The sequence below is a fragment of the Kogia breviceps genome, chromosome 12 (genome assembly GCF_026419965.1).
Source record: "Kogia breviceps isolate mKogBre1 chromosome 12, mKogBre1 haplotype 1, whole genome shotgun sequence".
Lineage (NCBI taxonomy): Eukaryota > Metazoa > Chordata > Mammalia > Artiodactyla > Physeteridae > Kogia > Kogia breviceps.
The window spans coordinates 98,380,739-98,520,557 of record NC_081321.1 but is presented as its reverse complement, the minus strand read 5'-3'; the positions used below and the strand labels follow the sequence as shown (position 1 = coordinate 98,520,557).

General features: G+C 57.6%; 3 protein-coding genes across 26 annotated transcripts in view; 1 reads left to right on the top strand and 2 right to left on the bottom strand.

Annotated features, from left to right (window-relative positions):
- PHF21B (PHD finger protein 21B) overlaps nt 1–41,818 on the top strand; it is a 208,763-nt gene extending 166,945 nt beyond the window's left edge. For 3 of the 5 annotated variants that reach the window (XM_067010372.1, XM_059080965.2, XM_067010373.1), the window contains 11 exons: nt 14,068–14,160; nt 16,203–16,553; nt 18,860–19,000; nt 27,432–27,483; nt 29,868–29,944; nt 32,279–32,333; nt 33,250–33,272; nt 34,272–34,430; nt 36,019–36,094; nt 36,417–36,520; nt 39,811–41,818. In XM_067010372.1, the coding sequence (XP_066866473.1) occupies nt 14,068–14,160; nt 16,203–16,553; nt 18,860–19,000; nt 27,432–27,483; nt 29,868–29,944; nt 32,279–32,333; nt 33,250–33,272; nt 34,272–34,430; nt 36,019–36,094; nt 36,417–36,520; nt 39,811–40,032 (1,353 nt within the window). In that variant the 3' untranslated portion in view covers nt 40,033–41,818. Of the gene's footprint in view, nt 1–14,067; nt 14,161–16,202; nt 16,554–18,859; nt 19,001–27,431; nt 27,484–29,867; nt 29,945–32,278; nt 32,334–33,249; nt 33,273–34,271; nt 34,431–36,018; nt 36,095–36,416; nt 36,693–39,810 lie in introns of all 5 variants that reach the window. The other 2 variants (XM_067010375.1, XM_067010374.1) reach the window with 2 other exon arrangements.
- Nucleotides 41,819–51,730: 9,912 nt separating this feature from the next.
- On the bottom strand, nt 51,731–76,881 carry ARHGAP8 (Rho GTPase activating protein 8). The gene is given in 10 exon segments (XM_067010639.1): nt 51,731–52,009; nt 54,464–54,531; nt 54,534–54,563; nt 59,137–59,225; nt 59,541–59,651; nt 60,882–60,943; nt 60,945–60,975; nt 67,849–67,980; nt 75,413–75,505; nt 76,489–76,881. Coding segments are annotated over 10 exon segments (981 nt in total). The 5' UTR covers nt 76,575–76,881.
- A 3,791-nt stretch (nt 76,882–80,672) lies between these two features.
- Nucleotides 80,673–134,380, bottom strand: PRR5 (proline rich 5). Of its 20 annotated transcripts, none has more exons than XM_067010402.1 (13): nt 134,302–134,360; nt 117,110–117,284; nt 116,820–116,869; nt 114,691–114,855; nt 113,026–113,111; nt 108,536–108,658; nt 99,065–99,145; nt 96,518–96,566; nt 94,964–95,021; nt 90,174–90,265; nt 89,653–89,793; nt 85,813–85,948; nt 83,278–84,232 (listed from the first exon to the last, which is right to left on the bottom strand). In XM_067010402.1, the coding sequence occupies exons 6-13, from the start codon at nt 108,646–108,648 to the stop codon at nt 83,757–83,759; spliced, it is 1,146 nt and encodes a 381-aa protein (XP_066866503.1). In that variant the 5' UTR covers nt 108,649–108,658; nt 113,026–113,111; nt 114,691–114,855; nt 116,820–116,869; nt 117,110–117,284; nt 134,302–134,360; the 3' UTR covers nt 83,278–83,756. The 20 variants fall into 20 exon arrangements, 17 of the variants coding, with proteins under 17 accessions (XP_066866499.1, XP_066866503.1, XP_066866505.1 ...); XM_067010404.1 differs by lacking the exon at nt 134,302–134,360 and adding an exon at nt 133,523–134,143; XM_067010401.1 differs by lacking the exon at nt 134,302–134,360 and adding an exon at nt 118,675–119,778.
- Between the last annotated feature and the right edge of the window lie 5,439 nt (nt 134,381–139,819).

The following is a 139,819-nucleotide window of genomic DNA, read 5'->3' as shown; positions in this document are numbered from 1 at the left end:
GGGACGTCTGAACCGGCCTCTGCAGCGCTGTTGACCACTTTGACCCCTTGCCCCTCCAGGGAGGTGCCTGGCATGTCCCAACAGGTGAAAATGGACCCCAGCCCCAGAGGGCTCCACCCTGGGCCAGGGTTGGCACTTTACACCTGGCCTCGGGTCCTGCCTCCGTTGCAGCAGCCCCGCTGGGCCCCCTACACCGGCCAAGAGCCTGCATTGGCTCCCCGCCACCCTCGGGGGACGGCCCGAGCTCCAGGTGCGGCACCCAAGGCCCCAGCTCACCAGGAGACACAAGTATGGTGGTTCATTCACTCTGGCGGCTGGGAGGTTTTCCACCCTGAGAACATTCCCGTTGATCCATCCCCTGCAGGTGGTCCGACGGCTCTGTCCCCCGTCTTGCCCGTTGCAGGTGCTGTTGTGAGGCTGCTCCCGTGTGGTCCCTGTGCACGTGGGCACGGGAGGCCCCGGGTGTGCCCAGAAGGGGAACCGTGGGCTTGGGCGTGCTGGTCTTCACTTCCTCAGGAGACCCCACTGCCCTCTCTGGGGCCAGTGCTGTCCCCCTCGAGCCCTTCCCTCCCCCCCTTGTCACCGTGACACCTGGTCCCTGATGTGCATTTGTGAATCGAGGACCCATTGAGTGACTCATACCAGTGGCTCAGTGCCAGGTGACTCCCACCCACACCTCTGGTCCTGGGAACAGGGAAAGTGGTTAGGTTTTTTGTTTTGTTTTTTTAATATTTATTTAATTTATTTATTTGGCTGCTCTGGGTCTTAGTTGCAGCATGCGGGATCTTTAGTTGCGGCATGCGGGATCTTTAGTTGGGGCATGAGGGATCTTTAGTTGTGGCATGTGGGATCTTTAGTTGCAGCATTCGGGATCTAGTTCCCTGACCAAGGATCGAACCTGGGCCCCCTGCGTTGGGAGCATGGTGCCCTAACCACTGGACCACCAGGGAAGCCCTGGGAAAGTGGTTCTTGATCCTCTTGCTTCAGAGGTGAGGACAGGGGTGCCTGGTGTGACCCAGGCCAACAGGGGAGTGAAACTCAAGTGCGGGTTGGTCGGTCCCCACCCGGGTATGTGCTGGGTCCCAGCTGTGGACACGGGCGTGGGCTGGGAGGAGACACGGGGCGGCAAAGGCAGACGTGCCTTTCCCTGGGTTTTCACATGAAGCCCCAGAGGCCTCTGAAGGTCCCATGTGGACGAGCTCGGGGCCAGTGGAGGCGGAGGGCAGGCATGGGGGCGCGGAGCTGGGGCCAGCAGCACGGGGCACGTCTCGGTGGTTGCCGACAGCGATGAAGGCGGCCGTCGGATTTCATCTGTGAATAATCAGCTGGTTTCACGCGACAGGGAAAGTGGTGCTTATGTTATATTAATACTTATTGGTACTTGCTGATGTTGCAGCTTCGTTGATATCTCCGCCCCACATCAAGGTGATTCCATAAAGATCCGAGGAAAATTGCAGCTCGAGAAGCCGGCCCAGTCGCTCAGTGGGCGTGGGGCGGGAGGCAGGCCGCCTTCTCCCGGGGCGCCCGGCGTGGCTCCTGGATGTCTGGGGCTGCTGCCCTACTTTCCTCACCCAGCCGGACAGAGGCAGGAGCCTCGTGGGTGTGGAGAGCAGGGGCCCCTCTCTGGTCAGCTCAGCACACACTTCCCCAGCCGGCGGAGGGGCTGGAGAGGCGGACGCTCCCTTCCCTACCGTCCTCGAAGGCCCGCAGACCCGACGGTGAGCGTCCGGGGCCCCAGCTGCCCTGACCTGACCCCAGGGCCCACTGTGGGACACCAGCCTCCCAGATGAGGTGAATCGAGGTCGCGGGCACTGTGCCCGGATACAGGATGCCCAGGACACGGGGCATTCCTCCTCCTCCTGCCGGGAGCCAGGCTCTGTATCCACGCTGCCGGCTGGAGCCCGGCCACCCAGGTCAGATGAGGAGACAGAGGGACGTGTGCTTTAGAAACGTTTGTCTCTGTGTGGCTAGCCTCGTTCCTCGGGGACCACCGCTCCAGCGATGAAGTCTGAGCCCCTTAAGGGTCAGGCTGTGACCCGGCCTCGGCTCTCCCTGCCCAGCCCGGAAACCCTCTACTAGCTGTTGATCACACCACGGGCTCCCGGCTCCCAGGCCGCGCTCGCTGGCCCTCCTCCCCACCAGGCTCCGAGTCCCGAATCCTCTCCTCCGGCCCAGAGTCCCAGCCCAGGGGTCATCTTGCACCACAAGGATGTTTGTGGGCACCTGAGCAGGGGGTGATGCCAGGGAGGGGCCGGCAGCCCACCTGGGATGAAACCAGGGGACAGATCTGCAGGGACATTTAGCGACTGAGGACACAGGGGCCCCAGGAACCCGCCAACAAACTGTCTGGGGTTCCCATGTGGTGGCCAAGGGCTCAGGCTCTGGCGAGAGCCGGGCCCTACCATAGGCTGGCCGTGGGGCACCTGCCCCCTTTCTTGACATCCCTCTGTGGGGAGGGGGCACGGCAGAGATAAATGCTCTGGTAAATGGGAAGGGACTCGGCAGTACCTGGCTGGCTTCCTTTGGCAAAACTCAGCTTCTGCTTTTTCTTTCTTGGTGGTCAGTGAAGAGACACAGAAGCCCTGGTCGAGCTCTGCCCGGTCCGGGCATGGCGCGAAACCCCCTGCTGTTTAGACACAGTGACAAGTCGCTCCTCTGCAGCCGACCGTATCCCCAACCACTCAGGATGCAGACGTCTCCCGTGAACTGATTTGGGCTGTGCTTCCGGAAGTGGACGGGGTGGGTGGCTGAAGGTGACCAGCTGGAGGGCTGCTGTCCCTGCTCTTTTCTTCTTTTTTTTTTTTTTTAATATTTATTTATTCAGCCTGCGCCAGGTCTTAGTTGCGGCACGCATGTGGGATCTGGTTCCCCGACCAGGGCTGGAACCCGGGCCCCCTGCATTGGGAGCGCGGAGTCTCACCCACTGGACCGCCAGGGAAGTCCCTGCTTTCCCTGCTCTTGAGCGATGGCTTTCCCCTCCGGAAGGAACCAGAAAACGTATCCTGCGGTGGCCCCGGGGGCACAGACGACCTTCTCTTACACCTCGGTAGAGGGCAAAGGCTCAAGGCTCTGGGTCAAGAGCGTGGCCGCGGGGCGTCCCTCTCCAGCCCCAGGGTCTCAGTGGACAAAGACGGCCCCGCTGGCTGCCCTGTGGTGGCAGGTGAGCCCTCTTAGGAGCCTTGCCCACCTTGTTCGATGAGGTCTGGACAGGAAACACATCGTGTGGGTGTCATTTCTTTAGGACGGCTTCCCTGTCGGTTCTTCTTGAGTTTCATCTGCATATCTGCGTTGACATAGACACTGGTCTTCATACAGACGAGGAGACACCCAACCCTCCTGAATGTCCCACAGCAGCGACCTGGTGCGGAGGGGGCCGAAGACCAGAGACGCCGAGCTGTGGCCCCCTGACCAGCCCGTTCGCGCCGCCGGGCGGTGGTGCCACTTTCTGGGGCTTAATCCCAGTGTCCGTGGCTGGCGCCGCCCTCACCTTGAGGGGGCCCTGGGACCCGCTTGGAGCTCCCCGAATATCACTCCCAAGTCTTCAGAAGCCCAGCGAGAGGGGAAGGCTGGGCTCCCATTTCTCAGATGGGGAGACTGAGTCCCAGGTCACACGGGCAGCACTGGGTGTGGGGGAGGGGCGTGAAGGCTGCACCCCCTCCCCCGGAGGCCTTCAGCGAGGACCTGGCTTAGCCGGAGGCTGGCGTCCAGGGCCACCGGGAGCGTCCTGCGGGAGCTGGCCCTGCACGACCCTCTTCAGCTCCCCGCTTCCACCGCCCGCCGGCCCAGCACCTCCTTGGATGGACGGACTCCTGACGTCTGAGTCATGCGTGGCTCGGCCAGGCATCTTAACCTCCCGAAGGCCTCTCCTCCTGTGTCTGCTGGCACTCCGGGCTCCGAGCGAGGTTAGCGGACGAGGAGCCGTCGTGGCTTCCTGTGCGTCCTGTGTGTCCTGCACCGTGGCGTGGCCCGTCCGGGGCGGGGCAGGGCAGGCTCCAGCCTTTCTCCAGCTGCGCATTCCTTCTCTCCTCGCGGCTGCCTGCCCTTAGCCGAGAAGAGACCTGAGCTTTTAGCCGGGAGTCCCGTGGCCTTAGGAAGACGCCTTCAGCCTCTGGGCCTGAGCTCCTCTGCCTGTAAACCGAGGGGGAGACTGCGTGGAGCCCAGCAGACGCTCGCTTCGCGTCGTCTGGTTTCTCTGAAGGGAAGGCAGAGGTCCCTTGGCAACTCCCCCGAGCACCGATCGAGAGGCTTCTCTCCTCTGGGTTCTGAGATTTTAAAATAGAAAACTTTTCCCCGGATCCACATCCCGCGGCCTCTGAGCGGCGATCTGTGCCCCTCTCTTCCCAGGGATCGGGTCATGATGCGTGGACGGGAGTTCCGAGGGCAGGACGTGGCTGTCTGGTCGCTGTCGGTGAGGACGGTCACTGCCGTTGGAGCTCACGGGGTCAAGGCGCTCCGCCCCCTCCACGTGTGGACGGGAGCCCGGCCCCCCGGGAGCGTGAGAGCCAAGCGTCCCCCAGGAGGTAGTGCGAGACCACACGGCCGCTACCCACCCCAGCTGCGTTCCCGGGTGGCTCTCGCCGTGGCAGCCGCTCTCTGGTGCCATCATATGAGAAAGCCCCTCTGTGCGGCCAGCTCTGCCAGTGCTGAATGGAAATAAGTTTTTACAATAGCTTCTGGTGTCCCGGGTGCAACCGGAAGCGGGGTTGGGTCTCCTCTGGGGGCACGTGTCTGAGGGTCGGTGGTTTGGGTTTGGTGGGTCAGGCTGGGGAAGAGGCGTGTGGAAGCCCTCAGTGTCTGTACACGACCCCCACCACCACCAGCCTCCCAAACACACTCCGGGGAAGGCCTCTGTGCCACCAGCGTTAGATCGAAAACGTGTGAATGTTGCCCGCTTGGGGATGGGCTCTCACCGCAAGCTCCTGGGGGCGCTGGTGTGGCCCGTGTTTGGTGCAGGGCTAAGCCTGGTCCGCTTCTGCTGTCCCGCCCGCTGCACGGTTCGCGCTGACAGCCGTCCTGAGAGGTTGGTGTGAGGTTGTCTGCGGTTGACAGTTGTGGAAACTGAGGGACGGAGAGGCTAGGGGCCACCCCCAGGGCACGCAGCCGGTCAGGGTCGGAGGTCAGGTTCAGGGCCAGGAGGAGACGCATGGTGTGTCCAGGGACGGGCCGGGTTAGAGCAGGCGTAAGTCCTGAATTGTGAGTTCCGTGAGCGGAGAAAGTTCCGGAGAAGGGCGTCCAGGTGGGGCATTGCCCCGCGTCTCTGCGTTCCCGGCTGTGAGGCTTGGGGAACTCTCCCTCCTCTCAGCCCTGCCCACGTGGCCTGGGGACGGGGCCAGGAGGCCACGAGGAGCGAGGGGCGGGGCTCAGTGTGGCCCCCACCCCACTCCTGCCCTCCTCTGCTCCTGCAACCAGGAAAGAGGCCCGAGTTCACCGACCTGCTGCGTGTCGCAGGGCCAGGGCGCGCGGGAGACACAGCTGGCCGCGTGGCTCTGGCGCTTCTCGTGCCGCCGCCGGCGACTGCCAGGCTCCCCGCTGCGGGCGTGCAAGGCCCTTGGCCTCAGCGGGCCCGTTTGGAAAGCCCGGGCGGGGGGCCTGCTCACGGATGGCGCCCGAGATGGGGCGGACGGAGGCCAGGGCTGTGGCGTGGTGTTGTCCTGTCCAGGCCCGGAGATGGGCCCGTCCCCAAGACTGGCTTTCTGTCTGCTTTGGGAACATGTTTACATAGACAGGACGGGGCCACTTCAAAAGCCATTCACACGCGCCAAGGTTCCCGCCGGGTGGGGGGCTCTGTGAGGTCTGCGGTCTCGCTGGGCGCGGGAACTGGAGCCAAGCCCAGGGGCTCGGGGGGCAGGCTTGCCTCGTGGAGTGGGGGCTCTGGGGCTCCCCTGAGCATCTCCTGCCGGGGTCCCGGAGTTGGACGTCTGACGACACCCATCAGTCACTTCACCAAGCTCCTGCTCGGGCCGGTCCCCGGGCTGGACTCCAGGATCCACCATCCAGCCGGGCAGCAGAGATGAGAAAGGCCAGTTCTGAGGCGTCGGGTCGGGGTCTCGGATGAGAGCAGCCTCTGCGAGGCCGGGCACCGCCCGTCCCGCTCACCACCTTGTTCCCTTGCCTGAGCCACTCGGCGGAAGCCCTGGATGCAGGCTGGCTCCGGGCTCTGTCCCCTGACGAGGGGGAAAGCTGTTGAACTGAGCGCGGCAGGAAGCCTGGGTCACTGGTTTCCTGCTCTTCCTTCTTCACACTTCCTCACGTTCGTGTACTTCACCGTGGTTATCGCGGGGGAGGCGCGCACGTACTCCCCGTGCTAGAGACGGGGAGGTAGGAGCCGGCGAGCAGGGGAGCCCTCCCCAGCTTGGTCCGACAAGAGAGGGGCCACTCCGGGGCTGGCACCTGGACACGCTGACCCCGAGGCTCTCCCTGCCGGGACACCAGGGTTGTACGTCCCTCCCAGGCACCCGCTCAGCGCCCCAGTTCCGGGCACAGCCGGGTCTGACCCGCCCCCTCCACCCAGTGCTCGTGGAGCCAGACGTGTACCAGGCTTTGGGCTGATCCTTGAGGCCCCTCTCCCTTTAGCCCCCTCCCGCCCCTGCAGCGGGAGCTCTTCCTGTCGGGGACGGAGAGCAAGGGTGCCGGTGTTAGAGCCAGAACCCAAGCCCGGCCCCAAGCCCAGTCCGTCTGTCTGTTCCCCCCCCCACACACACCCCGTGTACAGACACCTGTCTCCTGGGCGCCTCCCACCTGCCTCGGCTGCGACCGAGCTTCTCCAGGCTGCCCCAGGGACGCCACCGGTGCAGGAAAGATGTGAAGTTATCTTTGACTTTCTTGCCCCTTTTCGTCCCCCTTAAAATGCTTAGAGCTGTAATCGCAGTCACAGGAGCGCGTTTATCTTGACAGAAGTGTGGCCGTAAGCTATCGGTGCTGGTGAAATAGCCTCTGAGATGATTGTTTCTGCTGGTATCGATAAATTCCAACACGGAGCAGAAAGGTCAGGCCCTGCCAGATAAAAATGTCTCTTCGGCTTGTTAATTAAAGGTTTATAAGGATGTGGAAAAACGCGCCCTGGGGTAAGCCTTGGAGCAAAGAGAAGCAAATAGATGGCGATCTCAGGATGGACGGTGGGGGGGGGCGGTGGAAGGGGGCTTCGGTGTTCCCGGAAGAAACCCACGGTTCCCAGAAGCGGGGTCGGGGAGGGACCCTGCTCAGCAGCGTCTTCGTAGCAAACTCCTCCCCAAAGCCTGGGACTCCGGGCTTTGACCCAGGGAGTCGTCCGTTCTTCCGTGCTCCTCCTGCCGCTGTGGCGCAGAGGGCACCCCACACACGGTCAGGTGCTCCTTCAAGAGCCATCGGGCACCCCGAGTCCCTGGCAGTAGATAAATGCCAGCCGTCGGGTTGGAGTCAGGCAGTATTTGAGTTCACGGAGTCAGCAAGTGAGCGACCTTTGTGCTGCGAGCGTCCCGCAGGCCTTCGGTATTCCCCCCCCCGCCGTGGCGGGTCCTGTTTCTTCCTTGGTAACTGAGTATTTGAGAGCGAGGTCAAAGTAAAGCTCCCCCTATCTTCCCCCCCACCCACTCCGACCTCGGGGGCTCTGGCCCCCAGCAGCCTCCACCCACCCCTCCCTCTCGTGGTCCCCTCCCTCCCCCTCCCTGGTTGCCAGTTTCTGAGGTGTGTGGACAGATGTCCCCGGTGTCCCAAGTCAGGAGAGAGGACTGAGCGCCGACCTGCAGTGAAGGCTTAGAACCACGGACGGTGGCATCCGCAAGACACAGGGACCAGAGCAAAAGAGGTGCCCAGAGAAGAATCCATATGGAAACACACACAGGACACAGGCGCCCAAGTGGATGCCAGAGAATGGAGTAGCTGGTGCACAAACCCACCCGGAAATGGACACGCAGCAACCCTCACGCCTTTCCGTGCAGAGACGCACGGACTGGAAAAGCACACAGACGGCACACACACCCCTCGTCTGGAGGGCTTGACTGGGCATCTTAGCCAGAAGGGCTTCCCCAGGGAAAGCAGCTTCGTGCCTCTTCTCTGGCTCCTGTAGGTGTTGGGCATGGATTGGCCCTTGTGTTCCTGGGGCCCTGGAATCTTCTGGCTACCCGTCACCCGTGCAGGAACCCCTGCACCCAGGGGACCACACAGCTCCGCTCACTGATGGAGTGAAGTGCCCGTGTGGGCCTCTCATCACAGAACCTGCTGCATGGACAGGCCAGCTTCTCCTCCTCCTGTGGTCGCCAGGTGGATGGAATCGTCTGGAAGCTTGTGAGTCAAATGGTGCTCCCTCCGTGCCTGCCTCTCACCTGCCCACGTCTGCGCCGGGGCCCAGGCGTTGTGATGCCAGCGAGACAGCAGGTCCAGGGGAGGGAGGGGGCACAGGTTTCTACGCGCATCCCTTTGCAGAAGGCGGGCAGAGCCTTTACAGTGGGCATCGGGCAGGGCTCACCAAGCAGTGCTGGAGAGGGACTGAAAACCGCACTGTGGACTGAGACGCTTCCTCTTAAAGTGACCGCGTCTGTTTGGATGCTCTCTGCGTTGCATATAACGCTCTGTTCCAGTGAACGTCCACAGTGAATTTCCAGTTAAATGTGAGTAACTTGGCCTCATGCAGAGAGGCAAGCAGCTGGCTGGAAGGACATGAACCTCAGAGTTTTGCCCGCTTAGGGCAGGTGGAAAATTCCGGAGGAGGGAGGAACCATCCCATCACAATCAGGAGAGGCAGCTCTGTGGGTTGTGGGCCTCCGCTGTGTCATTTGGAGAAGGATGACACTCATTCCAGGGACAGAGGGCTATAAGGGGGGAAATACGGGGTTTATTTTTAGCAGCTTTGTTGGAATAATATATACAATAAACTGTCATATTTAAAGTGTGCAAGATGTTTGACATAGGTCTACACCTGTGAAACCATCACCGGAATCAAGATAGTAAACGCACCCTTGACCCTCGAAAATTTCCCTGTGTCTTTGATCCCTTCCTCTGATCCCCTCATCTCCACACAACCTCTGATCCCTTTAGATGAGTTTGCATTTTCTGGAATTTCATATAAACGGCATCGTACAACAGTAAGTCCTTTTTTTTTTTTTTTGTCTTGCTCCATTCAGCAAAGTTACTTTGAGATTCATCCATGCTGTATCAATTGCTCATTCCTCTGTTATTTCTGAGTCATATTCCATTGGGTGGATTTGCCATAGTTTGTTCATCTGCGGACCTGTCGATGAACGTCTGGGCTGTCTCCAGTCTGGGCGATCACAACAAGTAGAGCTGTTGTGAACGTTCCGGAACAAGCCTCTGGGTGGGCGTGTGCCTCCATTTCTCTTGGGTAATGCCTAGGGGTAGAATGTTTTAGTTGGGACTGCTGTAACAAAATACCACCCACTGGGGGTTGGTTGGGGCTTAAACAACAGACATTTATTTCTCACAGTTCTGGAAGCTGGGAGGTCCAAGATCAAGGTGCTGGCTGATTTGGTTTGCGGTGCAAACCCTCTTCCTGATTTGCAGGTGGATGCTGTCTCTGTCTGTGGCTATAACAAGATACCACGGACTGGGTGGTTACTGTAAACAGAAGTTTATTGCTCAAGTTCTAGAGGCCGGACGTTGGAGATCAGGGTGCCGACATGGTCAGGTGAGGGCTCTTTTTCCAGCTGCAGACTCCTTGGTGTATTCTTGCCTGGGGGAAGGAGCTAAGAGTCTCTGCAGCCTTTTTCATAGGCACGAATCCCATTCATTTCATCAGGATTCCCCGCTCCTGGCTTAAGCACCTCCCAAAGGCCCTGCCTTCTAACTCCATCACGTTGAGAGTCAGGATTCCAACAAGCGAACTTGAGGGGGACACGGCCACTTAAACCATGGCGGACTCCTTGCTGTGTCCTCACGTGGCAGAGAGAGAGGGGAAGCAGGCCCTCTTAGGTTTGTCCTCACGAAGACACTAATCCCGTCGTGAGGACACCACCCTCATGACCTGATCACCCGCAAAGGCTCCATCTCCGAAAGCATCACACTGAGGACCCGCGTTTCAACGTACACATTTTGGGGGGACGGACATCGGCGTTCAGTCCGTAGCAGTAAGTGTGTATTTAACTTTCCGCGAACCTGCCAAACTGTTGCCGTGTGATCGCGCGGCTTCATGTCCCCAAGGGTAATGCGTGCACTGCTCCACGTCCTCACCAGCTCTGGACTTGGTCAGCCTTTTTTATGGTACCGTCTGAAGGGGGGTGCGTAGTGGTGTCTTACTGTGGCTTAACTCGCATTTCTCCAACTAGCGATGTTTAGTGTCTCTTCATTTGCTCGTTTGTCATCAGCATATCTTCTGTAGTGGTGTGGTCTGTTCAGATCAGGTTTTAATTGGGTTGTTTGTTTTCCAGTTATTGGGTTTTGACAGTTGTGTAACACATTCTGGATGCAAGTCTTTTATCAGATAGGTAATTTGCACATGTTTTTTCCCAGTCTGTGGCTCGCTTTTTCGTTCTTTGAACACCGTCTTTCCAACGTTAGGAGTTTTAAATTTTTTTGAAGTCTAGTGTATTAATTTGTCCTTACATGGATTATGCTTTTGGTGTTGTATCCAAGACACTGCGCCGAACCCACAGCCCCAAAGATTTTCTCCTACGTTTTCTCCTAGAAATTTTACAGTTTTAGGCTTTACATTTAGGTCTCTGATCCATTTGGGCTTTTTAAAAATATGTGAGACGTATGGATGAGTTATGTCTTGTTTGTTTTTAATATATGAGTATCTACTTGTTCCCACACCATTTGTGAAACTACTGTCCTTTCTCCGCTATGTTAATAGACTTTGCAGCCTTTGCTGAAAAATCAAGTGACCATATATGTTTGAGTCTTTTTTTGGACTCTATTCAGTTCCGTTGATCTATTATTTGCATAACTTAACACCTATTCCACACTGTCTCGATTACTGTAGCTTTATAATAGGTCTTAAAGTTGGGAAATATAAGTCCTTCACTTTGTTTGTTTGATGTTGTTTTTTGTTTGTTTCAAGTTGTTTTGGCTATTCTGGGTCCTTTGCATTTTCACATGCATTTAAAAAGGACCTTGTCATTTTCTACCCTTTTTGGGGTGAATTTTTTTGTTTGTTTGTTTGTTTGTTTTTGTTTTTGTTTTTTGGTTTTTTTTTATTGCGGTACGCAGGCCTCTCACTGTTGTGGCCTCTCCCGTTGCGGAGCACAGGCTCCGGACGCGCAGGCTCAGCGGCCATGGCTCACGGGCCCAGCCGCTCCGCGGCATGTGGGATCTTCCCGGACCGGGGCACGAACCCGCGTCCCCTGCATCGGCAGGCGGACTCTCAACCACTGCGCCACCAGGGGAGCCCTGGGGTGAATTTTGATGGAGGCTGTATTGAAGCCATAGATCGATTTGGGGAGCGTTTACAGCTTAATAACACTGGCCTCTGATCCCGGGTTATGGTATGTCTCTCTCTTTATGCAGGTCTTTTTAAAATTTCTCTCATCAGTGTTTGAAAGTTCTCAGTGTACAGCTCTTATACAGCTGTTGTTGTATTTACCCCTAAGTATTCCTCATTTCTTGATGTTGTTGCAAATGGCAGGTAGACATTTTTTTAAATTTCTAAATGTTCATGCTAGTATATAGAAATACAATTGCTTTTCGTATGTTGAACTTACATCATACAACCTCGCTAAGCTCAAATATTAGTTCTAACGGCCTTTTTTTTGTAGATTCCTTCAGATTTTCTACGTAGTTGCTACTGCCATCTGCAGAGACAGTTTTATTTCTTCTTCCTAATCTGAAGGCCTTTTATTTCTTTTCCTTGCCTTATTGCACTGGCTAGGACTTCTAGTCCAGTGGCAACAGGAGTGGTAAGAGAACATCCCTACCTCATCCCTGATCTCAGTGGAAAAACATTCATCATTAAGTGTGATGGTAGCTGTTCATTTTTTATAGATGCCATTTATCAGGTTAAGGAAGTTACTTTCTCTTCCTAGTTTGCTGAAATTTTTTTTATCATGAACGGACGTTGAATTTTGTTCAGTGCTTTCTCTGCATACATTGAGATAACCACATCATTTTTTTCTGACTGATTTTCACATGGTGATGCAGCCTTGCATTCCCGGGATAAGTTCAACTTATTCAGGATGTATTATCCTTCATATTATTGCTGGGGTTGATTTGCTAACACTTTGTTAAGAATTTTGGCTTCTAAGTTCAAGAGAAAGCCTCTCTGGTCACTGGTGGTTTGGCTGGCCCCTGGTGAGAGATGCCTCTCCCCATCAGGCAGGCTCACGGGGTACAAATGTGGCCACATGTGGAACCTCCCCTTCATCAGCTGTAGGTAGTGTTGACTCCTAGAAAAGGGACCTTAGGCAGACGGGCACCCCCAAACACATCCTCTGTATTTGTGGGGGCCTGGAGTCCCTGGGAGGGTGTCATCTCCCACCTCCACACCCTAAATATCCACCCTGCTGCAGGTGTGGCCATCCCATCATGCATTGGAAAGAGCCCTGACTGGGAGGCTGAGATTTGAGGGTGTGTAGGAGTGAGCCCTGGTCATGGCCCCTCCTGAGTTAGCACAGTGGGGACATATATCAAGGGCCCGAAATAGTCCTACCTTTGAAAATTTCTACCCATTGATGGACTTCTCTGGTGGTGCAGTGGTTAAGAATCCGCCTGCCAATGCAGGGGACATGGTTTCGATCCCTGGCCTGGGAAGATCCCACGTGCTGCGGAGCAACTAAGCCCGTGCACCACAACTATTGAGCCTGCCCTCTAGAGCCCGTGAGCCACAACTACTGAGCCCAAGTGCCACAACAACTGCGTGCCCTAGAGCCTGTGAGCCCACATGCTGCAACTACTGAAGCCCACGCGCCTAGAGCCCGTGCTCCGCAACAAGAGAAGCCACCACAATGAGAAGCCCCCGCTCACTGCAACTAGAAAAAAGCCCACGTGCAGCAGCAAAGACCCAATGCAAACTAGCTAACTAACTAACTAACTAACTAAGTACATAAATAAAATTCTTACCCATTGATTCCTGTTTTCAGACTCTGTCCTACAGAAATACTTCGTGATGTGGCAATGGCTTTATATATAGAGATGTGTATTGCACCACTGTTTATTAATCAGAAAAGGATGGGAATAAAGCCCAAATTCCTAGGAGGATGGGATTGGCTGAGGAAATAGCATGATGTCTGCTGAATGAAAGACTCTATAACCATTAAAGGAGTGATTTATGGAGATTGTAACAACTTCAGGAAACCTTACATGTGTCCTTAAGTACAAGTAGAAAAACAGGTTACACATCACATTCTGTTTGGTGTGAGTGGTGCTGTGTCTTTGGGTAAAATGAGAGTGGATTCCACTCTGGGGAAATGAGGAAAGACAAGTCCAAGGAAACTGGGAAGGATGGAAGCTCCAAGTTTAGCATGATTTTTTTCTTGATTAACCTTCACTGGTTCTTATAAGTAGCCTCCTTTATTTTGTCAAGATATACATCATGTTTACTAAATAACCCGTCCTGAAATTTGGCAGGATTATTGAGGTCACAGCTATAGGCAAACTGAGCTGTGTGTACTCTGTAAACTTAAGGTAATTTTTATAAATCTAATAATGTCCTTATTCTCCCTTCTCTGTCTTTCCTGCTCTGTTCTCTCTCCCTCTTCTCTGTCTCTCAGACTCTCCCCTTCCTTCATTTTCTTTCTGCCCCTTCCTCCCTCCTTTTCACTTTGCATGTTTGTATGTTCATAGGTCAAATAAAATAAAAAATGTTTGCAGGGAATCATTATGAAAAAAAAAAAACCAAACAGGTTACAGAATTCCACGTACAGCTGTAGAGAAAACGTACTTAAAAGGAAGCTAATGTGAGACAGTGATCGTTTTCCGAGGATGCCATTCTCTTTCCTTTTCTGGTTTCCAAAATTTCTTGCATGATACATATTACTTTGGTGATTTCAAAGCTTACCCTTAAGAGAGAGGAGAGCAGAGTTCGCTGTCTCCGAGGCCCCCCGGCGCCGCCGGGCTGGGGGGAGTCACCGGGGGCCGGCCGTGTGGGGTCGCGTGAGTCCCGGAGCCGTGTCCTCTCTCATGCTGCCCTCCTCTGTCTTCCAGGCTTTGGGAACCATTACTGCAGTGCCTGCCACGGGTCCTCAGGTGAGCTCCTTGCAGAGGTTGGCCGGGCAAGGAGCAGCAGTGCTACCTCAGGTAAGCAGCCTGTGGTGGGCCCCGGGCTGGCTGGCTGGCTGTCTGTCTGTCCACAGCCCCTCAGCAGTGAGGCTTCGGTGAGCCCTGAGCTGGGTGCGACGTCGTGGGAGTCCCTTTCCTCTCCTGCCTCCTCTGCCTGCCCTTCAGAGGAGGTGTTTGGACCACACCCAGTTTTTCACACAGTGAGGAATTGAGAAATCAATTCAGTGGGTCACGACCAGGGTTTTTTTTTTTAATGGAATAAACTAGGCCGGACTAGAAGACAGCAGAAAATACCAAGACGCATCATAAGCGTTTTTTCGTGAACAATTTGTTTCTGGACTGGATCACAACGTAATGGAGATTTTTTTTTTAAATATAAATTTATTTGTTATTTTTGGCTGCATTGGGTCTTCGTTGCTGCACGCAGGCTTTCTCTAGTTGTGACGAACGGGAGCTACTCTGCATTGCGGTGCGCGGGCTTCTCGTCGCGGTGGCTTCTCTTGTTGCGGAGCATGGGCTCTAGGCATGCAGGCTCAGTAGTTGTGGCACATGGGCTCAGTAGTTGTGGCTCGCGGGCTCTAGAGCGCAGGCTCAGTAGTTGTGGTACATGGGCTTAGTTGCTCCGCAGCATGTGGGGTCTTCCCAGACCAGGGCTCGAACCCACGTCCCCTGCATAGCGGGCGGATTCTTAACCACTGCGCCACCAGGGAAGTCCTAATGGAGATTTTTGAATATGGGTCACAGTCAAAAAAGTGTTAGAAACTCTGGGCTGAAAGGGTACATTTCAGGAGCCGGCGCAGACGCCAGGCCATGGGCCTGGGTTCCAGCCGGGGTCCCCCGCTGTGGGCTCTGCACTTTGGGCAAGTCATCTGGGCTGCGTCTCCTCGTCTGCAGAGAGGGTGGTGCCAGTGCCCCCCTGGCGGCCGTGAGGACTGAATCGGGGCACAAAGCCTTTGTAGCCGGGCCTGGTCTGGAGTAGCAGCCTGCTGGGTGCCGCCCGGTACGCAGCTTTGCGGGGCACCTGCTGCTGAGCTGCGAGGGGCTGCGAGCTGCACAGGCGACGACGGCTCCTGCCTGTCCTGGGGCTGCAGGCCAGGGCAGATGCCCCCAGCTCGAGGACAGTGAGGGGCGGCTGCCCTGGGCCCTCTTGTCCTTGTGGCAGCCTCGCTGAGTGCCCACCTGTGCTGAATTAGACAGGATCCTGTCCCCAAGAGGCTCAGATTCCAGGAGGGGGACAGACAAGGAATCAGACGATTTGAACCCAGAGTGATTGGTCTGAGTCAGAAGGATTCACGGGGGCTGTGGGAGCCTTGAGGAGGCTCATAGCCCGCCTGGGGGTCAGGGAGGGCTTCCTGGAGGAGATGGTGCTAGAAGCAGGGCTCCGAGCGTAGGAAGTCTTGGTAGTCCAAGGTGGAGGCAGGCCTCAGGGGACGAACACCCCAGGATACTGGAGCCTGAGGACACGGCGGGGAGAAGAGGAGGCAGGTGGCAGTGGGGAGGCCGGAACCGCAGGCCTGGCGGTGCTGGAAGGGGAGGTAGGAGCAGGCATAGCACCGGAGACGTCAGCAGAGGCCTTCTGGGGGCCTTGGATATTGGGTAGCGGAGTTGAGCGTTGTCTGTCAGTGACTTGATGGTCCTGAGGAGCTACGGAAGGCTTTTGAGCAAAGGGAGGGTCAGGGCTGGGGCCCCAAGGAAAGGCTTCTGCTCAAGGCCAGTGCTGTTTTCCTAGGAGTTTTCACTCCCACGTACACCCCTCAACTGTAAAAGTCCAAGGGCCACCTCTCCTGCTGCCCCAATATATGTGCGTGCACACACGCACACACACGCACACGCACACGCGCACACACACGCACGCACCCGCGACCAGAGCCCCCGGGCCAGTCAGTGCACGCCCAGGACCCAGGCAGCCTCGGCAGGTCCATGGTCTCTCCGCCGCCATCTCCTCACCTCTAACGTGGGAGTCCCTGACCAGGTCACGTCTGTGCCACTGTCATCTGCCGTGGCTGTCATCACCCCGTCTGTGTGTCTATCTGACCGTGCCACCGTCCCTCCCTCCGCAGGTTAGGCCAAAGACTCTGATTCCAGACAGCCTCCCCATCACCCCGGGCCGGGACCAGCCCCCCAAGCAGCCGCCAACCTTCCAGAAGGCCACCGTGGTCAGTATCAAGAACCCCAGCCCAGCCCTCCCCACTGCCAACAACACCGTGAGCCATGTGCCAACGCCCGGCAGCCAGCCCCGGGCCCTCGCCGAGCCTGCCGCCGTCACCTCCCCTCTGAGCAGCGCCGGGGTGGCCTACGCACTCATCTCCACCGCCCCCAGCAATGCCACCGCCATGGCCCCCAGCACCGCCGTGTCCGTGGTCAGCGACAGCGTCAAAGTCCAGCCCCTCCTCATCAGTGCCGACAGCAAGGTGAGGGCGCCCGCGGGCGGCCTCCCTGAGGGGCCAGGCGAACGGGGCCCCGGGCAGAAAGAATGACCGGATGGCGGAACGATTAGGTGGCCAAAGGAATGGATGGAGTGTGAACGGAGGACTGAATGCACAGCGTGGGAATGAACAATAAGTGAATGAATCAGTGCGTGCACGGGGCGGGGCGGGACGTGTACAAATGAATGAATGAGTCAGTGGTAGAATGAATGGTGTGTGAATCGGTGTGGATGAATGAATGAATTGGCGTGGGAATAATGGGGGTACAAGGGAAGGAATATGTGAGCAGAAGACTGTGTGGCTGAATGAATTAATACCAGTAGGAAAAGAATGATTGGTCAGTGGATGAATTACTTGTTGGAATAATTCATCAATAAAATGTGTGGCCCCGGGGACAACTGGAAGAGTCTCTGCCAATGGAGGGAGATCGTCAAGGACTTTTTGGACCCTGGGTGCCTGAATGGAATATCTATGATTTGTTGCCAAGATTTCAAACTAAAAAAACTAAGATCCTCTTCCTGTTCCCCTCTGAGCTCCTTGATGATTGAAGTGTTTGGGGCTGCAGAGGAGGTTCCATTTCCTCCCTTTGGTCTCTTTTCCTCTGTTTCCAATTCAGGGTCCACGAGGCTGCCCCTCTCTTGCTTATGGCCCATGTCCCCTGTTCCAGCCCAAGTGTCAGCCACTTTCCTGCAGCCGTATGTTACTGCACTCAGTATATTTCTGGGTATGTTTTTGAGCTCTCCCACTCATGGGCAGTATTCCCAAGGATTCTCCAAGCCTAAAGAGTTATCACCAGCCAGGGTCGGATGGCAGGTTCCCGTGAGGAAACGTGCACGCCAGGATGGTACCTGGTCCAAAGGGGGTGCTTAGCAGCCGTTTGTTGGTTGAGTGCGCCTGTTTCACTGCAACCTCACTAGCACCGAGTGTTGTCATTTTTAAACGCTTTTTGCTCCTTTAGTTGACGCAAACAGATGCTGGTCGTTGAAAGTGGAATTCCTTTGGTTAGTATTGAACTTGAAGGTTTCCCTGTACTTTTCAAGACTCCTGTCTCCTTCCATGTGACTCATCTGAGGATGTGCTTTGCCCTTTTTTCTGCGGGGGATCTTACTGGTTTCTTCCCATGAATATCAGAAAGGAGCATTTTTTTCCATCCAGGGAATTCTGGGATTTCAAAATTATGTTACAAAGAAGAACAAAGTCCTTTCCCTGAAGCCAGCAGAAAAATGGGATGCATTTTCTCTTCATGTGTAAGAGCTTCAAATTCACAAGTCACAGAAAAAAAAAAAAAGTCTGCTGCAAGTACCCGAGAAAACAATTCACAAGTCGCTATGTGTTCTTAGCAGGGAAAAACAGTTCGAGTCACTCCTGGTTGAGGCCAGACCCAGGGCTGCTCCTGGTAAATTCTTTTACCTAGATCCATGAGAAAGGTAACGATTCTCTCCCAATTCAATGTCCAAAAAACTAAATAAGCTAGATGATTCACAGGTGAAGGCGACTGCGGCCTAGGGAGAGACCAGGCAGCAGAAGTCAGTTGCAGACTTCTCAGCTCCAGGCACCTCACCCCAACCAATGAGACCTGAACCCCACGAGGACCGCTGGATCAGGGCTGCTTTGCCTGATGCCGAGTGGGGTCTAGACTCCCCTCCCCCTCTCCATGCCCCCAGGATTGGCAGGGCCCCTCAGAGTGAGCAAAACGGGACCTACTTTCTCCCACCTGCCCAAACCCCCAGGCCAGGTTTGAGCACCTCGGAGACAGTGGCCTGGGTGTTGGGGGGGGGCGCAGGGCAGGCAGCCAGACAGACCCGGGAAAGGTTCCAGCCTCTCTGCTCCCTAACCTGATGACCTCAGGCAGGGAGCAGGTCTGAGCCCTCTCAGCCTCAGTTTCCCTGCATGTGAACTGGGGAGAAAGAAACCAACCTGCCTTGAGTTCTTGCCGCCTGAATCTTCACAGCCTGCCTGGAAGTACGTACCGCGAAGGTGTTACTGATGAGGAAGCTGAGGCCCAGAGATGTGAAGTGACCTCCCCGAGGCCACACAGCTGGGAGACAGCAGCACAGGATTGGACCCAGGCCTTCTAGTTCCTAAACCAGGACCGTTTCTCGTGCAGACTCTCCTTAGGGTGCAGGCACCCCGTGGACCGGAGAGGGGGGCGCAAGCCTCCCCGTTCCTCGTGACCCCGCCGTTCGAGGCCCTGTGGCCGTCTGGGGTGGGTGCAGCTGGCCCTGGGCTCCGTGGGCCTCTGCCTCCCTGGGCTCTCCAGTTCCCCCCTCACCCGTCTCCTCCGTCTCCAGGTCATCATCATTCAGCCTCAAGTGCAGACGCAGCCCGAGAGCACGGCGGAGTCGCGGCCGCCCACGGAGGAGCCATCTCAGGGAGCTCAGGCCACCAAAAAGAAGAAGGAGGACCGGCCCCCGAGCCAGGAGAACCCCGAGGTGGGTGGCCGTGGTCGGGGGGCCGCGGTAGGACGCGGCTGCCCAGGGAGAGGGGACGGGCCTCACTCCGACAAGCCCAGAGCACAGCCTCCCAGGGCAGGGGGAGCTCCGGGCAGCACCGGCCCCGTGAGCCGAGGTCTCAGCCGTTGTGTGTCCCGGGTTTGCTGGCCGAGCGGCAGCGTGGGGCAGTGGTTAGCCCCGGTGGCGGCCCAGACGCTGCCTGGGTTTGCGTCCCAGCGCAGGTGTGGCGGGGTGCGCGGGGGAGGGGGGGGAGCAGGTGGCGCCCGTTTCCTCACCTGCGAGGGCGGCACGGGCGAGTCTGCCTTCCTGGCGGCGTTTTCGGGAGGATCCCCGGAGTCAGTGTCTGCCGAGGCCCCAGAACAGGGCCTGGGCGCTGCTGGCTGTTACCCAGCACCCCAGGCCCCGGCTGTCCCCACCTGTCCCCCTGTCCTCAGGACCCTCCGTCCAGGGGACAGTGCTGCCCTTGGCGTATGTGGCCCTAAAGCAGCCCTGCTCCTCCCTCCGCCCCACTGCCCACTGAATGTCTGAAGGTGGCACAGCAGGACCCTGAAGGCCTTAAACGTCAGCTCTTTGTGGAATTTTTGGTCACAGCAAGCGACGTCCTTGTGTTCCTGCTTGCGTCCTCAGCCATCCTGGGCCAAAATCACCACGCCCTGGGCCTTTCTCCACGTGACTGCCCCTGCCTAGCCCCCATTTCTCTCCCTATTGACTGGTTTATCTCACAAGACTCCCTGTAGAAACCATCTCCTCCAGGCAGCCTTCCCTGACCACCCATCCCCAGCAGGCAGAAGAGATCCCTCTGGGCTCCTCCAGGTCCTTCTGATTCTTTTCATCCGAGTGCTGTCATCCAAAGAAGTCATTCATCCATTCATTCTTTTGTCAGTCACGTCTTAGCCTTTGCTGCAGGCCAGGCTCTGGGCTGAGGGTGGGGACACTGAGATGGGGCAGATGTCGTGCGTCCCGGCTCTAGGGAAACTCACTCCCACTGGCAGACACAGGCACGGCCACTAGGACTTGAACTTGGGTTAAAAAAATGTCAGGTGCCATCAGAGAGTTACAGATTCTGAGCTGTGGGAGATCCAGGGAGAGGGAGAGAGCCATGTTTCCTTCTGGAAGGACTGCGGAAGGCCTTGCAGGGGAGGGACACAGTCGAAGGCACCAGGGGGACAGGTAGGGTTCCGGTAAAAGAGCAAGAGGCAGGGGGAAGGCACTTCCCCGGGCAGAGGGGAAAGGACTCAGCTCTCCCAGGCAAGTCACCTGGTCCGTTTGGACCGTGGGTAGCACGTGTGCGTGAGAACTTCTAGACATGGGGTTAAAGATAAGACATCGGAGCCCAATCCTGGAAGACCTGATGCATGCTGCCGAGGTGGGACTTGATTCCTTGGGTAGTGGGGAGCCATGGACTATCTTTGAGAAGGAGAGTGACCTGGTTATTGTCCTTCGACGTATCTAGAAAGCCTGCTGGGAATTCATAGAGTCGACCGGTCACCGAGGCTGAGATGGAGCCAGTCTCCTCTGTGGCCTCAGGCCCAGTTTTGTCTCAAGAGAGACAATCCGTTCCGTCTGGTGGCAATGTGTGAGCACCTACCCTGTGCGGGGGTGAGGCCCGGGGCCAGCTCGCAGCTCCGGCCCCCACGGGCACCCTTCTGTCCTCCCGTGGGGTTTGCTGCACCCTTAATTTCCGGGAAGGTTTTCTGGGTAGATCCTCTTTGTTCTTTCAGAGTATATCTTAGTCAATTATTGTGCATTTTTATAATTAGTATAATTACATCTAATTACCTCATTAGTGTAAATACGTGTAATGACTTAAATAGAACTTGCAATCACAACACGTCCTGGTGTCAAAGTCCTCAGTAAAGATGCTTTCAGAAGAGGCCTGGGAGCAGTCGTGCTGCGCAGACGCGGGTTTCGTGGCGGCCTTTGAACCTGTGCGTGAAGAATCTAAGTCAGGAGCGCTTGAGGCCAGAGCAGCAGCTGCCCCAGAAACTTCACCAGCTGAGCCAGGCGCGGGCTCAGGGGTCCTGGGGTGGGGCGTGGGTTGGGGGTAAAGAGACGCTGACGGTTGTTTGTAAGGCTCAGCTGTACGGTGGCGTCTGGGGGAGCGGCTGTCGAGGTCCCAGCGTCCATACACCCCACACGCGCAGCACCTCTGAGCCCACAGGCGCCTGTGAGATGAGATGAGATGGCAGTGCCCACCCAAGGCATCGAAGGGACCTGCGCAGTGAGCCCACCTCTCTGCCGAGTGAGCCTTCGTAGCTAACGGTGCTTCCTCCCCTTCTCTCCCAGCAGCGCTGTGAAGTAGGTGGGGCGGGAATTACGGTGTTCATTGTACAGACGAGGAGGCGGGCTGAGAGAGGCCAGCGTGGCCGCCACTCAACCCAGAGAGAACCGGGGCTCCAGGCTGCTGCCCCAGGCCCCATGGGCTCCTTCCTGTCCCAAGTCCTCTGCCTTCTTTAGGACAGAGCCCGGCCTTCTCTGTGCTACTCAGTATCCTGGCCTCGGGCAGCATCTGTCCAAGCTGGTCACCCTCAGATTAGCACGTGCCCTGTGGAATGACAAGCCAGAGCAGGAGTTCCAGCCCCGTTCCAGCCCCGCCGCACGCCAGCCCCGGCCGCCTCTCTGGGCAAGACCCGTGCACACAGATGCTCCCTCCTTCCGCGCCATCCCTGCTGCCACAGCCCTGGTTCCTGCCCTGGCCCTGCCCAGGCTCCCAACCCCTAGATGGGCTCTTCCCTGCAGCTAGAAGGATCTTTCTGCGATTCAGAAATAACCAAGTCACCCGTCTTCTTTTTTAAAAAAATTCTCCCATTTAGAATTTATGGAGCTGTAATTGGCATATTACATGGTATAAGTTCAAGGTGTGCAACGTAATGATTTGATATGTGTATACATTGCAAAATGATCAGCAGGGTAATTGCAGTTAACACATCTGTCACCTCACATGGTTATCTATTTTTTGTGTGATGAGCACTTTAAAATCTACTCTCCTAGCAGCTTTCAAATTTACAAGACAGTATTGTTAACTTCAGCCCAATGCTGTACAGTACTTATTTATCATATAACTGGAAATCTGTAGCTTTTGACCACCTTCGCCCATTTCCCCCAAGCTCCACCCCCTGCCACTGGCAACCACCAATTTGTTCTCTGTTGCTAAGAGTTTATTTCTTTAAGGTTCCATGTGTAAGTGAAATCATAGAGCGTTTGTGTTTCTCTGTTTGACTTATTTCTTTCAGCATAATGCCTTCCAAGTTTCACCCATATCATCAAAAATGGCAGGGTCTCCTCAATTTTGTATTGGTCACCCCCTTTCTTGGAACCCGTCAGAGCACAGCCCCCATTGGGATGGCTTCGAGTTCTCACTTGGACCGTACCTCTCTGCCACAAACCCTCAGCAACAGCAGTTAGCATTGCAGGAAGAGCCAGTAGTGAAGACGTAGCTGTGCGTCACTGTGTCCCAGAAACAGAGGCAGCGAGCACGACGGATGCTCCAGACTGTGGACCCCAGCTTCAGAATCAGATGAGGGTGACCAGGCAGCTCCCAAGGGGCAGTGGGTCCCCAAAATTCTTCTGGCAAGAGAGGAACAGAACCAGGCTTCCCTGCTAGTCCAGGAGCCAGCCTGTGCCTGGGGCCACCCCTGGGCTGGGCAAGGCCAGGGCGACTGCCAACTTGCTATAAGGCGAGGGTAAGCAGTAGGGAGAGAAAATGAAACATAAAACAGAGAAGAGAAGAAGCAGTGCCCAAGGTGAGTCTGTAGACAGAATTGTAAAACACGGGCTTCCCTGGTGGCGCAGTGGTTGAGAGTCCGCCTGCCGATGCAGGGGACGCGGGTTCGTGCCCCGGTCCGGGAAGATCCCATGTGCCGCGGAGCGGCTGGGCCCGTGAGCCGTGGCCGCTGAGCCTGCGTGTCCGGAGCCTGTGCTCCGCAACAGGAGAGGCCACAGCAGTGAGAGGCCCGCGTACCGTGAAAAAAAAAAAAAAAATTGTAAAACACAGGATGCAATTTAATGCTAAGAAGGACAATAAAATCAACTTTTGGAACATGAATTTATTCAAGATGAAGCTAATTTTATGGCGTATTCATAGCAGTGACTTTTAAATATGTTTAGGATACTCAAAAGAAGTTAAAAATAAAGGAATAACATCCACTTGAAATAAATAAGGAATAATGAAGCAAAAAATCATGAAAATAAAACATCAGACAGTTACAAAAATTATTTGAAAATCTGGTAATGAAAAACATGGTGATCGAAATTTTTTAAAAAATTACTAGACAGGATGAACAGAGGTAATTAGTGCTTTGGAATATGGCACCACAGAGGCAAAACAGAGATGCAAAGAAGCATAAAAAATTATATATATGTAATTTTATATATATATATAATTATATATATGTATAAATTATATATTCATATACATATATGAAGCAGCAGAACCGAGTGGTGTGGGCGGGGCCTTGCCGAAAGCCAGGGAGCTGCAGGTTGCAGAAAGAGTCATCCGTACCGAGGATCACAAGTCTGTATTCGAGCGCCAAAGGACAGGCAGTGTCTATGAGCTGCACTTGGGGTAGACAGGGCTGGGACCACACAAAGGAATATGGAAAGAGAACCTCCATAAGGCCTCCAGGAGCAGAGAAGGTGCCACAGACCCTCCTTGACCTTGTTGGGCAGCAAGGAGGTGTGATAAAACAGAATCCCACTGAGGCATCGTATTTGAAGAGTGAAGTCAGTACAAAGCCACCGTACGGAGAAATATGAGAAAGAGAAGCAATTTTCACCATAAATAAAAAATACTACCCCCAAAGTCCAGTATTCTACTATGAATTAAAAGAAAGAAATCAGTACAGTAATCACTGCTAAGAAGGAAACTGCAGTGCTGAAAGACAAGGACTGAGGGAAGAGATGGCTAAACGGCCAAAGTACTAGAGAGAGGGAAACGTGAGCTGAACATTTTCAGGAAAATAATAGGAAGACCATCACATAAATACATAAATGGGGGAGCACAGGGCACCATAGACACAGCAGAAGACGGAGTAAGACCTAGGAGGCAGGAGTGAGAGAAGTATACAAAAGAAAAAAGAAAGAACGGATTTTTAAATAATATGAAGTGGTACCTAGAGAAGACAAGCAAAGAAGATACAACAGGTGGATAATTGGAGGCTTTAAAGAAGAAAACCGGGATGACGGGGCAGAAGAGCTACAGTAAAACTTTCCCATGGTTCCCTGCGACATGAATTTGGCTATAATGGGGTAGGTAGTTTGCTCCGGCCGTGTCAGTGATGGTGGGCTGAAGTTATCTTCTGCGGAGGAAGGGCTGGAGGGAAGGGAAGGCTGAGCGGGGAACCGGGAGGCAGAGCACGGGCCCCGCTAGTACTGGCCCAGCCCAGTCCTCCCAGTTCAGGCCAGTGAAGGGGGTGCCAGGAGTGGCTGATTCCTAGAGGCCACTGTCCATTCAGCCACAGGGGACCCTAGAAGTGACACTGAAACCAGGCGGCACCAAACTGCAGCCTGCGCGGGCATCAGTTGGCTGAAGCTTGCTGGACCTCAGAACCCCTGTTTGAGCAGATCTGCGGCCACCTCAGTCATTTTTAGTAGTCTTGGGTTGACGTGAGCACACGTCTTACAGGATTAAATCTGATGGGCCTGACTTTTCATGGTGTGGTGATGCTTCACTGTCTTTAAAAGATAATTCAAGGGACTTCGCCGGTGGCGCAGTGGTTGAGAATCTGCCTGCCAATGCGGGGGACACGGGTTTGAGCCCTGGTCTGGGAAGATCCCACGTGCCGCGGAGCAACTAAGCCCGTGCGCCACAACTGCTGAGCCCACGTGCCACGACTACCGAAGCCCACGTGCCTAGAGTCCATGCTCCACAAGAGAAGCCACCGCAATGAGAAGCCCGCGCACTGCAACGAAGAGTAGCCCCTGCTCGCCGCAACTAGAGAAAGACCACACGCAGCAACCAAGACCCAAAGCAGCCAGGAAAGTAATAATAATAAAATTTTTTAATTAAAAGGTAATTCAAGAAAATTTATTGAAATAAAAGGAGACTTTAATTTCTATACCGCAAGGACACACTAGGTACCAGGGGAAGTTGACGTGTGTGCTGGGTTAACATTGGGTCACAGCCCAGTAAAGTCATTGACTTTTAGTGGAAACGAAAGGATCCGTAAGCATCCAGGCAAAAGCAATCAAGTCGCTTTAGAGGCAGAACAACTGGGCCGGCTTCTAAGTTTTCCACAGCGACATTCAGTCCAGAACACAGGCGAGCGGGAAGAGAGAAGTGGACCCAAGGATCTTATGTGCAGCCGAGATGTCCTTCACGTTGAAAGGCCACAGGCTAAAGGTTTTAAATCTACCAAGAACTCAGGAAATGTTGTTCCCATGCGCCATTCGTGAGAAACTACTAGAAACTCAACCCCCATCGACCACGAGACGCTTGGGGAAAGCTTGGCACCAACGCTGGTTGAGCATCGTGCGTATTTAACTACAGAGTAAAGCGAACAGGGTAAGCGTGCTGGAACAGAATGTAAATATTACATGTATAAGATGACACATAAATATTAATGTGTGAGATTCACCTAAGTGAACAGAGAGCGAGGGAGAGAAGGTAGAGAGGAGGAATAAGCTCTCAGATTGTCACGTTTGTAGAGTTGGAACTGTCAATGGATCGAAGAATATGATTTAAAGCTGACAATTTGAGGCAAACTATTTTCAACAGCATTGAAGTAAAAACTGGAAAGAAGGAGTAAACAGTCGCTCATCTGAGATGCTGTAGAAAACCCAGGAGAATCTCAATGGAAAAACTGCTGCAGACAATAAGAGAATTCAGCGTGGCGGCGGGTGTGATATTAACTTACAAACGTCAGTAGTCTTTAGAGAAACACATAGCAACCTGTTAGATAGAAGCTCTCTAGACAACTGCATTTGCTATTGCAACAGAAGGGTGAAATGCCAAGGAATAAACATGATAATCAATACCTGTGTGAGGAAAAGTTTGAAACTCCTGAAGACAAAGAACAGAAGCACCTTGTGGTTTTGGAGAGGAAACTTTAATATTATTAGGCTGTCATTATGTCCTAAGTTAATTTATAATTTTAGCATCCTCCCAGGAAATACACCAACTGATTCCCTCATTCTCAGAACTACTGAAGATGGTTTCTAAATTTCACATGAAAAAATAAACAAGAAGAGCCGAGGAAGCTCAGAACAGGAAAAAACAGGGACGGGATTCTAATGCTATCAGGTTACTGTAAAGCCTTGATAACTAAAAGTGAGGTGGTAGCTCATGAATAGATGGGAAGATTTTTTGCAGGCCTCTCACTGTTGCGGCCTCTCCCGTCGCGGAGCACAGGCTCCGGACGTGCAGGCTCAGCGGCCATGGCTCACGGGCCCAGCCGCTCCGCGGCACGTGGGATCCTCCCGGACCGGGGCACGAACCCGTGTCCCCTGCATCGGCAGGTGGACTCCCAACCACTGCGCCACCAGGGAAGCCCTAGATGGGAAGATTTAAGGAACGGGATAGAGGGCCGTGTGTGTGTGTGTGTGTGTGTGTGTGTGTGTGTGTGTGTGTGTATGATAATCTAGTGTATGATTCACTCCTCAAATCAGTGAAAAGCAGAGAGATGGAATTTTCAATCAATGGTATTAGAAAAAACGAGTAGCCACATGGAATAAAATGAATCCATATATACCGTATACAACAGGATGAATGCCAAATAGATCAAAAATTTAAATGGAGAAATCAAAACTCTAGGTACTAAGATAAAACATAAGCAACTTGCTTTCTAAACTCAGTCTCTAGCTAAGATGCAAAAATCCAGACACTGCAAAAGAAAATATCGATAAATTCTGCTACGTACAATTTTTTTAAAGTCTATATGGCCAAAAAAAAAGCACCAGTGGGAACTGATCCCCACCTCCCTGGATGTGGGCTGTGCGTAGTGACCTCCTCCCAAAGGTGACAGCGTGGACGGGGTGGGGGGGTAAAGAGGGACTTTGCAGAGCAGCCGCTGCCAACCACACCTCAGCCAGGTGATCCAGGCCAACACCACAGCGATCAGCCGTGTTGACGGCGCGTGCAACGCGCCGAGGGGACGGGATGAGGGCCCTCCACCTCTGTGGTCTCCCTGCAAAACCCAGGACCCCAGTCTAATCCTGAGAAAAACATCAGGCAAATCCCAGACAAGGGTGTGCCTACAAAATTCCTGGTCAGTCCTCCTCAAACGGCCAAGGTCATCCAAAACAAGGACAGTCTGAGAAACCGTCACAGCCCAGAGGAGCTAAGGAGACAGGATGACTGATGTCATATGGGGTCCTGGGTGGGGTCCTGGGACAGAGAAAGGGCATTAAATGAAAACTAAGGAAACCCAAAATAGAAAAGCCGCGTTAACCCTTCTCTGTTTCCTTCCCTCAGAAAATAGCCTTCATGGTAGCGCTGGGCCTGGTGACGACGGAGCATCTGGAAGGTGAGGACCCTTGTGGTGGAGCTGGGCCTGGCCCGCGGGACGGGGGTGGGGTGGGTGGGTTGCTGAAGTGGCATCAGACGGAAGCAGTGGGTCTCGGATTCCCGGTCAGATGGCAGCGCCCGGGTGTGACCCACCTTCTGCGCGGTTGGTGCCAAGTGCCAGGTGGCCGTCGCAGAGACCAAGGCGCCCGCCCGCCCCCCCAGCTTGTCACTGCGCACAAAACCCACAGCGTCTGTTGGGGGGACCTTGTGCATTCCCTGCCCCCAAGTTGGAGGCAGCACAGCGACGTGATAAGAGCAAGGCGCCCAGCTCGGCCGTCACTAACTACTCAGGCTTGGGCAAGTCACCCAGCTCCTCTGGGCCTCGGTTTCTCTGTCTGTGAAGTGAGATAATAACCCACCCTTCCTCCTGGGATTGTTGTAAAGAACCAAGAGGAGTGCCCAGCACCACCTCCCCTGCTGTCGAACTGGTCCACGGGCTCTGTCTGCCCCCAAACCCATCGGCGGAAATCATTTGAGCAGACAGACAGGAAACCATTTGAGCAGACAGGTCAGCGTGATACTACGGGTGCTGTTTGACTTTACCGATAGGAGCGATCACAAGTGAGCTCTGTGCACCGTCCTAGAATCTAAGGGCCTGGAAAGCATGGAAACCAACCTTCTGGTTGCACTGGGGAAGCTGGGGCCACAGAAGTGGCTTCTCTTGCTCAAGGCCCCGCAGCCAGTTAGTATCAGGCCCAGGCTGGAGTCCGGGTCTCCTGACTCCCAGCTCAGGGTGTCTTCCACAATTCTGACCTCACCGCTGAAGATATTTTATAAAGTGAAGACATCCCTACACCCCAAGTAAATCTGGATTCGGGAAGGAAAACTAACTTGCTTTTCCTCCTTAAAATCGAGGAAAGGAAGGGAATGAACTGAATCTCCCAGTGCCCGAGGCACTTACGGGCTTTAATCGCAGGTGGAGGTTCTCTCCATCGCAGCAGGTGAGTAACTGAAGCCCGGGGAAGGGAAGGGGCCCGGGGAGCCCACACAGCTCGCCGGGGCCCCCCGTGCACAGCTGAGTCCAACGTGCCCAGGAGGTGGGTCCAGGCCTTTCCACGGCCTCCCCCCTTTGCATTCCCTGGGTCTGACTCGCTCCCCGGCGGCAGCTGGGGTGCACATGTGGGTGGAGAGGGACAGGGGTGGGGCCCAGCCACCCAGACCCCCAGGCTCCCCTGAGCTGGCCCCAGTGGGCAAGTCTCGTCGGAGCGGCCTCTGCTCGTGGCCCCCTGCCTTCTGCTGTGCGGGGCTGGAAGGGGTTCTCTGAACTTTCCATCTGAATGTCTGAGTCCTCCTGCTTGAACTTGAGTGTAAGGAATCCAGCTGTGCTTGGCGGCCTTGGAGAGCTATTTATGCTCTGCCTTTGGGGCCATGGAGGCAGCCTGGGGCAGTGCGACTGGCCTGCACGTCCGTGTTCAAGTCCTGGCCGTGCTGCTTACAGCTGGGTGACCTTGGCCAGGCTCCTTCCCCACTCTGAACCTCAGTCTCTTCATCTACAACGAGAGGAAAACCACATCTTCAGACTTCGCAGGGGTGTCGTGGCGACTGAGATAAGAGCACGCTGTGAATACATTTGGGAATGTTATGATTTTTACAGATCACCCTCATTGTGAAAACTCTCCTCCCTCTCGCCCGTGATACCCTAAATACTTATTTATTTGGACCCTATCTTTTCCCAAAGAGGGTCTGAGGTGCCTTACAGGAAACAGACGAATAATACTGAAACAGTTTCAAAGAAGAAATCAGGCCCAAGAGACAGAGATTCGGAAAGAATGTCAAAACAGCTACACACAGAGAGACCGGGCCCGCCTGGCAGTCAAAGCAAAGGAAGAAAAGGAAAATGAGGAGGGGGAGAGAAAACCCAGCTCTCGAGCTGCACGAGGCCCACCACGCCGGGCCCGTCAGGAGGACGCGTGCCTGGCGTCCTGGGGGTCAGGCTGCCGAACAGAGGCTGCACCTGCCCTTCCCAGGAGCCCGGAGTCCCACCCTGCAGCTCAGCCAGGCCAGCGTCCGGCCAGCGGGCATCTGCTGTCCCCAGGGTCCCACGAGAGACATCCCCGGGCCGGAGGACGGCACGCGGGGCCTTGCTGAGAGCAGGTGCCTGGATTCTGGGTACCTCCCACCCTCCCACCCGTCAGTCCTTCAGCCTGGGGCCGGCAGGTCTGTCGTGCCTCGGCGTGAGCGATTCCGGGGGCACCCGCCCGCCCGGGGCCACTCTGGGGCGCGCACACTGGGCAGAGAGGCTGCAGGGCAGGAAGGGATGGTGGCGCCCGGGGTTTGCAGAGGAGGCATCCAGGGTCCCGGGGCAGGAAGATGCCAGTAACTGCTGCATCTGTGCCTTTCCAGAAATCCAGAGCAAGCGCCAGGAGCGGAAGAGGAGAAGCACAGCAAACCCTGCCTACAGCGGCCTCCTAGAGACAGAGGTGAGGGACCCGTCGTCTCCACACCAGGGCGGCAGGGGGGGGGGCTCCCCTGGGCTGGCCTCCCTCACCTGCCCCTCCAGGGATTAGAGTTAAGGGAGTGCCATCAATAATTCTTTCTTTGCCTCCTGGGCTCAGAAGCAGTTGAGAGGCAGATGCAGAGGATCGGGATGTCGGTGGGGCTCCTCACCTAGGCTGCCCCGGGGGCCGGGGGGGGAGGGGTTCGTGAGCGTCTCACCCTGATGACCCGGCGTGAGGTCTGGTCGCGGGCAGTGCTGGCCGCCTGGGCTTCCCGGGACCACTCGGGCCCAACTGTGGAGCCCGGCCGGCTGGGCGGAGCTCATGACTTGGCGAGCCGAGAAGTGAGGCCACAGAGGGAAAGGCCCGGAAGGGGCTGGGCCGCGTGAGGATGGCTCCTTGGCTCCCCCGGGGAGGAGTGGAGCGGGAGGAGAGAAGGGAGCGGCCGTGACTCCAGCTGACTTCGCTCCGCGTGGAGGCGCGAGGCCAGGAACAGGAGACGTGGCCTGGCGTGGCCGGCCTGCCCTCCTCCCGATGCACTGAGCCCAGCCCCGCTGCACACGGCGGGACCCGAGCTCCGAGACTGCTCCCTCATGCTGGGCGGCGTGCGCTTTCCCCGGTTAGCCGGAACTGCCAAAATAGGGCAGTAAAGCGAACTCCAAGGCAGGGGATTCCCTCCCAACCCAAATCCCGTGCAGACTGCCCGCGCACCCGGGCCCGCTGCGGCCCTGAAAGGAGATGATGAGAGTAACCGAACACCAGCCAGTGGTGCAGTGTCAGGACTTAAAGGTGCCTTCCAGGGAGCGCCTTGGCCCCCTCCCATCAGCACGTTCCCAGGGAGGAATCCAGAATGAGATCGTCTTGCCTTTGCAAAGTCAAGTCCAAACTTCTGGGCTAAAGTCCAGATGCCATCTCCCAGAAGCCGGCTCTGCAGAGGCTGCCAGCGGCCTTTCCCAGATGCTCTGGGCTTTCCTAGGGAAAACTCCCTGGAATCTCCCCCTAGAATGGAAGCCATTGCCTGAAGGCCCTGAAGGCCCCGAAGGCCCCAAAGTCGGGCAGCCCCCCGACATGGAGCCACGTCTGCAGAGGCCAGCAAGACTGCAGGGCCCGGACGAGGGTCACCGAAATGCCGTGCTCGCGTCCCCTGGGGTGTTCATCAGCCTGGACCAGTGGTCCCAGATCTATGGCTCCCGAACTGGTCCTCACTGGGAGGGGGGCTCCCGTGGGTGGCCCTGTGGGGACAGCCCACCTGTGTCTGCGTCGCCTGGCTCCCCGGCCCGCCCGCCTGTCCTTGCTTGTACTGTCCCCTGCTCGGAGAACACACGTGTTTATAGCCCTCACTTCCTCCCCAATTGTCTGAGCAAGCCGCGTCCTGAGACAGGGCCCCAGGTGCTGGGCCCATTTGTGAGGGTCACGGAGCCGTTTCTGCATCTCCACCCAAGGAGACGGTGTGTCCTCTGCACAGTACGGGCGCTGTCCCTGCGTTGTGCTCTCTGATGGAAGCATCCCCTGCTCTGTGGGCCTGGCCGTGACCTCTTCTCCGAAGCCTGTGGCCACGGCCAGAGACGACCTGATGAGCGAATCAAGAGCCGATGCAAAGCCCTGTGACCTTGAGCCCTGGACACATGTAGCCCAGGAGCAGCCCTTCCGCGGGTCCCTCCCTTGGCCCTGAACGTGGCCCAATCACGTTGAGAGAGTTGGGTTTACAGCCTATCACCCAAGTCTGGAACCATCTTCTTGCCATAGCCAAAGCCATGTCGAACCACCAAAGTCTGAACCCACGTGGCCTGTGCTTGCTAAAGCCCAGGACTAAAGCCACCTTCTGGAACATACCAGGAACTTCCATCTACCCATGATGTTTGGGGCACCAGGGGCCACTCTTTGTTGTCAGGCTTCCTGGAACTCAACGCCGAGAAGTGGGGTTTAGCGAGCCAGTCCATAATACACCTCACTTCCACACCTGACCCCAGAACCAGCTGAGAAGGAAGATACAGGAGGGGCACAGATGGACAGCCACACGTCAGCTTTGTTACTGATTTGCCCCTAAGCGTCCTTCCTGAATGAGGCAGATGTGCCCCCGGGGAGCGGGGATGGAGCCGTCGGGCAGAGCCTTCGCTGGCTTTTGCCCTGGCCGACCTGTCTCTCCCCCTCCCCACGCCCCTGTGTCTGTACTGGCTCTGCCTCTGGCCGTGGGTGTCCGGCTGGAGTCCGGAGCGCAGGATCGGGAGCCTGTCCTGGGTGAGCCCTGGGCGGGGTCAGTGTCGCCGAGGAGGGCTCCCCACGATATGGTGGTTTGCTTTGGTTTTCTGTCCCCTGCAGAGGAAGCGGCTGGCGTCCAACTATCTCAACACCCCCCTGTTCCTCACAGCAAGAGGTAAGCGCTTCTCCCGCAGGGCAGCTGTGGGGCTGGGCTGGGCCACACCTCCCTCCACCGGCAGAGGCCCGGCTACCCAGCCTGCCCTGTCCGCGGCAGCGGCCACCTAGCTGCTGACGGGCGGGTGGCGCGTCACAGCTCACCAGGCCCTCTGCGCCGTGGCCGCGCTTGTCCTCACGCACCACGTGACCTCCCTGGGCCTTGGTTTGCCGATCTATATAAAAAGGGCCCGTGACAGGAGGGGTGAACATGGCAGCACTTTGTAAACTGTCGAGTGCTGTGTACACGCAGGAACCGTTTCTCCCACCGGATGGTATGATTTCCAGAAATGAGAAAGAAAACTATTTTTTGTGATCATTAAAACGTGGTTTGGCATCACTCGGTAGAATGGAAGTGGGTTATGGCTGAAGACGAGTTGGCAGTAAGTCACGCTGAGGGATCCCTGGGCGATGCTTCCCTCCGCGGGACAGCTCACTGCTGCCATGCGCCTCAGGGAGCTCCGGGGCCACCATGAACCTATCTCTGGGTGTGTCCTGGCCACGACTGGGGCAGAGAGACCTTTACTTCCACGGTGCCCTGGATGAAAACCCAGGTGTCACTGGGGCCTGTGATACTCCCATCAGGCCCTGGGTGAGGACCCAGGAGTCACTGGGGCCTGTGACACTCCCATCAGGCCCTGGGCGAGGACCCAGGAGTCACTGGGGCCTGTGATACTCCCATCAGGCCCTGCGTGAGGACCCAGGAGTCACTGGGGCCTGTGACACTCCCATCAGGCCCTGGGCGAGGACCCAGGAGTCACTGGGGCCTGTGATACTCCCATCATGCTCCTTTCACACTGGGCCTCGTGGACTCCAGTCCTGATCGGTGCCCCTCCCGTGCCCTCTAACATGCTCTCCACCCTTCTTCCCTGTGCTAGCCAATGAGGACCCCTGCTGGAAGGTACGTGTCCCCTGGTCTTCACGCCTGGTTGTGGGGGGGGGGGGCGTGCTTTCCATACAGTCCAGGTAGGGTCACTCCTGGCAAGGGGCGCGGGACCCCAGCTCCCTGGAGTGGAGCTGAGGGCCTCGGGCTCCGTCCTCGGTGCCGAGGGCTTTGTACAACACCAGTCCACTTTTTAGCCTGCCCGGCAGAGTTGGACATCACCACGGGGCTCAGCCCGCAGGTTCGAGCAGGAGCCCTCCGGACGCAGGGCCACGGGGAGCCACGAAGGCCTGAATGGAAGCAGCCGATGCTGGGTGCCAGTGTGCTCTGTCAGGCCTTGCTGTGTGACCCCCGGGCAGAGCTGGTCCTCTCTGGTCCTCATTCCCTACCTCATAAGGGACTGGACTTGGGTCTCGGGGTCTCACCTCACGCGCCCACATTTCAATGATCGTGCGAGACCCCAGCTCACCGTGCGTGCACCACGTGCCCGCTTCTCAGGATGCTGGCTGGTCATGACCTCGTTTGTGGGCGCGGCTTCAGGGTTTATTTTCAGTGTCTTTCTTTACTAAGGTTCAGATCTAATTGTAAAAGACATTCCCGGTCCCTACGTGCCTGTAACAGTCAAACCGCTAAAAAGCACCACGTGATGAAACTCCCGTTAGGCCGTGTCGTTTGCAGCCATAACCCTGCAGCGTCGCAGACCGGTGCCGTCGCGGGCAGCCTTTGTCTGCGGCCACCCTGTAGCTGTAGGCCGGCCCAGGCGTGGGGACAGGAGGTGCCTCGAGCCCGAGTCCTGCCGCACGGAGCCCCCAGACCTGGAGGGGTGCTGGCTTTGAGGCAGGAGACCCGGACGCTGCCGGTTTCCAGGCCTGTGCCCCCTTGGTCATCACCCCTCCTCCTCCCCTTCCCGGGCCGCTGAGAACGCTGGCGGAAGAGCTGGGTCCCGGGCAGGTCCTGCACCCCTCCCCCCAACTCCCAGCCCGGCTGAGCCGCCTCCCACCCTCCCGTCTCTTCCAGAGCGAGATCACCCACGATGAGCACTGTACTGCCTGCAAGCGAGGGGCCAACCTGCAGCCCTGCGGTACCTGCCCAGGGGCCTACCACCTCAGCTGCCTGGATCCGCCCCTCAAGACGGCACCCAAGGGTGTGTGGGTGTGCCCCAAGTGCCAGCAGAAGGTACGGGAGGCCGTGTCCCTGGGGAACGGCCGCGCCCTCACCCTCACCATCTCCCGGAACCGCAGGGCCCCCCTTCACCGGGCACAGTGTCTGAGGCCGCTCAGACCGTCTCTGCTTCCTGGGTCGTTCCCCCCCGTGAGCAGAGACGGGGAGGGCCACGGAGGGGTGAGGAGAGGAGCTGGGTGAAGAACAGGGCTTCGCAACTTGGGCACAGTTGACGTTTGGCCCAGGATAATCCATTGTGGGGGCTGTCCCGTGCACTGCGGGGTGTTCAGCAGCGCCCCTGGCTCCTCCACCCACGAGATGCCAATGGCAGCCCCCATCATGGCCGTCTCAGACGCTGCCGGTTGAGGGCCACGGGCGTAGCGTGAGCAGAGGTTCCCTCTGCAGCTGTCTGACTTCACGACTCCAGATTTCCTGGGGAAGAACCGAAATCACAACACAAACCACAGAAAACAGTGCCGGTTAGCACGCTTGATCTCACTGGTAACGACGCGCAAATGAAAAGCCATCAAATTAGCAAAAACGGCAACACTCCCTTCTGGTGATGATGCGGTGAAGTGGGCGCTCTTACGTGTTGCTTTAAAGATGTGTACACTTTAAACCTGGCGTCTTGCTCTGGGGAATAGAGTCTAAGGAAATAGTTCTACACAGGTAAAGTTCTGTGCAAAAGGAAGCCCCTCGGCCTTTCTTTATAGAAGGGAAAAGAAGGAAACAGCCTGGCTTCCCCCGGGAGTTGGTGGAATAGATTCCAGCGCTTTACTCAGTGAGACGTGGTCATTGAAAATGAGTTTTTACAAGGATTTTGCGAGTCTTTGGGATTTGTTCACTATGTGGGATTACGTTTTATGGTGTTTTTTGTTTGTTGTTGTTGTTGTTTTTTGCAGTGCACGGGCCTCTCACTGCTGTGGCCTCTCCCGCCGCGGAGCACAGGCTCCGGACGCGCAGGCTCAGAGGCCACGGCTCACGGGCCCAGCCGCTCCGCGGCACGTGGGATCTTCCTGGACCGGGGCACGAACCCACGTCCCCTGCATCGGCAGGCGGACTCTCAACCACTGAGCCACCAGGGAAGCCGGGATTACATTTTTAAAAAATAAAAATAGGACTTTCCCTGGCGGTCCAGTGGTTAAGACTCCACGCTTCCACCGCAGGGAGCGCGGGTTTGATCCCTCGTTGGGAAAAAGCCACATGCCATGTGGTGCAGGCAAAAATAAATAAATAAAAACAGAAAACAGGTTTTATAGCTGCTGTATAGTTTGATCATCAGGCGTCTGAGAAAAAAACAGTGTGTGGAGTAATAAAAACCTGGGAGAAAATACGGGTGTTTGGCTGGGTGGTGGGGAAGTGTCAGTGTTTTTAAAAGTAGGCTTTTCTACAGAATGTATTACCTGCAAAATCACTGGGGAGTCATCTTTTTCTCAAAAAACCCAACTCTCGTGAGTGCCTGTCACTCGGGGTTTTGTGGGGACCTAGGGAGAGGGTGGCTGTGACAGCCCAGGGAGCTCGTCCCCCGCCAGCCTGGGTTACACAGCCAGGGCGTGGCGGGCCCCGGGCCGTCCGCTGGCTCAGCTCCCCGTCTGCCCTCCAGGCCTTAAAGAAAGACGAAGGTGTGCCCTGGACTGGCATGCTGGCTATTGTGCACTCCTACGTCACCCACAAGACAGGTAAGACACCCTCGGGAGCTGGGAAAGGGCAGCGATTCCCTTTTGTCCAACCCCGCCCCTAGACCGCTGGCCTCACTTCGGGCCCAGCAGAGGCTGTTCTGGGCCACGATCCCTGGGACTAGTCCTGTGTGCGGGGCACTTACTGCGGGGATGGAGTTCCAGCCCCCGCGCGTCCAGCGAGAGCCACCGGCCTCTGCGGGAGGACGTGGCCAGGATGACCTACAGGCATGGGCCTAGGCTGCTTTCTGCGTGTCCCGCTCAGCCGCGGCCCAGCGCCTGCTGGCCTGCAGCTCCCTGTGGGGCCTGGTCTTCTCTTTCGCAGTCAAAGAAGCGGAGAAGCAGAAGCTGCTGCAGAGGGGCGGTGCGCTGCAGGGCGAGCGCCGGCGGCTGCAGGAGCGGGGCCGGCGCCTGGCTTCGGCGGTGAAGGTGCGCAGGGCCGGGCTGTGGGGTCCGCCCGTAGAACCACAGGAGGTAGAGCCAGAGCGCCCCGGTCTGGTTGCTGAGGCCCCAGGAGAAGACGGACTCACCACCATCACTTCGCAAGTCAGTGGGTGGAGAAGGCAGCCGTGTGACCCGTTCGGCAAATAGTTATCGAGCAGTTGAGCATCTGGCTCTGCTCCTTCTCAGCTCTGTGACCTCAGCAAGGCTCTGACCGTCTCTGAACCTCAGTTTCTTCTTGTATAAAGTGAACACAGTGATTTCTTCTCTGTAGAGGGGTGATAAACAAGATGATGATAATGGTGGTGATGATGGCGGTGATGGTGGAGGTGATGGTGATGATGGTGGTGATGGTGATGATGGAGGTGATGGTGATGATGGAGGTGATGGTGATGATGGAGGTGGTGGTGATGATGGTGATGATTGAGGTGATGGTGATGATGGAGGTGATGGTGGAGATGGTGGTGATGGTGATGGTGATGATGGAGGTGATGGTGATGGTGGTGAGGATGGTGAAGATGATGGAGGTGATGGTGATGATGGTGGTGATGATAATGGAGGTGATGGAGGTGATGATGGAGGTGATGGTGATTGAGGTGGTGGTGATGATGGTGATGATGGAGGTGATGGTGGAGATGGTGGTGATGATGGTGATGATGATGGAGGTGATGGTGATGATGGCGGTGGTGATGATAATGGAGGTGATGATGATGGAGGTGATGGTGATGATTGAGGTGGTGGTGATGATGGTGATGATGGTGATGATTGAGGTGGTGGTGATGATGGTGGTGATGATAATGGAGGTGATGATGATGGAGATGATGATGGAGGTGATGGTGATGATGGAGGTGATGGTGATGATGATTGAAGTGGTGGTGATGGTGATGGTGGTGATATTGGTGATGATGATTGAGGTGATGGTGATGATGGAGGTGATGGTGGAGATGGTGATGATGGTGGTGATGATGGTGATGATGGTGATGATGATGGAGGTGATAGTGATGATGGAGGTGATGGTGATGATGATGGAGGTGATGGTGATGATGATTGAGGTGGTGGTGATGGTGGTGATGGTGGTGATGATGGAGGTGATGGTGATGGTGGTGATGATTGAGGTGGTGGTGATGGAGGTGATGGTGGTGATGATGGTGATGGTGGTGATGATGGAGGTGATGGTGGTGATGATGGTGATGATGATGGTGATGATGGTGATGATGATGGTGATGATGGAGGTGATGGTGATGATGGTGGTGATGATAATGGAGGTGATGATGGAGGTGATGGTGATGATGGAGGTGATGGTGATGATTGAGGTGGTGGTGATGATGGTGGTGATGTTGGTGATGATGATTGAGGTGATGGTGATGGTGGAGATGGTGGTGATGATGGAGGTGATGGTGATGATGATAGAGGTGATGGTGATGGTGGTGATGGAGGTGATGGTGGTGATGATGGTGATGATGGAGGTGATGGTGATGATGGAGGTGATGGTGATGATTATTGAGGTGGTGGTGATGATGATTGAGGTGGTGGTGATGATGGTGGTGATGATAATGGAGGTGATGATGATGGAGGTGATGATGGAGGTGATGGTGATGATGGAGGTGATGGTGATGATGATTGAAGTGGTGGTGATGGTGATGGTGGTGATATTGGTGATGATGATTGAGGTGATGGTGATGATGGAGGTGATGGTGGAGATGGTGATGATGGTGGTGATGATGGTGATGATGGTGATGATGATGGAGGTGATAGTGATGATGGAGGTGATGGTGATGATGATGGAGGTGATGGTGATGATGATTGAGGTGGTGGTGATGGTGGTGATGATGATGATGGAGGTGATGGTGATGGTGGTGATGATTGAGGTGGTGGTGATGGAGGTGATGGTGGTGATGATGGTGATGGTGGTGATGATGGAGGTGATGGTGGTGATGATGGTGATGATGATGGTGATGATGGTGATGATGATGGTGATGATGGAGGTGATGGTGATGATGGTGGTGATGATAATGGAGGTGATGATGGAGGTGATGGTGATGATGGAGGTGATGGTGATGATTGAGGTGGTGGTGATGATGGTGGTGATGTTGGTGATGATGATTGAGGTGATGGTGATGGTGGTGATGATGGTGATGATGGAGGTGATGGTGATGATGATGGAGGTGATGGTGATGGTGGTGATGGAGGTGATGGTGGTGATGATGGTGATGATGGAGGTGATGGTGGTGATGATGGAGGTGATGGTGATGATTATTGAGGTGGTGGTGATGATGATTGAGGTGGTGGTGATGATGGTGGTGATGATGGTGATGATGATTGAGGTGATGGTGATGATGGAGGTGATGGTGATGGTGATGAGATGGAGATGGTGGTGATGGAGGTGATGGTGGTGATGATGGTGATGGTGGTGATGATGGAGGTGATGTGATGATGGTGGTGATGATGATGGAGGTGATGGAGGTGATGGTGGTGATGATGGAGGTGATGATGGAGGTGATGGTGATGATGGAGATGGTGGTGATGGTGGTGATGATGATGGAGGTGATGGTGATGATGGAGATGGTGGTGATGGTGGTGATGATGATGGAGGTGATGGTGATGGTGGTGATGGAGGTGATGGTGGTGATGATGGAGGTGATGATGGAGGTGTTGTTGGTAACAGCAACCGGTAAAACCCTTTAAATGTAGTATCCCATTTCATCCTCTCCATAACTCTATGAAGAGGCTCTGTGATTATTCTTAGAGTCTGGGACGCAGACTTAAGGAGCTTATCTGCCCAGGCAGCAAATAATTAAAACTCTAACTTGAGGCGTCAGTTCTTAACCACTTCGCTGTGTCACCATGATATGTACAAGGCTAGAAAAAGCCGTGAACACAGCGGGCAAGAGGAAGAGCAGAAAAGTGGCCAGCGGCCTGAAGGCCTTCTACAGGGCTGCACCTGAGCCAAGACAGGCTTGGCGCTTCCTGCAGCAGCAGAGGCAGATGTGGTCAGCTAGGCAGCCTCACAACCACGAGGCAGAGCGTTCCCACATTCCTGCACGAGCACATCCTTTCCAGCCCTGAATGTTTGAAACAAACTTTTCCTGTGGGTCTGGCTGCCGTTTAATTCCATTTTTCGCTTCTGCCTGGGGTGCGTGAGGCCCTCTTCCTGGTTTCCTTCAGCCTCTGCGGTGGAAGGGAGGGGCTTTCCGAGAAAGCGCTGAGGGGTGGCTGCCCCGGGTGCCTTGTGTCACTGAATTCTGAGACCCTTCTCTCTGACGCCCTCCCCCTGACAGAAATGCCTGGAGCTTAAGACGAGCCTGCTGGCCCAGCAGAGGGTCGCCCAGTCGTCCCTGGACCGCCTGAGGGCCCTCCTGAGACTGATACACGGCGGCGAGCAGATGCTTCAGGTCACCATGACGACCACCAGCCCCGCCCCGCTGCTGGCCGGGCCCTGGACCAAGCCCTCAGCAGCGGCCATGCACTCTGCCCTCCAGCACCCCCCGGGGCACAACTGACCCCAAGGGACCCGTCTTCGTACCCACGGAAAGTCACTGGGACCCTGCTCGCAAGACCTGAGGGTTCTGTCAGCCTTAATTCATAAACACTATGAATTTCAGACAAAAACAAAACCAGAGACAGGAAAGAAGGGAGAAGAAGCTGAGCGAGGGTCCTAGAGCCGGGATGGGTGGGGATGGAGTCCTGCGCCCTTCGGGTCACATGGGACGCCCGGAAGCCAGGTTGGGGCACAGAGTCGGCTCCCTGCTGTTGGGGGGCTGCCCGGGCCTCCGGCTTCTGGACACAGCCGTCTCCTCGGCCTCGTGCCACCCCCGCGGGAGAGAGAAGGGCCGAGGTGCCCTGCGGGAGGGGAGCCGAGGACACGACGTAGCCAAGTAGTAGAGCTAGTTAGGGCGAGAGGCGGGTAGCAAATCTAGGTAGACTCAGCCGCCCGCCCTCACGGGGCGTCGGGCTCACACCAGGCCTTGCAGAACGCCCGACCCCTGTTGTCTGTTATCAGCGTTCAGAGTCGCAGCTGTTTAACTTGAAGGAAGCGCCCCAGGGGACGCTGCTGCGGCCCAGCCAGGCCTCCGTCTGCCCACTGGCCTCGGGGGCGCCCTCGCCCCGCGCCTCCCTCCTCTGCTGACTTTTTGGACTCACCTTGCCCTCGATGTCTTTTTCTCATGGAGTTGCTGGGCGAGAGGTGGAGCTGCAGCCACGCCAGGGAGGCGTTTGGCACGTTTTCTAATTTGGGTTGAATCGTTCCACTTAACGACTGAAGCCTTTTCTTTCCTCCTTCTGAAGAGCCGATAAAGTATTCCATTCCTCTTTTCTTGCCAGTACAGACACTATGCCAAAAAATAACTTTACATTTTTGTATGGCGTTTTTATTGTGAGATATTTAATGTGAAGGGGACACTTGGTGACTTTTCCTGCTCTCCGTGGTCTCTGCTGCCCGGGATGAACGGAAAACCCCTCGGGCAGGGGAGCTGCCAAGCTGGAGGGACCCCCGAGGGTTTTTTAAGAAGTGGGGGGAGGGGGAGGAAGAGGGGGCGGTGGCCTCGGGAGACTGCAGGGTCCCTCCCTCTTGCCGTCTCCACGAGAGCGAAGGGTGCCCGCTGCCCTGCATCCGGGATGGGCCATGCGGGCTTGTCACACCCACTGGCCTCTCCAGTCCCGAGGGACTTAGCACAACAGGATGAGCATCCGGGAGCCACAGGACTCCCACCCCCAGCCCATCACGTGGTGCCGCATTGCATTGAACACACGTGGCCCCAGACACGCATGCACGCACGCTGCCAGGTGCAGAGCAAGGAGGCTGGCCGCAACCCCGCAGACTGTCACGGTCCCTCCTGTCAATTTCACGACTCCGGGAGAAACTGTGCTGTACGATACAGATCTATTTTAATACACTTAACACTGGGTTGAACAAGATTTTTATATTCTTTTATTGATGAACAAAGTGAACTGTAAGACACACGTCTTATATATTGGTTACTCTAGACGCCAATCTAGTATTATGCATTACTGCGTGGCTTGCGACGTAAATGTCTTCAGGTTCCTTTTTTTGTTGGTTTGTTTTTCTTCTTGGATGGATTGAATTAAATTTTTTTTAAAAAATGTAACGGGAAGATATGAAAGGTTGGACCCGGGAGGGGTAGCTGCCAATGTGTCTTGAGACTTAGTTTTTTGGACCAGGGAGGACCGTCCGATGGATAGTGGGACTAGAGAAGAAGTGTTTGTCTTAAATATGCCGATGTAGTTTTCCTTCTGTACGATGCATTAAACTCGATGGATGATTTCAAAGCCCTGTGGTTTGTTTCCTTGCCTTCAACAGAGAGGCCTCTGGGAGCACATGGGGCAGGGAGGTGGGAGTTGGAGAGGTTGAAAACCAGGCTCCTGCCTCCCGATCAGGTCCCCACCCCAAGGGAGGGAGAGAGGAGAGAGCTCTGGGGCGCCCTCCACGCACAGATGCCCCAGCCCCGGGAGGTGCAGGCGCACCTGTGAGGGCCAGGATTGATGGTTGCAAGTACCAGAACCCAGGCCGGGTGTTGTGTGGAGCCCACACAACCTCTCAGCATCGATGTGACCGCTTTCTCTGCCTCCGGGCAGTACCAAGCTCCCACAACCGCCCTGGGCCGTAGTCAGACTGGGAAGCCGGACCCCCCCTCATCCTTGCTCCAGACATTGTGCAGAGGCCTCTGCTTGGCCCAGCTGGGAGAGGAGCCCACCGCTGGACCAGCTGTGGCCAGAGAATGGGATTGGGTACAAAGTGACGGCCCCCTGGAGCCCCCAGTGGGGGTCCTGTCCCACCCCCCCCACAGGCCCAGGTAACAGAGTCGGCCTGCTCCAGCTTTTCTGCCTGATCACTGAACGCCGTGGAGCCCGGATCTGTGCTCCCTCCACTCCTGAATTCTCACTGGCCTTGTCCAGCCTCCTGGCTTTCTGTCTGTGCCGGTGGCTCCCCGGCCCTCATCCCCAGCCCTGACCTCTGCCGTGGACTCGAGCTGCCCACGGCCAGCCCCACTGATGTCAGCAGACATCTCAAACGGCTCAGTCTCCACCGGGCCAACCCCTCCCTCACCTACCCCATCCTGGGGGGATTCAGCCTTCCTAAGATGTGGGCTGGCCCTCCACCCCTGGCCACTGGCCATCTGTCAGCTGTGCCCTCAGAATATTAGCAGGATGTGCCCATGTCTCACCACCCACACCACCACCTGGATCCCAGCCATCCTCTCCCCTGGATTACCACATGGTCACCTTCCCCTTCCCCCGGCAGCCAGTGTGACGGCACCTCTATTAAACCCCTGCTATCCCTCCTTGCTCAGCAGAAGCTGAAGTCCCCAAGGCCACAGGACCTGCCTCCTCTGACCCCTTCGGCTTCCCTTCCTGCTCTGCTCCACCTTCATGGCTCTGTTCCAGCCACGTGGCCTCCGGGTGCTTCTTGGAACCCACTGGGTCTGCTCCCACCACAGGGCCTTTGCACGTACTGTGTCCTCACTCGCCTGCTCCTCCCCAGCTGTCTCCCTCACTTGCCTGGGGACATGACCACAGTCCCCTCCCAGTGCAGCTGTCCCCAGGCTCTCCCTCAACAAGACCTGGCGTCTTCTCTCCTTCTCTGCTCTGATTCCTGAGACTTTCGTAACCTACTATGGGTCACCTTCGTATGGTTTTGGCCACTTCGTGAAGGCAGGGAGTTTGGAGACTGGAGGTCCGAGACCAAGGGGTAGCAGCAGGGCTGGTTCCTTCTGAGGCTGTAGGACAGAATCTGTTTCCGGCTTCTGTCGACTCATCACCCCCATCTCTGCTCCAGCTGACATGGCCTTCTCCCGGTGTGCATGTCTGTGTTCCAATTTCCCGTTTTCGTAAGAACGAGGCGGATCAGGATCCACCTGAATGATCTCACTTAAACTTAGTCATCCTATTTCCAAATCAGGTCACGTTCGCAGATACCGGGGGGTTAGGGCTTCAACTTCTTTTCAGGGGGACACAGTTCAAGCCATAACAGACGCCTCTCCGTAGGGTGTCTGCAAGCAGCTTCCCCGCAGCTTCTGCCCCCCGGGACCACCCAGGGCGGGGGCCTCGTCCCTCCCCACGGAGCCCGCGGAGCGGGGAGCCCCTGACGTCGTCCTGCCAAGGAGCCTGTTCCCTGACGACCTGCCGGGCGCCCACCCCGCCCGGCTTCTTCCTCAGACCTGCTCCGACACGCCAGCCCCTCCCAGGGACCTAAAGCACAGGGACCGAAAGGGACGCACCCAGGTCACGCGGCCGGCAGGTGACCGCGTCCCAGGCGGCGGGGGGTTCCGGCCGGCCTGCCTCTCCGGACACTGGACACCGGTCACATCGTGGGGCCTCTGCGGCTGGCTGGAGGCCACCTCAACCAGGCTGCAGGCACGCGCGCTCCTGGCCGGGCTAGCGGGCCAGCCTGGGGCTGCAGATGGCGACCTGGCCCCGGGTGACTCCTCCGAGGCGTGAGGGGACAGAGGGAGGAGCACGGGCTGGCTAAGTGCCACTGACACACGCTGCCCTGGCCCACCCTTTCAGCCCAGACTGCGGGTCCCACGGTGGCGGGCAGGGCTGCTTAACTAAACTCTGCTCTGCCCCCGACCCATCTCTCGGACACCCCCGTGGCTCCCCGAGAACGGAGCCTGCAGTTTCTGGGGATGCTGCTGGGCGGTTCCTGGCCCCCACCTCGAGGTCCCACCCTCCCCTGAGCAGCAGCTCGGACTGGGACTGGGGGCTCCCCAGGGACTCCCAGGCGCGTCCTGGGCAGAGGTCCGAGCAGGTGGCTGCCACCTGAGAGAGGCGACACCGTCCACACCCTGTCCTGCCTGCTCCGGCCCCTGCGGGGACCCACAGAGCGCTGGGTGCTGGCCGTAGCTGCTGCTACGTCCACCGGCCACCTTCTGCGTGACGAGGCCCCAGCACCCACCCCCAAGGGTCCCTGGTTTCCAAACAGAACAGAAGGACTCCTACCTCCCGGCGGGGCAGCTCCGAACGGGTCCCTATCCTTGTCGGGTGACAGAGGTCCGCTGGTGCTAGTAGCAGCCCACAGGTCCCTGCGGGGTAAGAAAACCAGGCTGAGGAAGGCTGGCTCCAGAGGGTGCGTGCAGGTGTGCTTCTACCCACAGTTTCTCCCGCACCTGGAGTTAAGTCAGCAGGAGGAGCTGTCCCCACGGCCTCCACTGCTGGGGCTCTGGTGAGGCGGAGGCACTGCCCAGAAGTGGAGGGGGGGCCCAGCCAGGGACGGGCCACCTCTGGAAGTGTGGCACTGGTGCCAGAGCGGGCTCGCGCCAGCCCCCGAGAATCGCTGTGCGCGTCTCTTCCAAATCCTCATTCACGGACTTCATGGGTTTTGGGGGGTTTTTTGGCCTTACTGTGTAGTAGAGGCAGGATCCTAGTTCCCCGACCAGGGATCGAGCTGCGCCCCCTGCAGTGGAAGCGCCGAGTCCTAACCACTGGACAGCCAGGGAAGTCCATGACTTCATGTTGATAGTTTATAATTGGCCACGGTGGGAGTATTTACACCATGGAAATTGCAAATGCCACAAATCAGGGCTTTACATTCCTAGAGAGCCAGTGGTTAAACATTTAGAAGCAGACTCTGCTCTTTGTATGCATGTGTGTACATGTGTACAGATGAGAGAGAAATCGAGGAGTGTGGGTCCAAAGTAAACCTGTGTCCAGCATTAGCCAAAGTTGCTGGGTTTGAAAATGCAACCCTAGATTCCTTACAAAACTTCCAGACAGAAGGAGATTCTCTGGCTTAGCAGTTCACCAAAAACATATGTCTCTAAATTGTAACAATTTCACAAGGAGGCTATTAACACATTTTCCTGCACTGATGTGAATGAATTTCGCCAAATACTACAAAAATGTAATTTGACCAGTTTGGGGGGGCAACAAGAAAATTATCCAAAACTTGGAGATAAGGTATGCCTTTAATGTAATTCTAGGGGAGCAGTTCTCAAACCTGAGTGAGAATCAGAATCATCTGAGGCGCTGGTTGAAACTCAGATTGCCAGCGCCACCCCAGCTACGCTGTTTTGTTAAAGGATGGGCCACACGACCCAAGCCATGCAGGGAGAGAGCTCCCCAGGAATTTCACTGACACCATCAGGAAAGAAACATCTAGCACTCACGGTCCATGTAAGCTGGAGTACCTGGGAGCCATCTCTTTTATTTTTAAAAACTTACAGAAGTATTTAAAGCCCCAATTCCCTCTGTATAACCACCCACCAGCTTCAGCTTACCTGCAACCCTCGGGGTGTTTCCAGTATATCCAGTGAGTGTGGATCAGCTCTGCCCAGGCAACACAGCAAACTTCAGCATCCAGAGGGCTGCAACCACACTTTTCCAAAGGGGTCTGAATCCCAGCCTTAGGGAGAGGGTGTTTTCTTTCCAGGTGTCCCTTCCTTGGGTACTCTCTTGCACTGTTCTTTAGGGATCACTTTATATCTTCATAGTTACTCCCCTGTTACACTTAGCGATTGTTTATACCAAACTTTTCCTTTGAAAATTATTGTGTGGTTTCTGTTTCCTGGTTGAACACCTTATACCCTGAACCCATGTTAAATCACTTATTAGTTATCATAGCTGTTTGGTAGATCCCTCGTGGCTTTCTCCATAAACAATGATGTCACCTGCAAATAGAGACAGTTTTACTTCTCTTTTTCAATCTTTATGCCTATTATTTTTCTTGCCTTATTTCAATAGCTAGGACCTCCAATATAATTTGAATGGAAGTGGTGGGAGTAAGCATCCTTGTCTTGTTTCTGATTTTAGGGAAGAAGTTTCAACAGTTTGACCATTACGTATGTTATTTAATAGAAAGAGGAAGTTCTCTTCTATTCTTAGTTTGCTTAGATTTTTTTTTTTTTTTTTTTTTGCGGTACGCGGGCCTCTCACTGTCGTGGCCTCTCCCGTTGCGGAGCACAGGCTCCGGACGTGCAGGCTCAGCAGCCACGACTCAGGGGCCTAGCCGCTCCACGGTATGTGGGATCCTCCTGGACCGGGGCATGAGCCCGCGTCCCCTGCATCGGCAGGCAGACTCTCAACCACAGTGCCACCAGGGAAGCCCCAGATTTTTTTAAAAATCATGAATGTTTACTAAATTTTGTCAAGTGCTTATACTGCATCTATTTAAAAACGTGGATTTTCTCCATTGTTCTCTATATACAGTGAGTTATATTAATTTTCAATGTTTAACCAACCTTGAATTCTTGGGATAAACATTATGTGGTCATGATGTAGTATCTATTTTATATTGCTTTATTTGATTTACTAATATTTGTTAAGTATTTTTGTATTTATGTTTGTGAGGGATGTTGACTATAGATTTCTTTGCAATGTCTGTCAAATTATGTTATTAAACAAGTGGAAAGTATTCTATTTTCTGAAAGGGCTACTTTATATTTGTTAGAATTCACCAGTGAAGCCATCTGGGCCAGGAATTTCATTGTGGGAAGACTTTAAAAAAAAATTTCAATGTATTGGGGCTTCCCTGGTGGCTCAGGGAAGCACTCTATAAATATAGAGTGTAGCACTCTATAAATGTCCATTAGGCCAAGGTGGTGGTAGTGTTGTTCAGACTATCTAAGACTTTACCAACTTTTTATCTAGTTCATCTTTCAGTTGATGCAATATAATGCTAAAATCTCCAACTACAATTACGGAAATCCCTTAAGTCTGTTGTGGGCTTTTTGCTTTATGTATTTAAGTTACATTATTAGGTACATTCATATTTATGATAGTTATGTCTTCTAAATAAATTGACCATTTTATCATTATAAAAGGCCACCTATGTTTCATAATATTCTTTGTCTTAAAGCCTATTTATTATTAATGTAGACACCCCAGACTTCTGACGCTCATTGTGTGCATGGTATATATTTTTGCATCCCTTTACTTTTGACCTATCTTTAAAGTGCATGTAGTTATGCTCTTTTTTTTTTTCCATCCATTTGGACAATATCTGCCCCTTAACTGTAGAGTCTGGTACATTAACACTAGAGGTAATGTTATCGACACAGATGGATTTAGGTTTACCGTTTATATTATTTTTTTCCTTTTGTCCCCTCTGGTTTTTTTCCTCCTGTTTATCCTTTCTTGCCTTATTTAAACTTTTCTGAGTATTTTTAAGAAGTCACTTTTAATTTACCTATCTTTAAAGCTATATCTCTTTGCATTAATTTTTAGTAGTTGTTCTAGGGATTGTAATATACATCCTTACCTTTTCAGTTTACTTAGGATTAGTATTGTACCACTTCATGTAAAAGGTAGAAACCTTGAAATAATATAAGTCCCTTGCTGCTGTACTCAATGCTACAGCTATCATATGTATTACACCTACATATATTATAAACCCTATCAGACAATATTATATATATTTGCTTCAAACAATCCTGTCTACTTCTTTTAAATTAAGAGGGGAAAGTACTCTTTTATATAACCCAGATATTTATTGTTTCCAACATTCTTTATTACCTCCTAAACATCCAGGTTTATCATTAGCTGATGTCTGTCCTGCTTGTGTGGCTCTGGGATCAGGTAGAACTTTGGGCAGAGTTTATGCACAAAGTGCAGGCTCTCTCTGTCTGCCTCTCTCCTGCCTGGAATCCTCTATCCACCTTCTAGGGGCTCTGGTTGTCCCAAATTCTGTCCTCCGTTCTTCAAGCCAAAAAGACTGTCATTTTCTACTGTTGACGTAGCCATTCTATCAGAATTGACAGCTTTGGCCTGGCCTCGGTTAAAAGCACATAATGTAACCTTAGCTCCTACCATTCTACAAATGTGGACTCCCCTCCAGAATCTGTCCTGGTTCATTCTCCAGTGCCTTTCAGTCATTGTTGACTTTCTCTTGTTTACTTTTGTTCTTTTGTATTTTGTCTGGAGTTTATAGATGTTGTCTGTGGGAAAGTCAAATCCCAACAGAGTTACTCAGCCGTACTGGAAGCAGAACACTTAGATATATTAAGAATCCTTAGAAAAACTTAGATAGAATGAAGTAAAAGTTAAAGACCCTTTTGTTCGTCTCCATGAGGAATTTGGTAGGTCTCCTCCCTACTCACTTTTAAAAAATTCCTTCTGGGCTTCCCTGGTGGCGCAGTGGTTGAGAATCCGCCTGCCGATGCAGGGGACACGGGTTCGTGCCCCGGTCCGGGAGGATCCCACATGCCGCGGAGCGGCTGGGCCCGTGAGCCATGGCCGCTAGGCCTGCGCGTCCGGAGCCTGTGCTCCGCAACGGGAGAGGCCACAGCAGTGAGAGGCCCGCATACCGCAAAAAAATAAAAAATAAAAAAAATAAAAAAAATAAAAAATTCCTTCTGTATATTGTTCCAAAAGTGTAATATTTTCAATTCATAAACTATATATAGGATTGGGGAGTTCTAAAACTTTACATAAGTGATAGCACCCTGTATTTATCACTCTGCAACTTTTTCCCCCTCTCAGCGTAATATTTGGAGATCTAGCCACGTGGAAACATACAGATCCAGTTTATCCATTTTACCTGCAGGACACTATTCAATCATGTGGATGTAACTTTCATTCATCTGCTATTTCTTCTACTGATGGACACTCAGGCTGCACCTAATTATCTGCTCTGACGAAAATGCTGCAGTCATGCTCTGTACCTACGTTTTTGGTTATTTCCCTCGATTTACAATTGCCGGATCGGCTTTAACTTCAACAGCTTGCTAAATTGTGATTGTACCAATTTACATCTCTACAAGCAGTGTAGGAAAGTGCCCATGCCTCAAAATATTATCAATGGTTCTCGCTGGGTGGTAAAATTTTAAAGGATGCTCACTTTGTTTGTACTTTCTGTCAGTGAATTTTTTTCCCCAGAGCAATTATTTTTCTGATAACAAAACAGTAAAAAGCTTTTTGCTATCAAACCAACAGCAGGGTTCGCCTGCCTCTTCCATCCCATCCACCCCAGGGGAGGACCCCACCCTCAGGGGCCCACATAGCTCAAGCCTGGGAGCTGCCGGGGACTCTCCCCCGTCTCCCATCTTTCTCCCGCGCCTGCCTGAGTCCTGTGCATCCTGCAGTAGCTCCAAAAAGACGTGGTTTGTGCATTTGTTTGCTTTTCTTCCCAACTATTCTGCCCCTTGAAGGCAGGAAGTGAATCCCCCTCACCTCTATAATTGTGAGCCTGGCACTGCCTGACACAAAGCAGAGGCTGAAAAGCACAGAGGGAGCCGCAGAGTGGAGGCTGCCCTTCCATTTCACAAACAGGAAAAAGCTCCAAGAGCTTATCCCGGCCTCACTCCCACCGTGGGGGACGGAAACCCAGGCTGAGCCTTCCGACTTTGAACTCTCCGCGCTAGGTGACATGACCTACCTAGGGTCACACGGCTGTGAGTTTGAGCTGTACCAGAAGCGGGGAGCCCACTGCCTGCTCCCCCAGTGACGGCAGCCTGGATCCCTTCAGGGCAGACCGGCCACTTGCTTTGCCTACAGACGTTTCCGTTCCGCGCAGGATTCGTTCATTCCTGGTAGACGTGTCAGCCTCAAGTTCTGGGCAGCCTGTCTCATCTCCCAAGTCACTTAAAATCTCTGTCGTTTCTGCAAAAGTGAATGTTTGGACAATTTATTTCACACGTCCTGTCAATAGAGACACCCTGGAGCCCTCATTTCTGCATCACGTTTCATTGTTTTAGGCTGATACGCGCCGCGTGTGTCTCCAACACATTATCACCGTAATCACTTTCTTTGGCTGTGGAAATTGTGCTTTGCTACAAGGGAAGGGTGACAGGGCCACGCCTGCTGGAGCTAGGATTCCACAATTATCTTTTGTGAAAGGGAGACTGTTATCAAAGCAGCCCCAGGAGAACGTCTGGGGGCCACCTCTCGGAGTCAGAAAATCTGAAACATATATTTCACAAATGTGCTTTGCACCGTAAGCCTTTCTGCATAATGCATGAGATTTGATTGAATGTCGCTGTTAATTCTGGTGTTCAGAGTGCTGTGCCCTTAGGGGAGCCGTCATTTTTATTTCAGATTTTTTTTTTCCCCCGGCAACAGAACTCTGAGGCTGTTTTAGGGTTGTTCTGAATTGTATGAGAACAAGACACCTTCCTGGGGACAGAGGAGCAGATGCCAGGCAGGTTTGCCATAGGCTGAGGCCAGGGGGACAGGCGGTGGGTATGCCTCGGGCTCCAAACTGAACCCCTCTGGGCTGGGGTCTGGGCCCCTAGGGCCTGGCTGTGGTTGGTTGGAGCTGGAGGGTGTTTTATAAAAAAGAAAAAGACTTTCAGCCTCCACAACAGTGAGAAAACAAGTGCCTGTTGTTGAAGCCCCGGTCTGTGGTACTTGTTATGGTGACCCAAGCACACTGACCCACCAGGGCACCAGCCCTCCTTCCCTGCCAGGTCTGCATGGGGCATACGACTCCGGCCAGGCAGCCAGTGCATGCCCCGGACACAGCATCCATCCAGGGTGTGACCTCAGCTTTTGGCCAATCAGGGGACTGTGGGCTTTTTGCTGGGGATGTGGAACCGCGACTTCTCACCCTTCCTCACTGTATCTGGGGCTGGAAACACAGGACCCATCTTGCAATGCTGAGGGGCCAGCCTGCCTGAGACCGCAGGGCATGGCCCCGGTTCTCCACCTCCTGGTATCCACACCCGTTGCCCTTCTGCTGTGACCCTGGCCTTGGCCATGAGACCGGCTCTAGCCGACAGGGTGTGAGCACAGGTGACACCGCCCAAGCGCGAAAGCCGCCGCACTAGCGCTTGTGCTTGGACCTCGGCGCACGTCTTGGGAACGTGTCCCATTCAGCCGAGTAAAGGGAAACGCGATACCTGCAGGAGAGCGGAGTCTCCCCAGCCGACCTCCAGCCCGACGCTGAGCAAGTCCCAACGGACCAGAACTGCCCGGCTGACCCACCGACTCGCAGGCAAATGACAAACAGCTGCTGTGTTAAGTCACTGGGTTGGCGTGGTTTGTCACACGGCGTCACGGCAGCAGGAGACACCTGGTCCCAGCCCCAGCCAATAAAGTCCCGTTTTCAGACGTTGAGTCGTGATCCTACCAGATCCATCATCTTATCCCAGCTCGCAGTTACGTACAAGCGAGAAGGGCTGAAGAATCAGAACCACGGAATTTTCACTAGAAGGTTCCCAAGAAGTTCATTTGATGGCAAGTTTACAAAACACAGATGGATAGACTTCGACTGACATTTCCAGCCTTAGAGGAGTCTCCTGGCCGCGATCAGGGGACGCTGAGGCATGGGGGGCCTGGCGAGGCCCGTGGCGGGTCTGTCTCCAGAGCCCCCGGCGCAGGGCTGCCCTGCTCGCCGGCCTGGGCCCCGCGCACCTCCAGACCGCTGAAGACCTTTCCATAGAACTCGATCAGCAGTTCAGTGAACAGACTGAGGGACACGAGAGCACTCAGCGGGGATGCCCCCTGGGACGGCCACATCAGATGCAGCCCCAAGACGCAGGCCAGGTTGGAGCTGCCCATTTTGTTAAAAATACTCTCCCGGGACACCTGGGCGAGAACACAGGCGAGACAAGGGGCGTGAACATGGGTTCTGGGCGGTGCGGAAAGTTCTGGGAGCCACTGGCCAGTGCTGTGAGCCTGTGCTGCCCCCTCCCCGTCCAGCCTCAGTCTCCTGTCTGTAAAAGGAAGGGATCAGCCTTGATGTCCCGAGGGGCCCTCTGGCTCTGACCTTCTGGGATCTCCTTCCCGATTCTCCGCAGCACCCCCCTGCCCCGCAAGTCTCCTCTTCCACTCCAGAGGACTCAGGAGGTGGGGCTCTAGCATAGTGGGTACAAGCACAGGCTCTGGTGTCACCCAGGCAATGGCCTCTCTGACCTCCATGCTCGGGCCGGTGAGTCAGGCACAGTCCAGACCAGCTGGCACGCAGGGCTTCTGGGAAGGCTGATGAGAGGGTGTAAGGAGCTTGTTTCCCCCCGAGAAGGTTGACCACCCATCTCAGCCAACCCTTAGAGCAAGCCCAGGAAGTGGGGCGCTCCAAGCCCATTTTACAGATGAGGAAGCTGAGGCCCTGGAGGTGCAGGAAATCTTGCCCAAGGTCACACAACCAGTCAGTGGCCTGGGGGACACACAGGCTCATCTGAGGGCAAAGCCTGGTCTCTTCTCGGCTCCCAGGTCCCAGGACCTCTGAGGATCATAAGCCATAGGTGTCAGGGGAGGGCAGAAATGGAGGGGGGCCGCTGGGGGAGAGGCACAAGCAGGTGACCCCCCATGGATCCAGAAATGATGACCAGACACGTCTAAGCCCTGACTCAGTGAGACAGCAGGGCCCCCGTGCCCCCTGCAGCTGTGCACCAGGGCCGACACCCCGCCACCAGACGTATGAACATCGGTGCTGTGCAGGAGGCCAGAGAAACAAATCCGTCTCCAGCTCAGGAAAACGAAGGAGAAGAAAAGAAGAGGCTTGGGAGGGAGACTGAGTTGCTGACCTCTGAGAAATGAAGTCAAGTGATGGAGAGGGGGGAATGAAGCAGTTTATTTTTTTTATTTTTATTTTTTTCGGTACGCGGGCCTCTCACTGTTGTGGCCTCTCCCGTGGTGGAGCACAGGCTCCGGACACGCAGGCTCAGCGGCCACGGCTCACGGGCCCAGCCGCTCCGCGGCACGTGGGATCCTCCCGGACCGGGGCACGAACCCGCGTCCCCTGCCTGGGCAGGTGGATTCTCAACCACTGCGCCACCAGGGAAGCCCCAAGCAGTTTATTTTAAAACCAAAAGGTGGTGCTAGGGTACGGGCTCCAGCATGTGACACGGCCCGGAGGTCCCCTCTGCCCTCACCGGCCATCCCATCCTCAGGCCACTTGCCTCAGAACAGGGTTCCTGCCTGGGTCCTGAAGACCCGGGACAAAGCCCCCCCACCCCGTGACGTTGCTGCACTGCAGGTGCTCAGAAGCTCGGGGTCCCCAGCCGGGACCCACACAGCCAGGCCCTGCCTCGTTCACAACTGCGTCCACTCCCCACCCACAAAGGGCCCGGAGAGGTGAGGGGGTGAGGAAGCAGTTATACAATGGAGGACGTGGGTCTGTTGGGGGTGCGGGGAGGACACATTTGGGGTTGTGGACGCTCCCCCTATTGGCCTCACAGGCTGTTGCTCTCTGTCCCAGGAGAGCCCAGACCCAGAGCCAGGAACGGAGCTTCTCTCGCTGTCAGTTTCTTATCCTAGTGCCAGGGGTTGAATGGCAGCCCTGCAAAAGGTAAGTCTGCCCAGAACCTGTGAAGGTGACCTTATTGGAAAAAGGGTCTTTGCAGATGTAGTTAAGGATATCAAGACGAGATCACCCCAGATGACCCAGGTGGGCCCTAAATCCAATGACAAGCAGCCTTATCAGAGAAAGGAGAGGGAGACAGAGACACACAGGAGGAGGCCGGGGAAGACGGGGCCGGAGGGATGCAGACACGAGCTACGGAGTGCCTGCAGCCACCAGGAGCGGAGGAGACAGGAAGGACCTTCCCCTGGAGCCTTCGGAGGGAGTGCGGCCCTGCGACACCTCGATTCTAGGATCTCTGGCCTCGGGCACCATGAGAGTACACATGTCTATAGTCTGAAGCCTCCCCAGCATGTGACACTTGCTACGGCAGCCCCAGGACACTCATGAAACTTCACAGCTTCACGTCCAGCTCAGGCCACACACAGGTAGCGAGACTCTCCTGGACATCCCCGGCCCGGGCACAACCCGCCGACACTCAGCCCAGGCAGGAGCTGATGTGAGAACAGAGGAACCCGCTAGAGAGGGTCTGGCATAGCCTGAGGGCAGCTGGCCCAGGAGCGGCAGGGGTGGCACAGGTGACCTGCCCCGAGGCCGGGAGGGTTTCCCGGCGGAGCTGTTGCCCGGTCAGGCCTTGGATGAGGTCCTTTGGGGCCAGGGTGGGGCTCCGAGGCCGAGAGAGGGTGGGAAGCAGAGGTTGGTCTGCTCGGGCAAGGCCGGGGCTGCCTCGGCCCACTCACCTCGAGCAGGAAGCCTACGAGGTAGCTGAGGACGGCGTGGCTGTGTTCTGGAAGGCTCTGCAGGATCAGCAGCGGGTCACCCACGGGCTGCTCTCCACACCTGCCACGGCATGAGGGTCCTTCCTGAGCCCGCTCTTCCTGCGTCCCTCCGAGGGTGGGCAGGGGTGTGGGGCGGGGGACGGACCGTCCCTCGGCTGGGCCCGGGGCTCCTACTTCCTTCCTGGCCGCGTGGCTGTTCTCAGCAAACGCCCCCTTCTCTGAGCTCCGCTGCATTCTCCGCCCCGGGCACTGTCACGGCCCCCCCACCCCCCCGCAGACAGCCCAGGGAGCCAGATCACCTTATGCGTGGGGTGGTCTAGGCAAACTACAGGCGAGGGCCAGTGGCCTACTTCTGTCAGTAAAGCCTCATTGGCCCAGACCCACACCCGTTCGTTCATCCAGGAATGAACGGCTGCTTCGCATGACAGTTGAGTCCAGCGCGCGCAGAGCCTAAAATATTTACTCTTGGGCTCTTTAGAGCGAAAGCGTGCCGACCCCGCCCTAGACTTAACTCAACTTGCTTAGATTCACAGCTCGGGGCCCTCTACCCCGACTGCGCACCCCCAGTGCTGCCACAGCTCCGACCCTCACTGAGCTCCGTAAACTGCAAGTCCAAACGCGCCAATCAACACGCGTTCACCGAGCTCCGCTGCAGACACACACGTACACACATGTACACACGCTCACACCTCAATCCTCCAGCATACCAACCTCCTCCCACTAAACCTTGGGCTTTACAAACACAGCCACTGCTGAAAGACACAGAATTCCCTGCTGTGAACGTTCCTGCCGGCTTTTTAATAAAAGTCATTCTTTCCTGAACTCAAGCTGTTGCTGGCTAACTTGAGTGCACCAGGAATTCCCTTGGAATTAATATTTCTGAGGAACCAACAAGCTTGGAGGCCGCCGTCTGGTTGCCCTGGATCTCTGTTTTCCAGCCTCGACATCTTTCTAAGAACTGTGGTCCCAGAGTAGATACTGGTGTGATGTCCACCTCCAGCTCTCACTATGGTTCCTTTGAAAAAGAGCACTCACCGGTGAGCAGGAAGGACCAGCTCACTGTCGCAAAGCCCCCACGTACAAAGCACTTACTGTGTGCCAGGAAGCGTGCCAAGCATTTTATGCACATTTAATCCTCAAAGCAGCCCCAATTTTATATAGATGAGGGAAGTGAGCTCAGAGAGGGTAAGTGACTTGCCCAAGGTCACACAGCTAACGTGTGATGAAACCCAGACTTGAGTCCAAATCTGTTCAGCTCTGAGTCGGTGTTCTTAACCTTGCTATACATTGGGCAGTGGTCCCTGTAGCAGTTTCCTTTTCCCCTGGACACCACAGGCCACCTGGAAAGTCCATTTCCTCCAGAGCGTGCCCTGCAAGGACTTGCTTCTGCGTCACTTCAAGGAACCACGCACCCCACCTGAGCAGGGTTGCCAGATAAAACAGAGGACGTCCAGTTAAATGTGAATTTCAGATAAACCGCAAATATTTTTTAGTATAGGTACGTCCCGTGCAATATTTAGAACATAACTTATACTAAAAAGGTATTAGTTGTTTACCTGAAATTCACATTTAACCGGGCCTCCTGTATTTTTTAACTTCTGAATCGGGCAGTCCTACACCTGAGTCACGATTCAGCCAGGTTGAGCTGTCGGGCGGGCCCCGAAGGCAGGGTCCGCACGCTTCAGAATAAGAAAGTTGATGGAATGCTAGGCAGCTGTTAGAAAGAATGAGTAGCGATGCAAATGAAAAGGAAAGAACTAGCTCATAATTGCAAACTTTCTAAAGCAACTGCTCTAAGGCGGGTCGGCATCTCTGCTTATCACCAGGTTTTGGCTGGAATGGAAAGTACTTCGCTGGGTGGGAGCTTATTTGGGTTGGAGTCAACATGCTAGGGGTGCAAACTTGAGCTGTTAGAAACAATGCCAGTGCTTAGTCCCTGTGTGTGTGTGTGTGTGTGTGTGTGTGTGTGTGTGTGTGTGTGTGTGTGTGTGTGTGTGTGTGTGTGTGGTGGTGGGGACCTTGGTTATGTCTTCTGGCTCGACACCCACCAAGAAGCAAACCCAGTTTTGGGGGGACACCGGGGCCAGAGGTCACCCCGTCTGAAAGAGACAATGTTCGGTTCCGTTGCTTTCCTAGCGTATCCCCCAGCATCTCTGATGTGCCATTACTGGGCTGTTAGGAGTGATGAGTGCCAAGGCCAAGCGTGTACCTGATCTACCCCAGAGCACCTGCATCTCCACGCCTAGAGCTGCACCTCGCATCACATCTCGTTGGTGTTCTCTACCAATCTGGGGAGAACTCTAGTCAGGCTCTTCTGAGTTCTTTTTTTAACAAGCCCTCAACTTTTGGGCTTCTGTGTTGATCTCTGCATTGTCCAACTTTACCAAGAACCCTAAGTTAGTTTAGCAAGAAGCCTGCTCACCCTTGATATCTGATTGGGTCCTCATCCCCCCCATGCCCCATCCCTCAGCGGATGTTGGACCAGCTGGCCTGCCTGCAGCAAGAATCCTGTTGGATGGGACCGGGGCCGCGAACCTAAATGATGGGCTCACAGCACAGAGCCGGCGGGAGAAGCCTCAGAAACTTTGGTAAAACAGTCACATGTGGCTTGCAAATCTAGGACTCGCCTCTGAGAGCCGAGTTCTCACTAGCGCCCCCTAGAGGGGCCCAGAGTCACCGCAGGTGTGTTCCCGGCCCTGCCTTCCCAGGGCTGCTGGGGGACGGGGCGGTCACACCATACACGAGTGAGTCACACCCGCACATGTTTACAACGTTTAGAAAAGGAAAAGGACATGCTGTTTGGGAAACTTTGCTCCAGATGTGTTTAGGGAGACCATATTGGACATACACAATATTCACTAAGTGCTTACAAAAATCCTCTTTGAGGGAACACCACTGTGTGTGTCTCGTTTGGGAGGCGGGGCTGAAACCCCACAGCCTGCACAGTCTAAGGCTGCGCTGTCCACCAGGCAGCCAGTGGCCATCTAAAGTCAAACCGGTTAAAGGTAAATAAAATTAGAAATTCAGTGCCTCACCTACGCTGCTCAATCCTCACATGTGGACAGTACAGATCATGGTCACCATCACAGAAAGTTCTGGAAGACAACCATCCATTTTTGCCTGCTGGACACACCTGAGGTGCCATTCCCTCCTCCTTACCTGGCCTGGGTGCCACCCAGAGTCTCCTCAGCTGCTAACATTTCTGTGTTTCAAGATCCAGCATGGTGGGGGAGGGGGAAGAGAAGGAATTCCCTGGCGGTCCCGTGGTTAGAACTCTGTGCTTTCCCTGCTGAGGGCCCGGGTTTGATCCCTGGTCGGGGAACTAAGATCTCACATACCGCACGGCGCAGCCAAAAAAAAAAAAGAAAAAGGAGATCCAGGGACTTCCCTGGTGGTGCAGTGGTTAAGAATCCATCTGCCAATGCAGGGGACACGGGTTCAAGTCCTGGTCCGGGAAGATCCCACATGCCGCGGAGCAGCTATGCCCGTGCACCACAACTACTGAGCCTGCTCTCTAGAGCCCATGTGCTGCAACTACTGAAGCCTGTGTCCCTAGAGCCCGTGCTCCACAAGAGAAGCTCGCGCACCGCAACGAAGAGTAGCCCCCGCTCGCCGCAACTAGAGAAAGCCCATGCACAGCATCAAAGACCTAGTGCCCCCCAAAAAAATTCCAACATGGGGGCTTCCCTGGTGGCGCAGTGGTTGAGAGTCCGCCTGCCGATGCAGGGGACGTGGGTTCGTGTCCCGGTCCGGGAAGATCCCACATGCCGCGGAGCGGCTGGGCCCGTGAGCCGTGGCCGCTGGGCCTGTGCGTCCGGAGCCTGTGCTCCGCAACGGGAGAGGCCACAACAGTGAGAGGCCCACGTACCGCAAAAAAAAAAAAAAAAAAATTCCAACATGGGTCTTAAAGATCATCAGACTTTTATGTAGAAACAGATCACATGCAAGTTTCTAACAAGAAACTACTAACAAATGAAATTGAGCATACGCCTCTCCGGGATCCACCACCCTCCAGGCCCTGTACATCGTGTAGCTCAGACCCAAGAGCCCAACGGTGGTTGTACGGTTAAAACAACCCCTTCATCTTCCATCATTTCAGGTGCCTCAGCACCTGGCCTGGTGCCAGAAGCAGAAAATAGGAGGGGGACAAGGGGCTCGTTGCTGAGCAGAGAAAACAGCTGGAGGGACTCCCCAGCAGCCTGCTCAGATCTGGGTTGCGATAGAGGGGGGCCCTGTATGCAGTCTAGAGCATCAGGGAAGGCTTCCTGGAGGAGGTGAGATGAGTCTTAAAAGAGACAAAGTTGGAGTGGGCGGTTGGTCCAGAATCGTTTCTAAGGAGTGAAGGTTAAAAATCACATCATCCAACTTGCTGATTTTAGAAATAAGGAAACAAGCTGAGAGGGGGAGTGAGTTCAAGGTCATGTGGCCTCATAAGGGTAAGATCAGGCAGGAAGGGTAGGACACAGCGTGGTAACAAGAGTCCCTAAATCCCGGCAGCTGAACCCCACAGGAGTTCACCCCTCACTCGTGCCCTCCCGCAGCATGGGTGCCAGAGGGAGGCACTCTGGTCACTCAGGCACGCAGGCCAGCGAGGCACCATCTCCACCCGGCTTCCGTCACCATGAGAGGCCAACCGTGAACTGGCCCCTGAAGCTCCCTCCAGGAGGTGACACGCCCTGCGGCCACTCCCTCGTCCTCGGCCCGAGCAAAGCACGTGGCCGCACTTCACGTGGAAGGTGGTGGGAGGTGTCCCAGCGTGGCCTGGGGGTCGGGGGCCAGAACCGCCCAGTGAGCAGTGGTTACGAAAGCTGGGCCGAGGACCCCAGCCCCCCGGTCCCCTCCCTGCCCACGGCTGGGTCCTCTGCACACAGACACACACAGCGGCGGGCACTCCGGCCTCAGTGCCAAGCTCACACTTCAGTCTTCCTGCAGGGTCAAGCTCGGATGCAGAGGCCAAGGTCTGGAGAGAACTCCCTGGCACGCGGAAGCATCCCACCCTCCCCGGAAACATGGGCAGGCCACGTGGAGGCTCACTTACTATCGCAGACTGACGCCAAACTGCTGGCTAGGCAGAGGGGGCCGCGGCAGGGCCGTCTTTGTGGGAGGGGGCAGCCTGCCCAGGCGCAGGTTCTGAAGCTCCTCGGCGTATCTGTGGACACAGCGGAAGCACAGCTGTCACCCTGCAGGGGAGAAGCCTCGGGCCGCAAGGGGCCGGCTCCAGGTGCTGTTGGGGGCAGATGCCCCCCACAAAGGTCTGCAGGATACCTGAGTGTCCCGTCCGTGTGGGCCCACACGCCTTATGGCTGTCTTGCACATGCACACACAGGAACACACACAAGCCAGCAGGGGTCATCCAACCTCTGTCAAATGTCCAGGCTCTCCTACCAGGCCCTGGCCAATACTTCACCCACATGTCTACACAAGAGCTTCCCTCTGCAAGAAACACCTTTCCCTGGACTTTCGATCTAGCCAACAGTCCCTTTGAAACTCACTTCAGAAGTCACCTCCTCATGGAAGCCTTCCCTGATATCCCCTCTTCACCAGTCCCCTCCCTAGCTGGGTTCAGCCCCTCTTTCGGCTCCTACTGTCACCGACTCGTGGCCCTACTCCCTGCGAGAGTCCTGTGGGCAGACACTCTCCCTACACAGCTCTAATGTCCCCAGCGCCTGTGACTTGGTGCCCAGAGGGAGTGCGACATCTCCATTCCCCCTGTGGGGCTGCCGGCCTCCCTTGCGTGCAGCTTGGCGAGGGCCCTGCTCCCTCAGGGGAGCCCCCAGGGAGGGTGATGCAAAGGGCAGAGGGCTCAGAGACTGAGCTCCACCCAGAGCTACCGGTGGGCCCGGGACCCACCACACGCCTTCCTGGGCTCCCTCCAACCCCCTGACGCCCTGTCCAAAGGGGGGGCCACTGCTGTATAAAACAAAGCAGCAGACACATTAACTAGGCTTCTAGCCGGAAGCACCAGGTGGGCTGTCCCCCAGAACACCTGCGATGGGCCTGGGAACATTTCATGCTGTCCATGGTGTCATCCACACACCCGAGAAATCCCCCCCACCCCGTTCTCTGCTCCAGAGCAAGAATGGTAAACCCCAAGGCAGCAAACAGCAGTTACCACCGTGGATTTTGTTTCGTTAATCAGTTTTGCAGGGGTGGGTGAGAAAAGCATCTCATCCGTGTACACAATCATCCTCAGCCTCGTTTCTCTGAGTCAGCAGTTAGCATCTTTTACTGCGAGTCTGTGTTGAGGCCGCAGATTTCGGATCCAGATCTGGCCGGGCACCCGTCTGAAAATTAAGTCTTCAGCGTTCACGGGATGGGATGGAGGCCCAAGGAAGCTCGAGGGCGTAGCCCACGCCTCCCAGGACAGGGTCTCACTCACTGCAGAACCTCCGGGGGAATGATCAGCTGGTCGTTTCTGAGGTGTACACGGAGCTCACTCAAGATAGTTGAAATAGGTGACTTTTTTTTCCAAACTTTTTTCCCAAAAAAACAGAAGCAACAGAATTTTAAAAAATGATTAGACGGCAGGAAAGAGGCCAGGGGGCCCGGGGGGAGGGGGCTGGCCTCAGGAGCCCTGGAAGAACAGTGCTGGCATTTCCCATATTAAGGAAACATAAATGCTGACACAACCTAAACCCAGAACATAATGGAAGCAGCGCACGTCTGCAGATGTTCCGCTTTCATAAGATCTCGGAGGCATCAAACACTCTTGAGAATCTCATCTGCATAAAAATAAATATCTGCCTCCAGGCTGAACGGCCGTGAATTTGCACAGATGTAGGAGAGTGCAGAGCCAGGAAGCCCTGTGCCCACGGCTCCCGGAGGGGCCCGCAGAGGGGCCCGCGGGGCCCCGTTTCTGGGGTCGGCAGTGGCTTCACTTCTGAACGTCTCTCTGCGAGGGTGGAGTCTCATCTTCACGGCCGTGGGGACCAAGCGAGGCACCTCTGATCGCTCTCCAGGACGGTCACCCCGGGGCCCTCGAAGGAGCACAACGCGGGTGAGTGCTGGCCGAGTCCACTCACATCCCCTTGAAAGCAGGGCTCCTCCTACACACGCAGTGAGACCATCTACATACACGGGTCCGCTGTCTGACACCTGGTAGACAGCACGACCTGGGACAATGACTAGTAAGGAGCCTCCGTTTCCCCAGATGAAAAGAGGGGAGGAGAGCAGGCGGCTCGGCTGGGTGGGAAGTTCGACGCCAGGCCCAGCCTGCGCCTCGTGGCTGCTCCGCCGTTTACTGCTTCCCTGACACACACGCAGCTGCATGTAGTTCACGTGCACCATTCGATGAGTCTGGGCGTGTGCGTGCACTGTGACCCCATCGCCACAACCAGGTAACGGGCGTAACCGTAGCCTCTGAAGGTTTCCTTGTGCCCCTTTGCTGTGCGTGCGTGCGTGTGCGTGTGGTAAGAACACGACGCGAGATGCACCCTCTCCAGGACATCTCAAGTGCGTGACGCATCAGTCAGCCCAGGCTCTCCGCTGTCCTGCAGGGTCTCTAGAACCTCCTCACCTTGCATAACCAAACCAGCTGTCTTATCTCAGACCCGCTGGAGCCCAGAGCCCACTGGAGGCCGAACCGCGGGCACCGGCTCCCCCTAGTGGGTGAGGGGGAGTCAGACCAGGTGCCCGGGCCCCTAGCCACCAGCGCTGACAGAGGGGGCCTGACATGAGCCGGCCGCGCGGGGACAGAGGTGTCGGCTTTAGAGCTGCAGGGAAGGCCCTCCTGCAAACTCCCGCCCACACAGGAGCCCCCTTCAGCTTTCTCTCTGCGTTTCTGCCTGTTTCGCCTCCGCCCCCAAGCCAGCCGGGCATTTGCTGGACACCAGGTTCTGCAGATGCGGGCAGGGCCGCCTTCCTGCCTCTCACACCCAGAGAAGGGCCTCTTCGCAGCCCATCTAGGAGATCCCAATGCGGGTGTGCGGTGGAATCGTCAGCTCCTCCTCCACAGGGTATGTGTCAGCGGTGCGCGGGCAGAGGAGAGCCACTGGGTTCGTCCGCTTCTCCTTCCACTGTCAATGAAGGAGGACTCCAGGGCTCGGGTGGGGAGCCACGTGACAGCCAACAGGCAGGGGAGTCCCAGGACCCCCAACCCTGATCTCTGCAGTCCCCTCATGGCAGGATAAGAGAACCACACAGGCTTCAGGGGGAATGCCCACCAAGCCCTGCCTTGCTGTGTGACCTCAGACAAACTCCTTAACCTCTCTGAGCGTCAATCTCCTCTGCTTTGGAAGAGGGAAAATACAGCTGACTTCATACGATTGTTTTGGGGTGTCTGGCACATAAGGTACATTAATTAATCACAGATATTGTAATTAATATTGTAATTAATCACAAAAAGACAATAAAAATATTTTTAAACAACACTAGAAGCTGACAGTGAGCATCTGCCATCAGGCCCTGCTCTAAACATTCCACGTGTATTAAATCAGTGAACTGTTACAGGGATAAAGGGACTTAAGTGGCGTCGTCAGCCACAAGGGGAAACCAAGGCAGAGAGAGGTGGCATCTATTGCCCAGGGTGACGGACGGTCGAGGGCAGCCCACAGGCAAGCCCGGGAGGTCTGGCTCCAGACCCGCGAGGCTGCCACGTTGCGACACAGCAAAAAGCAGGTGGTTTCTTCCCCAAGAACTTTACAGGTTTCTAGGAATCTTGGAGCTTTTCTAAGGTGAATAACAGCTCCAGTAAACAGAAGAACATCTGAACTGTCTTCCTGGGCAGCAGGGCAACAAGGACTGGCTTTCTCGCTTCGTCCACTACAGCACCAGCGTGCCGGTCCTGGTTAAACTAAACAGAAGAACAGAAGTCCACCTTCCCAGCCAGGTGTGTGTCTGCAGAGCAGGCACCCAGGTGGGAAAGCAGTCAGGGAATTCTAGTGCAATGAAACGAGCTCTCTGGCCACAAAAGTCGCTCCCCGTGCTAAACGGGAGCTGACTCAAGTCCACTGTTCCAGGAATTCTCTGGGTGGAGCCTGTAGATCCGAGAATCACGTGATCCTCTCTTGGGACCGCACGGCCAGGCTCTCTGGGATAAGGACAGGCTCAGACCCCTGGCGGGGCAGCCCTTGGACCTCGACTGCACCACCTCCTCGGAAGCTTCGGTTCCAGAAGGAGATCGGACTTAAGCCTTCCGCGGCTCGCCGATCTGGCCTGAGGGTTGCAGCAGGATTTATTAACAGGAAGAGCACCTCAGAGCTCCCCAGAAGCCCTTCCTCAAAGCGGGGATTCTGCGTAGCCTGGAAAACACACACCTGCTTTGCATGCGCAGGGCTCAGGAGTCTGCGTGCTGAAGGGGGCAGTGGGGGGCCCGGGGTTCCTCTGGTAAGTCCCTGCTCAAGTCCCAGAGTGGCCTCTCACTACCAGACACACTGGGAAGTCCCTGCTCAAGTCCCAGAGCTGGCCCAGAGAGCGGAGGGGGCTCAGGAGGCAGCTTCGGGCCCTGGACGGCGATCTGGGGTCACAGAAGGGGTGTGCGCTCACGTGTGAGCGCGGGTACGTGCGGACTTGCTCGCTAAGTGAGAAGTGAGCGGGTTGGTGAGGCCAGAGTACGAATGCTGCAAGAGTGGCCCGCGGAGAGGCCAGGTGCATGAGGGTCCTGTGGCCGCTGCAACCTAACAGCCTAAAACGACACAAGCTTATCTTACAGGCTTGGGGGTCATGACTCCAACACAGGTCTCACCTGAGTGTCCCAACCTCCCTCGTGCCCCCCTGGGGTCTCCTGCACTGGGAGCCCCTCCCTCTGGCAGGCACAGGGCCGGAGCCGCTGTGAGAAAACCGCGTCTGTGGGCCTCGTTGTCATGCCGTGGTGCTGTGCAAGCTGTTTGTGCCAGATGCATACAGTCAAAATGGAGGGAAAAGGGAATTCCCTGGTGGCGCAGTGGTTAAGAATCCGCCTGCCGATGCAGGGGACACAGGTTCGAGCCCTGGTCCGGGAGGATCCCACGTGCCGCGGAGCAGCTACGTGCGCCGCAACTACTGAGCCTGCGCTCTAGAGCCCACGAGCCACAACTACTGAAGCCCGCGCGCCACAACCACTGAGGCCCGCGCGCCTACAGCCCGTGCTCTGCAGCAAGAGAAGCCCCGCGGTGAGAAGCCCGCGCACCGCAACGAAGAGCAGCCCCTGCCCTCTGCAACTCGAGAAAGCCCGCGCGCAGCAGCGAAGACCCGACGCGGCCAAAAATAAATACATAAGTAATAAATTTATTTTAAAAAAAATAATAATATCAACTTACAATTAAGTAAATCATATTAAACACATAGGTCATAAATGTTCCAACCTCATTGATTCCTGATCACTTTACTACATTTCCTATTCCCTGTGCTCCTGAGCTCTTTCGCCTGTTGCATCCAAGGGATGGAAGGGCCCCACTGAGGGGACGGCCACCCGTTTCCTCCCGGTCTCTGTGCGGTGGGGTCACGCTGGCTGCTGGGTGAGGACAGTGTAAGATGTGCCTGGAGCATCGCGTTGTTCTAGAAAGTAAAGGCAGTGCTCGCAGGGATGGGGACGTGTCTGAGGGACACAGGAGCCGGGCTGGAGCCCACTTGGCCAGATTTGAACCATTTGAGCATTAAGATAAATATAGTCGTGGACTATAACCCTTTGAATAAAATGGGAAATCGCATGTCCATATTGATATAAATAAACCAGAAGGGGGGCTTCCCTGGTGGCGCAGTGGTTGAGAGTCCGCCTGCCGATGCAGGGGACGCGGGTTCGTGCCCCGGGCCGGGAAGATCCCACATGCCGCGGAGCGGCTGGGCCCGTGAGCCATGGCCGCTGAGCCTGCGCATCCGGAGCCTGTGCTCTGCAACGGGAGAGGCCACAACAGTGAGAGGCCCGCATACCACAAAAAAAAAAAAATAAATAAAAAAAATAAATAAATAAACCAGAAGGGAAAGCTCTTCCTTACAGTAAAATGCCAATTAAGAGTCCCAATCACCGTTTGGCACCCATCTTAGTAACACTTAAGCCAAGAAATGGCGATGGAGGCCACGGCTAGCACGTGACACTTTGATGCGGAGCAGGATATTTATATAGTCTCAAAGCATCTCCCAAAGGAATACTAATTAATTACAGAAAGAAAAGCTTGCGATTCGGAGGAGGGCAGTTGCAGTGGCTTCCGGGTGCTCCAGGGACCCAGAGCACAGCTGCCGCAAAGTCCATCCCTACAGGAAGGTGGCCTCCCTCCTTAGCAAAGGCGAGCACTCCTGGAAGGGGGTCACGTACATTCCTGTGTGGATGGTTCTCTCTTAAAGGAGCAACCTGGCAGAACAGTCGATGAGAACAGATGAAAGGTCGACAGCAGAGAGAACAGAAAAGGATGCAGGAAACCCACCGGGGTGCAGTGATGGTGGATGGAAAATCCTTGCTGTATAAAGCTCATCAAATTCGATTTGGAGCACCGCTTACATACCCTCAGTGATGGGGAACTCATTGCCTCCAGCAGATACTTCACTGTTAGATGGTTTTGAAGCCTGGGATGCCCCTCCTTTGGGCTTCCATCAAGCCAAGGTCTGTAATCCTACCCCGGCCCCCAGACCACCTTTGAGGGGTATGGGAGAGACACGGAACAGGTTCGCCTCCTTCCATTTGAAAATGTATCTGTTTCAGCTCAAGACAGGGCTACATACACATATCCTTCTGCTGTCAGGCTGAGCTTCTGGAAAGGGCCACCTTGAACATGTCACTTGCTTTTCCTCAAGAACCTTGCTTGGCTCCCCACTGCCTCCCAAACAAAGCCTGGCATCCTTAGCACGCCCCCTGCCCCTTGCCGCCTCCCTCCATGGTTCCCCGTGTGAACCCTCCAGTCCAGCCCTCCCACCCACAGAGCCTCAGCCCACCTTCCTCTTTCTTGTGTCTGCCACCTAGCAACGGCCTGCCCATCACTCTAGGGACCGCTCAAAGGCTGCCTCCGCCATGCAGCCTCTCTAATTGTCCCAGCTGGAAGGCTGGTACTCACTGCTGGCCCCACCTCTCTCCTCCATCCTCCCGTCCAACATTTAATGAGAGGCTGCCACGTGCACACCCTTTTCCACGTCCAGGGGATGCAGAGATGGGTCAGGGGGTTGCAGCCAGACACAGGAGGCAGACTTGTTCACAAACGCACTGTTTTGCAGGTACATTGTCTGCTCAGGGACAGGGAGGCCGCAGGGGAGGGGCCCCTGATTCTCCTGGGACAACCCAGGAAGGCTTCATGGGGGAGGCCAGAGCTGGGGCCTGGTCGTCTCTGACTGCCCCTCAGGGCCAGCGCATACAGTGCCAGATACATGACTGCAAAGTGAAGCAACAAAACTTTCCCTACGACAGAGGACAGAAAACCAAGAAAGTCCTCTAAAGGTTTGATCGACAGTGACAGCGGGACCCGAAAGGCAGTCGGGAGGCAGGGCTTTGAGAAATCAGGCGCTGCCTGCCACTGTTTCACTGACTCAAATGTCTGTTAGGAAGATTTCCCGTACAGGTTTGAAAGGACTTGGAAGAAGGAAAAGCCAGAGGAATCCAGGATTTCAACATTAACGCCCAGCAGGGCCACCTACTAGCCAAATACACTGCAAAGTTGACTGCCAAGCAAGACTTCACTCGGGGAAAACCCCACCAGCTCCAGGCTGTCCCCAGGTGGTTCGGAGAGAGTAGGAGGGGGGACGGGGTCTCGGCTGAGGTCCCAGCCCTGCTGCACACCTGCTGAGGGACCGGGGGAGACACCTGCCGCCTGGGGCCCGTGTATCCTCATCTGTAACACGTGTGTCCACCTCACTGACAAGAGACACCAGAAAGCCCCCTGCAAACTGTAAAGCGCTGCGCAGCTGTAAACGTACTTGAAGGGCAGTGTACTGTTGTATTTCTCTGCCAACAAGTCACCGGGTCAGGGTCAGTACTTTAGGGTACCTGAGCCCAATCCAGCCCACGCCTGCTTTTGTACAGCCCACAAGCTGAGAACGGCTTTACATTTTTAATGGTTGAAAAAAATTAAAAGAATAATATTTCATGATATGTGAAAATGACATGACATTCACATTGCAGTGTCCATAATATATAAATAGTTCCACCTATTTGTTTATGTATGGTCTTCGGCTGCTTCCAGACGTTACGGCAGAGTCGAGAGGTTGCGACAGAGACGCGGTGGTCCCCAAAGCCAAGACGCTGACTGTCTCGCCCTTTCAGAACGTGTGTGCCCACCCTACCCCAGATGAAAACGGTGGACACAGGCCCCTGGCCCCGAAGGGAGGTCAACCTAAGACCCCTCGTGGCCCTCCCCCACTGCACAGCCGTGACCCCTCCTGTCACCTGAGCCTCCCCCTCACTCAGCCTGCACCCTGACGTCCCCCCCCCAAAGCTGGAGGGCACCCACCTCCTGTCAAACTCTTTGTAGGTGCTCCGGAGCCAGCCCAGGGACGGCTTGTTCTGGCTGTCCAGCCCGTAGTGGAAGTAGACAGTGGTGTAATCGCCCTCCACGTACTGGTCCAGCGTGAACTTTGAATACCTGGGCACAAGGCACAGGACGCGGTTATGAAAAGCTCACCATCGCTGAAACCAAATATGCCTTCCCCATAATGGAAACTATGGTCACCCAGCGGGTGTCAGCACCAGGCCATCTGGGGACATGTCCAGGGCAACACTCAGGATCCACATGCAGGGGGGCCCAGCCCTCATTTCTTAGATGACAACTGAGGCTCAGAGACATTAATTAACTTACGTAAGGTCACACAGCCAGTGAGTGGATGTGGTAGCCTGAATACGGCCCCCAAAAGGCATCCTCATCAAATCCCCAGAACCCATGAATGTGGCCTTACTTGGGAAAGTGTCTTAGTAGATGTGATTAAGATAAGGAGCTTGAGAGGAGGAGTTTATCCTGGATTATACAGGAGGGTGCTAACTGCAATCACTCGTATCCTGAGAAGACGGCTGTGAAGAGTGAAAGTCACGGCGGGGAGACGGCCATGTGTGAGGACAGAGGCAGAGTACAGAGGGATGCGGCCACCAGCCCGGGAGGGTGAAGGGTGGCCGACAGCCACCAGAAGCTAGAAGGGGCGAGGAAGGATCCTCCCCTGGAGGCGGAGTTCCCTCTAGGACTGCAGGCCTGAGGACACCTTGCTTTCAGACTCCTGGCCCCCAGGACCGTGGGAGAAAAAATTCGTTGTTTCACGGCACCCAGTTTTGGGTAATTTATTATAACGGCCACAGGAAACTAACACAGAGGATGAACTGGGATTCAAACCCGGGACTAACTCAGTCCCTCCACCTCTGACTCCCTGCTGTGCTGCTGGATTTCTAGAAGCAAGCAATCCCTTCTTTCCAGATTAGCTAACATTTATTTTTACTGGAAAGCAGGTCCTGGCTCTGCTCGGCTTCTGTCATTGGACCCCACAGGATAAGCTCTACAAATCCAGTGATCACTTACTTCTCAGGGCTGCAGAGCCCTGCTCCTCCCTGGCCATGCCTATGTGACCCGCTTAAGCGCGGGCCACCTGTAGATGAGCTGCGGAAGGGCCATTCCTGACCCCATCAGCACTCTGGCTCCAAGTTCTCGCATGTCACGTCGCCCGAGTCATTCGTTACCTAGAAGCTCACCCCGTAATTAATCCGGCCTGGCGCTCCAGGAATTCAGGCCTGGCTTCTCCAGGTCTGTGGTGGGACCACAGCTGCCTTCACTGTGAGCCGTGCAAACGCGGCCCGCCGGAGCGCTGGGGCCCACAGTGTGGGCTGGGTGCTCGGGGACCAGCACTGCTTGAGGAGAAGACCCCAGCGGCCTCCGCCGTCTGCCAGCATTTGGCTGCCCGCACGGCCGGGACAACGCGTTGGGATCTTTTCCTTGCTCAAAAGGCAGACGTCAGCGTCTACTTAGCTGGTGCGATTCCCAAACAACATCAGAGTTCCCTCCGCCCAAAGCACTGACTATGTGACCTGCAGGCCTTGAACGTATTTACCCATTTTCTTAATCCCCACAGCAGCCCCATGAGGCAGGTACTAACATGCCCATTTTACAGAGGAGTCGGCTGAGGCTGGCAGAGGAGAACCAGTAAGGGGCAGAGCCAGGGTCCAAAGGGAGCAGCCTGGCTCCGGAGTTCACCCTCTGACCCACACCGTCCTGCCCCCCGAAAGCCACGTCCCCCCAGCCGGCATCGGCGTTGATGTAAAAGTGAGGCAAAGCTGACCTCACGCAGTACGTGCTTCGGGTTCAGCGATGGGGAAGCAACTTCAATGCCCGGGCTCACCGGGCACAGGTCCTTCGGACCAAGCCCTTGGGGCACAATTCAGTGAGCCCATCCTTCCCCGGGCGGAACCCAGATGGAGATCTCTGACTTCACACAGAGAGTCCCTGAGCCGTTGAGAACGGCCTCCTCAGTCCTGAAAGGACGGTCGCTCTCGCCTTTCTCAACTTTTTCAAGAAAGGAGGAATAGGAAGATGTCCTTGCCCGGCTCCCTTATCCACACTGGACGCTTGTGGTAAAAGCAGGCACCTCTCCCCTGCCGCCGGGGTCTGCCCACGACGGGCCGAGCTCTTCTTGGGATCTCAACGTGTCTGCGTGCCCGCTCGGCATAGGAAGTCAGGAACCAAATCACTGGTTGAGCTTCAAGGACAAGGACTGATTTCTTCAGCCATCTCAGAAGTAGGAGCGCACATCTGGCCACAGGAAAGCCACCCGCTTGGATGGGGAGAGGGAGGGTGATGTCCATGGTGTCACTTTCCCCCCCAGAAGCCATGGAAAAGACTAAGCATCAGGGCTCACCCTGTCACGGCCGAGAAGCCCATAGAGCACTTCTGAGCCAAGTAGAAGAGGTGCTCCTTCCTCCAGGCAGACGCCCTCCAGCGCTAGGTGAGGAGAGACCCCCCCCCCCGATAGTAGTCCTTCGGGTCAATGCCCTTGGGCAGTGAACAACCTGCACAACTGTTCACAGCGGCCCCCGCTTACCACTTCCTTCTGGTGGTGAAGGTTTCTGAGCCTGGAAAGAGCACAATGTATCAGCTGTCGTCAGAGGTGATTTTGTTTGGATGGAGGTGAAATTCTTAACATCGACTGTCTTAAAGCGAACAGTTCAGCGCCATTTAGTACATTCGCAACATTGTGCAACCACGACCTCCACCCGGTTCCAAAACCTTCGCATTTGCCCCAAAGACACAGCCGGTACCCATCAGGCCGTCGCTCCTCCTTCTCTGCCCCGCCACTGCCAGTAACCCCACCTGCTTTCCGTCGGTCGCGGGTACTTCTGTCTTTATGAGCAAACAAATCCTCGACGCATCCCTCGCCCAGCAGCGGTACCCCCGGTGAGAGGTGACCCACAGGTCATGGATCATTTGATGCCGCAAAAGGAAAAATCTGGCAATGGAACGTGACCAATCTCAGGACCGCAGGATACGAATTCTCCGGGATCGGGCATCCTCTGTCCTGTGTGCCCCGAAACACAGAGTGGGCCGAGAGCAGTGTCGGCTGCTCAGAAGGTGGTGGGGGGAGCGCCTCCGGGGAGGGCAGCCCACCGGCCGGGGTAACGGGCTGCCTGGGATTCTGGCTCACCTCGCGAATTCCGCGGCCAAGCCCATCACGTGGCGGCAGAAGTGGCTGAAGATCCTCCGGGCATCCGCTGCCGGCAAGGCTCTTGCTGTCGCCATGGCTCTTGCTGTAGCCGTTCTATCTGCAGCAGCTCTTGGAGGATTCTTTAACAAACTAGGTCGGATGCCTGGGTCAGGGGTACTAGGTCGGATGCCTGGGTCAGGGGTATTCTCATGAAACAAGCAGCCCGAAGGCTTCCAGATGCTCCTATGATCCGACTGTGCCTTTGTCCGCTTTGAGCCGTGGGCCCCAGGCCACGGCCGCCGGGCACCACGCTGTAGGTGGACAAGCGGGGCTTCCGCGGTCGAGGGGGTAGGGGGTCTGGAAGCAGCCCTGGCAGAGCCCCCGGCTCTGTGGTCCCCGAGCCGGCCCAGCAGCGGGTGAGTCTGCCCCCGGCCAGCCTTTCCTCCTCTCTGTCCCTCACCAGGGGGCACAAACATTTCCAGGGATGCCCAGACATGGGCTGGGGTGAGGTTGCTTGAGTGAAACGCAATCGGCACGCAGTCAGGGACCACAGTCCGAGGCCCGCGGCACCTGCGCGAGCCCCACGGGCGCAAGAATGTCCCAAACGTGGGACACGAGTCACACGGGCGCCTGGCCTCTGCAGGTAACCTGAGCGAGGACTCGACCCCCAGCAAGAGCTGCTGGGCAGGAGGGCACTTCGCTTGACTTCAAGCAGCCTCGGTGGCCCTGGACCAGGAGCTGCCCTCCTCCCCAGGCCAAGCTTGTCACCAGACCTGAGGCCGCCTGCTTAACCGGGTGACTCTGGGGGCTGCAGTCAGGACTTTGCCAGCTCTCGGGACACCCGAGGGACCCGGCCAGGGAGGAGGCCCCGGGAGCAGCGCGGCCGCACAGAGAGGGCAGCCCCAGCAGAGAGGGGCACGATGCGGGAGCGGGAGGGCGACTGAGGCCACGGCAGGGGAGTGGGAGGCGCTGCCTTCTGAGCAGCAGATGAAGCACGTGCAGAGGGCGGCCTGTGTGGCTTTGAGAGGGAGGCCGTGAGGGAGGCAGGGGGAGGCCTCAAAGGGCCCTGAGGGAGCTCCCTGGTGGCCGAGTGGTTAAGATCCCAGGCTTTTGCTGCTGTGGCCAGGGATTCAATCCCTGGGTGGGGAACTGAGATCCCGCAAGCCGCATGGCGAGACCAAATAAATAAATGAATTACAAAATAAAAAGGCCCGGAGGACAGAGTTCAAGTCTGTGGACCTAAAGCCACCCGAGGCGGGGGAGAAGACATCAGTCCTGCGGGCGGGACTGGGGACCTGGCACCGACGTGACATCCACCTGGGGACCTGCTAGTCAGTCTGTGAGCCTTTGACCTGGCACGTCCGCTCTGTGCTGAGAGCGACGGAGAGGCCCCTGCACAGGGAGGGGGACACGCACGGGAGTGGGGTGGGGAGGGCGGCCTACAGAGGGGGTGTGTGCAAGTGGGGGCGTGGAGGGGGCAGAGGGCGGACTTAGCCCAGCAGCCGCCTGTGGTTGAGCTCGTGAGAGATGCCGCATCCCGCAGCGGCAGAGCGTGAAGACTCGTCTTCCGAGGCGGCCTGCCCTGCAGGGCAGACGGCCGTGAGCCCCGGTCCCGCCCCGACACCCGAGGCTGCTGTCTCTCGCCACAGCTGGGGGCCATCCCAGAAACCAGCAGCCTCTGCACCAGCCCACCTGAGCCAAGAGGCGCGGGAGGCTGCGGTGAGGTGGTGATGGCACCTGCCAGACGGGCACCTACTACCTGACGCTCTGGGTACCTTAGCCAAGGTCGCCTTCACCACCACCTGCATCCCCAGAGCACACGCTGGCTGCCCGTGCCTGTGGCTCGGATGGCGTCCCGCAATCGTTTACTGATTGACGGGAGGACTGGTTATCGGAAGAGGACCTGGAGAACACAGAAGGGTGCCCCTCCAGAGATGTACGCGGTTCTGAACTCACTTTAACTCACGGTGAACAAGTATTTACAACTGTTCTCAGACCTTAACTTAAAATGAGAAGAACGACAGCAGAGCACCCTCGTCGCCGGCCGGCTCTGAAGGGCGAGTCAAGGTCACACACGTGTGCACACACCCACACGTGCAGACACACACGCATCACGTGCCCTCGGAGTCCCGCCTGCTGCCCGACCAGAACAGCTGTTTGTTATTTATGACACGTCGGCTTCTCCCGGGAGCCTGCAAGCCACTGGAACGTTCAGAATTTGACAGTCGTTTGGGTTTCCAAAGACAGCGGCCTTTTCACAGGTTCCTTGAGAATTCTGGTCATAGTTTCTGTTTGTTTAGAAAGCTCCTGTTGAAAGCGCTGCATTTATCTGCTTCCCTTCACAGATGCGCATTTTCGGGCACAAAAACCTTCGATGGCTATGCCTGGAAGTACAAAGTGTTTTCCAAACAGTGTTTCTACCATCTTGGAGGCCGGGGCTCCACGGCTCACCTGAGCCTGTGCTCATCTGCGAGAGGGAAGGGAAAAGGACGACTTGCTTCTGAAGATATGAATTATTTGTGCAGCTACTGAAGGAACATGAAACTGAATGCCCCTGGGGCTGAAAGGGAAGTCAACACCCACGTAGAAATGTCGAAAACAAAAAAATGAGGAGCATTTTTAGCACTGGGCCAAGTGGACAGTCTCGGGGACGTGCTGAGTGGTTTGGTGAACGGAAGACCAGCTCTGGAGCGAAAAGACCAGGTATGGCCCCTGCCTGGCCCCATGGTCCAGGGGAAAGGACAGGGACGGCGTGGGGGGAGTGTCTGCCCAGCTCTGCAAACCACTCTCGGAGAAGCAGCCAGGGCTCTATCAGCCACGTCCACACCTGCATTGACTCCACAGGTGGGGGCCGTCGTCCACCCCAGGCCTGCCCTCACTTCAGACACCAGCTATGTGTCGGGGGTCCCCAGGCCACCCTGCTTCTGACCAGCTGCCTACAGATTCGGAGCTTCTCACCACCCCCCTCACAACCGATAATTCATTGGCTCACACAACTCGGGAAAGCCCTGTACTTACAATTAGTTTTATTATAAAGAATACAAATCAGGACCCACGAAGAAGGGAGATACACAGGGGAGTCGGGTGCGGGGTCGGGGGTCCCGGCCATGGAACCTGTGTGCCCTCTCTCCATGCAGTCAGGACATCGACGACACGCCATTACCACCAAACTGCTCCACTGAGCCGCTGTGTCCAGTGCAATTATTGGGGTTTCATTACATAGGCATGACTGGCCAAATCACGATCCAATCAATAGGCAGCAACCCATGAATCCACCCATGCATCCATCCGTCCATCCATTCCATCCGTCCGTCCATCCATCCATCCATCCACCCACCCACCCACCCATCCATCCATCCATCCTTCCATCCATCCACACATCAAATATTGCCATTTGCAAAAATACAGATGGACCTGGAAGGTATTATGCTTTGTGAAGTAAGTCAGAGAAAGACAAATACTTTTTCACTTATATGTGCAATCTAAAAATTAAACAAATGAATACAACAAACAAACAAACAAAACATCTCACTGAGGTTGCACTTCAGCGACTCAATGACATCAACCAAGTAAATTCCTACCGGCTCCACCTGACCACCTGTCAGGTACTCCACAGGTATTTCTACCCCCACCTCACATGTGACTTATCCGCAGCCAACTACAGCCCCCCAGCCTCTGTGTAACTTCAGTGTGCCACACCCTTCCCTGCCTATCTCTCATTCATCTTCCAACTCAAAGGTCACTTCCTCCAGGAAGCCCTCCCTGACCTCCCACAAGCCCCTGGCTTCCCTCTGTCACACAGAGGCTAGACTTTGAGTCCTCCGTGGACAGGGGACTGGGGAGGTGGCTGTCCACAAGGACTAGCCCGGCTCAGGCCAGTGCACGGCGTCCGTCTTCACCCCTCGGCCCCCGCCCTGCTGTGGGTTTGAGAAATGGTTTAACGTCACTGCATTAAAGGAGAAACTCACAAACAAGACCCTAAAACCGCCAACAGAGACCGACCAAAGGATATTTACTGTTGAGTCTTAGATTTTGAGTTCTCACCAGGACAAATGTCAACACTGCATTTCACCACCGCCAATAAGCACCGCGTGCTCTGGAATCCACACAGCCTCCGTCACAAAACCTCAAAGTCTGTGACCTCCAGACAGCCAAGGCCAGGTCCCCACCCCACCGACAAGGATTGAGAAACTCCTCCCCTCCCACCCTGCTTCCTTCTCCTGGAGCCTTAGCCTCCACTCTTCACACACCTGCCAGGCCCTGGGGAACCCCCAAGCCAGTGCTGTTGACAGTGGCGCCGGGCCAAGGTTTGGGACAAGTGAAAGCGTCCAGGACCTCTCTCCCAGCTGGAGCCTCTGAGTCTGAATCACCGCAGCAACTGCTCAGCCTCAGTTTTCTCACCTGTAAAGCGGAGCGATGCTTCCTGCCTCCCAAGTTGGAGCTGAGGGAACTGATGTGTCGGCACAGTGTGCGGACCCGGCCGGATCGGAGACCCTGAATTCGGGGAGGAAAATGGGCGAACGGTGAAAGTTTGGACTGAGACGGCTCAGCCGCACCAAACCAAAACATGAAAAGGCGGGAGAAGCGAGCGAGCAGGGAAGGAGGGGACGGGGGAGCAGGACTGGAAGAGTGGGAGAGGAGCGCGCGCTCGTGCCAAACGGGGGTGGGGTAGGGTAGGGGTTGGGGTGTGGGAGGGGCCGGGAACCCGCGGGGGAGAGCGCGGGCAACGGGGTCCCCGCCCGTCTCCGCGCCGCGTCATGGGGCCCCGCCCCGCTCCCCGCCTCGGCTGGCCCGCCTGAGCAATGGGCCCAGCCCCAGAACCCGCGCTGCGTCCCCACCTGGGCCCCGGGCGGGTTCCCTGCCTTGGACAATGGGCCTTACCTGACCACAGCTCCGCCGGTGCCTCACCTGGGCTCCGCTCGGCCTGCGACTCACCTGGCCCCGCCCCGGACGTGGCTCCCGTGCAGGCCCCGCCCCTCGCCCCGCCCCGCGCGCTACCCCGCCGGCGCTGTTTCCCTGGAGCACAGGACCTGAGTGGCCTAGAGTCTTTGCGGGCTATGCCTGCATTTCTGCGCATGGGCAAAGTCACTGTTCCAGCCCTGAGGTGGGCGTCATGTACTCAGGAAAGACCAGGCTGGGGCCCAGATACCCCTAGAGGTGCCACTGACGTTCCGGGGCCCCAGCCAAGAGGATGCCTGGTCCTCCGACAGGATCGCATTCCCACCCGGAGAGCCGCTCAGGAGGTGGCGTTCTAAGGGTGGATTTCTATCGGGCCCGGGGTCTGGCGCCCCCTTCTGGCTGCAGCTCTGTCTCCGCTGCCTCCTCCCCGTCTCCCCGGTTTCTGAAGGTCGGCGCCCCGGGACTGGGGCTGCACCTGTTTTCATTTACTCCCCAGCCTCCTGCTGTCAATACAGCCTATACCAGATGGTCCCCAACTGATGTCTCCCGACTCCAGCCTCCTGCCTCTGACTGCCCACCTGACATCCCCACACGTCCACGTGGGCTCCTCTCCTGGGCTTCCCATCCGGTTCTCCACCAGCCCCTTCCAAACCCGTCGGGGCATCCTTGGCTCCCCTCATTCCCTCACACCCCATGCGTGGTCCCTGGATGAGCCCCGATAGCTTTTCCTGCAAAACATGTCACAGTGCCACCACTTCTGTCCACCCACACTGGCCCAGGTGGTCCAGGCCACCAGCATCTCTCACGTGGCTCAGTGCAGCAGCCTCCTAATGCATCTCCCGGCTTCTGCCCTTGCCCCTCCCCATCTGTGTTAACACAGCAGCCAGGGGGATCCTTTCATGAGATCCTGCCCTGCCCCTGCTCAAGTGTCCCTCCCCCTCCTGCTCTTGGCGGAGGGGGCTGGCGCTAGCAGCTGCACAATCCCAGGCTGCCTTGCGTGGAAGGTGGCACGGCTGCTGGAAGCTCTGGGGTCACGTGTGGTGGGCTCTGCGGTCCCCATTGGCCTGTGTACAGCAGCCAAGACAGTCAGGTGTGTTGACCCCTCCCCATTTCTAGAGGAGGGATCTGATTGCAGAGGCCAGCTGGCATAATATCACACGCTGCTACAGGGACTGGTTCCGGTTCCAGAAGTCACTGGGCCCAAGCCAATCACGCAGGCCTTCGCTGGGCCACAGTGAGCAGTTCAGGACACTCCAGTTGGTGGGAGGAGCTGGACTTTGCCTGGAAGTTTGGGGAAGAACAAATCCTGCTCTGTCCTTTTCTCTCCCCCAACTTAGATGAGAAGCTTAGTGCGCTGGGAATAGCAAGAAGCCATCCTGTGACCACAAAGGGATCTAGGCTTAGGATAAAACAGAGATGGCAAGGGACTGGGTCCTTGGTGATCTTGCAGAGCCCCTGGATCAAACCCACCCTGGGGCCCACACTTCCTCCAGGCTTTCTCATCAAATGCACCAATAAATTCTCTTATTGTTTGAACTAGTTTGAATTTTCTATTTCTTACAACCAAAATGCCCTCTGATAAAATACCTTTATACCTTTTATCCAAATTGCAAAGAGTTTCTCTCCTGACAGCATTAGCAGAAAAAAAAAAAAAAACACAGGAAAGCCCTGGATGGCTGAGCCCAAGACACATGACCATTCCAGGGATAGGAAGGGAGTTAGACAGACCAAAACTTTATCCTCCCCAAAGTCAAGACAGTCGGCTTCAAGCCAGTCGTGCTAACGATAGCCGTGAACCATGAGGCTGTTTGCTCGCTGCGGTATCTCCAGTGTCTAGCCCTGCGTCCGGCACACGGTAGCCACTATCCCCAATCAGTGTGAATGAATGAATGACCACTGTTTCTCTCTACCGTCACTCAAGCAGCTGCCTGTTTCTGTGCAAAGAATTTGTAACCATCCTAGCACAGGGGCCTGTTCACCTCACACAGCGCACTTGCATGTTATTATTTGTACCTTCCTTGCTCCCAAAGGACTTTGGTGGTGAGAAAGCAGAAGCATCTATGGTGCTGCCTGACCTCTAAGTCTCATGCATACCGGAGCCCCTGGATGGATCAGGAAGGGGGCCTATTTCTAGGTCGAAACTCTTCTTCCCTCTCAAAACTTGACAAGGAAATCGAGAGGATGCCTGATGCCAGGGACTGACACTTGATGGGTTTCGTCTAGTGCTTTGCGCTGGTTTCTCTTTTCCTTTTGTGGAATGTAAACACCTTTTATTATCAATGTCAGATCGGGCTCATGAAAGCGGGACAATTTGCAGGTTTCCTGGTTCAAAAAGCGACTTTGGACAGAGTAAGAAACACCCCCCAGCTGGTCTACGGCTGGCGGTGTAATTTCACGGTATTAAGACATGTCAGAGGGAATGCCGCCCTCCTCGCATTTGTGTTCTGTGAAAATCTCATACAGATTCCACTACTGTAGCTTAGTGATATTTAAATATATACAATAAAGCAATCATACAGAATGATTGTCAGGAAAAGAATGCAGGTGTATCCTGCCTTTCATAATAAAAGGAAAAAGAAGTAGAAAGAAACTGTGAGACCCAGGCCAGCTCCCTTTTTGGTTCTTCTGTTTTTCCCCAAGCACGTCTAATCAATAACCCACCAATTAGTCATTTCCTTTTGTAGCTATAACAATAACTCCTTGCATTTCAAATCCTTTGCGATAGAAAAGGAAGAATAATAATGCAAAATGAAGGAATTACATCTGAATGGTATTATTCTCAGTTTTATTAAATTTGCTCTCTCGGTACAAACGTTTATGAAGTCGGAGAGCTGCTTCTCCCCCAAGCAGCAAATTCCACATCAATAAGCAGTGGGGGATGGGAGCTTGAAGGCAGGAGGACAGAAAGACCCCTGGTCCCCGGTCTTGGGCTTCTCATTTGTTTTTTTTCCCAAATTTACTCTCTCTGCCAGCTGCTTGAGCCAAGACGTGGTCTGCTTTGAACCTTATTAAAACCATGAAACCAAAATAGTTTGAGCCAAAAGGCATCCGGGAGATCGTGTTCCAACCCTCCCCCTTAAGGGCGCAGGCCAGCGAGGAAAGGGGTTTTCTCTGCTGCTGTGTAGCCAAGCCAGGAACCCCAGCCAGGTTTCCTGACTCCCTGCCCTCCTATCATGTGCCCTGGTCCAAGTTTTAGAGCAAATGCATTTGGTTGTTAGCAATGACTGCAAACTGAGTACAGCCCATATTCCCGCTCCACGATATCGTCTGTGATTGCTTGGACCTAATTGTTGAAACTCTTTTGATTTGAAACTGAGCAGGTGACATTCTTGATGCCTTTTTGACATCAGGCTGGAACGCTGGTTGCGTCCCCTGACACCGTGCACCTTACTTGGGCCCTTGCAGAGGGGCCCACACGGGCCGTCCACACTCCCCAAGGCAAGCGCTGTAGAACTGCAAGGAGGAAGGGAATTCTTCATTCCCCCTCCCTCCCTTTCTTACTTCCGTTCTTGTGTGCGTGCACGCGTGCGTGGTTTAATGTGGTAAAATACACGCAACCGTGACATTTACTGTCGTGACCACATCTGAGTCTACAGTGAGTGTTGTTAAGCGCACTGACGTTGCAAAACTGAAACTCGGGACTTTTCCCTGGCAGACCAGTGGTTAAGGCTCCGTGCTTCCAGTGCAGGGGATGCGGGTTCGAACCCTGGTTAGGGAACTAGGATCCCACATGCTGTGTGGTATGAGCTCCCCCTCCCCGCCAAAAAAAGTTTTAAAAAAAGGAAACTGAAACTCTGTCCCCATAAACATTGACTCCACATCCCCCTGCCCCTGGCCCCCACCATCTACTTTCTGTCTTGATGAACTTGACTCCTCTAGGCACCTCATATAAGTGGAATCCTACAATATCTGTCCTTTGGGGACTGGCTTGTCTCACTTAGAAAGGTTCATCCGCAGTGTAGCACATGTCAGAATTTCCTTCCTTTTTAAGGCTGAGTCACATTTCATTGAACGGATGGACCACATTTTGTTTATCCATCATCCACCGATGGACACCCTCCCCTCCTGCAGCTATACGGAGTTTTCTTTGCTGTCCCATCACATCAAGGACTGTGTTCCCGAGAATACAGGTCCTGGGGACACGCACACACTCACCCCAACAGCCAATTTCCCTTCTTCCCTCCCCCCCAACCCGGCAGGAGTTCCGGACTCTACCAGCAATGTTCCTGGAACCAGCTATCCCTTGAGACTGTGGGCCTCTAGGGTGCTGGGCAGGGAGCCTGTATCCTGTGTGCCCTTTACTCCCTGAAGGGCTGAGTCCAGCTCCTCTGGAAGGGAGAGGAGGCTAGCAGGCCAATCAACCTCACAGTGCCCGGAACAAGTGGCCAGCAGACACTGAAGGGCTTACAAGGCCCCAGCGGAGGGGAGTGGGGACTCCCTCCTGCCCAGAGGGGGGCGGCAGGGTCTGCAGTGCAGCTCTCAGACCCCCCGCTGCCTGGGGAAAAACCCTGGCAAAAGCGACAGCTCTGTGCTCGCTAACTGACCTCGGAGCGGCGCTCAGCCTCTCTCCGGCAAATCGGCCTGTCACCAGCAGAGGTGGGGACTGTGCTGACGTCACACCCAGCGGTTGCTTGTTGCACGCGTCGCCACCCAGACCCGACCCCGGTCAGCAGGTGACCTGCAGGAGATCCGTTTAGTGAGGAGTTAACAGGGCATCGCCAGTCACACATCTTAAAGAGACCTTCCAGGTTGTACGCCAGCATAGCTGGTTTCCTCGTCATCCTGTGCATTTTATTGTGAAAACGCTATTCGAAGACTGACGCCCGAAGGACATACACAGGGCAGGTCAAGACCCCCCGGGGTGGAGAATGGCCCCCACTCAGTGCTGACGGGGAGTCCCCAGGTGTGCTTTTTTAATAAAATCTTTTCCACTTCCCCCAGATCTCCTGGACGTGCAGCTCTCTGCGGCCCCTTGTACCCCCTTCACCGTGAGCAGCTCCCCTCCACAGCGAGCACCCCTGCTGCGGGTTGCTGCACGGACGGGGCGGACATCCTGCTCTGACGACAAGGGATGTTCTGCAATCTGTTTTTTGGCTGTTTTGCCTGAAGTACTGTCGACTTTGATTAGTTAGCGGGACTTTCCATTTCAGACGCCTTTGCAACACCCACCTCGGAACCCGAGCATGGCCAGCGTAGCTCACAGCACGCAGAGCCCCAGCATCTGGCTGAAATGCAGATCCAGCATCAGCAGGCGTGGACTGACCCGAGACTCTGCATCCGTGGGGCAGAGGCGAGCGCGGTCGTCAGGGTCCTCTGAAGACCTACAGCAAATGAACCAGAAAAGACAAGAACAGTGAGCTGGTCTCTTGCACCCCAGCCCTGGCGATGCAGACGGACCATCTTCTGAAGAAGGCCCCCCCCTGCTGATGCCGAGGCCGGAACAACCTTCAATTAACTGAGCAACCAGAGTGTGCTGGGCACTGACCTGGGGCCGAGGGCACAGTGGGAACAGGGCAGGGGGGCCGCCTGGCCACATGGGGCTGCCTTCTAGTGGGGAGAAAAGCTAAAAACAAATTCATTTCTTCCAGAGGGGTCTCCCATGAGCTAAAGCCTCCGAGCCTCTCTCGGGCTCCGGTCCCTCGGAGGCAGATGTAGTTTATCCACCGTCTCTTTCCACTCTGCTCTCTGAAAGAAAACCGCACCGCATAAGCTTCTGACCGCACAGTCCCTGTTTCCACCCTGAATCAGAGTGACAAGTGCCGTGAGTGGGTGGGGAGACGGGAGGTGGGGAGAGGTCGCGGGGGTGGGAGGGGGGTAGGCCGGTGGGGCAGACACAGGGTCATAGGCCGGCCTTGGCCACAGCTAGCTTGGGGCTTGGCCTGAGCTCCCTGGTGGCCAAAGCGAGACATGGTCGGTGATGTGACCTTCGTGGTAAGGTTTGGTTCTTGGATGGGACACCTGGGTTTCATCTTAAACCAAGGCCCACACGTCTGTACGTGAAGGTTCTGTAGATTTGGGGGGACCAGCAATAGCTGGTTTTCTATCCGAATTTACGTTCCCTGGTCCTGATTTTTCATTTATCATTTACCGATTTATAGCAAGATGTGTGGATGTAGAGTACCTCAAACACTTTTCGAACAAGAGTGGGTTCAACACAGGGACACACTCAAAGCCCACCTTCATGGGATATCCCTTTATGGGGGGAGCGGGGAGCAGCCCCAGCTGGAGGCCCTGCCTGGGTGTCTGGAGCTGCCGCGGGACCCAGGCTCAGCACCCCCCCCACCCCCGGGTTCTGTCTCCCCACTGCTGGGAAGGCACCGCTGGCCGGTGTCTGGGGCTCCCCTTCCGCCCGGGCTGGAGGGATTGGTCCAAGAGCTCAGGGCCCCCCACAGACAAAGGTCACGCCTGGGCGTGGGGCCGCGTGCCAGCGGGCGCCAGCAGAGTCGCCAGGGATCCGAGCAGGCCCAGCAGCCCATGAGGTGGCAGTGCTCAGCCCTCCACGACAGAGCCCCCGACACTCGGGAGGTGAGGGCAGGACAGGGCCCAGTGCCTGGTGAGGGGGGTGGGGACAGAGCCCAGGCAGCCAGGCCCCTGCTACAGCCTCCGCCCTTTGCCCGGTCCTTCCGTCTCGAGGGGACCCTGCCCGTAATGCTCCCCACCCCACCCCAGGCTCAGCGGGTCCCAGGCCTATCCCGGGCTCCATAAGGGAGCTGGGGGCCAAGCAGGGCGGTTCAGGGATCTCAGCCCCATCAGCGGAGCTGATTGGTTCCCCAGACCAGGGACAGGATCCGGCCCCATCCCCCAAACCTGGTCCCTCTGGGGCTGGCTCACCTTCGCGCCCTCGGCCGCCGCTCCCGGGCGCCTTCCCGGTGCTGAGCGGCCACGAGGCCCCGCGCAGTCGGCGCGCCCCCAGATCAGAGCACGAAGCCTCGCTCCTACCCTGCCATCCCCTGCGCGCCCCACCCTGCGCAGGGGCGGGGGCTCCTGGCTCGCTTTTCCCACGAGACAGGAGAAAGCTGTCCCCCCAGGAGGCTCCCCCCGCAGAGCCCCGCGGGCTGACGCTTCTCACCAGGCGCACACCTCCCTCCCCCGACCACCCGTGCTCACGCGCCCTGGGTCCATCCCGGTATCTGCTCGTAGGGCACCCGCTCCCCACCCCCAACCAAAGGTTAACTCCACGAGAGGGGAGCCCTGGGAACGGGGTCCGGGGTCTCCCCACCCAGCCCGGAAGGCCCCCTCCAGAGGCCCAGAGCCGGCCCTGGGAACCTGCGCCCGCTAGGAGCAGGAAGGGGAGACGCCGGTGAGGCCGAGGGCGAGGACCCTGGAAGAGCGTCCTCGGGGCCTGGCGTCGCAGACACAGCTCGAGAGCCGGGCAGACAAGTTTTATTCCAGCCGCTTCCTGCCCACGGCCACCCCAGGCCGAGCGAGGACAGGCTGCGTGGAGGGTCTGGGACAGAGGTGCACACAGGAGGTCACGCCGTGGCCCGAGGCGAGCGGGGGGCGGGGAGGCAGTTCTGCCACTGACCCTGGGGGTCTCTCCGGGGCCTGGCCGAGCTGAGGGGTTCACAGTCTCCATGGTGTGGACGCTGGAGGGCCGAGCGGGCTGGGGCGCAGGGAACGGCCGGGCCTGCTCCGCGCACAGGAGGCTGCCCTGCACCTGCTGAGCCCCTGACGCCCGGGAACAAAGGTGCCGGGGTCTCGGGCGGCGACGGTCTTTTCGACAAAGACCCAGGAATGCCACAGTGGCTGAGGCCGACAGGGGACCGGACGGGACAGAGTAGAAAACTCTCGCACTCACGCACTGCACGGGCGTACACGCGGGGTCAGTAAAAACGCAAGGCCTGGGTCACACGACGCTCTGCCGGCCCCCTGCCCCCTCAGACTCGGACGTGCCGCAGCCACCGCCCCGGCCAAAGTCAATGAAGATCCCTTCTGAATCCGAGTCGACTGACTCCAGGATCTGGTCCACCAGGTTCTCGGGGCTGGAGGAGGCAGGGGAGCTGCGGGCCGGGCCTGGGCCAGGCTCAGGGGGCTGCGCCGTGGGGTACGGTCTGCTGGGGCAGGGCCCTGACGGGGGCGCCGGGGAGGGTCTGAAGGTCCCAGCGGGGTCCGGGCCGGGTGTGTCGGCAAAGCCCTGGGGCTCGGGGCAGGACGTCATCTCGGAGACCGAGTGCCTGCGGATGCCCGTGCCGCTGGCCACCGCGCCCTCAGCTTCGTGCTCCGCCACGGGGTTCAGCAGCGGCGTGTTGTAGCTCTTGGACCGCACCACCGGGTTCTTGGCCAGGATGTCCCCCGACCGGGAGCGGCGCAGGAAGTGCTTCTCTGCAGACAAGACAGACAGACGGCATCAGGCATGGGGCCGGGGTGGGGCCGGCCACATGCTAGGGAACACCCACTGTAAGCACCTACTTTGCACCCAGCTCTGCATGAAGGGACCGCTACAGGGAAAAGCCCGACTGGTGGAGATCCTGCTGGGGTAGCCTGGAGGGGAGTCGGGGTTTCCACCCCAGCTGATACTGGGTCCATCCCTATGTGACCTCCTTCTCTCCTCGGTCCGGCCTCTCAGCCCGGAATGGGGGTGGGGGGGGGCCTCAAGTCAACTGCCTGGGTTCAAGCATGCACCTTGCCAGTGACCTGTGCACGTGCCTCAGTTTCCTCACCTGCGGAGAGTCAACAAACCCAAGCACTTGCTACGTGCCAGCGCTTTCTTAGGCAGACACAGCCCCTGTCCTCAGAGCTGGAGTCCTACTGCGTGTGGGGGGAACTAGAAACCCCTCTGGGTGGGCCACAGGTCGGGCAGTGGCAAGGGCCCAGATGGGGCAGCACGTGAGGTCAGGGCTGGGGTTTATTCCGAGTGTGTGGGGGGAGACCCCGGGGGTGGGGGTGGGAGAGGACAGATATAGGGGCAGGTCTCCGGCTCCCATTCAGGACCCTGCAGTTCCAGAGTTGACCACCAGGCGGCAGCGCTGAGCGGAATGAACCAGGGGCCGTCCTGGACCACAGGAGATGGGCTCCCTCTTTGCCTGGCAGGGGTCTCGGTGTCCAGGGCCACACAGACCTCAAAGTTCCTCCAGTTGCTGGAACCCCGCCTGAGCTGGGACATGCTAGCTGGGCAGGTGTTATACCTGCAGGTGGCTGGGCCCTCTGGACGAGGGGACGCTCCTGATGAGCTCTCGGACTGCTGTCCCCTTGGTTCTCTTCATGCATTTCTTCCCAAGCCTGGGTCCTCCCTGTCCTTCAGCTCCCAGTGTGGCCTTCCCTGGGCTCCCCGCCCGTGGCCCTCATGTCACCTGGGCACTGGTCCCCTTGGGCACTCATCTGGGGATGGTTTACTCATTGGTCTGCCTCCCCGGGCGGACAAGAGCTCATGAGGGTGGAGCTTGGTCTCCGCTGAACCCTCAGGACCAAGAACAGGGGCTGGCGCACAGTAGCTGTTCAGTTTACAGTGCTGAACGAACCGATGGGGCCAGGCAGCCCCAGGACGCCCAGCCATGCCCACCTCACAACCCCTCCACACCCGCCTTGAGTCCCCAAACAAGCCAGGACATCTTGGGCTCCGGGCCTTTGCACGTGCTGGGTCCTCTCCCTCATCAACTCCTGACTTTCAGGACTGAGCTCGGACGTGACCTCCGTGGGGGATGCGGTGTCCTCTGCCGGGCTCTCAGGGGGGGTCACTGCAGCACCACTTGTGACGTCAGCCCTTGAAGGAGGGACCCCACGTGACCCACCCCCTTTGCCCAGTGCCCCGCACACAGCACGGCCGGTGGATGCTCAGGACACGTTTGCCGTGGCTGCACATCTGCTTCTGCACGACTCCCCCGGGAGGCCTGGGTCCCCGCCCGGGCAGAGGTGGGTGGCGCCAGGGGTCACCCCCCTCCCACCCACGCCCAGGCGACCCCTACCCAGGATGCAGGAGTGTGTGAAGGCACCCTCGCTGGAGTAGAGGCCGTAGGTGCCCAGGTAGGGCGACACCACCTTCTGGATCAGCGTCTCCAGGCGCAGGTAGTCCTTGGTCACTCCCCGGGACTCGTGCACCCCCTGCGAGAGGGAGGGGTGCGGGGGTCCGCCGGTCGGCAGGGCCGGCCTGTTCCCCGCCTCCCTAGGCCAGCCGTGCTTAGCTCAAAGGCCACCACCAACAGCGCCCTCCCCCTCCCCCGGGGTCCTGGCCCCCACGGCCGTGGCCCCGCCACCCTCCCTTCCCAGCCGTCTGTCGGGTTGGGGCCTCTAAGCCACCCTCCTGCTTTAACGCCCTCGCGGCTGCCCGCTGCACACAGGGGCCGGCGTGGCTGGGAGACCAGGATGCCTGCGGGAAGGGGGTCTGTGGCCAAATTAGGCTGGGCACCCTGCACCTCCCCCTCGGGACAGTTGTGTGTCCCCTTCCGTGAGCTGGCTTCCCGGAGGCTCTGGGCAGTCCTGGGGGGGGGGGGACGACAAGCTCATTCACCTGGACCCGCACCCTCACTCCCTCGCCCCAAGGAGCACTGCAGGCAGGAAAGGCTGCCCCATGGGCCAGGCCCAGCTCAAGGCCCGGCCGTCTGATAGAGCCACCCCGCCCCCTCGCACCCCGCTTCCCCTGCCGGGCACCGTCCAGCTCCTCTCAGCACCTCCCCTCATTCAGAGCTTTGAAGGGCTTTCCACCCGCTCCCGTTTCACTAGCGCCAAAGCCCGGAAAAGGAGGCTGCCCACGGGACAGCCGTGGCCTTGCCCACTCAGCTGTGAGCTGACCAGGGGGCAAGCTCTGGGTCCCAGCAACCCCCGCAGAGGGCCGGGCACACAGCAGGTTTTTAGTGAGTGCTTGCTGAATGAATGATGTCTCTGGACGAATGAATCACAGTTAAGAAACAAGATACACCCAGGTTGACGTTAAATGACGATTCAAGACAGAGAGAACCCAACTCTGTGCTGCCTACAAGAAACCCATTTAAACTATTAAAGACACACACAGGGGCTTCCCTGGTGGCGCAGTGGTTGAGGGTCCGCCTGCCGATGCAGGGGACGCGGGTTCGTGCCCCGGTCCGGGAAGATCCCACGTGCCGCGGAGCGGCTGGGCCCGTGAGCCATGGCTGCTGAGCCTGCACGTCCGGAGCCTGTGCTCCGCAACGGGAGAGGCCCGCGTACCGCAAAAAAAAAAAAAAAAAAAAAAAAAGACACACACAGATGAGAAGTAAGGGAGTGCAGGATTGTATGTGATAGCACGGATCACAGCTGGAGTAGCCATGTCAATTTCAGACAGGACAGACTTCAGACCAAAGAAATTTATCACGGATAAGGAAGGTCATTATCTAATGATAAAGAGGTCAATTTTCCGAGGTGACACAACAATCCCTAATGCGTATGCACCTGACACAGAGCGGGAAGCTACGGAGGCAAAAAGTGATGGGGCTGCGAGGAGAGACAGGAGAAAGCCATTCTCCTAGGTGGAGACTTCAACACCCCTCTCAGAAATACATCCAGCGGGCAGAAAAATCAGGAAGGACACAGATGAACTCAACAACACCATCAATCAACTGGATATAATTGACATCTATAGACAACTTGTCCAGTGGCAGAATCGATATTCTTCTCAAGCTCATGTGGGACATTCTCCAAGACAGACCACATTCTGGGCCATGAAACACACCTCAACACATTGAAAAGAACAGAAATCGTACAATGTCTGCTCTCAGACTACAGAGAAATTAAACCAGGAATCCATAACACAATAACTTAAAACCCCCAAACACATGGAGATTCAACAACTCGCTTCTAAATGACACAGGGGTCAAAGAAGAATTTTTAAATATTTTGAATTAAATGAAAATGAAAACGTAACGTCCAAATTATTGGGATGCATCGAAGCAGTGCTTAGAGGGAAATTGACAGCACTGAATGGATACATTCGAATATAAAAAAGTCTACAATCAGTCACGTAAGCTTCCACCTTAGGAAACCAGACAAAGAAGAGCAAATTAAGTCCAAACTAAGCAGAAGAAAAAAAAAAAAAAAAGAATCAGCAGAAATCAACGGAATTGAAAACAGAAAACTGGATAGAGAAAATCAAAACCAAAAGCTTTGAAAAGATCAGTAAAATCCACAAGCCTCTAGCCAGACCAACGAAGAAAAAGAGAGAGAAGACCCAAATGACTAATATGAGAAACGAAAGAGGGGACATCACTACAGAGTCCATGGAGCCAGCTGTGTTTGGACAGGGAGGGGGTGCCCCTGGAAGTCATCCAGATGGGCCTGAAGGAGCCGTCCCCGCCCCCGGCAACAGTGCCGTGGATGAGGAGGACGTGACTGCTGAGCTGTGCTGGGCGCTTCACAAACTTTATGTCACTTCACTCCCGGAATTTGTTTCTGATGTCTGGTCTCTGCTCCCCATTGCACTGTGAGGAAATGGGGGCCCCAGCGCTGCATTACTTGTGTATGCTCAGATGCAGGGCTGCTACTCAGCTTCTGGGACCCCGGTGAGAAGGAACTTTGATTCTGCAGGTGAAGCACGGGGCACATAGTAGGCCCTCAAAAGATATGCTGACCAGTAGCTGTGACCTCAGGTCCATCTGGGAGTTGAAAACAGTGGGGACAAGTTCACCGCAGGGCTGGGACAAGGCCAGTGAAAGTGGAGGCCAAGGCGAGAGCAAAGGGTTGAGGCTGGGGGTAGGGGTCGCACCCAGGAGGGACAGGGCACTCTGGGGGAAAATGGGGCCAAGCTCAGAAGCTGCATGACGCACAGTGACCACCAGGGGGCAGCACCACCCGGGCCTGTTCATGGGATCAAAGATGAGACCTTATTCCTTGGCTTGAAATCCCAGCCTCACCACTTCCTGCCCCCAAGAGGAAGTGCACCATGAAGGACTTTGTGTCGATTTCTCCTCATTATCCTTGGACCTGCCCTGCCAGGTGGGTGGTCTTACTCCATCACACAGAGGAGGAAATAGGCAAAGGGATGCAATGTCCCTCCAGCCGCTGCCCTGCGTGGCCGCCAGGATGACCACCGGCTCCCACCGAGTGTAGCCCCTCGACTAGCCCTTCTCACGTCCACATTCATCAGCTCCTTCTTTGCTCTGGAATCTTCAACCAGCCGCCCTGAGCCCCAGGACCAACCTCACAGACATAAATTTAGAAGGACCTCCACGTGCATGCGTGGGTTCAGGACAATGAACAGGGTTTGGAGCCTGTCAGCCTCGGGGAAGGCCAGGCTCCTGGCCATCACAGCTCCAGGCAAGCGAGGACTCTATTTCCCCACCTGTAAAATGGGGTGGTTGATGGTACTCAACCTGGTGCTGCGACAGTGAGATAGGCTGGCAAACGGTAGGGTGCTGTGCCCGTCACAGGGCTCGGGGTGCAGCAGTTTGCAGAAAGGTCCATCAGAAATGTCTGGAACTGCTGTGAGGAGTGGGAGGCGGTGGCACCCAACCCCAGTGACTGACCGATGGGGAGAGTAAAGGCCTGGCCCCGCCGCCCTCGAGGGACCGTCCGTCCACACCCCTGGGCTCCCTGTGGGCTCCCGGGCCGGCCTTCTCGTGAACGAGCCCACACCTTCGTCCAGCTCCTCCGCAGCCCCCGCTGCTTCCTTCTCCCTCCCAGGTTTCTCCCGGGAGTCCCTCCCCCGCCCTCCCCCGCCCTTGAGAAGTCACGTGGCCCCACGTCCACATCTCAGGCTCCGTCTCCAGCGAGCCTGGCCTGAGACGCGCTGCGTGAGCGCGCTGCGTGAGCCCGGCACCGGCACCGGGCTGAGCGCAGCCCCCACGGGCCCCGCCCACCTGCAGCACCAGCAGCATCTGCACGACGGCGGGGGGCACGCGGGCGTGCGCCCGGGCCAGCGCGTCCTCCAGCTTCACACTGAGGGTGATGATGTTCCGGAAGTGCAGCAGGGCCAGCTGGCGCACCGACGGCTCCTTGCCCTGCAGACGTGGGGGCCGCCGCTATCACGTGAGAACCTTGCTCCCCTGCCCCCGGGCCCCCTTCCGCCCCGTCCTCCTCCCCAGATGACCCTCGTTCTGCGGAGAGAGGGCCCCGCACGGCTCCCTCAGGCAGGGGAAGGGTGACTGCCACGCTCGGAGCCCCTACTGCCTGCTGGGCACGGCCTCTACCGAGTGCTGCCCAGGGCTTCCCGAGGCTCTGAGCGTGGAGCTGTCCTACGCCCGTCTTGGGGGTGGGGAGCAGGTTCTGGGAGGTCCGGGGGCGAGCGCAGGCGCAGACGGCCCACACGTGGCAACAAGGGCAGAGGAGTGCCCACCCCCAGGCCGGGACGGGCTGCCCCTGTGGCCCAGGGGCCGCTCACCTGCACCGGGTAGAAGACGGCCTGCAGCGTGGGCAGCACGTCGCTGAAGAAGAAGTCCCAGGTCTCTGCCAGCGAGTCCAGCAGCTTCTGTCCTGTGGGCACGTGGACCATCACCATTACCCCAAGGGGGCCGGCAGGTGTCTCCCACCCACCTCTCCCAGAAGCAGGAGGACGCGAGAGCTGAGGGCCGGGCCCTGGAGGCACCCCCACCTGCCAGGGCGATGGGCCCGGACCCCCAGCTTCATCCCCGAGCCTCAGCTGCCCCACTAATAAAACGGGGCTGTAGCAGGGCGAACCCCTCAGAGCCGACAGGAGGAAAGGAGATGAAGCGGGGCCTGGGGCAGAGAGGTGCCGGTGGGTCCGTCTCCTCTGCACACGAGCCCGACAGGCACGGCCCGGCAGGCGCTCCTCTCACACCCTTGTCTCACCCACCCTCCTCCTCCTTCCGCACACCCATCCGTCTGTCCTTCCGTCCACCCGACAGACATTCACGCAGCAGCTACGCTGTGCCAGGCCCGGCGCTGGGGACCCAGCTGAGCCCAAAACTGCCCCAGTCCCACCACGTGACAGGGCAGCAGGATAACGAACAGCCACCCTGGCGAGGGAGGAGTGACCCCCACCGGGCAGATGGAGTGCCTGGGCCTCGGAGAGGTGCGGGTCTCTCCCTCAGGGGCCTGGGTCCCCACCACCCAGGCTGCCTGGGGTGGGATCTGGGGAGCCAGGGAAACCCGCATCCAACAGCAGCAATTGTCCCAGGTACGAGGGGGTCATGCAGGGAGAGCTTCCTGGAGGAGGTGATATCCAAGCTAATTCAGGAGGACCGTTTTGCCCGGTGGACTGACACCCTTGGCACATGAACCATGGAAGTACACGTGTGGAAAGGAGGCATCTGGACAAGCTGTATGGGCCTTTCTGCCGGCTCTGGGGAAGCAGCAGCCCCCGTCACAAGGTGGACAGACCCTGGGGGTGGGGACAGCTGAGGTGCCCCCAAGCGGGCTCTGCGCTCCCCCAGGAGACGCCAAGTGCTGCCCCCTCAGCCCCTGTGCCTGGAAGGAGCGGAGAGCTGGGATGAAAGGCTGCTGGGTCAGGAGAAGCAGGCCTCCGGGACACGTCGCCAACGGCTGCTTGGCGGGACCCCACCTGGAAGCCAGACTAGCAGCTGGCTAGAGAAACACGGCCGCGGTGGTGGGCATCTCCAGGAGTGGAGGGGCCAGGGCCACGGGCTGGCCAGCCTCCCAGAGCGCACCGCCCACGCCCAACTCCTCAAGGTTTCCATGGGAACCAGGAGGTCGGTCAAGGGCCTTTGCCTCTGGTGCTGCCTTTTCCTGGGCCCTGAACCCCCCCGCCCCCTCCCCCCATAAAGCCCCCGGGTCTGTGTAGGTGCCGGGCTCTGGGAGGGGAGCCTGGTGGGGGTGACCGTGGAGAGGGCGGGTCCACCTTTCCACGCAGCCCGTCTGCTGGCACTGGAGCACCCTGCCCGGCGGCCAGCTCCTGGTCCGACCGGGGGCCCGCACCCCACACCGGGCTCTATGGAACCCAGGACGGGGGGTGCCCGCCACCCGAGGGGCTCTGCCTGCAGACAAAGGTCCCTTGAGGTCCCCACCATCACCGGCGAGAAGAAAGGCGGCTCAGTTCCCCGGGCGGCCGTGGGGCGGCTCTGGGTGCGGGCCAGACGGCGTCTGCGGAGCGCGGGCTGCTCTCCAGCCCGCGGGGCGGAAAGGGGATGTTGTACGGTCCAGACCCCGCCAGGGCCACATGCCGACCGAGGGGCCAGGAAGCTTGGCTCCGTCCCCTGGCCGGGCCCTCTGCTGCCCGGGAACTGTGGTCTGGGGGCACCAGGGTCGGCAGGGGTGAGTCAAGCACACGGCGTCGAAGCCCCGCCCTGGGGCCCCAGGGAGTCCCTCAGCCCGAGCCTCAGCGTGACCCTCTGTAAAATGGGCGTGATCAACGTGTCCACGCTCAAAGGCCAAAAGCTGCCCCGCAGCGAGCGCTCAGCCGTTAGCCTGACGCTGAGTAGCGGGCCCGCGTGGTCTGAGGCCGCGCCGACGCGGAGGAGGACCCACGCCACCCAGCGGCCGTGCCCTTGAGCTGGTTCTCCCAGGATGGGGTGTGGGTCAGCCTGTCTGTCTTCCTTTCTTCAGTGCGACCGTGCAGGCCCTGGAGACGGGAAGGCACCAGGCTGATCTCCCCTCAGGTCTCAGTGGTGACCGCAGGGCCGTTGGAAAGGCCACAGCAGGGGCTTGGAGGAGGATGGCCAGGCTCGGAGGCGAGCGTGCGAGGGCCGTCGCAGTGCAGTTTGGTGACCTGACCTTAACAGGCTGGGATTCCTGCAGGACAGGCAGAGCCCAGGGCCCGGAGCCTGCAGAAACCCTGGGCTCCCCCTCAGGGTCCCAGAGCGTCTGGCTGCTGAGAAGCTACCCCGGCTGCAGCCTAGCCCACCGAACCACCACCTTGAATGTGGCCCCAGGGAGGGAGGCCTCCACCTCAAGGCCCCTCCAGGCCTCTCACTTGCAGGCATCACTGTGCTTGGGTTCAGGGCCTTGCTGGAGGCTGGAGGGGGGCAGGTGGCAAGGTCCTGGGCTGCCCCTTATGGGGTTACCCACCACCTCCAGCAGAGGCACGGGCTGAGGACGTGGCTGGCCGCAGGGAGTGGTCTTAAGGAAGAGCTAGCTCTCCCTGGGACCCGGTAGAAGGCAGAAGGGGGAGGCTCCTTGGGGTGTGATGTCAGCCACCGACCCCACCGCCTTGGCTGAAGGGGGGCAGATGTCCTCTCAAAGAGATGTGTCGAGGCCTGACTCAAAGGCCGCCGCTTCCACGCAGCCCTCCCTGACTGCCAAGGTGGAACTAGCCCTTCCTTCCCCAGGGCTTCCCTTCACTGACATTCAACACAGTGGACTCTCACTGTCCGGGCCACGTCTGTGCTCCCAGCTGGGCTGTGAGCCCCTGCCAGGCAGGGCCTAGGTCCATCTCCAGGTCCGCAAAGGCTGCCTGGGGCCTGACCTGTAGTGAACACATGGGTGGAGCCTGTCTAACCCCCTGTGCTGAGGTGGGGACAGGGGGAAATGACAGTCTGTGGCTGGATGGGAACCGGAGGCCGGGCCCTCTGGCCCCCAGCCTGGGGCTCTGTGCCTGTCCCTGAGGCCAGGGGCGGTTGGATGGGGTCGGTGCTCCCTCCTGGGTGGCCTGGCGGACGCGGCCACCGCGGGCAGGGCTCCACCAAGCCACACAAAGCGCCTCTTCTCCTAACGTCCCGGCTCCCCTGGGCCGGGGCTGGTGGGAGGGCAGGCGCTGCCGGAATGCGCTGAGTCAGGAGAGGGGCGCGCGAGGGCATCTCCAGGGCATCTCTGCCAGCAAATCCTCCTGCTGGCTTGGTGCTGCCCCCTCCAGGAAGCCCGCTCAGAACCCCAACCGCCTGTGCCTCCCGCCCCCACGTCTGTGGTTCTCACAGCCCTTTCTCAGGCTCCTGCCTCGGCTGCCTCCAGCCGACACACGCAGAGGCGGTGCAGGAGGAACACGGGACACGTGGCTCTGAGCTACGCGGAGCACCCCAGGCCTCGCTCTCTGCCTCTGTGAAGCGGGCCAAGACCCGTGCTCTCCGGGGTCACTGAGAACTCGAGGAGGAGCGCGGAGCAGCAGAGAGAGGGGTGCGGGCTCGGGAGCCAGGCTGCCAGGAAGGGCTCCGGGCCTCGGTGTCCCCAAGCGGTCAGCGGCCACGACAACGGAACCCTCTTCACAGGGCTGTCGGGTGGTCTAGGCGTCACAGGCAATGGAAGGAGTCTCGGGGCAAGCCCAGCACATGGTGAGCACGTGAGGGGCCGGTGCTTGGCACACAGAGGGAGGGTCGCGGCCTGCACAGGGCCTGACACACAGCGGGCCCACAGCCAGATGTGTCGCTTTGAGCAGGGCTCCCCCCGTCATTTGATTTCTCTCTACACCAACTCACTGCTGCCAGGAGGTGTACACACAGTACTTGTCACCCCCAGCCCACGGACACAGGGAGCCCAAGGGTCCCGGGACCGGGCACACCCCGCCAGGGCTCTGGGCCTGGCACAAGTTGACAGCGGCCGGCCAGGACCCTCCCTCTCCCTGCCGAGGCCCGAGCCGGGCAGCGGGGCCAGCCGTGACTTGTGGGCCTGCCCCTAGAAGGGCAAAGGGGGCGCGCTCTGGAGTCGGGATGCCCCCCTTACGTGCACTGTGGCTGTGGACCAGTTGAGGGCCATTGCTGCGTTGTCCCCCAGCTGTGAAATGGGTACAGTGACCCAAAGGCCTCACGGGGTGAGTATGATTATTGAAAAGAGAAAACTTACCCAGAAGGCCCTGCACCAAGCCTGGGCCCCAAACCCTGGCAGGGAGCCCACATCGGCTGCTCCTCCAGGCGGCAGCTTCCAGCTCTACCTCTTCCCCCGCCTCTAGACCAGTTCCCCTCTGGTCCTCAAAGATCCTGATGGGGGTTCTCCCAGGCTGCTGGGACGGGGCTCATGGGGGCCGGAAGGCCTCGTGGGCAGTGAGGTGCAGCAGGGGACTTCTCCCAGACAGGCCCCCGGCCCTCCTGGGCCCCAGCAACACGAGGGGCAGATGCTCTTCCCAGCAGGGTCCCCTCCCGGGGTCAGATCTCAGCCCTGCTGCCCTCGAGGCATTGCTTCTGCCCCTCTGGACTCTCTCGACCGGAAGGGCCACGCCACCCACCCAGAGCCCCAGGCGGAGCCCAGGTAAGGCCACGGTTCCCAGCGGCCACGCCCGCAAGCAGCGTGGCCTGGCACCCGGCCCCGGCGGCGGGCCACCAGACTCACCTTCGTAGAAGCGGATCTTGTCTCGCAGGATCACCATGCCTTTTGTCAGCAGCTGGTTCTGCAAGGCACACGTGGAGGTGCTGTCACCGCCCGGGGGGTACCACGGCTCCACCAGCAGGCAGCCGAGGCCCAGAGGGGGACGGACTCACCGACGTCCCGGCCCAGTTGTTGCAGAGCTGGAACCTCAGCTCCCGGGGGTGCACGCGGGCAACGGACCCAAGCAGGCTGTCCCCGATAGGAGGTGGTGCAGGGACCCCACCCTCACCTCCCCCAAGAGACGGGCCAGGCCTGGGCCTCCCGCTCCAGGCTGAGCGGGCGGGCAGGCAGCTGCCCCCGCATCCCACAAGGAAGGAGGGACTTTCAGGCAAGAGGGGGCCCGGGACCAAAGGCCTGGCTTGAGCGCCGCCACCACCCGCTGCCATGAGGCTCAAACGGCAGCCCCCCCCCTGCACCCTCCCCCTGGGCGTGGCTGAGTGACACCACGTGGCCTCAGCAGCAGTCACAGCAGCCAGAGAGTGGAAACGGCCCGGGGACCACGGACGGACGGACGGATAAGCAAGACGTGGTCTCGCCACGCTGTGGGGTATCATTTGGCCGTAAAAAGGGATGAGGTTCTGACACAGGCACAGCACGGATGAACCTCGAAAACCGGGCTCAGTGAGAGAAGCCAGACACAAAAGGCGGCGCGACCCGCTGTGAGATCCCACTGACACGAAACGTCCACACAGGTAGATCCAGAGAGACAGAAAATGGACCTAGCCCGGTGACCTAGGGCTGGGGGAGAGGGAGTGGCGGCCACCTATCTAGAAACACGCGGTTTCCTTTTGGGGCGACGAAAACGCCCTGGAATTAGGGGTCACGGTTGCCCAGCTCTGCGAATACACTAAATACCACCGAATCGCACGCTTTCAGTGCGTGTGCAGCATGGTAGGTGAACTACACCTCAATAAAGCTGTTAAACTAAAGAAAAAACCCACAGGATGGGAGGAGCCGCAGGCTGGTCCTCAGCTCACCCTCTCCCAGGAGGGCGGGCGCCACGCTCCGCGGCTGCGTGAGGGTGTCCGCGCCTGCAGCGCCTCGGCCTTGCTGCCTGTGCGGCCTCGGGGTCCTCCCCCCTCCCCGAGCCCCAGCGTTCCGTGTGTTCACCCGCTTGGCAGGCCTGTGGCCGCAGCGCCTGGGACGGCTCAGGCTCGGCGACACCGGTGCCACGCTAACATCAGCGCCACGCGACACGGCTCGGGGCCCTGGGGTTCGTAGAGGACCCGCCCACCCATGGGCTCTGGGGACCCACACTGCTGCCCCGGGAGGACGTGGACACCTAACCACAAAAGTGACCTCGAGCCGCGCCCCGTGCCAGGCAGGGAGGTCCTCACCCGCACCTCATCGCATACCTGCCCGATAACCCACGCTGGCTAGACGGGGGAAACCGAGTCATGGCCAGGCGCAGACCTTGGACCCAGAGTTCCACGTGCCCACCGGGAGCCGGCGGCCCCGACCCCCGCCCTTTCTGGCCAGCTCAGGAAGCAACCCCTCGGGAGAGCAAAGAGCACCCACCTGGAGGTACTCGGTGAAGAAGGACCCCAGCTCCGTCTTCAGCAGCTGCCTGTGGGCGGGAGGGCAGGAGTCAGAGACCCCACGGTGCCAGCGAGGGCTGGGGGCCGCCTGCAGCGGGAGACCAACCCCCTTAGCCCAGTGACGTGAGCACATGACTAGATAGTTCTCCAAAGATATACAAATGGCCAACAAGCGCGTGGGAGGATGCACCATCGTCAGTGACCCGAGGAACACAAACCCCCCAAACCCCGAGAGGGCACTTCACCTCCACTAGTGCTGTTAGAATCAAAGCCCCAGGCAGAAAAAAAAAAAAAAAAAAAGCCGGGCAGTAACAAGTGTTGGTGAGAAGGTAGGGAAATCAAATCCTCGCACACGGCTAGTGGGAATGTAAAATGGTGCAGTCTCTGTGCACGACAGCTGGGCGGTTCCTCAAGAGATTAAAGGTGGAGCCCATATATGACCCAGTAATCCCGCCCCTACGCTAGGTGCAGACCCGAGAGCAGTGGAAACGCAGCTCCACACGAGGTCTCCTACACAGATGCTCCCAGAGGCACTGTCCACAACGGCCAAAAGGTAGAAACAACCCAAATGTCCATCAACAGATGACTGGATAAACACAGTGGTGCTTTTCACACGATGGGATATTATCGGCCATGAAAAGAAATGGAGCGCGGATACGTGCCCCGGCCTGGATGACCCCCGAGTACGGAGGACCATTACGCTGAGTGAAAGAAGTCAGATGCAAGAGGCCACACGTATGTAGTACGACTCCATTCCTGTGAAATGTCCAGAATAGGCAAATCCATGGAGACAAAGGTGGCTGGTCAGCCAGAGGCTGCTGGGCTGGGAGAGGACGGGTAACAGGGAGTGACTGTTAAGGGGCACAGGCTTTTTTTGGGGCAGGTGATGAAAATGTTCTGCAATTAAATAGTGATAGTTATACAAGCTTGTGAATGTACTACAAACCACTGAACTGTACCTTGTGAAAGGATAAACTGTATCTGAAAAAAAAAAATCTATGTCTGTATCTATATTTCTTTGGTGGCGGCGGCCTGGGGCTGGGGGAGAGGGAATTAGGACTACCTGTCTATAAATATGGGGTTTCCTTTTGGGGTGATGAAAAAGCCCTTGCACAACTTTGTGAATACATGAAACAACACACACACACACACACACACACACACTCTCCCTCTCTCTCTCTCTCTCTCTCTCTCTCTCTCTCACACGTATATTAAATGTCAGAAAACAAGAATGACGGCCAGACATCAGAGTCCTGTTTCTCTGCACCATCCCCGGCCCTTTTCATGGCAAAGCCGAGGGATGCAGAGGCGTATTAGGAAAATGGGGCTCCTGGGGCCCCACCCCTGAGTGGCCACATGAGCCCCAAACAAGCAGGACCCCCTGGAACGGTCACACACATCAGGCCTGGGAGAGGCAACAAAGCCCCTGCTGTGACTCAGGCAGCCCCCTTTCCCCCGCTGGGCCTCAGTTTATCCGTCTGTAAGAGCCATTTTAGCCATTTAGGGTTAGAGTGGGGGGACCCTGCCCCGATTACCCTTTTACTCTTGCCCCAAGCTGATGAGGGGGCTTGCTGCCTATTTTTCCCAGATACTCTTTTGTATCTGGACAGGGTGGCACAGGCCAGGGCGTGAGGGAAAGAGCACAGAGGTAGGAAATGCCTCCTTGCGGCAGCTGTGACCCCAGGCAAGTCTCTCGACCTCCCTGAGGTTCAGCCTCCTCCACTAAAATGCAGGACTAACGTCCTGGCTGCGCAGATTCCCTCGAGGCTGCGCCATCCTAGGCTCCTTCACAAGAGCTCAATTCTCAGCTCTTCACAGGACATGAGGGGTACTCGGCGGCGCTGCGATTGCTTTTCTGGGAACAACACTCCCATCTTTAGGCGGGTGGGTCCCTCCTCTTTTTTTTTTTAAACTTTATTTATTTATTTTTCGCCATGTTGGGTCTTCGCTGCTGCGCGCGGATTTTCTCTAGTTGCGCTAAGCGGGGGTTACTCTTCCTTGCAGTGTGTGGGCTTCTCATTGAGGTGGCTTCTCTTGTGGAGCGTGGGCTCTAGGTGTGTGGGCTTCAGTAGCTGTGGCTCGTGGGCTCTAGAGCGCAGGCTCGGTAGTTGTGGCGCACGGCCTTAGTTGCTCCGTGGCACGTGGGATCTTCCCGGACCAGGGCTCGAACCGTATCCCCTGCGTCAGGCGGATTCTTAACCACTGGCCACCAGGGAAGTTCTAGTCCTTCCTCTTTTAACAGAATAAACACCCTTTGTGATGTTTAACACCAGCAGGGCATGTGGGAGTTACCTTGAGCCACCGTCCCAGTCCCTCCCTGTTCCCCCTGAAAAGGAGTCTTCAGGAGAGTGGGGGTGAAGGCCACGGGACAGGGCCTGGGGTCAAGGTCCACGTGGTGGTCACCGCCCACCTGGGCTCTAAAGGCGGAACCTGAGGCTGGTGGACCCAAGGGGGTGGGGCCCTCCCACCTGGCACAGCCTCCCACCACTTACAGACCCAGGCCTGGATGGTACAAGCAACCACTCACCGGACGCCCTCGTTGAGGCTGAAAAGCTCCTGGTCGGGCAGCCCCTTGCGCTGGAAGACGGCGATCACCCCGTTGTGGATGCTGCGTGGGGGAGGGAAGAGGAGCGTTGCTGTCCAGAGGCCCCAAGACCCCTCCCCTCCATCCCTCTCCCATGGAGCCCCTCCTGTTCTCCTCGAGGAACAGAAGGGGCCCGATCCGAAGCAGAGCGCCAGCCCTTTCGCTTCGAAGGCAGGCCTGGAGCACACGGACCGGCCGCCCCGTCGGACCCCATCCGCCCCACAGCCTCAATTCCCACCTTGAGCGCCAGATCCTGGGCTCCCGGCCACAGCCTCCCTGGAGCCCCAGGCCTGTCACCGGTCACCTCTCCAGGCTGTCCTGGGTTACCTCCCGCACACTCCGCCCCCCTTCCCATGGGGGAAGGTGTCCCTGGGGACACTCTGCCCCCAGGCCGGAAACTAGGGGACACCCGCTGATGGTCTCTCGCACCCCCAAACATAACCAGGTCCAACTGGCTTTCTCACCCTGTGCTTCCAGGTGCCCGTGAGCCGGCGCCTGCCTCACTGAACCGGGTACCTGTGTTACCTGCACCTGGCCCCACTGGGGAAGCTGCCCTCACCACAGGGCCTTTGCACATGTCCCTTCTTCTGCTTGGTCCCCACGTGCACCCCCCACTCCCGCCTACGTGGATCCTTCCTTCAGGTCACAGGAGGTCACAGCGTTTACAACACTTGTCAGTGGGCACTTACGTGTTTATCCGTGATTCGTTTGATTGATTGGTTCCCACGGCTCTCTATAAACCTCGGCACACAGGGCCCTGTGCCGTTTATGACTGTTGTGCTCTCACCTGGCTCAAAGGAGCAGCCTGGTCGTTCTCTGGTGAAATTCATCCCGACTCTCCCTGGCCCTCCACATCCAACAGATGCTGAAGCCCCACCAGTCTCTACCTGCTAGATCTCTGCTGCACCCTTCTCTCTCCCCCATGCTCACCTGACCTCTGATCGCATAGGTACCTCCTCACTGCACTCGTTGCCCCCTGCCCTGGGCTCTGCAGGTACAGCCCAAGGCCTGAATGTGGCATTCAAGGCTCGTCTGGAATGGTGTCTCCCTGCACTCTTGGGCACCCAATGCTCACAGAGTACCGGAGCTGCCAGGGGAGCCACACCTCAGGGTCTTTGTACCCACTGCCCTTCCTACCTGGGGGGGGGCCTTATGCTATCTACTAGGCAAGTATCTATTCATACTGGAGCTCTGGCTCAGAGGCCACTGCCTCCAGAAGCCCTCCTGACTGCCTCCCTTCCCCGTGCAGACTCAGGTCCTGGCCCTCTCTACCGATTTACTTTCATGTTAGCCCTCACCACCAGCCATAAGCTCCCGTGGGTGAGAACCAGGTGCGCGTGGCTCCACCGCCCTCCGCTCAGGACTGGGTTGCTGCTCTAAACTCACCACTGCAGACGAGCTGTGTGATTCTTGGCGTACAGGGACAGCTGGACACGTGCTGCCGTCCACATCATGGAGCAGGCGGGGGCCACCAAGCTCCTGCTGCCCCTGTCTGCTCTCACCAGCTCCACCCTTCCTAGCAACGTGGACTGGCCGCCCACTTTGCGGACGAGGAAACTGAGGCTCAGAGGGACCAAGTTCCGGGCAGCCACAGAGCTCACCCAACAGCTGCCCCCTCTCCCCACGGAGCCAGGTGTGGGCGGGGCTTCCAGCTCCGCACCCTGGAAGGGGCAGGGCAGGGCCGGGGCCCCGCATCCCAGGTGGGTGAAGGCAGCTCTGAGCGGTGCAGGGACGCGCCTCGGGGGTCCACAGCTGGTCCCGACCCGGCCAGAGGCCTCGTCACCTGACCAGACGATGCCCGACCACCCAGAGGCACCTGGCGTTGAAATGTCGCTTACTCGCATGTCCAGGGGCACACGCCCTGCCCTCTAACTTGTTTCCTGCCTGCGAGATGGAGGCCACGAACGTGCCCGCCCCCAGGTTGCCGTCAGGATGAAAGCCCGGCCCGAGCCTTGCGTGTGGTCACGGCGGAGACTGCTCAGCGCTGTCAGAAGAGCCTGATGGGCTCAGGGGACAGTCACAGTAAGGCTGGTCCCCACTTACAGACTAAAAAAAGGAAAAGAGTCTGACGGGATGTCTAATGGCTGCCACCCTGAAATCCTAACAGATGGGGACTCGCGCCCAGCCTGGGGGCTGCTGGGGGCAGAGGTCAGACCCTCCCAAACCTGCAGGAGCCTGGGAGCTGGCAAACGGGGCATCCGGAGCATGGCCCCGAGGGCCCGGCCCCTCCTGAGGCTCCGAGGGGCCTTGCCAAGTCCTCCCTGGGGACCAGGCCTCCATCAGGCCGAGGGGACAGCGTGGGGGCCCTCACCAGCCTCCCAGGCCTGGCCCTGCTCTTCTCAGCAGCCTTTCCAAGTCCCTCCTCCTCCAGTACACCTTCCGGAGGGAGCACAGGCCACGCTGGTCCCCGGCCCAGAGGCACCTTAACCCAGTTTGGGATGGGAAGACGGGCTCTTGGGACAAGTCTTTCCCCGAGGCCCTCAGGGGTCCCTGCTCAGGGGTCCCTCGCCATGTGTCACCTGAACCGCCCCTGCCCCTGGCTCTGAGCAGCAGGGGCCTCCTCCGGCCTCAGGGCCTTCATCCCTGCTGTCCCCTCTCCCTGAGGCTCACCGCGAGGGCAGGTCCCTCCTCCCTCGCACCTGTGTGCAGAGAGCATTTGATCCCGGCTTCTTTGGGGGGAGGGGAGGCCTATTTGGTTTAACGCTTAGGCCCCGCTCCCCCCAGCCCGGGTCTTGCACCACCCTACGTGTATGAGCGGCGCCCCGGCCAGCCCCAGGGTCGCCCTTGAGTTCTCCTATCCACACCCCCACCCAGCGCAGCCTCCACCCTGGTGGGCCCTGACCCTGCCCTTCTTCCCACCTCCAGCCCCGAGGCTCGTTCAGGTGCGGGTCTGGGCTTGAATGCCAGCTCTGGGCTTCCCTGCTGCCCGCCTCTGGAGACTGGACCGTCCAATGGGACTCGTAATCACAGCCCCTGTGGGGTGACGTGTGCCTGGCGTCATCAGCAGGGACCGCGGGGGGCTGGGCAGGATATGTGCCCCCGGAAGCACCCGCCACGGCTCAACCACCCGCCCCGGGCTTTCTCCATCTCCTTCTCACCGCCCCACGAGGTGGGCACTGTGTCAGCCCAGGCTGCAGAAGGAAGCACTGAGGCTCAGAGAAGCCCGGCGACGGCCCAGGGTCACACAGCTTGATGCCTGGCAGGGCCAGAAGGGAGCCCCGCACAGCTGCTCAACCTGGGGCTGGCGGACAGACAAGGCCCCGCTCCTCCCCGTTTCTCTGCAGCCGAGCTTCCACCTTCTTTCCAAAGTCCAAGTTGGGTCAATAACAAAGCCCTGCAGTGAGCCGTGGGAGAGAGGGAAGGAGGGCTGGGGACAGGAGAGGCCCTCATGTGACTTATCCCCCCAGACAGAAGTGAAACTCCGGCCCGGGGCCTCCCACACCGAGGCCCAGCCGGGGGCACTGCCAGCGGCCCCCTGGAAACAGCAGGCAGCCCGGGGCACTTTTGGGTAAGGGCCGAGCGGCAGCTGACCCATCACCTCCTCTCTGCGGGCCTGTCCCCCTGCCCCGTGTAGGCAGACAGGAGGGCAGCCACAAGTCTCAGCATCTGTCACCGGAGCACGGGGCGAGGGGAGACTCCCAGGACCCTTAGCGGGGATCCACGGCACGCAGGACGGTGCCGAGGCCTGCTGCCACCAGGGCTGGCCGGGGGCCCCGTGGTCAGGCTTGGGGAGGAAGGGCTGATGGTGAGGCCTCTGGGGGGACCCGCCTGTGGCCGCCCCGGCTCGGCTGGGGCCGGTGTGACGCTGCGAGCAGGTGGGACCACCGTCACCAGTCTCAGTGTTGCCCACTTGCCCACACAGGAAGGTCCGGCAGAGAGTGAGTGCGTGGGGGACCCCAGAGCCTGGCCTCTGGGGGGGTCAAACAGCAAACCTCCGGGGGCGGAGAGGCCTAGAGGTGGCGCACGGCCCTTCCTCAGGCCCTACCCTGCTCTGGAGCTGCCCCTGGAGCCTCAGAAATCAGAGAGGTGGGAAGGCCTCCACCAGGTGCCCCTTCTCACCCTCTTAAAACTACTTGGTGTCCCCAGAAGGCCGACCCGGACCCCGAGAGGGGCTGGCACTTCCTCAAGCCCCGCCCCCTGGTGTCGAGGCCTGGCTTTTTCTGAGGACCTGGCCTGGGGGCGGGGGTGGACGAGGGTGTGGGCGGAGGCGCTGGGCTCCCACCCCAGACAGCACAGGCTCTAGTCCCCCCTCCGCCCTGTCCATCCAATAACAAAGCCCTGCTGTGAGCCGCCGGGGAGAGAGGAGGGGTGGGGCGAGGAGAGGCCCTCATGTGAGTTGTCCGTGTCCCCCCACCCCACCCCACCCCCCGCCGACAGAAGTGCAACTCGGGCCCGGGGCCTCCCCCATCCTCCTCATTATCCCCGGGGGCCACGGCCCTGAGAGGTGAAGCCCTGCTTCGCTCATCCACGGGGCCTCCTCTTCACGCCCAGGTGAAGGCACAGGGGAGGCAGGCGACTCGGAACCCAATCCGACCCCCTGCCGGGCCTCCAGCTGACCCTCTGGCAGATGCGGGTACCTGAGGGCACCACTCTCAGGCCTGCGGGCCGTTCCCCTCCGCAAACCGGCGTCACGCTCGCCCTGCTTTCGGTCCCCTGGCCCCGGCTTACACGCCCCCCAACTGCCTCCCGGGCTCCTGGCTGGGCTCCAGGTGCGAACTCGGAGCTTTCCCCCAGAGCCCCACCTGCCCAGGGAGGCAGACGCCCGACTGTGCTGAGCCCCCCCCACGCCGTCTCGACAGGCTGCAGGCGGGCAGCGGGGTGCTCACGCCGCCCCCGGGGCTGCCTGGCTGCAGTCCCACCCGTCCAGCCGGAGGCCAGGTCCTGGACGCTGGGCCGGGGGCCGGGAGGTGGGGCGCGGTGGCCCCGAGCCCCGACTGCTGCGTGGGAGAAGTGAGGGCCCAGGGCGCAGGGCCGGGAGGGAGGGAAGCCCAGCATACGAGCGTCCTCTGGCTGCTGTAAGCAAAGACCACACACAGCGGCTGCAGAGCGGCCAAAAGTTGGTTTTTTACAGCTCTGAAGCCGGAAGCTCTGTCAGTGTCACGGGGCTAGAATCAAGGTGCGGCTCCTTCAAGGCCCCAGGAGAGAGTCCGTTTCCTGGCCTTTTCCAGCTCAGTCAGCACTCCTCAATCGGCAGTGCAGGGTCCTCAACCTCTCTGTTCCCATCCTCAAGTCTCCTTCTTGAACTCCCTCCCATTAGCACCCTGGTGGTGACACTGGGCCCACCTGGACCATCTCCCCATCTGAAGATCATTTACTTAATCACATCTGAAAAGTCCCTCTTGCCGTGTAAGGGAACATATTCACAGATTCCCAGACATCTTTGAGGGCCGTGGCTCTGCTGACCACACCCAGACCGCCTCAGAGGGGCAGGGGGCTCAGGACCCAGGCCCGACTCAGAGCAAGTTGTTGGTGAGGGTTGGCCGGGGAGCCAAGCACCGGCCCCCCACTGGCCTCCACCCCCCAACTCCCAACCAACCGGCCCCCCTGAGGGCTTCAGCCAACCTCCTCCGGCCCCTGAGTCCCCGTGAGGTGGTGGCAGAAGCTCTGGACTTAGAACTGGGCAGTGCCCGCACCTCTGAACCTCAGTATCCTCATCTGCAAGATGGGGGTAGCAAGTCCCACCTTTTACGCCGTTGCAGGGGTGAAAGCAGCTCCTCCACGCCTGGGGTTGGGACAGGGCCCGGCACAGGTCGGGGTCGGTGGGAACCGCCGTCCGGGGTATAGAGCAATCACGGCCCTGGAGGAGATCTAGGCGCAGGACGCCCTGTGGGCTTAGGCCAGCAGCGGCCCCGTCCAGGACCAGAGACGAGCAGACGAGGAGCGGGGGCTGCACCTCGGGCTCTCAGCGCCAACCCCCGCCCCGCCCGGCCCCAGCAGACACCAACTCACACGTGTCCTTGGGCAGCGGCTTCAAGGCAGGCCAGGGTTCAGACTCAACGTGAGCAGGGGCTCTTGGTCAAGTCCCTCTCCTTCTCTGGCCTCAGTTTCTCTATCTGGATGCTAAGGACCATCAGCCCAGCCTCGGAAGTGGTCCCGCGGGAACAAGAGGGCGCGCACTCCACCTGCGCGGGGCCTCTGCTCTCTCTCACAGCCAGAAGGCGGGTGGGCACCAGGCTCGCCAAGCCTCAGGCATTCGGGCAGATCCAGGCCTGGCAAGGAGTAGGGCTCCATAATGGTCTACACCCTCTGGCCCAAACGCAGGTACGGGGGACTCCTGCCCGCCCCCCAGCCGGCCCCTCAGCTCAAGAACATGACCTTCGTGCCGCTGGAGGCCTTGCACACATGTGCGGTGCACACCCGGCGAGGAGCTAACTGGGGCCAACACGGGGACAGACAGGGACACAACATGCCATGCCCAGGGCCCCTCGGGAGGGAGGGGATCAGGGGCTCCAGGTGGGAGTGACAGGTGAGCCTTCTAAGCCAGCCCTGCGCCCTACCCTCTGTAGTGCCGGCACTGGGCCGGGCACAGGGGACAAACCCGCCCCGTAAAGCAGCAGCAGGGGCTTAGGAAACAGCTTCTGGCGGTTCTGTTCTAGTTTCCCATTTGTGAGCATGGCCCAGCCGGCCGGCAGCCTGGCACCCAGCACTCAAACCTGCCCCGCGCACACGCAGGAGAAGGGAGCCCAGGCCCCCTCTATGTGTGGTCAGCACCCGCGCTCCCCCGGTTTATCCTCTCCCCAGCACTGAACACCACCTGCTCAGACCAGAGTGAATGAACGAACGAATGAATGAATGGCTAGGTGAGTGCACGGATTCCACGATCACAGGAGCAAGCTATGTATCTTGCCCCATGTCCAGATGAGGAAACAGAGGCACAAGGAATTTAGGGGACGGACCCAGGGTCCACTGTAGTGGGTTGAATAGTGTCCCCTAGAAATTCATGTCCACCTGCTACCCCAGAGCTTATGTGCAAACAGGGTCTTTGCAGAGGTAATTAGTTAAGAATCTTGAGACGAAATCATCCTAGATTTAGGGTGGGCCCTACATTAGGCGGTCCAATGACTTTCTAAGAGAAAGGAGAGGGAGGTTTGGACACAGAGAAGGTGGCCAGATGAAGAGAGAAGCAGAGAACGGAGTGATGCAGCCACAGGCCAAGGAGCCACTGGGAGCTGGAAGGGGCAGGAAGGAGCCTTCCCTGGAGCTCCAGAGGGAGCAAGGCCCTGGCGACACCTTGATTTTGGACTTCTGGCCTCCAGAACTGTGAGAGAATGAATGTCTGTTTTTTGTTTTTGTTTTGTTTTGTTTTGTTTTTGCAGTACACGGGCCTCTCACTGTTGTGGCCTCTCCCGTTGCGGAGCACAGGCTCTGGACGCGCAGGCTCGGCGGCCACGGCTCACGGGCCCAGCCGCTCCGCGGCACGTGGGATCTTCCCGGACCGAGGCACGAACCCGCGTCCCCTGCATCGGCAGGCGGACTCTCAACCGCTGCGCCACCAGGGAAGCCCGAATATCTGTTGTCCCCCTCTGCACCTCTGTATGGGAGGTGGTAGTCGTAACTCCCTCCCTGGGCTACAAAGTGCACCAAGGGCCATGCAGGGGCCCGGCACACAGGAGTGCAGCATGGCAAGCGGAGCTGACGTGGGTCCAAGGGCTGGGCGGCTCGGAGCCTTAGAGACGCCGGCTGTGGACCGAGCCGCTCCCCTGCAGTCTGCCTGGCCAAGGCACAGAATGGCACTGAAGTTTGAAAGTTTCTTTAAGTGAGAAGCACTGGGGGGGACCCAGGTGGCCTCTCCCTACAGGCACCTCCCTGAGCTCCAGAAGACTCTGAGCCTACCCCAGGGTGCCCCCACCTCTGCCTGGAGACCCCCCAGCAGGGCCGACCACAGCAGGAGAAAGCTGCTGTTGGTGAAAGCTCAGGAACCAGCAGACGCCCGAGGGCCCCCCCAAACCCTGTCCCTACAGGCCCTCCCTGACAGGAGTTTGTCCCCAGCATGAGTTGGAGCTTGAAATATGAGTGCCGGGCACGTGCTGAGGACTTTAATACAGATCTTCACAGTTAATCCCTACAATGGCCCATTCTACGGAAAAGGAAGTTAAGGACCAGGGAGGCTAAAGAGCTTGCTCAAGGCCACGCAGCAGGAAGAGGCAGAGCTCGGATCTGAACGAAGTCTGTTTGGCTCCTTGCGCTAAAGCACGGCAGAGAAACGAGGTGGGAGACTGCTTCTCTCTCCGCGAGAGGAGGAAACGCCTCTTAAGGCAGCGTGCAGTCATTGGGCTGATGAGATTACTCAACGAGAGTCCTTCCTCCTCTGTCCCCACACCAGTCCTGTAAGGAATGTGCGTGCCCGCTGACCGATAGGGAAACCGAGGCAGGCTCGTCCCAGCACTCAAGCAATTCGCAACTTCGTAGGGGACGAAAGACAAGCACGTGCTGGACGACGGCGTCCTGCCTAGTGCACAGAGGAGGGTCTCAGGCTGGCAGCCCTGTACCATGACGCTCATGAAACGACTGATGAACAGAATAAATGAGTGTCCACGTTGACAGTTGGTTTTCTGGTGGCCAAGACCACAGACGGTGCAGCATCTGGCAGGGTTTCACTGCCAGGTGTGTGTGGTGATGGGGGCAGCACCCACAGCCCCCTGGATAGCCTGCCCCACTCTCTTCTCCTGCCCTCCCATTTTCCTTTTGGTGCAAATATCTATTTCTGAAAAGGGCGTATGAGCAAACACGGTGGGGAATCCCACTAAATAAATCGGCTCTTTTCCGGATCTCAGCCTTGCTCTTCAAACAAAGTGGGAGGGGGTGGTGGGACTTCCCACGCCCCTGCTTGTCTGGGAAGCGCCCGCGGGGGGAGGGTCGTCTAAAGAATGCCGGGCAGCTGCTGCACCCCTGCTGACAGCTGGGAGGGCAGGGGGCCGCTCAAGGGAAAGCCACCCGCCCACCGCCGACCAAAGGGACCTCAACGCAGAACAGGAAGCGCAGCGGCAACCCACCGACTGCGCCCGCGAGGCTCATCTGCGAAATGGGATAAATACTTCCTGCTCTATTTACCTCCCAGGTTGCCACGAGCACTGGAGCGAAGACGTGGGAAGACCCGGGGGGGAGGGCGGGGGAGGCGGGCTCGCGGGATCCAGGCCCACCCCACCACCCAACAGCTGGGCGCGCTGGGACCAGCCCCGGGTCCGCGGTCTCCTCCCTCCGTTCTAGAAACACGTTGCACTAAACTTCCCTCTCCGTCCGCACAACTCCGGCGGAGCAAGTTCTCTACAAACTGTAAAGTGCCGCGCTGCCCCCAGCACAGTTCCTCGCTGGGGGCCGGCCCTCGCCCGCGGACCTGCTCCAGGGCTCCCCCTCCCCTGGCTCTGGGACCCGGGGCCAGAGGCCCGCGGGCCAGCCGGGAGGGCGCGGCCTTACCTGTTCCAGGTGGCGTTGGCGCAGGCCCGGCGCTGCTGCGTGCCCCGCTCGTCCGCGGCGGCGGCGGCGGCCGGCTCTCTCTTGCCCAGGTCACTGAGGCTGGGCGAACTCATGAACTTCAACCTGCGGAGAGTCCTCATGGTGACCCCGGCGACAGGCTCCGCGCCCACGCGCGCCCGGCACCTCGCCCTGCGCCACGCCGCGCCGCGGGCCCCGGCCGTTGCGGCGCCCTCTACGAGGACACTTGGGCAAAAGCAGGAAGCCGAGCGGCCCTCCAGGGTCCCGCCCCGGCCCCACGCCTCCGCCCCGGGCCCCGCGCCGGCCGCCCCGCCAGGTTAATCATTGCTCGGAGCGGCCGCAGCGTGGAGCGCCCACAGCTCTGCCGGTAGCGTGGACTCGGCGCTAAAGGGGCCCGGGGGCGGGGTTCAAGGCCGGAGGCGGAGCATGGGCGGCCCCGGAGGCGGAGCCGGAGAGGGGCGGAGCCGAGGCGGGGCCTCAAGAAAGAGGGCGTGCTCAGAGGCGGGACCAAGCTGGGCGGGGCCACGAGCTGGGGGCGGGGCCGGGGCCTCCGCGGCCTCAGCCGCCGCATCCCACTCGCCCCCCCCTCCCCCAGGCAACCCGAGTCCGCCCTCCTGGGGTCGCGCTCTGGCCCCCTCTGTCCTTCCAAGGGCCACCAGTGCCCACAGGAAACCAACACGGACGACCGCACAATCCAACCCCAAGCACCCACCCAGCGCCGGCTCCTGCGGCCACACCCACACGGTGCTCAGCTTCGTGCCTCCTCCCAGACCCCCAGTTCAGTGGTTATCTTCCCCCTTTTTGCCATCCCTCCCCACAAAGGCTGTGCCCACACAGATCCCTCAGGACCCCGCCGCGTGGACACAGACTCCTCCGTGGTTATCATGAAGACTGGGTCGAGGTCTTCAGCCCATTTTCCAGTTGAGGAAACTGAAGCTCAGAGGGTGAAAGAACTTGCTCAACGTCATGCAATCGACAAATGGCAAGGCTGGGCCTAACTCAGGCCTCCTGAGCACACGGCAGGACAGCCCTCCAGCTTCCGGGATCCCCATGGGGCTCCCCTTGCCCCCTGCCCCCTCCATCAGACAGGGCAAGACAGTGTGGCCGCCCTCCGCTACTTCCTTCATTTCTTTGCTGAAGCAATGCCTGTTGTCGCCAGAGCACCGGCCTCAGGTCTTCCTATAAATGCTTCCCGCGTGAATCAGAGGGGGAGAGGAGGGGCCAGTCCTAGAACCTCAGCATGGGAAGTGTGTTCAGAGGCCCCCCACCCATGCTGTACAGAAGAGCGAACTGAGGCTCAGAGGCCACTGGGTTCCCGGGGTCCTCTATGCCAGGGTGTGTGCATGAGATGCTCTCCCCCAAGGACAGAATCAAAGCACCTGCCCCCCGGGGCTTCGTGGGGCTTTGCTAATTCAGTCTGACACAGCATAGGTCGACGTTATCGTCCCCACTCAGAGACAGGGATCTGCTCCTCGGTGTGGAGGAGCTGGTGGAGGGGGCCTGGCTAGGCCCCCCAGGCCGGGGCTCTTTCTGCTGAATGCCCCGGGCAGGGTGGGTTGCCAAGGCCAGGCTGAGCGGCCAGTGAGCCTCTTTTGTGGCTCCAGGAACCAGGAGAACCTCATATAAGGTGTATGAGACCCTGGTGAGGAGACGTCGAGTGAAAATCAACCAGCATTTTCCGAGCACCTACTGCGTGCCAGACATTACCCTCATCCTGGGGGGGGGCAGAGTCATACCCGTCATACCCCCTGACCCTGAGCTCCAAATCGAGGGAACAGAGACCTCTGACTCCCCCAGGACCCATAATCCCCAAGGCCGAGACCTGCGTGACCCGGTGTGAGGGACAGACCAGGAAGGACTGAACGCTCAGTGGTTTCTCACCCTTTTAGAAACTTCTGTGGACCCCGTCTACTCCTTCCACTTCCACCTTCCCAGGCCAGCATAACAGACACTCCCTGACCTCTCTGCCCAGGGCCACACAGGTCACCGGGACAAGCCCATCCTCTGGGTGGTGGCAGGAGTGATCTCTGGTACACTCATACGCCCCTGTGCTTGGAGCTCCTACATGTTCCCACCGCCCCGAGGGTCAAGTCCAGAGCCTGGAGGGCCTTCCCTGCCTCTCCCTTCTGACTGCCTTCACCCTGGCTTAGGCTCAGGGGTCGCCCTCTGGTCATCTGGTGAGTTTTCCATCCGATGCCATAAGCCAGGAGGGCTGGGACTGTACTAACTGGTTCTCCACTACATTCCCGAGCCCAGCATGCAGTAGACACGCAGTAAATATTGGGTTACATGGATGGATAAGCATCATCTGTCTTACAGGCAGGAAGGGACTCAACGCTTTGCAAAAGGTGCCACACTGGACAGAGACAGAAGCACCGTAACTGCCGCTGGTGTAAATGCAGCCGAGAACCCCCTGGGATTGGCTCAGACCCCGCGTGGACGGGATGAAGGATGGTTTCCCCGAGCTGGAGGCTGACCCTCGGGGGAGGGGCTGGCTTCGTTTGCTTGGCACCCTCGGGTGCGAAACACTCAGCCACTGGCAGGGCCTGGCTGGCCAGAGCGGCCAGCTGAGTGCGGAGGGAGGCTGGACGGCTCTGGATGGGGAATCAAGGGAAAAATGGAGGTGCGTGGTAAGGGCAGCCCACGGTGGGAGGGCAGGAGAAGGCAAGAAGAGGAGTGGCTGGGAGAAGAGGCCAGCAAGAAATGCCGGAGGTGGGGATGGCTGAGGGGTCTAAAAGCCAGGCACAGTCAGCGTTAAGGAATTAGCTTTAGCTGCCCCCTGAAGCCAGCCGCAGACCCCTGTAAGATCCGTCTCCACCCAACAGCCCAGTACTGGGGGTGTAGTGGAGACCCAGGCAAACGTGCCGCTGCCCTGCGTTTGGGCTGGTGACAGGCAGGGAGGGGCACGGGGCGGGGAGGGGGGCTGGACAGCCAGGGGGAGCAGCCGGCCCCCAGGGCCAGAAGCCGAGGCCGAGGCCAGGAGGAGACAAACCCTCCCACCCCGCAAAGCAGGGGGCAACTGGGTGGCCGATGGCCAAGTCCAGCCTCTAAACGTGTTCCGCACAGCCGGCGGTGCGGGGAGAGAAAACAAAAAACCCCAACTGCATGCAGCCAAGGTTTCACAATGGAGAGATTGACATAGAAACCCTGATTTCTGGCTTCCTGGGAAGCATCAGATGACCGGGGCCTCCGGGGCCCGAGGCCCCACGTGACAGCTCTGGCTGAGCTGCTGTCCCGCAGGCAGGACGGGCCCTCCACTCACTTACAGAGCCTTCCAGGACAGATAAGGGGTTGGGGATTGAGCAACAGTGGGGGGGGAGGGGGGACGCTGGGCTGGGCCCGTGTGTGTCTGGCACTCAGGGATGGGAAATGCCCTCCATTCAAGGGACTGGGAGACGGGGGTACCCATCACGCACCCCCAAAGCTGCCAGAGTAACGCTGCCCCAAGAACCGTGCCAGGCCGGACAGCATCAAGTGTCCCCTCCTTCAGGATCCAAGCTTCATTCCAACCCCTCCCCGACCAGAGTGGGGGGCAGGAGCTGGTACAGGACCCTGGTCACTAAGGGGGACCGCCCCCCCCACAGGGCTCTACCTTCTGTTGGGAGAGGGAGCCCTCGGTTGGGGGGCCAGAACTGGGGTCCACCGGCCCTGCCACCAAGTCAAACGGCCTCTAGGGCCTCGGTTTGCCCATCTGTAAGATGCATGGCGTTGAGGGCTGAGGGACAGGGGAAATGAGACCCCAGGAAGCCTTTCAGAGGCCACGTGCTCCCGTAGACGTGGCAGGAGATGGTGACCGAGGTGTCTTTGGTCCCTGAGGTATGACTGTGCTGAGGGTCTGGCCAGAGGTTTTGTCTTCACGGGCACCGCGCTAGGACTGCCAGTGACCTTTAGGAGGGGCTCAAGGCACTGGGACGTTGCATCAGGAAGTCCCCTGGGGCTGGTTCAAAACCCCCGTCAGGGTCTTTGGCGGTGGGACCCGGGATTGCTCGGGAGCCTCTCAGCGGCTCTCACGTGACTCCCTGGGGTCTGCAAACCCCCGAGCCTGGCTCAGCCCCTCACGTCCCGGATGGACGGGCTGCCGCCTGGGGACAGGACTGCAGTAAGTCCGTGCAGCTCTGGAACCCAGGCCTTCAGACCTCTAGGCCACCGCGGTGAGGACACGAGCGGGGAAGAGCCAGCCACCAGCTCTGTCACCCTCTTGTCCCTCTCGCTGGCTGGCGCTGACTTCAGCCGGCTGCTCCCTGCCCGCGCCAGGCCCGCCCACTCTGAGGGACGCTTCCGCCCCCTGGTGGCGGAGGCTGGGGCTCCCACAGCTGCCTGGGAAAGTCCCTCCTGCTGGCTGGGGACCCCCCTCCCCCAGGGCCTGCACACCCAGGCGGGGGCTTGGCAACGTGCAGGGAGCAGGGAGCCAAGGGGGGGGAGTGCCCGGCCCGCCCCTCCCTTCTCTGGGCTGGACAGGGATAGGGACACACCTGCCCCGCGATGGGCCGAGGTGGGCCGAGACCGTTCACGTAGTCATGGGGTGCACGCCAAGGGCTTGCTTGCTGTGACGGTCGCACTGCGGAAAGAGATTCCCGAGTCAGGGCTGAGCCCACGTCACCCACGGTGACTCCAGCCTGGTCACCTCCGCACGCTCTGCAACGCGCCGGTTCCGTCCCAAGGCTGGACGGCCGGTCCCCATCCAAGGCTGGATGGGCGTCGGCCCACCAAAAGCAACAGGCGTGGCATTTCGTGAATGGGGGGGGGGCTTACAGATGTTCCCCTTTGGTGTTGGGGGCACCGACGCCGAAGGTGGGTGGGTCCTGCCCTCACGGTGCTCCGGAGGCAAAGTCCCTTCCAGTGGCTTCAGAGCCAGTACCAACCGTTATGACCCCGATTTCACAGCTGGGGGCGGTGAAGCCGAGTGGGGTTAAGCCACCTGCTCAGGCTGTCAGCTAGAAAGCGCAGGAGTGGGGACACTGCGCTGCTGGGGGGACGAAGCCCAGCCCGCCAGTGCTTTCATAAACGCTGAGCACCTACTACATGCCTGGCACCGTTCTTGGTGCTCGGAATATAGCAGGGGACAGGAAAGACAGGGTCTCTGCCGTCATGGGGTGAGCTCTCCGTCCCATCCTAGCTCTGTCATCCGACATCTCCTGACATGTTCACGGTCCCCTCGAGTCTTCTCTCTACCAGCTGAGCCCCGACTCCCATCCCCACGGCCACCAGGACCCCTCGTGGAGCCCCTCTCCCACACTAGTGGTCTCCGTCCTCTGCTCTCAGAACACTCCCCCTTTCTTTCTCTCTGGATCCCACTCCTGGGGTGGGTCGGGGGCTCAGACCAGCAGAGGTCCCTGTTCTTAGGTCCCACAGGGCAGATCCACGGGAGACTGTTTCCAAGCCTCAGTTTCCCATCTGTAAACGAGGTCTCAAACAATCAGTCGTCAAGGCCCCTCCCGGGCGGGTGTTGTGTAACCCCGATTCTGGTCTATAAATAGGTGCCCCGTGGCGCAGTGAGGGGAGTAGAGAAGCACGGCACAGCAGAGATTCCAGGCTCCACGGCCCCCCGAACCGGGTCTGCTCCCTGCTCGGCCACCTCCCCCGCAAGCTCCTTAGCCCCGAGCCTTGGACTCCTCTGCAGAATGTCCCTCCCAGCGTGAGCGTGAGGGTCAAACGAGGGCAGAGGTCACAGCCGAGGCTTGTGGAGTCCTTACTGTGGCCTGGCTGTGTCGCGGCACCCACCCTTCAATCTCCATAGCAGTTGCACTGGGAGGGAGCTGCTCCCATCCACCCAGTTTACAGGTGAGCCAGGGGCGCCCCTGCAAAAAGCCATGGGTCCAAGGTCATGCGGCCTGGCCGGGGATTCAAACCGGCTGGCTTCGGCGTCTGGACGTTTGCTCAGTGACCTCCTACACTAACGAGGATGTGCAAGTCTGCCCAGCAGCCGGCGCGGAGCAAAAGCCCCGAAAAAGCAGCAGCCACTGCTTCCTTCCTTTCAGCGACGTCACAGGAAGAGGCAACACTGGCCCAAGGGGGCCGCCACCACCCAGGTGCCTCCTGTTCGGAAAAGGACCCCACCTGCCCCGTCCAGCTCAACTTGAAGACGGGAGAAGCAATCTGCCTGCTGGGCTGAGTCCTGGGGCACCCAGGCTGCTCACCTGTTGTTGTTGCCCCCAAGAGACACGGTGGAGTCCTAACCCCTGGTGCCTGTGAGCTCATTTGCGTGTAGGTCTTTGCAGCTGCGCTCAAGCTGAGACAAGATCATACCGGATCATACCGGTGGGCCCTGCAGCCAGTGACTGCTGTCCTTATGAGAAGGCCACCTGAAGACACAGAGATCCAGGCACAGAGGTAAGGCAGCAATGTGGAGGCAGCTGCCAGCAGAGGCTGGAAGAGACGAGGAGTGATCCCTGACCCGCTGACACCTTGATTTCAGACTTCCAGCCACCAGGACTGCGAGAAAATCAACTTCCGTTTTAAGCCACCCAGTTTGTGGCAATCGGTGAAAGCAGCCCTAAGACACCAGTATCTTGCCTTTCCCCAGACAGGGCCTGCACTGCCCCAGACTCTGGCTTTGACCTCCATGTCCAGAAAACTCCCACATCCAAGTGTGGAAAGGTCAGGCCCCAAAGCTCAGCGAACTGGAGACACCCTCAACGCCCTACTCCCGATTTCTCTAACAGGAGCACACAAACTCCGGGAGACGGGCGGTGACAGGTTACTCCTGGCGAAGGCACCGTGGTCTGGCCCCTGAACGCTAACAGAGCCGGGTCCGCATCTGCCTTTCCTGACCTGGATAAATGCAGCTGCCCTGCAAGGCGGCCCTGCCACCATCCCCACTGTGCAGATAGGTGGACTGAGGGCATACAGGGCGGAGCTGGGTGGACTGAGCTTGATGTCTAGCTTTATATCCTCCCTAGGCACGTTCCTGGCCAGCAGCCTTTTCTTAGAAGAATCCTTGGAAAGAACAAGGAGCGCTCAGGACATCAGAACTCACACTGATAATGAGAAGCCCCAGGAGGGGGGAGCCTGAGACCGTGGACCGGGTTGGAGGATGTGGGAGCTTTGGAAGTGCCTTTTCAGGTGTTCTTCCAAACAGCCCCGGGAGGCAGGAATGACTAGCTCCAGTGGGGGGGGGGGGCGGGCGGGGGGGCTACGTTCTTGACTTTGTAAACAAAGCCCGAAGAGCCCAGAGGGGAGGTGGTGCGGGGTCAGCTGGGCCCTGTCAAGTCGTCTAAGGCTTCGCTCCCAGAGGAGGGGCATCCCCCCCGGACGGTGCTCGGCTCGCCATCCTCCCGCTTCTCCCAGTGCAGAAGGGATGCATCTAATGCAGGAGAAACTGTTGCGGAGATTCGCTGTAAGGTTTGGGGTGGGGAGGGGGCATCTCCTCCTAAGGGTGAGAGGTACCCCTTACCGAGGGCTCGCCCCGGGTCCCCACGGTAACCCTGACAACTGGGCTGCCTCATCCTCCACTGCAGATGGGCGTTGAGGCCACAGATCCTGTGTCACCTACCAGGCCACAGGCTGAGAGGGGCAGGGCCAGCATAGATGCAGGGGTCCCTATTCTCATCCCCGGCTTCTTCCATGGTGGGCCATGGACTGAACCCAGGGCTGCTCCTGGAGGAGGCTGGGACCCTCCCCGCCCGAAGCCTGGGCAGGTAGCACCCCCTTGCTGTCCCCCAGCCCCTGCAGGGCCAGCTAGCGTAGGCCCCGTCCCTGTCCCTGGAGCCTGCCCGCCTCTGGGCCTCGAGGGCTCCAGACTTCACCACCTCCCCTGCCCCAGACACGGCCTCCTGGCCTCACAGCCTACGGGACTCCACCCTGCCACCCAGGTGTGACCTGTCCGTCTGCCCAGAGGCTTCAGCAAAGGCCCCTAGCCAGCAGGATGGACTCCACGTTTCCAGCAATGTGTCCAAGACCTCCTGAGTCTGGGCGCGGCACCGGTCCTCCATCTCCGCTGCGTCTCCCGCTAAGCCCCTCCAGGCCCCGTCCTGCCACCCCCAGCCCCCGAGGAGACAAAGCAACCACCATTCTACAGCCTTTCTGCCTGCTTCCCACCTCCGGGCCTTTACCCAGCCTCTGCCCTCTGCCTGGATGCCCTTGCTCCCTTCCCTCCAACTAGTTTCTTTTTCAGTGATTATATTAATAGTAAAAGGCAGTAAAGAATTGTGATTCGGGGCATGGGCTCTGGAGCCAGATGGCCTGGGCTGGAAATGTGGCTTCACTAGTTGACAGCTGACCACCTGGGGCTGAGTACTTCTGTTGAATTGTGCCTCAGTTTCCTCACCTGTAAGATGAGAGTCAGAATAACACCTTCTTTCCCGGGAGACGCCAAGGCTGTAAATGTATTCAGTGACGTCAGACGCTTAGGATGGGCCTGGCACACAGTAGGTGCTCAGCAGCCTTAGCCATCATCACCAGCTGGCCTCCCGCTCTCCACTCCCAGTCCTCTGGCTCCCCCTGGGCACTGGGTCCCCACCCCAGTGATGCAGACCTTTCTCCCCTCGACCCAGCTCAGCCAACAACCCCCAGGCCGTCCTCCCTCCGTCTTGCGTTAGGATCTCGGGACGGGCCTACCTTCTCCATCAGATGCTCTCGGAGGCCGAGGCTCCTGCGAGCTGAGGTGAGAGGCAAACGCCCAGCGGACACGGACAAAGACTTTCTTCTTGACCTAACTGTAATCAGTCTCCTTGGAGCCCTCTGCTGGACGACGCCTGACCTTGGGCTTCCCTCTCTGTCCTTGTAGGATCCACTGTGAGCAAGAACCCTAAGTCAGTTTGGTGCAAATCCTCCACCCCCACGGTCAGAACCGCCCCCCCCCTCGCCGCCCCGCTGTCTCACCACCCTGGCTGGCCCTGAGCAAGGATTCGGCTGAGTGGGTCAGCAAGAATCCTCCTGCCCCAGATGTTTCCTCTTCCTACTTTCCCACCCACTGACCCCCGCCCTGCTCCTTGGCTATAAATCCCCACTTCTCCTTGTTGGAGTGAGAGTCAAGTCCAATCCCCCGCCCCGACTGCAAGACTCCAGCTGTGATTCAGAAACGCAAAGGGCTCTGAAAACTCAGATTTTTCAGGGCTCATTCGGCCACAAAACCTGACCTGACCAGAAGTGAGGTTATTTAGAGTCTCTGTCTACCCTACTTAGTGGAGATCTTGTGCAAAAACTTTCCCCAGGATGCCTCCCTGATCCCCTCTACAGGGCAGCAACAGACCGCATTATCATTCAAAAACAGTAGGAATTCCAAAGTCACATCTGGCCCTGGCGGGGTGGGGGGTGGGGGGGGGTGAGTGAGTGGGTGGGGTGGGTGGGGTGTCAGTCGGATAAAGGATGGAAGATTTGCACGGACGGCAAGATGTGTCACAGAGCTGGCAGGTATGCGGCTGAGCTGGATTCCACCGGCTTCCAAAGGTGGCCTGCAACTTACTAGGAGAATTAGAGACAGGTATCTACAGGCTCTGAAAGTGCTCGGCAAGAAGTAGTAATACCTGGAGAGTATGATCATTATCTCGCATTAACCACTGAAGGGTCAGTTTAGAGAACTACACAACCTGAAAGCTCTTTCCTACATACCGCCTAGAAATGCTGGATAAAAAAATTACACACATCTCAATGCATAACTGAGCTTGTAAGGAAGTGAGGATGATCACCAGGGGCCAGAATAATACTAGGATTATCATTAAGATAATCTTATCAGTATACTTATATTTAATATTAATTTTACTGAAGGCCAGTATAATGCTTGCAATATGCAAGAATTCAATAGGGACTGATGTTCTCAAGTGTCTTAATGTATCAAGCCCTTGTGAAAATTAATAAACAGAAACCTCATTTTAAATGGATTTGGGAGGCCAGAAGGGGGAGCTCTCAAACCCCATCACTCCTGGTCAACCACAGACCCATCAGGAAGAGACATACCTTTGCACCTCCAACAGGAAGAAGGTTACTACTTTACTAGCCAGCAGGAGGAAGGAAGAATTTCTCCTCCGCCTGGCAACAGCCCGGCCAATGAGAGACTGGGAAAATTCAGCCAATGAAAAGCCACTACACTTCAAACTCCCAGTTTCCTCCAATGGACTCTCTGTTTATAACAGCCCCTCCCAACTCCCCTTCTCTCTTATAAAAGAATGGTACTCTGGACTCACCTGTGGTTCACCACAGATTGTGCATCCTGAATTGCAATTCTTTGCCGTTCCCGAATAAAACCATTCTTGCTGGTAAAATAACAGGTGTTTTACTGCTTTCCGTCAACGCCCTGTAGCGCTTGCAGCAACCCCAACTACTGCTCTTCCCATTTCACAGATGAAGAAACTGAGCACATCTCATGCTGGTGGAGCTGGGATTCAAGCCCAAGCAGTCCAGCTCCAGAGTCTGTATTCTTAACTATTACACTCTACTAGCTGTACTCTAATTAGCATAACATTTAAGTCACAGGAAAATACCGTGAACTAAAAACCCAGACGTTAAATGAAGGTGGTGCCTTGTAGGGTAGGGAGAGAGAGGGATGTTGAGACAGAGAGGTTAAAACCAGCAGTCGGGAGATAAGACACCAGCAAGCAGGACGATGGGAGATGCAACTGACCTCTTCACCGAAAGCCAGGGGTCTCGAGGGGCTGCACCCCTAATAAATGGGTAGCCGGGAGAAAGATCTCCCCATTGACAGAGATGACAAGAAAACTTGTCTCTGACCACCTGAACTCGAGGTAGAAAAAAGCATGCACGGCTCCTGATAAACTGTAGCCAAGAGCCTACCTTCACGGGCTGCTGGGTTAGGTTGGAGAGAGCCTAAACTGATAAACGTGGCCCCAGGCGGTGACAGCCCTCGGCTGCCAGGCAGAGCAACCACAGAGATGCTCTGGAGGGATAAGCGGCACAAGCCAGGCCTCCTGGGGTTTCCACAGATAAAGCCTGGCTGGAAATAAACTCATGATCTCAAATTATGCGACCCACAGAGCAACAGCCGCTATGCGGGAAGGAGAGCAAATGCTACAGATGTCAGGATGAAATTCCTAAAACTTCAGCCACGAAACTGTTGGAAAGAGACTGTAAAATGAATTTGCTTAACCTAATCAAAGACAAAAGAAAGCATGAATAGAACAAGATGTTATAAAAGCCAGGTACCAGCTTACTGGGCACCTACCCAGGTGTAAAGGGGGATGGGACCCAGGACAAGGGAGCATCGTATGCAGAGTCTCAGCGTTGATTTCCCTGTCCTTCCCTGGTGTTCTGCAGTCAGTGCAAAAGTCCTCACTGACTCAAGTGCCTGGCGTGTCCAGGAGGGTGTCAGGCACCAGGTCTACTTCTGTTTGGGCCCCAGTGAAACCATCTGGCTCTGTACAGAATAGACAGCCTCAAGATAAATTGGAGCTACCTCGGGCTTCCCCGGTGGCGCAGCGGTTGAGAATCCGCCTGCCGATGCGGGGGATGCGGGTTCGTGCCCCGGTCCGGGAAGATCCCACGTGCCGCGGAGCGGCTGGGCCCGTGAGCCACGGCCGCTGAGCCTGCGCGTCCGGAGCCTGTGCTCCGCCAACGGGAGAGGCCACAGCAGTGAGAGGCCCGCGTACCACAAAAAAAAAAAAAAAAAAAAAAAAAAAATTGGAGCTATCTGCTACGCCATGTCTAACAGAAGCCCATCCGGGAGAAAAAAAATTCTCATGAGCTTGGTCCAGAAGATATGCACTTACCCGTCACCCCAGATCAGAGCCTGTCAAGCCAGGGCCCTGGAGGCCCTGGAGTTTTTCAGGATCTGTGAAACCCTGAAATTGTCGGCATAACTCCTGAATGGGAGTGTGTGCCTTTTGTTGGGGAGAGGAGTGTGGCTTTCATGGGCTTCTCTAAAAGGGCTGGGACCCCACCTTACGGCAGAGCCAAGGAAGGAGCATGGCCCATCTGTATGGAACGTCTGTGGTACCCAAAGATTTTGAGTGTGGAGGAGGGAACACATTACTTTTATAGTTAATACAGATGTGCCTTAATTACAGGCTGAGGTGAAATCCTCACGGGTTTTGAAGGTAACACATGAAGCTTCAGGCATCTCAAGGTTACGGGCCGCACTGGGTCCCCCTTGCAGATCACCTGAGGATGCCCCCCTCCACCTTCCCTGCAGTTAGGAAAGCCTGAGGGTCCTGCTCCGGCTTGGATCAAGCCTTGGATCAAGCCAGGATGCTGCTCGCCACATCACACAGGGAGCCCTTTATGAGGGCACCTAGGAGGACCGTCCCTTGGGTTTCATTCCCAGGAAAAGCTGTGTTTTCATCTTAAGGGCATTATGGATCTAGTGAGTGATCCTCTTTCCCTCTTTGCTTTTGTTGCCAGGAAGCTCTGAGTAAAAAACACCAGTCCATATCTCACACAGGTACTAGATCTCCTAGCATGTTTTGTTTCTGTTTTTAAAAATCCAGGAACATCTTGATAATGATTATAGCAATAAGACAACCACAGTCATTACATTATAAGCACCTCCTAATAGCCAAGCACAGGCCTGAAGGGTCTACCATGCGATCATACAGTCCCAATACCCTCTCACACAGGTACCACCATTCCTGCCTCTGCAGACAGGGCTAATGAAGCTGCAGGAGGGGTGCTGATGTTCCCGTGGCACCTGGAGGGTGAGATCGGAGCAGTGGAGCCTCAGACAGGGCATTTCCCCTGGCAGCCTGCATAGCAGGGTAGCAGCAGCAATCAGGCTCCGCTGTCTCGGGAGGGGCTGGGGGCCGGGGTGGACGGGGGGTGGGGGGAGCAGGAGACTGGAGGATTCCACCCCTAGAGGTGTCTGGAGGGAAGGGACCCAGGACCCTGGAGTCCTGGACCCTCCAGCCCTCCGTTACTGTCCCCTCCTTACACACCTGAGTCTGCAGTTCCTACACTTTCCTGGCCGTGAATGTGGTTTAAGTTTGGTAACTGACACGAGCAGCTAAGAAAGAGCACTTAACAAAACCTACCTGGCCCTCCTCGCCTACAAGAAAGGCCGGTCAATACATTAAACGCAGGGGGAAGTAAGAGAAGGGGATTCTCAAGAAAGGGTGCTGGGTGACCTGGCTCTGACGCTGCTTCCCAGGCCCTCTGCACCCCACTCTCTCCCACAGGAGGCCAGGCCCAAAGGCCCCCGGAGTTCATGTGGCCCAGCTGTCCATTTTACAGACAGAAAGACGGAGGCCGGGAGCAGGGGTGGGACACGCAGGGTCACACACAGAGCAGGACTGTCCTAATGTGTGGCGAAAAGAGCAAATACTGAGGTCCTACTGGGTGCTGGGCCCCCCGCTCCCTCCCTCCCTCCTGGGGCAGCCAGGTCAGAATTTCCACCCACATCTTTCTCAGGAGGAAACTGAGGTTCTAAGGGAACTGACCTTCCCTGTGGCGCGGCAGGTGAGTGGAAGCGCTGAGACGGAGCCCAGCTCTGACCCGGAGGGCCCACACTACACGCTGTCACTCCGGGGGGGCCCCTCTCCCCCCCCTATCAAGTCATTAGTGATCGTGAGCACCTACTGCAGGCCCGAACCTGTCCCCAGAGGAGGCCACGTTTCCCCTTCCCTGGAGAGTCGCAGGAGGCCAGGAACAGAGGAGGCAATGGGTGGAGGGTTATGGGAACCCCGAGGACACCAATTGCCTTGGGCAGCTCCGAAGTGCCTCCGGAGGCAGTGACCTTTCAAACAAGTCTGGAAGGACGGCCTCGCCCAGCAGGGCCGGGGCGGGGTGCAGACCTGGTGGCAGGAATCGGACGGACCGCGGCATCGATGAGGACGCGGGCTGAGCCTTCAATAGAGGACAGGCCCTGCACTCAGCGGCCCTCGGGAGACTCTGGGCTCTGGAGGGGACGGTCAGGGCAAAGGCAGGAGGTGGCCCTCTGGCCTCCCCTTCTCTCCTCAGCACTCCTCACCCCCCTGCAGCTGCAGGCCCCAGACCTGCCCGGGGCATCTGGGCGGGGAGCGTCTGCGCTCAGACGGGCCAGGTGTCTCTCCAGGCCGAAGGGGAGGGCATCACAGAAGGAGGGCAGAGCACACACAGAGCAGAGGCGGGAGATGCAGCCCCGGGAGGCGAGAGCCAGAGCTCCAGGGGCTGTGAAGGGTGTGAGGCCACCAGGCAGGGGGCCCCAAAGGCTGGGAGGACAGTGGGTGCCACGATGCCGCCTCGGGGTGCGTGAGGGGCTCTGGGGGGAAAGGTTTCAGGAAGACCCCGTGATGGGTCCGAGCTGCCGCCCAGGGATTTTAGTGTGGCCACCCAGCTCACGCCCAGAGATTGGACACTTAGATACGGGCCTGAGCTTAGGGTTCCGCCCCGAGTTCCCACTTTGCTTTTCCAGGGGCTCTGCCTCTCCCGGGGCACTTCGAGTTGAGGCTGAGAAAAGCCAGTGGCCTCCGCCCCAGACGCCTTCTAAGTCACGGAGGGTGCTGCCCTGCTCGCTACGTCCTTCTTGCTGGTGACCTGGGACAGGAGCTGCCCCTCCTCCTTTCCCCCACTCATTAGGCTCCCCCAGCCCCATTTCTGGGATCTGTAAGTAACGACTCTTGTGACTTTGCTTTCTGTGTGCGAGTGTATTGAAACTGCGCCTTCAGGGGTCCGGGGGCACGGCTGGATGCCATCTAGCCGCGCTTGGGCTCGGGGAGGGGACTCCCTGCAGGCCCGTAAGTCGCCCAAGTGTCAGGGCCTGGGCAGATCAATGGCCCGACAGGGCCAGGGCCAGGGCCAGGAGCGGGCACGGGGACACAGCGTCCTGGCACCTATTCTCCCTGGAGCCCCCCTCTGGGGCGCTGGGCGTGGGAGGGCGGCCCTGCCCAGCCCCCGGCCTGACGCCCAGGCGGCTCAGGTCTCAGCAGTTTCTGGCTCTGAGTCATGGAGGCCTGGGCTCTTTCTCTGTGGTTCCTGGTGTGGGCGGCAGATGCGGGGCGGACTGAGGTGAGCAGTCTGCCTGGGAGCCGAGGCCGCCGTCTCCACTGTAAAGCTGCATGGGGCCTCCTGCACTGGCTGGGCCCCCGGGATTTCCCCAGACTCGGGGGCAGGTGACAGGAGCGGGGTTTCCTGGGCTTGGCCGCAGGGACGAGACGGAGGGTAAGCAGTCAGTCACAAGCTCCCAGCCCCTTCCAGGGAGGCCATCAGCTCATGGGTTGTCCGAAGGGAGAGGAAAGGGAGCCAAGAGCCTTCCTGAAGCCTCCCAAACAAATGAAAGCAGAGGTCGACTTCTTGGTGGAAGGTGCAGTCCTTGGAGGCCAGGCCCCGTTCACGTCCACATGCTTGCCCTTGTCCCACTGTCTGGGATAACCTTTCCCTAAGCCTGCTTTGCATGGCCAACTCCTATTCATCCTGCAAAACCCTGCTCAGGGTGACGTCACCCACCTAAGCCTTCTCCACAAGCCCCACCCGACCACACATACCCGTGCATTTGGAGGACAGCACTGCCCAGGCCACCTGCTGCAGTGGCACTTTCCCCCAGGAGGCTCAGAGAGTGAGATCCCTCACTATTAAGGACACGCTCCTGTCTCTTTCCTTAGCTGGCTCCTGCGGTCCTAACCTGGCTAGCAGCTTAGTACTCCCCTCGGCCCCAGGCCGGTCTGCACAACATTCCTGGGTGGGGTGGGCCTCGGCAGCCCCCTTCCCTGAGGACACAGGGACTGAGAGGGCCACACAATTTGCTTGCCAAAGGCCATGTGCACTTTTTCTCCAGGAAGTATTTCACGTGAATCTAATATGTACCAGGCCCTGAGCTAAGCGCTGGATTTGAACCTGACCTTGGCCAAAGCTTCTACCCTGTGGCAGCCTCAGTGTCTGTCTGGCCCCATAACTGCTCTGGAAGCAAGCTAGAATGTGGGGGAGGGAGGGGGCTGTCCTTATTTTTCCAGCGGGGGACAGAGGCCCACACTGGGCACACGTGCAGGCCCCTGGGGGCCACACCCCTCTCCGCCTTCTCTGTCCACCTTGCCCACCCAGCTGAAAGCCACAGGGAGCGGGGGCCCCTCACCCTCTCCTGGTGAAGCAAAGGGAAGAGAATGGCGGGCCCTGGCTGGGGCCTCTCCCTCCCGCCTCCTCCCCTCTCGCCCACCTACCGCCTACAGCACCCGTCAGAGCCCACTGTATTAGCACACGTGCAGGGAGGAAACCCGTCTGAGCTCGGCGACAACCCCCTACACCTCGCCCCGCACCAAGGCCTGCAGCCCACAGACCAAGGTGATGGCCGGTGACCTTGACCATCAGCACGGAGGCCTCCTCCCTTCGCTGGCTGGCTCTTCTGCGCACCTTCAGGTAAAGCAGAGGACACCTTACCTGCACGGGGGCTGCCCCCTCTGTGGCTCGGTGGGCAGCTGTGCTCCCCCCGTGCCTGAGTCCTCAGCTGGCCCGGCCAGAGCATTCTGCGTCGGCTCCGTCCCCGACCGGCCCGCTTTGTCCCTGCCACCCCCAAGGCCTGCTGCCCACACTCCCTCGGGGCCAGTCCTGGGGCCGTCCACGTCGACCTCCTCTTGGCTGCTTGAAGTTCTTTCCGGTCGGTCTTGTGAAATCAAACTCATTTCCCATTTCTGTGGGTTCTCCTCAGAGCCCTGTCCCCAAGGTGCCTCCCGGGCTTGTGTCTTGTCCCCCTAACCTGCCACCCTGGGCGAAGCTCTAACCACAGATGACAGGAATCGTGAACTCGGCGAATCTTCAAGGGGCGGACCTGACACTTAGTTATAAGAAGGGTGCTCATTTGGTCTAAGATGTCAGGTTCTAATCCCCATTCTACGGATGACAAAAGAGAGGCCCCAAGGCTCAGCGACAAGCAAGGGCTGCAGGAGAGGCCAGCTGGTCCCAGTTGGGCTCTGGGGACAAACACACCTGGATCTGAAGCGCCGCTTGGTCACTCCCTGTACTTGGCCTCAGTTTCCCCACTCTGTAAAGTGGGGACACAGCAGTGCGAGTCCCATAGGGTCCCTATAGGGGTAAGTGTCGCCTGGGCTCCTTAGCGCACAGTGCCTCCCCCGAGCCCCCAAAGGCTGGTGGGTGGGCCCTCAGGGGATGCAGCCCTTGTGATTCTAACAGGAGCACCCCTCCCCCCATCCCTCAGGATCTGGTCCAGACCCTCTCCTTGCAGGATCTCTCACCATCCTCACCTCGCCGTCATCCAGGTCTCCAGCCAAAGAACACTCCCCAGTCCCAGCACACCGGCCTCCCTAGCAACCCACCCCGCTCCCGCCCCCTGCCCTCGGGCTTCCCACCATGGCGGCTCCATCACACCATGGGTCTAAGTCCCAGCAGCCTCCCCCATCAGACCGTGCAGGCTCCGTCTGATGGAGAAGGACTACCTCTCTATCAGACTGAGTGTTCCAGCAGCACGGGCTCTGTCTTTAGGGCTCAGCACAAGGCTCTCAGCACCCCTGCAGAGTCACTGAACGAACTTGAGAAAACTGGAAAAACACAGCAAAGTTGGAAGAGGAAACAAACCACCAGAGAAAGTTCTTCCTACCATCTTGGTGCATTTCCCTCCAGCCTTTCTCCGCGCCGGTTGTGTGAGTGTCTGTCGCACACCCCCGGAGCACCCCATGAACGCAAGCCTGCCGCCTGCCCGCTTCTCTTCCACGAAGAAATGCTGGGTTTGCAGAACGGACGTGAGGCCCGACACAGGGGCTGAGTCGCTTGGGGTCATGCAGCTCCCAAAGGAGGGGCCCAGCCCTCCCGACCCCCAGGGCTCAGCATCCCCTGCCCCACAAGAGTCTCAGCCCCAGAAGTCCTTATTTCCCGCCGTCTCGCTGAACGTCCATCATCTGTGAAGACCAGGAAAACGGGGGTCCCTCACAGAAACAGAGCGAGCTCACACATGGAGCACACCTTACAGGTTTGCGGCCACCCCTTACCACACGTTCCTGAAACCCCAGCCCAGACCTCATGTCCGACATTCTCTCTCGTTCCTCAGACGTTCTTGGGGTTCCACTCTGTGCCAACCCCGAGCTGAGCCCTGGGACCCAGAGATGAATCCAGCAGAATTCCGCCCTTGGAGCCCCAGGCTGGAGGGGAGGAGACTGAGGAGCAGATCCAGTGCTGGATCGAAGATACGAGCAAAGATTCCAGGGTAAGGGGGCACGGGAGGGGAGCCTACCCACCCTGCCTGGGGTGGACGCAGGACAGCCAGGAGGGCTTCCTGGAAGAGGAGGGTATCTTCCAGCAGGGGCTTGAAGAACCAACAAAAGCCCCCAGTGAAGAAGGGAAGAAAAGGATTCCAGACAGAGGAACAGCAGGAGGAGGGTCCAGAGGAGGGAAAGGGGGACAGCAAAAGCAGGAATCTGAGATGACCTGCAGGCAGTGAGGGGGCAGATGACCCAGGCCACCCACAGGACTGCCTCTCACAGCTGTGGGCAGCGAGTGCGGCTCCAGAGGCCAGTTCCCTTCAGAACCAAGCTTGGCGAAAACTTCCACCTTCAACCGTCAGATCTGCAAGGGCCCCGGGGCAGTGGTTCTGGGTCACTTCCCGGAAGAACCAACCTCAAGGCCTGCGGGGATCTCTCTGGAAACCAGACCTGTCCCAAAGGCCAATCGACGTCCGTCAGGCCAATGTAAAGATGTGACGGAGAACAAGGACACAGGTGTGATCCTCACTTTTGAAAGCAGATTCTACCCCCCATTCACAAATCGGAGACCAAGCCACCAGAGGTCACGGAGCACGCCAGCAAGCAGTAAGTGGGCTCGGGAGCAGAAGCCAGCCCTCTCCGGCTCCGAGGGCGCCCCCAACCACGGCCTAAGTGTCCGCCGTTGGTCCCCAGGGCCTGCAACGCTGGCCCCTGGCCAGTGCACCCAGAATACATTTTATGAATGAGTGAACAAAAGAATCCGAAAGCCCTGTCCTTCTGCCCACGCCTCCAGCAGCAGGAAGGAGCCACCTGCTTCTGTTTTTTTGTTGTCGCTGTCACTCTGCAAATCAAAAGCACGAACCTGAAGTCACAGCTGTGTCACTTCGGGGCGGGCAGAGCCCCCCGCCCCTGACCCCGGACTAGAACAGAGTCCGGCACCTCGGCGGAGGGGTCAGACAGCTGAGGACCAAATCTCCGCTCGGCCACTTAGAGCATGAGACTGGACCCGCCGCGCCCCTGCTCTGAGCCTCGGTGTGTCCATCACTAAACGGAGGTGCTGCGGACCTGCCCTGCTGGGTGGGTGCAGTGAGGACTAAGGAGCCAGGACCCCGCAAGGGTGGGTGCCGGGGGGACCCCGTCCCTCTGGCCTCCTCTGCCTGTGACCTTGTCCGCTGAATGAGCTCTGAACCCCTCAGCACTAACCAGGCTGGATGTCCTGGCCCTGTGTGCAGCCGAATGGCTTACATATTATGAGGCGTCCACGTGACGTGGATGGGGAGGGGCTGAGGAGGGCGCGGGCAGGTGGCTCACCGGGCTCCCGCGTGACTCAGCGGGACTCGTCGAGGCTGCACGTCCGGGGTGGGAGCTGCCCCCAGCTGTACGCTGTGCAGGGAAGCCCGGCTGCCGGCATCTCTGATAAATATTTTATCACTGCTCACAGGGTAGGCGGGCCCCAGGAAGGTGCCTGCAGCCTCTGATCCCACAGAGCACCCCTTCCTGCCCAGACAGAAGGAAGTGGCTGGGTGGGGTGCCGGTGGGGTCAGGAGCCCAGATAGCTAGCTCATTCCTGCCCTGCTGTCACTTCAGGTCAGCTCAGCCCAGCAAATGCCCCTGAGCCTCAGCCGCAATCTGCCTTGCACTGTGCTGGGTGCTGGGCTCCACTCTGCCCTGGACAGCTCCCAGGCTCCTTTGCACTGCCCCCAGAACACCAGCACTCTGCACCTTGGCCTGGTCAGACACCCCTTCCTGTTGGCCCAGAGCACTGCCACCTCCTCCAGGAAGTATTCCTGGCTTTTTTCTTCCCACTGTGTGACCTGGAGCAGGCCCATCACACTCTCTGAGGCTGTTTCTAAAATGGGGCTGGTGGTCCCCACTCATGGGGGACCAGACGTGACTGTATAAACAAAGGATCTCCTAGCTCCTTGCCCACATGGACTCATTCTTTTTGGAGGGACCTGAACATTTGGAATCAAATCAATGGATATTATAGGGCATGTCTAGGGGTGGGACACAGGAATGTATAGAGCCTGGCTCCTACTTGCAGGACTCCACAATTTAACTGTGGAGATAGGACCTAAATAATAATCATAGTAGTAATAATAATAATAACAGCAACAGTAATAACAGCTACCACATTTCAAGACCCCACTACTGCCAGATAATTGACATCACATCCCCTTGTCTACTCCTCCCAGCAGCCCTGCGATGTGAGGTTCCTACCCTCATTTCACAGCACGGCAGGAACCCGAGACTCAGAGAGGGGCAGGACCCTGCCTGAGGTCACACAGCTTGGTGGGGCTGACCAGCTGTCCTGCTGGATCTCTGGGGTGTGCCCTCGGGGTCAACACCTGCTTTTCACATCACCGTCCATGTGGGGGCTCCACTGAGAGGGGGATGGTCCAAGTCACATTATGAAGATGCACAGGATACAGTGCAGCCAGTAAAAAATCGTCACTGCTCTTTAGGAGCTACTGGACTATTGAGGGAACAGGGGAAATGCTAGTAGTATTGCAGTAAGTGAAAAGGAACAGGATACAGAGCTGCGTGTGGTGTGATGACATCCTGTAAAAATAGTTCTACATCAAGATGTATTGATTCGAAAAAGACTGGAAATGATACACAAAATGATAATGTTCAGAGGCTGAGGTTACAGGTAAAATCGGAGCCTATTTTCCAGACTTTGTACAACATGGCCATGTTGGTTTTATAATTTAAAATTTTCCTTAGAAATAGGACTGGGGGGCTTCCCTGGTGGCGCAGTGGTTAAGAATCCGCCTGCCAACGCAGGGGACACAGTTCGATCCCTGGTCCGGGAAGATCCCACATGCCGTGGAGCAACTAAGGCCATGCGCCACAACTACTGAGCCTGCTGTGTACTCTAGAGCCTGCGAGCCACAAGTACTGAAGCCTGTGCACCTAGAGCCCGTGCTCCGCAACAAGAGAAGCCACTGCAAGGAGAAGCCCGCGCACCGCAACGAAGAGCAGCCCCCGCTCGCTGCAACTAGAGAGAGCCCACGTGCAGCAAGGGAAGATACAACGCAGCCAAAAACAAAAATAAATAAAATAAATAAATTTTTTTTAAAAAGAGGTAGGATTGGTTCACCACAGGGATTTATTGAGCACCTAGTGTCTGCCTTCCCTTGCTGAGAGTTTTCTCCTCTCTCAGCCTCAGATTTAGTCAGTGGGAGGAATGAGGTGGACACCACTGTAAGTCACGAAGAACTTGAGGCCACCGTCCCCATCTCTCCATGGTTGGGCCTGTCAGCAGCTCAAACCCAGCACAGCCAAAGCCAGGCTCAGCATGTTCTCCACATTAAGTCAACTGTACCAAGGATCACCACCACCACCACCACCTACTCAAGTCCTAGAATAACAATCACAGGGGCTCACGAGGTAATGAGCTCCCTGTCATGGGAATAACCAAGCAAGGAGCGTCATGCCTCTCCACGAAGATGTGGCCTCAATGGCTGTCTTTCAGTCCATCTTAATGAGACCCAAAGTCTTACCAGCTGTGTGACACTGGACAAGATACCGACCTCTCTGTGCCTTGCCCTCCTCATCTCTACAATGGGCTCATACAATGACCTCATACGGCCTTAGAGGGTTAACTGAGAGCAAATATGTAAGATGCCTTCCAGGTGCCTGTCCAGGACTATTTTTATTTCACAGGTTTACCTACCCACTTGTGGGAGCTAAGTGGGACAGAAATAAAAATTCCTACTTCACAGATTTGAAAACTGAAGCACAGAGAGTAACTCCCCTCAGACTCAAAGGGGTGTAAGTGACTCCAAGAGGATTGTTTTTGCTGGAGAAACTGCTTTGGCAACACAAAGAAGGCCTTTAGCCAGCCCAGCTGATGGCACAGAAAGCAAAACCTTAAGAACCTTCCAGAAAGTGAGCAGGACTTCTGCTGGGGTCAGAGGAGCCCACGGTGGCAGCTCCCGGCAGTGAGGCATCTTGGTGACACTCCCTCACCTTAAGGCATGTAGCATCGTGGAAAGTGGGCGCGCACATCTCATGCCAGAGACCCTGGGGTTTGGGACCCAGCCCTGCTCCTTGCTGCCCTGTGTCTCTGGGCAGCCCTTGGCCTCTCCAAGCCTCAGTTTGCCCATCTGTTAACTGGGCATGGCCACGATCACCTTCTGGGCTGCTGGGAGGAGTAAATGGGACGGTGCCTGGGGAAGACTTCACACAGGGCCTGGCACACAGTAGGTGCTCAGGGAATGGCTGTCCCCTGCTTCCTTCCAGAGGTAAACCCAGGCTTTGGAGTCAGAACCGAGGAGAGCAATACTCCCCGCTGCAATGAACTACATAGATTGTCCTGAAAATCTTTTCAGAAAGGGGCTGGCCCTGGCCCCTCCCCACTTGCACCTGGGTGTAGTACGTGGTAATGCAGTAGCAAATGTCACCTCTGTCCTCTCTGCTCTCCCTAGAGGGTACAGATGGGCGCCAGCATCACCTGAGGGCCTCCTTGTGCACCGAGGGGCCCTGTACATGGCTTCACCCACAGTCATCACGTGACCCCACAAGTGAGTTTCCAACAACAACATTAACACTAATACTGATAAGAACTCCAGGGCCGGTGCCAGGCCAGCCTGACCGTAAGCCACAGTCACTGCAAGACCACATGTCACTGCACGACCTCTCTGGCACACCAACACAGGGCACTGTCCTTCTGGAAACCTTCCGTGAAGCCACGCTGTCCTCACAAGCACACAACGTGGTAGGTGCTACGATAATCACCACGTCACAGATGAAGAAAGCGAGGTGCACGGAGACGCTTGGTGACTTGCCAACATCACACAGCTGGTGAGAGGTGGGGCTGAGATTCGAACCCAAATAGCCTGGCTCCAGAACCCAGGTCTTAATCATCTAAGTGTGTTTTCCAATCCACTCTATGCAAATGAGAGCACCGAAGCTCAGCAGGTGGACCTGACTCTGGGGTCTCCAGCCTTTGCGGCCCCTCCCTGGCCCCTGCTGGCTCCCCTTCCAGGCCACCCAGAGTCCAGGGTCTGAGGTCAGAGCCAAGTCCTCGAGGCAGTGGCACCCGGGCTGCTCCCCTGAGACATCTGGATTCCTGAGCCACTCGAACTCTGCTCACACAGAGTTTCAAAGTCTCTGTAAGTCTCTGTGCCTCTAGGTGCTCCCCCACTGAGGTTCGATTTTGAGACATAAAAGAGGGATGTGGTTAAGAGAAAAAAAAAAAAGGTTATACTGTCACCAGGAAGTCACCTCCTTGCCCCACTCTCCCACGCTTTCATCACAGCCCATGGTCCTAATTCATACCTCCCGACCCTAGCTCTGGTCCTTCTCAGCATCCGTACCCCTGAGGGCCACCTGGACTACGGGGTGAGTCCCGCAGCAGGACGTCCTGACCCCGCTTTTGGCCCGGAGGACCACCGACAGCACGTCTGACCCAATAGTTCCCCATCCAGGTTGCTTCTGTGGCCTCCCCCTTTCTGCGTGGGTCCCTCGGCCTCCCTGGGGACACTTGCCACCCTCCAGGCCTGAAGAAGGCCTGGGGGAACGAGTGAGTGAGTGAGTGAGTGAATGAATGAATGACTTTTCCCGTTCCTCTCTGGGAGTCGCGAGAGCTCTGCTCTCCTTACGGATGTCCCAGAAGATGATTCTGTTCACGTCCATGAACGTCCACAATTTGGGGAACCTGGTGAGCCTCTCCAGAATCTGCCAGGAGTCGCCCGTGGACCAGGGCGTTGTCTCCCAGCGCCTGCCTTGAGCGAGGGAGCTGGCACCGTGGCACGGGCGCGAAGCCGGATGCCATAAAATGCCGCCTGAGGCTGCGAGGCAGTTCCGCGGGGCCATCCTCAGGCCTTTTAAGCCACCCCTTAGAAACAAAAAATCCATCAGCTAACAAACGTTTCTGCACAGACCACTTTCCCTGCTGATGAGAAATTAAGTTCACGTGCCTGTCCCCACCACCAGAGAGTTAAAACAGCAGAGACACGCGGAGTGCCAGCCGCTCTCAAAACGGGTACCCACCCCCACCGCCAGTCTGCGGTGAGCTTGTGATATGTCAGGCGTTGTGCCTCTTTGGATCCTGACTACCCACAAGGAGTTCGTAATATTAAGATTCCCCGTCTTCAGATAAGGAAACTGAGGCCCAGAGAAGCAGTGACTTGCCCAGGGCCACAAAGCCAGCCGGTGGTGGATGCTGACCCAGGTGCTAACCCAGGTCAGCTTGATTTATAGCCCTCACCCAGCCCTTACCGCCATTTAAACAAATGGCTCAGAATCCCAGACCGTCTGGCAGGAAAGACCCCAGGGAGGCCCTAATCTCCTCTGACTGACGGGGACGTGGGCTCAGAGAGGGGAAGTGGCTTGCCCAGGGACACAGCAGGGCCATGCCCCCAGGATGGACTCCTCTTGGGTCCGCTCCACTGCCTGCCAGCCAGAGAGAGCTAATGTGACCTTGGCCGATCACCCAATGCCACCACCCAGCGGCACTCACGCTTGAATGTGCACCAGAAGCGGGCGGGAGTTGTAAAATGCAGATTCCTGGTGCCCCATCAGAGGTCAGGATAGGAGTCCAGGAATCTGCATTTTATCAAGCCCTGTCATTAAAGAGGACAGTCTGGTGGTCCCAGGCTCTTCTCCCAGAGCCCCCAGTTTACCCCTCCAGGGAGGGTCTTGGGTTGGGCCTGGTGCAGCAGGTCTGAGAGGCCACAGAGAGCTCGCCCTCCTGCTCCAGGTGCAGTCCAGCGAACGGCCTTTGGGATCCCTGGGAACTCAGGCACGGCCACGCTCTCGCCAAGAGCATCGCTAATCACCTGGACACGCTGGGTTCTCACAGCAGCTGCACACAGCTCTCAGGGCTGCCCCGAGCCAGAGCCACGGATGGGGAAATGGAGCTCGCCCTCAGGAAGTGGCCTCGCCGAGCAGGGCTGAGACCACACCCTGTGACCTTCGGGCCAGGGACCCTCCCCCAGCCCAGCAAGTTCTCCCCTACCTTGGCTCCATCGGAGAAAATCTTAGAAAGCGTCAGGCGCTGCTCATGTGAACGGGGTCTCGTGCATGATGAGGCTGTGCCAGAGACCCGGACCCCGGCCCGGGCAGACCTGCCCCGTGTACCACCTCTCAAGGGATGGGAGGGGCTCACCAGGTTGAGGGCAGGAACCTCTACAGGCTCCGTCTCCGCCCTCAGATGTACCTGCTGCCCCAGACGCACCCGCACAGCTCTGCAGGGCCAGCTCCCTGCAGGACGGTGGCGGGTGGCCCAGGCCAGAGGCCAGAGGGGTGGGGCCGCACGCCGAGCCAGGACGGGGCTCAGAAAGGAGGTGTCTCCCTTCTGACCATCTTTGTTTGCTCTATTAAGGGGGGGCAGTGGAAAGACAGGGGGTAGCTGCGATGGGGAGGGGCAGTGTCGGGCGGGGGAAGATCAGGAAACAAGGCAGCTGGACAAGCGGCCGGACGGACACGCAGAGACCCACCCACGGAGACAAACTCAGAGACAGAGAAGAGAAGCGGGGGCGGGGCGTGGGCGAGAGAGAGACTGCGAGAGAGGATGCGCTCCGGTGGGAGGGGCTGGACCCCCAACCAAGGGGAAGGCCCGACCCCCGCCCAACCCACGTCCCCGCACTCGGCGGGGACACGCGCGCGCGCGCGCGCGCACACGCCACTCCGCCGGCGCCGCCCGGGCCCCCGCCCTCCGAGGGGCGCGCGTGCCGCCCCCTGCCCCCCCGGACCCCTCCCCCGGCGGGGCCTCCGGGACCCGTCCCCGCCACTCACCTTGGTCCCCGCGCCACCTCCGCCGCCGCTGCCACCGCGCAGAGCCGGAGCCCGGGGCCGGGGGAGGGGGCCGCGGAGGCCCCGCCCCGCCCCGCCCCCCGGGCCCGCGTAGGGCGCCCGACGCGGCCGGAGCCAGCGGACTCCTGGGCTGCTGGAGACGCGCGGCAGGCAGCCACCTGGGTCGCGGCTACGCCCACCCACCGGGGCCCGCCCGAGCTGGGAGCCGGGGGCCGGGGACGCCCTCCCGGGATCCCCCCCCACCACGGGCGCACTGCGCAGGCTGTGGGCGGTGCCCGCCGGGGAAGGGGGTGTCCCCGGCCACCCTGGCGGCCCAGATCGGCTCTCCGGCCAGTAACGCCTTCCTCCGCGGCCCTCTAACGCCCACGGAGCACCCCTTCCCCAAGCCCCAGCCTGTGGGGCTCGCCGGTAGCCCGGAGGAGAAACCAGACACTCGGATTCAGTCCCTGCCCTGGGGCTTGGGGTCTTGAGGGAGGCCGAGGGGGTCAGGGATGGGACAAAGAAACGCTTCCAGCATCTAAATATCCCAGGCAGGGCCATGGTTGTCAAAGGATGGCCCGACTGCTCCGTGGGCAGCACCCTGGAACTCGGTAGGATGGAAAATTTCGGGCCTCACCCCAGACCTACAGAAACTGGGGATGGGGCCTAGGAATCTGGGTTTTTAACAAGCCCTCCTGGTGATTCCCAAGCTCCCGTGAAGTTTGAGAAGTTCTGCTCTGGTGGAAATAGCCCACACCCCATGCCCCACACCCATAGTAGGATGTAAGTTCCCTGAGGGGTGGCATTTGTCTCTTTTCTTCCCCCAGGGGGTCCCCAGTGGTTAAGACAGTGCCTGTTGAAAGAACGCGTGGATGAATGGCCCCGCGGTGAGCAGCGCTGGTCACTTCTCACTTGCGGCACCCGCTGCCCCCCGGATCCGTCCGCTGCTGGCTCTGCGCCGACCCTGGTGGGCTGCCTCCCCCACTGGTGCCTGGCTGGGTCTGGCCAACGGGGGCAACAGCTGGAGATCAGAGGGAGAGAGGATGGGGCATGTCCTCCCACTGCCATGTGCTGTACACTGACACTGCCGGTGCCCCTGAAGCCGCATCCAGCCTCTGTCCCCCGACACCGAATTAAATCTCACAGACAGAGTCTTGGGTGAAGTAGAAAAGAACAGCTTTATTGCTTTGCCAGGCAAGGGGGGCCAAGCGGGCTCCTGCCCTCAAAAGTGTGTGTCCCACCTTGGAGAGGGTAGTGAGGAGTTTTATAGTAATGGTTCAAAGAGGGCTCCCCACCTGTCATGCAGGAGACCGGGGTTCGATTTCCCGACGGGGAGCCAAAGGGAAGGGATGGGAGACGAGGGAGAAACAAACGGTCAGGAAAAACAATAGGGCAGCCTTGGGGCAAGGTCCCGGGTCCCCATCAACGTATACATACAACAATATCTTTGAGCTGTTTTGCAGATACTGAAACCCCCTCCAGGTGGGAAAAGTGAACAATTGACCAAGGTATGCTACCCACAAGCACGTAGACCCCAGGCCAGTTGGAACCTGAAGGTTGGTGATGCTGAGTCCTACTTACCTCACCACCAACCAATCAGAAGAATGTCCACAAGCTGATCACACCCTCTTTGAACCATTACTATAAAACTTCTCACTAAAAGCTGTTCTTTTCTACTTCACCCAAAACTCTGTCTCCGAGATTTCATTCGGCGTCCGGGGAAAGAGGCTGGATGCACCTTCGCCTCTCTATGACCACAGCTCCTGCCGGGAGGCCCTCTGTGACTCCAGCTCCCACCAGCTTCCGCTGGAAGCATCACCTGCTCTGCTAGTTCCTCCAGCCCCACGGATGGTAGCATCTTCCCGCCGTTGCCAGGCTCCGGGCGCTCCTGAACCTGCCCGCACCTCTGTAAGCGGTCCCTTTGGCCACATGCCTTATTTGGACCACCTGGGGTAACTTCTCTCTTCTGCTGGGACTGGGACTGAAACAGATAGGTGTGATTTTTGCCCCTTTACGGAATTGGAAACTGAGGCATGGAGAGGTTATAAAACATGCCCAGCCAGAGATCTTAATAGACCCCTCACCAAAGAAGATATACAGATGGCAAATAAGCATATGAAAAGATACCTTGCATCTAATGTTATGGGGGAAATGCAAGTTAAAGCAACAATGTGATACTATTATACACCTATTAGGATAGCCAAAATCCAGAACACTGACATCACCAATTGCTGGCGAGAATGTGGAGCAACAGGAACTCTCCTTCAGGGCAGGCGGGAACGCAGAATGGTGCAGCCACTTTGGAAGACGGTTTAGCAGTTTCTTACAAAACTAAACATACTCTTACCATATGTACGATCCAGCAATCACTCTCCCTGGTATTTACCCCAGGGAGTTGAAACTTATTTCCATGCAAAACCTGCATACAAATGTTTAGAGCGGCTTTATTCATATTTGCCAAAAGTTGGAAGCAACAAAGGTGTCCCTCAGTAAGTGAGTGGAAAAACTGTGGTATAGCCATACAATGGAATATTCTTCAGTGCCATACAATGGAATATTCTTCAGTGCTAAAGAGAAGTGAGCTATTAAGCCATCAAGACAGAGGAAAGTAAATGCATGTTACTAAGTGAAAGAAGCCAATCTGAAAAGGCTACACATTGTATGAGTCCAACTCTATGGCATTTTGGAAAAGGCAAAAGTATGGGGTCAGTAAGATCAGAGGTTTTGCCAAGGGTTGGGGTGGGGGGAGGGAGAGATGAAGAGGTGGACACAGGGGATTTTTAGGGTAGTGAAACTTCTCTATGATGTTGTAATAGTAGATACATGTCATTATGCATTCATCCAAACCCATAGACTGTCCAACACCAAGAGTGAACCCTAATGTCAGCTATGGACTTTGGGTGACAATGTGTCAGTGTAGGTTCACCAATTGTAACAAATGTGCCACGAGGCATCCGATATTGATAGTGGGGGGGGGGCTATGCATTGTAGTGGGGGGAGGGTGTATATGGGAAATTTCTGTACCTCCCTCTTAATTTTGCTGGAAACCTAAAACTCTTCCAAAAAAATAAAGTCTTAAAAAAATGTCCGGGACCACACAGTGAGGAACGACAGAGCCAGTGTCCCAACCCAAGACCCCTGGTTAAAAGTCTATATCTGGCTTTTGGGGGATTTTGAGCTCTTCCCCTCTGAGGGGCCCAGGACTGTGGGGTAAACATGAAGGGGATGCAGGGGATGCAGAGGCAACTGACCCCCAGAGCCCCATCCACCTCCTCCAGGCAACCGGGTGAGAACTGAGTGTGTCTCCGGGCCTGGCAGGAAACCCCAGCATGCACATGTGTCACCTCCGAGCTGCTCTGCAGGTGACGAGACACTGTGGGAAATCAGGTTCAGGTGAGGCCCCAGCCCTGCTGTGGCAGCCAACTTCCTATTTCCTTCCCTGCGCCCTGGGGGAGGCCAGCCCCACGGCATGCCAGGACTGTCCCAGCGCAGGAGGGCACAGGCTCTGCAGCTAGCAGACCAAGGCTGAGTCCCTTGTCGAGTGACCCATCCTACAGTGTCCCTACAGTGGGGATGGTCATACCTGCCAATTTCACAAGTTTGTTCTTTCATTTATGTATTCATTGGTTGAATCACTGAACATTATTCAGCGAGCCTTTGCTCATTGCCCGGCATGTAAGAAAAGCGCTTTGCAAATCAAAAGCCCTGGGCAAAGCTTAGTTCTCTGATGGGTGAGTCTGGCTATTTCCAACACTGCCCCTGTGGATCTGGGGTGCCTTCTGGGATCTCCTGCACCCCACTTGTCCAAGAGGGGCTCTGGTGCCCTTGCGGGATGAGGTAATAGCCCAAAGATTCCGAGGGCTCGCTGAGCCTCTTCTCCATGGGGAAGACCCCTGGAGACACCTACCCAGTGACTGCCCACAGGGAGACGGAGGCCAGCGATGTGCAGTGACTTACCCCAGGTCACCCGGTGTGCCAGGCTTGTAATGGCCCCGCAAAGATGTCCACGTCCTAAGCCCCGGAGCCTGTGGATATTACCTTTCATGGCAAAAGGAACTTTTGATGAGATGAGATGAAGGATCTTCAGATGCGGACATGATTCTGGGTTACCAAGTGGGTATGATGTCATCCCAGGAATCCTTATGAGAAGGAGGCAGGAGTGAGAATAGGGTGACATGGCAACAGAAACAGAGAAAGAAACTGGAAGATGCTGCGCCTGTGGCTTTGAAGATGGAGAAAAGGGCCGCAAGTCACGGGGTGCAGGCGGCCTCGAAAAGCTAGAAGAGCAGTGAGATAAATTCTGCCCTAGAGGCTCCAGAGACTTCTGGCCTCCGGAACTATAAGAGAATACATTTGTGTTGTTTTAAGCCTGCACGTTTGCGGCCATTTGTGAGACTAGCCATAGGAAGCTAGTATGCGCAGCGAGGCCAGGACTGGAAGCCGGGTCTCCTGCAGCTGAGCCTTGCTCTGTGCCCGTGGGCCAGCCCTGTGGCCCAGATTCCGCCTCCAGACACCCTCTCTCTCATCCCTCCCTCTGGGAACAGCTCTGACCACACAACTGACACTGCCTCCCCATAACCTGCCGATGAGAGGGTCTGGGCTGAGGCCTTTCACATACAGCCAGCCGCCAAAACCCCACTCCTCCAACGCACACTCTGAGAAGCCGGCAGCCGGCCCCCCGCACTCGGCCGAAGCACTCGGGGCCAGCGGGCAGAACTAGTGCAATCCTGCAGTCCCGCCAAGCATCTGCCTTCAATGGCTGCTTTCGGATTTCCCAAAGAGAACAAGCCTGGCCTCTGCAGGAAACCCAGGCCCAATTTGCCTCGGAATAACCCAGCCGGAGAGGCGCCTGCGGCCCTCTCCCCCGGTTCAGTCTTCCTGGGTTCCCCCAACTCAGTGCAAGGACCGTTCCTCCCTCACTGGGAGAGGCCTCAGGGGCATTTTGTGGATTCTGCACGGTGTTCAGCGTGGACTACCATATTTCCAGCACACAGAGGTGGGCTGTGACCATGCGACAAGCTGGATGGAAGTGGGGACAGTGGACATCCTGTCTCCCTCCGCGTCTTTTGGGAAAAGCCTCAGTCTCCCCGCTTCCCCTGTGATGTCAGCTGTAGGTTTTCTTGCAGTTTCTTTATCCGGTTGGTGAACTTCCCTCCTATTCCTGCATTGCTGAAAATTAAAAACATCTTTTTAGCATGAGTGAGTTTGATCATGTGATTTTTGCATCTATTGCAATCATATGATTTTTAAAATCCTTTATTCTGTTAATTATGTGAATCATTATTTATTTATTTACTTGTGGCTGCGTTGGGTCTTCGTTGCTGTGCGCGGGCTTTCTCTAGTTGGGGCGAGCGGGGGCTACTCTTCGTTGCGGTGCGTGGGCTTCTCATGGCGGTGGCTTCTCTCGTGGCGGAGCACGGGCTCTAGAGTGCAGGCTCAGTAGCTGTGGCGCACGGGCTTAGTTGCTCCACGGCATGTGGGATCTTCCTGGACCGGGGCTCGAACCCGTGTCCCCTGCACT

Coding starts and splice junctions, on each gene's coding strand:
- PRR5 (XM_067010398.1), bottom strand. CDS start 108,675: ATGAGGACTCTCCGCAGGTTGAAGTTCATGAGTTCGCCCAGCCTCAGT. Junction 95,022..96,517: donor TCTTCACCGAGTACCTCCAG/GTGGGTGCTCTT, acceptor TGTGCCTTGCAG/AACCAGCTGCTGACAAAAGG. Junction 90,266..94,963: donor CAAGATCCGCTTCTACGAAG/GTGAGTCTGGTG, acceptor ACGTGCCCACAG/GACAGAAGCTGCTGGACTCG.